This window comes from Cyprinodon tularosa, unplaced genomic scaffold, assembly GCF_016077235.1.
Source record: "Cyprinodon tularosa strain WSP-4 unplaced genomic scaffold, ASM1607723v1 ctg37, whole genome shotgun sequence".
Taxonomy (NCBI): Eukaryota; Metazoa; Chordata; class Actinopteri; order Cyprinodontiformes; family Cyprinodontidae; genus Cyprinodon; species Cyprinodon tularosa.
The window spans coordinates 2216625-2333662 of NW_024039085.1; the positions used below are offsets into that span (position 1 = coordinate 2216625).

Sequence of the window (117038 nt, forward strand, 5' to 3'; positions counted from 1 at the left end):
TGTTGCTCAGAAAATAAAACAGAGATTAAGAATCAGTCCCATCTGATGAAATCCCTGCAGCCATCCTCTGTAGTTTCTCACTTGTCTTCACATACATTTTGGACAAAAATCCAGTTGTAATGACACCATTGTACCATATTTTCTGCAGTGTTTGATGATGCATTTATAGGATGAGAACATATTGCTTCTTTTTTAGCTCTTTACACAACCTAGCCTGTAAAATATTGATGGAAGGTGTGAACACACAAGAACTAAATGCTGAAAATGAATAAAAAAATTGTTCCAGAAAAGTGTAGGGGTACACCCACTTATATTACTTCAATGTAATTTACCAGTTGTCTGCAGCATGGTGAAAAGAAAAGTTTTAGAAAAAAGTGTGAAACTACAAATTTTTCATGTATCATATAAACTTTTTAATAGAGGTATGTAGACTTAAAATCTAATTGAAGTACAGTCGTTTTGGATCCAAACATGACAAAATAAAATATGAAATAGATCACTTTGTGCTTGGATTTTGATTGTTTGGTTGAAGCTTTTTTATCCATCAAAAAGGGAAAAATAATATTTACCATAACATACACAAAACTTACAAAAACCAGGACAAATCTTTAAAAGAAATCACACAGAAATCCTTTTTTTTGTTAGATAACCAAAGGTTTATTAGCATTGCATCCAGTTGCTAATGCTTTTCAGAATAATGAGTAAATGCTGGGATCCATGTCAACAGAGATTTTCAATCAACAGCAACATATTTTTTAACAAATCCCTATAAACTCTGGAAATATTTTTTTTTACATTGATTTTTAAATTACTTTATGATTGACTATCCCACACTTTGCCAAAAAAACAAACACTTTTAACCTCTTTAAAATGTGCAATATTTAGAAGAATTATGTATTTATTTTTTGTTTAACTCGGTTTTTGTCATAGGCTTAATGATGAGTTTGTTTGCTTTATATCATACGGAAAGCCCTTAGAGTCTTTTTTATTGTTTATTTAATGTGCTTAATTAATATGTAATCAAAATATATTTTATTGTTTCTCAGTGGGAAAATTAAAGGATGCCTGCAGCAAAATGACATGCAAATGGACTCATGCAAATGAACACAACAATGACAATTTAAAAACAAACAGAAATTTAATATAGGAGACTGGAATGGGAAATTCCCACAATGATTAGGAAAAGCATACAAAAATTATTATACGTTAAGAACAACAGAGTTTGCCAGAAATAAAAAAAAGAGAAATAATCCATCTGTTGCAGTATTAGTGATATCTTTGTGTAGAGATAAGGGTACCCACAAAATGGTACATGACCTCCCAAAGAGTGCAGATTTTCCTTTTACTCTTTACAAAAAGCTCAGTTGTGTACTAAAAGGACACCTGATCTCTCAGGACATCCTTTCTTGTGCGAAACTGAGACGGTACCAGCTGATTCTTTGGACCCTGTGCTCTGAGGTAAAGCCTCTTTGGACACAGCTTTGTTGGTTCATCCTCAAATGTTGAGGTCAAGATCTGCTGTAGGTAATGGCTGGGTTAATGTTTCTGGCTCTCTGCTGTCTTACTATTATGGGATGTTTGTGTTCTGTTAGAGATAATGGTCAAAGTAACACATATAAGTTACACAAGCTGTGATATGTGGACGCACTGTATATATTCTATATATCCTAAGCACCCTTTTCTTCCTTTGGCTATTTGAGCTGATGTAATGAGTACATTTCTCCACTGTGATCAATAAAGTATATCAATCAGTCAATCAAGTGGCAACTTAACTCTGAATTATGCTTTTTAACTTAATGATTGGAGCAATTTTGTTCACCTTCTAACACTAAAATAAATAGCATTAAAAAGCTTCATCCAACATCATGGTTTCAGGACAGAATGATGTTGGATGATGATGGCCACCTCTCATTTATTATAGTCTCAGTTGTACTTTGTATTTACAATGAACTGTTGGCATGCTACCTTGCTGGAGTGATAGTGATTCGGGTTGTGTCTGAACGTGAACATAAATTCCTGCTTGCTGATATAACTAAAAAAAAAAAAAAAAAAGACTACTTAGTTCCGCAAAAGTAATCCAATTGCTTGATTGACTCATTTTTTCATGTTACAGCTAAACCTCCAGTAAAGTGTATATTAAGGGCCATCCTTACAGGGCTCCTTCCTTTTTTTATATTTTATCTGTCATCCTGTTAACTCTGCCCAGCTTTGCTGTCACTGCTGATAAAAAGAACCCCATGAGGATGTCATATCAAGGGAAAAAAAATGTTTTGCAAGGAATTCATTAGACTCAATTTTTGTCTCATCACTAACATTGCCTACTTCAACATGTTTGCTGTCCTCTACATGTGTATGGCGTTCTGTTTTTTTTTCTCTTTTTCTATAAATTGTAGATGCATGATGAGCAGTAAAGGCAGGTGTAGTATTCATCCACCTGACCTACAAAAATCTGCAGCTCCCTCAGAGCCAGCTTGTGGGTTTAAAGCCATGTCATTCTTGGATAGTAGATTAAAGACTTCTCCAACAGATGTTTATATCTTGTTAAATTGTTGTATAACCTTTATGCTTTAAACCTTTTTACAAGTTTCTCCATATCTGCTGAGATACTTAGTCTTCACGAGACTGTTTGCTGTTAATGTTCTCTAAAAATAATTTTAAGGCCTTTGTAGAACAGCAGTTATTGTGCTAAACTGGGCACTCAGTTCCATGGCACATTGTATTTGTTGTTAATAGATTAAAATTAATTTAAAACTAAAGCACCTTTCAGATATTTATTTGGAAAATATTTGAAAACCATGCATCCTTTAACTTTTTATGTTTATATTTCCCCACTGTAATTTTTTTCAAGTAATTGAAATGTCTTTAAATAGACATTAACATGAATTCAACACAATGTAGTAAACAGATAAATGGAGGCAGAAGATGTCTTTCATTCATCAATGCACAGATTCAGCAACACACAGGAGCTCTTTCAAGCTGGGCACCGTTTCATTCACAACACCTGCCCCATCAACCAGGAAGCAGAATCAGAAATACTTAAATAATCCCAGGGCGAACTACTTTCGTTATATGATTCCATCTGTAATGGAGTGACTTTAGGACCAGTTTGATTTAACACAATTTCATACAATATATATATTTGGGGGGTCCCCGCTCCATCTTGCCATCAGTTTGGGGGTCCTTGGCCTGGAAAACTTTGAAGACTTGGCCTGGAAAACTGTAAATATTGGGCTGGTCTTCTGTTTTTTTCTTTCTTTTTTTTTATTTTTTATTTTTACAAACTGCATATTTAGAAATTAAATTCTTTGGGCTTCCACTTTTGGCCTAGTTTCCTTTAATGTCTTAAAGAAATTAAAAACAAATCTAAATCAGATACTGAAAGAATAAGAACACAGATCCATGGCATAATGTTTTGGAGGTGAGAAACTTTTTTTTTCACAGAGTTAAATCATTAAAAAGTCTGACCTGTAGCTTTAAAACACAGAGAACCTGTACAATGCAAACATTAATGCATTATTAGCTATTATTGTAATGTCAATCTGCTATTAGTATGCCTAAACATGAGAAAATAAAACACTGAGCATATTGTAATCTTTAGAGTTGTCTCAGAAGAAGAAAGAAAGCCCCCCTTCTGGAAAAAAACCAACCCGTCACCTGATTCGATTGGATGCTTTAGTGGCCTGATCAGGAACCACCTCCTACTCAGCATCAGCTCTGGTGAAATATGTTACAATGGAAAAATCTCATTGTATGAAGGAAAAAAAAAAAAAAGAAAAAAAAAAGGACTTTAGCCAAAAAGTGTACTTGTGACTTGCATATTTCCTTATGAGCACCTTTTCCTTTTTTAAGCATTTATTTTGGATTTCACCCACTAGTCTACTTAAAGTCCACTTTATATAAAAAATAAATGCATTGAAAGACTTAGTATCACTACTTTTAGTTAAATTCAAGTCTTTGGTTTTATCTCCAGTCAGACATTAAAAATATTTAAAATTCCAGAAACCTATCAGAAATTATAAACAGTAAAACACTTATTTTAGGAGTCTCCTTATGGCATGCAGGTCATTAAAATGACATTCTTTTATTTATCTTAAATAATCATAGCTCATCACAAGACACATTTGTTCCATGCAAAAAATAAAGTCTCAGAATAGAAATATTCTTTTGCAGATCAGCAGTATTAATCTGTCCATACTAACAAATGTTAGCAGAGCTCTGTGTCCAGTAGACAGGTCTGCAGCAGCAATAATCATTATCTTATCTAAGAGGTCAAACTGAGGTAATGCTTTCATCGGTCAATACAGCTCAGTGTGGCTCCAGATTCTGTTTTAAGAGCACCACCATGTGGTTAAACACATACAAGTCATGATGAGCCATAAGGTGGTTTCAAATTTGAAAATATGTTAGAAAAAAGTTCATTTTAGTTCTCATCTGAAATCCAAAACTCTCACAAAATTAGGATGTAAAATAAAAGCTATTTAGGAATGTCATTCAGAGTGCTGTCTAAGCAGACTGACGTTCAGTAGAGCAAAACAGTGGTTTGGTCAGAGAGAAAAACTCAAACAGAATCTGGTGTAATCTAGAAGAGGATAAGTGAATTTAGAAAAACTGGAGGTAATCAGGTCTTCTGTAAAGCAAAGCAACCAGCTGATCACCTACAACACCTCATTGATCCAGTAATTCATGCAAAAGCAGCAGCAGACGAGCTACTGAGTGACTGCAGTGAACGATACCTGGGAACTTTTTTAAGCAGGATGCCGATCTGTATTCAAAAATCCTTACTGGCTTCATGCGATATTCTCATTTGCTAAAAAAAAACTAAATTTCTGGTTTTCATAACTTTAAACTGTAGATGTACAGTATCACTAAATAACTAAATCTACATCAGAAATCTATGACCAGAAATGACAAATTCTCATAATCTAATGTCCAAATATTTCCTCATAAATTTGCATTTGCTACAAATAAACTGAGCAACATCCAGAATCTAATATTTAATTATTCAACCATCAAACAGTTGTATGTTCCAACAAATATATGCAGATTGTTTTCATTGAATATTCCTACAATAAGACAATAAAATTATATTTCTATTATATATGAAATATAAAGAAATAAAAATCCTGCTTTACACTTGGGTGAAACTATAATTCATCTCAACTTTCAATCCTCTGATGTTAAAATAACTAATATTGACACAGAGAACATTTTATCAGTAAAAGAAATAAACACAAAAATCATAACAGCTGGCAAAAAGATTTACAGGTTTATTTGGAAAGAGCATCATATTGAAAACAGTGCATCACCACATCCGTTTGAATTCAATACTAACTTCAAGGTCCCAATTCAGCAGAGCAAGGCAAACCCAAATGCAAAGAAGAAAATCAACCCTAATGTTAAATTTCTAAACAAATATGAAAAATAACAAAACAAATGTTAATGAATTAAAGAGCAAAATATTCAGTATTTACAAAAGATTAAAAGCAACCTACTGTACATCTCTGCTACATTTACAATTTCACACAGATATGATTAATCTTTTGGACAAAAATAAATACACATCTGATTTTCTATTACATAACCCTTTCATAGTCCTATTAAAATAATTCTGTGATCATAAAAATCTCATACAGCATTTATACACGTAATGCAGGTGTGTTTCTTCACAACACACACATGCAGCTGCAATCTTTTATTATAATTGGACCTCTTTTATTTGGTCTTTCCATTTTGTGTATGACTGAGAAACAGAAAATGGAGTAAAATAATGTGCCTCTGCAGCATTTTTCCCCTCATTTCACACGGCTCACCGGGTTACCAAAAAGCTCAGGGCACTGCTCTTCACCTTTTGCAATCCTGTCGCACTTTTTGAACAGGTCAAAGTTGATCTTGTCAGTAATGACACTGTCTTGCTTGTACTCTGGGTGCTTTGCAACAAATTTCCTCATCCACATGGCCATGGTCATCACCTCCCCTGATTCAGATCAACAAGAAAAGGAATTAGTAGCCAGATACAAACATGGTAAGAGACTTTTTTTTGGGGGCCTCTAAATAAAAAGTGACATTTTACCTGATGCACGCTTCCTGATGAGCTTCAGATAATTCAAAATCGTGCACCTGGTGTCAACGTCAACTTCCATGTTTTCCAGATAGCAGTTAAGGATTGGGATAAGCCCCTGAAAAACTCCTTCCTAATGAGATAAAAGTAGAAAATGAAGCTGCATATCTGAATTACTATCTTGTGAAAAAGTAAAAGTATATATACGCTACAGGTGCTGGTCATAAAATTAGAATATCATGAAAAAGTAGATTGATTTCAGTAATTCCATTTAAAAAGTGAAACTTGTATATTATATTCATACATTACATACAAACTCATATATTTCAGATGTTTATTTTGTTTAATTTTGATGATTATAAATGACAACAAATGAAAATCTCAAATTCATCATATCAGAAAATTAGAATATTACTGAAGACCAATAAAAACAAAGGATTTATAGAAATGTTGGCCAACTGAAAAGTATGAACATGAAAAGTATGAGCATGTACAGCACTCAGTATTTAGTTGGGCCTCCTTTGGCCTGTATTACTGCAGCAATGCGGCGTGGCATGGAGTCGATCAGTCTGTGGCACTGCTCAGGTGTTATGATAGCCCAGGTTGCTCTAATAGTGGCTTTTAGCTCTTCTGTATTGTTGGGTCTGGTGTATTGCATCTTCTTCTTCACAATACCCCATAGATTTTCTATGGGGTTAAGGTCAGGAGAGTTTGCTGGCCAATTAAGAACAGGGATACCATGGTCCTTCAACCAGGTACTGGTAGCTTTGGCACTGTGTGCAGGTGCCAAGTCCTGTTGGAAAATGAAATCTGCATCTCCAAAAAGTTGGTCAGCTGCAGGAAGCATGAAGTGCTCTAAAACTTCCTGGTATGTGGCTGCGTTGACCCTGGACCTCAGAAAACACAATGGACCAACACCAGCAGATGACATGGCACCCCAAACCATCACTGACTGTGGAAACTTTACACTGGACTTCAAGCAACGTGGATGAAGTGCCTCTCTTCTTTTCCTCCAGACTCTGGGACCTTGATTTCCAAAGGAAATGCAAAATTTACTTTCATCAGAGAACATGACTTTGGACCACTCACCAGCAGTCCAGTCCTGTTTCTCTTTAGCCCAGGCAAGACGCTTCTGACGCTGTCTGTGGTTCAAGAGTGGCTTGACACAAGGAATGCGACAGCAGAAACCCATGTCTTTCATACGTCTGTGTGTGGCGGTTCTTGAAGCACTCACTCCAGCTGCAGTCCACTCTTTGTGAATCTCCCCCACATTTTTGAATGGGTTTTGTTTCACAATCCTCTCCAGGGTGCGGTTATCTCTCTTGCTTGTACACTTTTTTCGACCACATCTTTTCCTTCCCTTCGCCTCTCTATTAATGTGCTTGGACACTGAGCTCTGTGAACAGCCAGCCTCTTTAGCGATGACCTTTTGTGTCTTGCCCTCCTTGTGCAAGGTGTCGATGGTCGTCTTTTGGACAACTGTCAAGTCAGCAGTCTTCCCCATGATTGTGTAGCCTATAGAACTAGACTGAAAGACCATTTAAAGGCTTTTGCAGGTGGTTTGAGTTAATTAGCTGATTAGAGTGTGGCACCAGGGGCCATCAATTTTGAACCTTTTCACAATATTCTAATTTTCTGATATGATGAATTTGAGATTTTCATTTGTTGTCATTTGTAATCATCAAAATTAAACAAAATAAACATCTGAAATATATGAGTTTGTATGTAATGTATGAATATAATATACAAGTTTCACTTTTTAAATGGAATTACTGAAATCAATCTACTTTTTCATGATATTCTAATTTTATGACCAGCACCTGTACTTGACATATTCAAGTCAAATAGTGTTGCATGAAGGGGTGGGTTTATAAGTCATTTACTTCTGTCCTATTGTGATATGCATTTTTATGGCTTTTTGCATCGGTTCAATGAATGCATTTATGTTTGTCCAAATCCCCAAATAAGATCTGAACTAAATTAGGACCACAAAAAACAATCAGGCAGATTATACCTGATAGAAAAACAAATACAGCTGCAGCATTACCAAGCTAAGCACTTTCATCTCAACTGGATTTAGTTCTGGACTTTGCTGGACTTTAATAACTCAACCCTAGTCTAAACTTTCCCACCCCGACCGGTCTGTTCCTTGGCCTTCATGTGGCTTTTTGTTTACAGTGGTTCTCTGACAAACCTCTGAGGCATTTACAGACCAGCTGCAGTTTATACTCAGGTCCAATTACCAACAAAGCATCATATTTAACTTAATTAGGTGAACTCTGAAGGCAATGTTTACACAAAAGTTTATTTTGGGGCATCAATGCTGGTAAAAAAAAAAAAAAGAAAAAGTGAAAGAATTGCATTTTGTCTCATAAAAATTGCAGGAAAATGCATTTACAGCGGTGTGTGTAGTGTTGAAGTATTGGAAAGTACTTGAAAGAGTAAAACTAAGATTAAAGGTTGAACAAAAATTACCTTTCCATTTATGATTGTGTCAATGCTCATCAACGTGTAATCCTCATTGCTGCCCTCAGTCTCCACGCCATTTTGAGCAGCAGAAGCACAATCCAATCCTGGGTTACAGCCTGCAGGAAAACAGCACCACAGTCACTTTTAGCTGAACTAATCAAAGGCTCACACTTTGTGCTCCACTTCCTGTTCAGCCCACCTTTAAACATGTCCTTCCGGAAATAAAACATGCCCTCCTGGACTGCGTTCCTCTTTTGTGCCACCTTCATGTTCTCATCCACCTAACCAATTTACATAGGGTTTGAATCTCAGAACTAGTATTTTGATAAAAGCATTAAATCAGTGGCTTTCCCAACCTTTGATAAGGGGATCAGGAAATCCAGCTTGTAGGATAAAATCACCCTGGTGAGCAGGACGACAAAAACCACATATGCAGCATTTTCAAAATCCGTTAGTTGCACCTGCAAATTAAAACCAGAACACAACTCATGATCTAAAGTCCATTAAAAAAGGCCAACGCCACCCAAAAATGCAGCTCATTACTACCTCCATGGGCCTGAACTCAACCCTCCAGCCGATGTCGGAGTTCGGAGGTGGAGGTTTAAACCGCATCGTCTGCCAGTTGGTGGATTGGAGATTCTACATAAAGTTAGGATGGAAATTAGTAACGTGAAACCAAATATGTGTTTCAGACAAAATTTTAGTTTAAAAAGAAAAGCAAGTTCACCTCAAAGTGGTCCGACTCATTTTCATCGTCCAAATGTATTTTCTCCTCAAAGACGGAGAGCGGGTCCCGTATGAAGAGGTGAGCAATGTGCTGAGCCAGGAGCTTGTCAATCCCTAGCAATAAAATACATTTAACACACGTTTCTGTAACTCTTTAAAGAGAATTGGGTAGACTAACTCAAAGAGGCATTTAAAAAGCCATAAGTACCTGCACCCAGCAGCTGCTTGTTGATCTCCTCGTCAATTGTCAAATCGATATCGTTGTATTTCTCGCCACAGCAAGACAGGTAGCTGTCAATCGAATCATACCTGGACTTAAAAATCCGGTACTTGTTGTTTTTCAGGGGCTGTGAAACAGGAAGGAACGCTTTTAGTATGAACTCAACATGAGGAACATTTGTGTCATGTTTGTGTTAAGTGTATAGTCCCAAATCTGTGTTTTCCACCCATACCAACAGATTCACTAACATGGGTTTTGTTCAGCCGCAGTAAGATAACTCAAATGCACATTTTCAACAGAGGGCAAACTTCAGTTAAGACTTTAAAAGACAGAGTGAATTCAGAACACAGAAGCTTCTATTACTTAAACAAAAATCAAGCAATAGCTGTAAAAAAAAAAAAAAAAAAAAAAAAAAAAAAAAAAAAAAAAACAAGCTTCCTACTTATAAAAGAAACAGAGACAACCACATTAGCCTATAGCACTCTAGGATTAAATAAGGCGTCTTATAATTGCTCAGTTTGAGTTGTTGAAATATTTTGTTAGTTTATAAAACACCTAAACTATCAAAAATAAAAAAAAAATCAAGATATTCTTATGAAGGCCAAATTATTCCGTTTTCCTCATTTGAGAGTAGTTTTAAAAATATATTTTTTATGCATTTACAGCATAGTATTTCCAAGAGGGATTCCTTTCCCCTTTATGTCCTAAAGCATATTTTCTCTCTACATTCCTCTGTGGTTGTGTGAGAAACACGCACTTAGTCGTTTTTAGAAATACTCCCACGGGTTAAAAAAAAGGAGAGCATGGAAAGTCCAGTTGCTGGAAATCAAGGAGTGTTCCCCAGTATTCTAAAGCCCCTTTCACAAAACCCTTATGGGCAGGATTAAGGTGCCTTGTTTCCAGTCTATGCATCCTGCCTTTGATACGCCCCTGACTTGCCAGGCGAGGGAGTAACAGGCCCATACAGGCTGACTTTTATAGGGGAAAGTCAGTCTTGTGTTTCGAATGAGTGATGAATGAGAGGTGGTTGGTGCAACACACAAGCAGCTGGAGAGAGTAAACAAGACTCAGAAGACATTTCAAATGAAAACTGTACAATCTAAATAAGAAGCACCTTTAGTCCACGTTCCTCTTGGGTCCTATCATCCACGGAGGCTGAAATGACTCCCCAGCGGCAATCAATATCAGACACATACCCTCTGTAGAAAGGTGAGGCCGCACTCAACGCCATCTATGAAAAAAAGAAAGGTTGTTTATTTACAAAAAATTATTTACCAGTAATTATGAACCAGTCTTCTCTGGGTTAAGATCTTAAACGTATACAAGGATATGTTTTTATCCCTTTCTTGCCCACATGTGATATAACAGTCCTGTTAAGAAGGGGGTCGGTTAAATAATGCCCAACTGGAATCAGACATTTAATAAAACCACTCACCACAATGGGGCAGAATGTTGCTAGCTGGTCATAAAGATACCTGGCCTCATCAATGCTGCAAGCTTGGAATGTCACCTGCAAAAGGGAATCATAAATGAGGCTAAAGTCCTTTTATAAATCACTGATTGAGATGGTGGAGTTGCAGTCAAAGTTTACATTTTCAGAAATGTGTAAAAAAAACAAGAGTTCATCCACCTGCAGGCAGCAGTTGCCCATGCCGAAGCCCATGGCGTCCATGTAGATATGGTCAGGAAGAGCTGCCCTCGCTGCTTCGCCGTCATCCTCTGGGAACTGCTCCACAAACGGAGATGGTGTGCACTTATCTCTGTAGACTGCAAGAGGAAGCGCAGACCGATCACATCCTTTGTTTTATTTGATTCAATGTGCGTTTGAATCCTAAAGAGCCAAACAAATTAAGCGCATGAGTTTGCATGAGAAGAAGGAATTATTTATTGCCATTCCAAGTGGAACCTCACCTATATTTATAACATGATAAATGCAGTCAGTGATGCAATAAAGGAGGAAAGGAGTCAAACTTACTTGGGACATTTATTGCAACTTTCTCTCCTCTTCGATGGCGAATGTTTCTGGTTAGAGTGCTGAAAGAAATGTTAGATGTTGATCTACACTGCCGTACAATCTTTACACAACAACAAAAAAAGTCGATGCATTTTGTTTGAATTTTATCACCAACGTTAATACTTTTTAATGTTTTTGAAGCGGAAGAAAAAACAAACTATATATTCTTTTAATAGAAAGCAATCAGAAAGGTGTGTTTGTACATGTTTAACCCGCTGGGGTCAAATATTTGTATAATTATCGTTTGTCTGGCTGCAGGTTTGTCTGGTTTCAGATCTTTGAAACATGGTTTAAACTCATGCAGAATGGATCTGAGCATTAGTTTTTAGCCCCTTATACTTAATTCTACTTAGTTTCTTACAAGTTTGAAATATTTTGAAGCCTTTCTCCCAGGATTGTTTGGCATTTAACTACATTAATCTTCCGATAATCTTAAGTATAGTACCTGCATTGGTTGATAAGCATCCCCACAGCATGACGCCATAACCACCGTTTCTCATTTTGGAGAGGTTGCGTTCAGGTAATACTGCAGTGTGACATTTGATCCACATATAGTGCTTTGCATATGAGTCAAAGTCTTCTTTCACATGTTTGTTATTCTCCATGTGGCGTTCAGCAAATTCTAAACAGGATTCTAAATATTTTTTTTCTAACAACAGTGACCTTCTTATCATTCTTTAAGAAGATCCAGACTTTTAGTGTAGATGACTAATAACAGGTTTCTCCCATCCTTTTAATTTCCTTCCGCTTCATAATAATGCATCATTTATGTTGGTCTGAGGCAAAAAAAAAACCCCATAAAAATGCTGATTTTTTTTTTTTGGTTTAATATTGAAATTATAATGGCAACTGCTATTGGCTTAATAATCTTATTTTTTCAATTATTTTTAATAATGAGAATATTTTGTAAACAAAACGTTGAACCTAAACAAGCCTACCTGAACCTTGGGTGTCTGTTAATGGCTTCATCAGGGAAAAACAAAGATTTTGAGACTCCCTTTTCCACGGGAGTGGGTCGGTACTCTGGTTTGGTGAAACCTGGACAACCTAACCTGAAAAGAGGAATTGAACACATCAGCAGCTCTGCTTGGGAATAAACGCAGCCATTTATACACAGATATGCAAATCGATAGCGCTGAGCAATTTGCTAGTCGCTGCATTAATCTCTTCATTACATAAATCACTAGAGACTGGCTTCTGAAAGTCACCGGGGAAAGGAAGTAATGGTGCAGAGCGTCTCATTCTTCTTTAGAACAGACGAAGCCTCTTGGCGTCTCTTCCTCATGTTGCCCTCCACAGTGTTGAACTCTGACATAGTTCCCCCGTACGGCTGTCCGGGGGTTCCCTCGATCATGTAGCTCCCATACTCTGGTCTCCAAAGTGTTGGATGACTGTAAAAAGGTAAAACGTGTTGAAACATTTTGTATTAAAGACCCCATTCTCAAGATCACACTGATACGTTTTCAGTAAACAGGTTACTTGATGGCACCAGTGATCCTGGCAGCATAAATCTTTTGCTTTTGTGCTTCTGGTGTGTGCAACAGAGAGGCAATAATGAGGTATGCATGGGATCTACTATTGTCACTGCTACTGGCATTTCCCCCCTTGGTCAAGTCAGCCATACAGATTTACAGTGATGTCATAGGCAGGCATAACACGGGAAGCCTGTATAAACACAGGGACTGCTGACGACTGTTATTTAACCGTTGCTCCAAAACATGGCTGTTTTATAACGAACTTCTGTAAGCTCAAATTTAGAATTTTTTTTTTTTCATTGATTTTACTGCAGATGTTTCTACATTGGTCCAACTTCATATAAGGATGAATAAACAGACAGAAAGAAACAAAAGAAGAGTAAATAAAAAGATGTATTAATAAATAAATAGATGAACAACAGTAACAAGTATAACAAAAGGGAAGAAAATCTGAAAACACTATTTGCGTTCACCTAATTTCCTGAATTTATTCAGAGCTGGAATATATAAGGTAACTCTGCCAACTATTTCACAAAGGAGCTCTCCAGGCTAAAGAAATTTGCATCATATTTGCTCATTTAAAAAGTGTATTTTAAGCACCTAAAGGAACCTTAACAGATGATAATAAAAGATAATTTCACTTTAATGCAAAGTTAGAGATTTCTAGAGGGCTGTTTTAATTAAACCCTGCATTAAAGCACCAATTCTTTAAAAGACTTCCCATTTTTGGATTTTCAATCACAAGCAAACGCTGGAGGAACTATTCAACCATCAGACTGAAATTTAGCTGCTCTCGGCCTAAATGGCTTAATTCTTCCTTACAAGATGTATAAATGGGAACATGGAGTTTTGTGTAACGCAAAACAATCAATGTTAAAAAAGTCTGAGGGTTTGAAAGAGTTAAATTCAAGTTATGCAACTCTGAAGAGTCACACCTTCCAATCCTTTGACTGTAAATGGTTAAGATCCTGCAGTTATCATTATGTTATCTCAACCTGCCAACTAGTTTTGATTTATATTTTAGCAAAACAAAGCAAAGGACCTGCCTCTAGATTTGGCTGCATTAATGAACAAAAATAAAAATAAAAATTAGATCCTATACTTTTACATTTCTGTTTTGCGTAATAGGCAGATCATCTTTAAAACTATTTTAACCATGAAACTAAGTCATCCATACATGTATGGGCATGTGATTTACTGTAAATGCACACCTTCCTGTTTCCATCTACAGTCACTGACACATAGCGGTCAGAATACGCTTAGGTTTTTCACTTTTTCCTTCCAACTCGTATGTAAATCACAAAGAGAAGGAGAACAGTGTGCAATCTACAGCTGCAACACTTAAAACAGCAGAACTCATAGAATGAGCTTCACGTAATATCCTATTTAAAAACCTCTTGGTCATATGTTTATTATTTTTGACCAAAGTTATTTAAGGCCACAGCGAGGGCCACAATAAGCCAAAGGTGACAAGACCCCAGACACAGCCTCTGCAATAGGAGCGCATGCCGGCTAGATCATAACTCCATCTGCACGGCTCCCTCTCAGCAGTACTGAGAAGTGATGCATTTCTGGAGAAGCAGAAAGGATCTACATTTGTCTAAAACTTTCAAATTACCACTTCAGGTCATGTTAGATCCTGTTTATAATATGTACAACTTATTTATCCCCTCAGCAAAAGAAAACAAACAAAATGACAGCAAATAGTGACCAGAGTTTTCACCCACGTTTCTGCCAAATAGCTGCGATCTGGCTACCAGAGCAGACTGCTCAACTAATCACCCAACCACTCCTGGTTTGGTTTACCTGTGTATCAGGTATAGATAACACAAATAGTTCAATTATGTCAGCAGTAGAACCACTTCATCCCTTTGAAGCGATGTGAAATCAAAACCAAACGAGCCGCCTGCGAGTTAACCGTGTATCCTCGCCAGAACCAAAGGCGGATCAGGTGTCAGATAAGGTAACACAACAGAGGCTCACCTTGACAAAAACACCTATAGCACCTCTGGGGTTTAATATGATATTCATTTTAAAAGTTTTTATTTTTTAACTGTTAACACTGTGGTTTTCTTTTCCATATAGGTCAGTGGGTGTTTCTCTGACAGGGCAGCAGCCTTTTAGATAAAGCACCAAAACTGTAGGCAATGTTTGCAGCTGCATAGCTGTGTAGATGTATAGCTAAAGGTGTTTCTTTTTGCACAGGTATGTGATTTCTGTTTATTGCGGTAAGAAGAAAGAACGTGACAGCTGTTCAAACCTCAAACATGCTGAAGGTCGAGACTTTCAACACATCTCCCCTGCTCACCATTTGATTGGTTGGACGTAATAACAGCTCTAAAGTTGCTATTCTTTAGATGTTTTCTCATCTATCGTGAATTACAGCTGCCTTCAAAACAGTTTTCGGATTGAAAAATAAAACAACCGTGCGTATTTCTTACTTTGGGTTTACGTTTTCTCCCTGTTCTTGGAGAGTTTCCAAAACTTCTCCACCATTCAGCACCAGCCGAACCTTCTCGTCGTTGTGGTCCAGCTCCACCAGCATGTACTCCACCTAAAGAAAGCGGGGAAAAAAGGAGACACTCGAGGTTTACATGAAAACATAGCATGATCCTAAAGCCTAACAGTGGCTTTATGTTAAACAGACTGGGGTGCCATCACATCAATTCCAATTCATCAGGGAGGTTTCCTTGACTTTGACTCTGCTGGGCTGTAAATCCTCTGTCTGAAAGAGGGATTAATCTATAACAACAGCATTCCTTGTCGATTCAAATTAAAGACCCTGTGTTCGAACTGAAGCAGAGGAGTTTTGTTAGTGAAGGCTGAAAACGATGGTGAAAAAAAAAAGAATTGGAGCTGCAAACAGGATAGAATCAGTCAAGGCCATAGAACTTAAAATATTGTGTGTAGGAGGGATTGTGCTCCTGTTTACTAGGCAAAGGAGAGTTGTTTTCCCCTAACAAGTGGTATTCTCTGCATTAATAAGAATGAACAATTACCTTGAAATGAAAGGTAAAAAAGCTTTAGGCAAAGACAAAAGCTGGACTGTCAGCCATGCAAATGTATGTTTAGGTCATGTTTGCTTGGACTTGCAGCAATTCAGGGTCATAAATACTGTATGATTCCAAGATACCATATTTATAGACTATTGTTCTTGCACTCTGTTTTGCATCCAATAGATAGTACTACAGGCTCATTGCTTTAGTGTCTGGCTGGCTGTGTTTCTCTACAAGCTGAAGCGACTAACGCCAATTGCTGTAGCAATCATGCAGGTGTATTTTCTTCAAGATCTGATTCTAATATACCAATTTTTTTGTTATTTTGTTTTTGTATTTTTGCTGGAGCAGGACAGTCATTTAGGAGTAAACACTGTTTTCTTCAGTCAGCCAAGTCAGATCACACTCCTTCTGGTATTTCCGACTGTTAAAGAAGACCCTTTGTTCTCTACTGTTACCACATGCTTAACCAGGAGGACTGGTTGCTGCAAAATCATAAACTTAACACATTTGGGAGGGCTTTAAGATGAATAGGTATTTTAACTCAATTGCACAAATACCTAAAGTCATTGTACGGTTGGACAACAAAACTACAGGTGCTGGTCATAAAATTAGAATATCATGAAAAAGTAGATTGATTTCAGTAATTCCATTTAAAAAGTGAAACTTGTATATTATATTCATACATTACATACAATCTCATATATTTCAGATGTTTATTTTGTTTAATTTTGATGATTACAAATGACAACAAATGAAAATCTCAAATTCATCATATCAGAAAATTAGAATATTGTGAAAAGGTTCAAAATTGATGGCCCCTGGTGCCACACTCTAATCAGCTAATTAACTCAAACCACCTGCAAAAGCCTTTAAATGGTCTTTCAGTCTAGTTCTATAGGCTACACAATCATGGGGAAGACTGCTGACTTGACAGTTGTCCAAAAGACGACCATCGACACCTTGCACAAGGAGGGCAAGACACAAAAGGTCATCGCTAAAGAGGCTGGCTGTTCACAGAGCTCAGTGTCCAAGCACATTAATAGAGAGGCGAAGGGAAGGAAAAGATGTGGTCGAAAAAAGTGTACAAGCAAGAGAGATAACCGCACCCTGGAGAGGATTGTGAAACAAAACCCATTCAAAAATGTGGGGGAGATTCACAAAGAGTGGACTGCAGCTGGAGTGAGTGCTTCAAGAACCACCACACACAGACGTATGAAAGACATGGGTTTCTGCTGTCGCATTCCTTGTGTCAAGCCACTCTTGAACCACAGACAGCGTCAGAAGCGTCTTGCCTGGGCTAAAGAGAAACAGGACTGGACTGCTGGTGAGTGGTCCAAAGTCATGTTCTCTGATGAAAGTAAATTTTGCATTTCCTTTGGAAATCAAGGTCCCAGAGTCTGGAGGAAAAGAAGAGAGGCACTTCATCCACGTTGCTTGAAGTCCAGTGTAAAGTTTCCACAGTCAGTGATGGTTTGGGGTGCCATGTCATCTGCTGGTGTTGGTCCATTGTGTTTTCTGAGGTCCAGGGTCAACGCAGCCACATACCAGGAAGTTTTAGAGCACTTCATGCTTCCTGCAGCTGACCAACTTTTTGGAGATGCAGATTTCATTTTCCAACAGGACTTGGCACCTGCACACAGTGCCAAAGCTACCAGTACCTGGTTGAAGGACCATGGTATCCCTGTTCTTAATTGGCCAGCAAACTCTCCTGACCTTAACCCCATAGAAAATCTATGGGGTATTGTGAAGAAGAAGATGCAATACACCAGACCCAACAATTCAGAAGAGCTAAAAGCCACTATTAGAGCAACCTGGGCTATCATAACACCTGAGCAGTGCCACAGACTGATCGACTCCATGCCACGCCGCATTGCTGCAGTAATACAGGCCAAAGGAGGCCCAACTAAATACTGAGTGCTGTACATGCTCATACTTTTCATGTTCATACTTTTCAGTTGGCCAACATTTCTATAAATCCTTTGTTTTTATTGGTCTTCAGTAATATTCTAATTTTCTGATATGATGAATTTGAGATTTTCATTTGTTGTCATTTGTAATCATCAAAATTAAACAAAATAAACATCTGAAATATATGAGTTTGTATGTAATGTATGAATATAATATACAAGTTTCACTTTTTAAATGGAATTACTGAAATCAATCTACTTTTTCATGATATTCTAATTTTATGACCAGCACCTGTATATGTATCGCAACAAACACATGATTAAAATCAGTAGAAAGTGTTCTATAATTTGGCCAAGCTTTAATTTTTGCGAACTGCACAGCATTCTGGGTGATGTAGGCAGATTAAAGGATTTTATAAAGAAAAAAAATCTATCTAAAAAAAAATAAACTGCTCACATTTTTGCTAAAAAATAGATGCTTATATTTAAACATCTTCCAAAATAAAAGGTATAGTGGATACAATTCTTTCAGGTTTGAGTTCTGGGGCAAACATCTTTTCCATTGTCATTAGTTACTTTCATTCTTTAAAAAAAAAAATATATATACACTATATTGCCAAAAGTATTTGCTCACCTGCCTTGACTCACATATGAGCTTAAGTGACATCCCGTTCCTAATCCATAGGGTTCAATATGACGTCGGTCCACCCTTTGCAGCTAGAACAGCTTCAACTCTTCTGGGAAGGCTGTCCACAAGGTTTAGGAGTGTGTTTATGGGAATTTTTGACCATTCTTCCAGAAGCGCATTTGTGAGGTCGCACACTGATGTTGGACGAGAAGGCCTGGCTCTCAGTCTCCGCTCTAATTCATCCCAAAGGTGTTCTATCGGGTTGAGGTCAGGACTCTGTGCAGGCCAGTCAAGTTCATCCACACCAGACTCTGTCATCCATGTCTTTATGGACCTTGCTTTGTGCACTGGTGCACAGTCATGTTGGAAGAGGAAGGGGCCAGCTCCAAACTGTTCCCACAAAGTTGGGAGCATGGAATTGTCCAAAATGTCTTGGTATGCTGAAGCATTCAGAGTTCCTTTCACTGGAACTAAGGGGCCAAGCCCAGCTCCTGAAAAACAACCCCACACCATAATCCCCCCTCCACCAAACTTTACACTTGGCACAATGCAGTCAGACAAGTACCGTTCTCCTGGCAACCGCCAAACCCAGACCCGTCCATCAGATTGCCAGATGGAGAAGCGCGATTCGTCACTCCAGAGAACGCGTCTCCACTGCTCTAGAGTCCAGTGGCGGCGTGCTTTACACCACCGCATCCGACGCTTTGCATTGCACTTGGTGATGTATGGCTTGGATGCAGCTGCTCGACCATGGAAACCCATTCCATGAAGCTCTCTGCGCACTGTTCTTGAGCTAATCTGAAGGCCACATGAAGTTTGGAGGTCTGTAGTGATTGACTCTGCAGAAAGTTGGCGACCTCTTCGCACTATGCGCTTCAGCATCCGCTGACCCCGCTCCGTCAGTTTACGTGGCCTACCACTTCGTGGCTGAGTTGCTGTCGTTCCCAAACACTTCCATTTTCTTATAATACAGCTGACAGTTGACTGTGGAATATTTAGGAGCGAGGAAATTTCACGACTGGATTTTTTGCACAGGTGGCATCCTATCACAGTTCCACGCTGGAATTCACTGAGCTCCTGAGAGCGACCCATTCTTTCACAAATGTTTGTAAAAACAGTCTGCATGCCTAGGTGCTTGAATTTATACACCTGTGGCCATGGAAGTGATTGGAACACCTGATTCCAATAATTTGGATGGGTGAGCAAATACTTTTGGCAATATAGTGTATATTTACAAGTACTTGGGTTGTCAAAAGTATCGATACTCAAAAAAGTATCAATACTGAAACGTTGTATCCGGATACAATACTCATTTTCAAAAGTATCGATACAGCCATCTAAAGTGCAGAATAGAGGAAAATGCACTTTCTGAACACTGTGTGATTGAATAATTCTCTGCATTTTTCAGTTTCAGACTTTTTTGTAACAGGTGCAGCTGCTGAGAATTATTTTTGTTTTTTAACCGGTTTGGCCAGTGTCATTGTTATGTCTGCAAAACATAGCCAAGGAAGGAACACTTAATTTTAATTTTGTAAGTTTTTTATCAAGCTTGCTTAATATTGTGCACAGCATACAACCTCAAAATATTATTCTTATTGTGTTTTTTTATTTATTTCTTGTATTTTTTTAGTAATGAGAATATTTCTGTTGAATTTTAGAGTCTTTGTTTTTATTCTTGTGGTATCGAAAAGGGTATTGAGTATTGAATATTTTACTTAGTTTCGGTATTGAGTTGAAAAGTTTAGTATTGTGACAACCCTAATATCTACATAAATTGATTATTTAATACCTTTTTATTAAAATAGTTATCTATGATTTCACTAAATACTCCTATATGAATTGCAGAGAGAATTCATTTTCGCTTTACCCCATATAACACAAAATGTAGTTCTGCAAATAGCTTGAATTCTATAAATATCTTTAATGTCGATACATTGATGCGCATAATTAAATGCAGTGTTTTGTTGTCAAGTAATTGAAAGTATTACTGTTGCCACCATCTGTATAAGAGGGAAAAAAATGGCAGGGGTGGCCACAGATTGGCCCCTCGCCCCCCATCTAGCTCCGCCCCTGCTTATATGAACTCATCGTTTTGTGTGTTTTATGCAACCTAATTTTCTCTACTGTGGAACAACAATGAATGATATTTTGGTTGCTTATAAGACAACATTGTCTACTTTAGACTGTTGCACCAAAATAATCAAAAACCATCTAATATATATATATAAAAAACAATAAAAAAAACAAAACAAAGGTGATTATTGGTTATTCCTTTCATCACTTCTCTCTTTAAAACTGGATATGATGGGACCTCTATATTAAATGCTTTTAAAAATATACTATTTTGAAATGGGTGCTCTAAAAAAACTTATTTAAAAAGAGGAATCTAAAGGTAAACACAGTGGAAAAGTTATATTTTCATAAAAATAATGCATACAAATGTAAAAATGTGATTTAATTGCATGTAGCTGGTGGTAGAAACAATTATTGGGCTGATGCATCATTAGGGAGCCTTATTGCATCATGCCTAGAAGATCTAAGCAGGGGAAATCTGTCAAGTCTGGTTTTTACCTCGTCGCCCCACTTCAACACATCTCTCTGCCGATCCTTGACCTTGTTGTAGATGTTGAGGAACTGAATGATGCCATGCTTTCTTATGTGATCCGCATACTTCCTTGTTTCCTCCCAGTTCAGGGGTGATCCTTGTGACAGCAAGCCCATGGCACACACGGACAGACGGCCGCTCGGTGTCTTGCTGGCTGCTTATTAACTGCAAACTGCTCACCAAAGGTTAGCTACCAGGCTAGGTGGTCCAACGGACGAGGATCTAGCATGAAGTCTCAGTCCAAACAAGCGGTGCAGTCTGGTCCCGTCTGGATGAAGCGGGTAGATGACAGGAAGAGGCAGTTGATGCAGGTTACGCTGTTGGGTAACCTTAACTGGACATCCAAGAACAGACAGGCCCCCTTCTCATCGCCCGGCTAATAACCGGTTAGCACGGCAGAGCAATGCGTTAGTCGGGGTCTAACTAGAGCCGCTCGGCGGTGACAAGTTGCGTCGGTTTGGCTGACAGCTATTTACTGTCGGAGTTTACTCCGCGGCTCCGTGGTAGACTGGCAGCGAGATGAACTGTTGAACTCTAGCTTTACAGAGACAGACTGCCGCTGCACGCGTCTTACGTTGTGTTTAACAGATGAACGCCCTCCTGGATTTACACACGTGACGCCTGTGGGAGGGCCGACATGACTCAGCACTTCAGGAAGCTAGGCTCATGACCAACTAGGAATTGAAATAAGCATTAAACAGCATATTAATAACACTAATAATAATAATAATAATAATCACAATAATAATAATAATAATTATTATTATTATTAACACCTTTCTATTTACATACTGTGAAAAGATGTAGGCATTATTATAATGTCAAGGTGGTACCAGCGTTGTTTTATGGAGGCACAGAACAACAAACAATAACAAACATACACACAAAAAAATTAAATAAAATAAAAAGAACATTAACAAAAAAAACCTAAATAAAAGCCCTGGGTAAAAGAGCATTGTTTAGTATATTAAGTGAGCAACTAAGCCAAAGGTTGCTGATTCCTGATCTAACAGATCACTGTGATCCCATGTTAATACGGCTGGAGTTCAAAGATGACTGACTGAAAGTAATATCTTATTAACTGTTCAAGTGAATTTTAAAGGCCAAATATTAAATTCACCTTAGCGACAAAAAATTTCTGGTCTATATTAACATGATAAAGATAAAAAAGTGCCTACAAAATATCTATTCATTATGCTATTACATCTATCCACTGCACAAAATCCTGTGTTACACTGTGATTGTTTAGTTTATTTTGCTACTTTATGAGTTTATTAACACCTTTCTATTTACATACTGTGAAAAGATGTAGGCAGTTTGTTTTGTTTTTCTAAATCATGGTCACATTAAAATGCTACTTAAATTGTTGAAATCTTTGTCCTTATGTAAATATACCTTGTAAATGTAGGTGTTTACGAAGGCTACATGCTACTACCACCAAATTTGAAACTTATGAAACTGAGGTTTAATATTCAGACTGAAATGTAGCATATTTTTACAATATTTTATTACCATATATTTTTTAGCATTTTTTTTTTATATATTTGTAATCTTGCTATTTCCACCAGTCTCAGACCAGGTAACAGACAGAATGATGCTTGTAAGACTTGATTTAAAGGGATGCAGGCAACTGGATTAAACTTGTAGTTAAGCAAGATTTTAAACGCAAATGACAACAAAGTTAATAGCTTATCACAGGAATTGGTTATCAGTCATTATATTTGTACCAGGAAAGGAGAGTCCAAAATAATGTTTAAACTGAAATAGTTAAAACTAACCTTTGACCCCATTTTTGAACATTTCAGCCAAAAAATCTTTTTTTATTACAATGCCCTGTGCTGGCTTAGTTGTGATGAGTGTGACAACCAGCACCATTCCTCCGTACTACATACTTCCCTATGACTAATTAATCAAACTTTCCAAGACAAGTGCTGGAGGATCCAGTTAACCTTTTGCAGCAAATAAGCTGTAAGCATAATTCAATGTTTTTTCAATTTAAAATCATTGCTTTAACGATGGCTCCTTACAATAGAAATGACTATAGGCTACAAAAAGCATAAAAGTGCTCTATCCTGTAAAACAAGCGTGATTTCTATTTTGTTTGTTGAGGACAACTCAGCCACCTTCAACAAATTGCAATATTATTGATATCATCTCGTTAAGTTACAAAATTCATTATATAACACTCAAGATAAATTATGATTTTTTTTTATTTTGGTTAGTATTGAAGATTTTCTGTTACAGCTCATAAAAATACAACATTAAGAATTTTTTTAAAGCAAAAACAATGGCAAAGGAACAAGAGCTCAATGCAGCATATTTTCATTATCTGCTTAAAGATTTTTATTTTCAAAATATAATTTTATTACATATAAAGGTGCTTCCTCAGAAGAAAACATCCTAACTTATTGAATAGAATTTTTACTCTGTTCTCATAGTTTTTGCTTTGTGTAGAGAGGTGGAAGTCCACAAAAATTCAAACACAGACCCAAGTGTTTTTTGTTATTGTAACTATACATAGACAAATAACTTGTATATGCTTGTATATGTGTATTTGTATATGTTTTTCATTTTGTAAACACAATAATACTTCAGATCCATCTTTAAAATCCTTTAATAAATACAGATTTGATAAACAGGGGGTAAAAATTTTAACTGTATTCTTTACAATATCAACCTTACCAGTCCAGCATTTTTGTATAACTGTAACCAATAAAACCAGAAAGAAAATCAAAGCAAAGCATGGCTTTCATTATTGCATGAAAAATCTCTAAAACTCAGTACACAACATTTGGTCTGTAGTTTCTTAAAACCTCCTTACATTTATTTAGTTTCTCTTTTCTTCTCCGTCTTGTTTTTCTACAATTGAATGCAGAACACTGGTGCCAAACTGCTTAGTCATATAACTTTGACCACTTAAAAATGAATGAGTCATGTTTATGACAAGAAAATCAAAGGTGAAAGCTTTTCAAAAAGATTGATTGCAGCATAATTCTAAGAAAATAAAAATGTAATAATGACACAGCAGCTTTTATAGGATGGCATGTTAACAATACAACCGTGGGTCGGTAGAATAGCATTCTTTGTCTGAACTGCACCCACAGCCTTCCCTAATATGGATTGAGTTTTGTTTGGACAGAGTTTTGCTTGCAGTATTGAGACCAACAGAGGTTACTATCCTTTTTTTTCTAAATGCAAAAACTATTTCATCCACATTGGCTATTGCTGTTACTGCAAACAAGGCTGCCCTGAATGCTTCTGTCTATAGAAAGCCCACCTTTAAGCTTTTGTTCATATGATTTTTTTTTAGATATATGCCTTTAGCTCTTTAGTCTTCTTTTATGCTAAACTTTACATTTTGAAAAAAAAAAAAAAATTCCAAAAGTTGTTCTTTAATTGTAACCTAAGTTCTAGTTAAATTTATATAGAACAGGACATTTCAAACAAACTTTTTTTCCTCACAAGATTGAGCGCACCACAAAATGCTTTACATAAAAACTACACTACATGGTAGAGAACATGGCCCTTGACATACATGGCACACCTGTGCAGCTCATATCATATTGCATCTCCAGTCAAAGATTATGTAAAGCAGCAGAATGTTTCCTCTGGGCTGTTTATAAAAGGTGTTTACTAATGGGAGTGTCACTGGGAGGATAGTATGTAGCTTAATCATCTGTAAGAGTTACTTTTAGAAACAATGGTATGATTTTTAAAAGGAACGTAAATTATTCTGCTGAAATTTTGTAAGAGGTAGAGGATACAATAGAGGGTGTGTAAACCATACTATGTATGACTAAGCCATACTATGTTTCCAAAGCTAATGCAATATTTAAGCAGGGAAAAAACATGGAACTAGTAGACATCGAGGACCACTTCCTAAAGAAACACATTGCGGATAAGTCATGCTTTTTTTCATTTTGACATATTTACTTACTGTTCTGTCCTGGTTTTATGTTCTTATATAGTATGAAGCGAAATTAGCTCACTTAGAGATGAAATCATTTATCAGTATATTTCACATTTTCATTATAGCTACAATTCAAAATCAATTTCAAAATTACACTATAAATGATATAATGAAATTAAATGTTGCAGTGACTCAAATTCCTTTAAAAAATAATATAATATGTCAAAGAAACTTATCTCCAGCAAGGATTATTTCATTTTTGCTCTAAAAATAGATTTTTAAATGGGTTGGTAAGTTCAAAATAATAATTTTCTTCCACAATATAATAACTAAATCAGATATATAACATATACATTTATGTGGTCACTGAACCAAATATTAAATATCTTTGGACTGATCATTGTAACCTACTTGGACTAATACTTGGATAACCACAACATAGAAATAGTCATACTAAGAGTCATTAAAAGTCACTTGGCAACAAAAGACAGTTCTCAGAGGAGATTAAAACTCATCACTTTAATTTAAAAACAAACATAAAATAGAAAGACATGAGCTATCAGGAAATTCATGATCTTCGGGACAAGCTCAGGCTCAAAACATTGTTACCGCCTTGGATTTTTGTCTGTATTTTCTTTACAAAATCATTTTAGCCATTATCTATCTTAAGCACAGAATCTGTTTGAATTATGCCCGTCGTGATTAAAAAGTTACAATGAATAAGGCATAGGATTACTCTATGCAGCGAATCAGGTCATAGAACCTGTTGGGTAACTATACACTAACGCACTGATCATAAGCACCTACTCCTGGTAGGATTCGTCATACTCATTCTTTCTCCAGCTTCCTATTCTATATGTGAAAGTCACAGTAGCAAAACACATCATCACCACATTACTGTTGTTATGCTTTCTTCAACATTCAGCATTTTAGGTGTTTTATTATATTTACTGAAGCATTAAGCTTTTAAAAATATTTCAGTTGAATTGGCCCCTTAAAAATATAATTTGATTATTTTTTGTATAATTACATAACAGTATTTTGCATCAACAACGTTAAGCAATGAAAATATGAAATACTGTTTATAAATGTGGTAAACCTCTCTTCTTCTTTGCTTAAATTAAGAAACTCAATATCCAATAGTAGCAACAATGCAATAGGCAAAGTGGAGATATGACGACTGAACTTAATCACTGTTGGGATCTACACCCCTATATACTGACTGGAGCAGATGAAGCTGAACTGGCTCTGGATTCTCTAGTTTTTCTTGTAGGTATGGTGACGACGCAGCACGAAATGCCAACTGTAGCTTCTGGCAACTCATCATCCTCAGTCCATTCATTGAGATCAGGGTTGTAAACCTGAATGCACTTCTTGTACTTCTTTTCACCCTCGTTCCAGCCCCCAAGGAGATAGATCTTGTTGTTCAAAATGGAAATCCCGGCTGTGCTGACCCCTATGTGAAGTGGCGCGCAGTAGCTCCATTGGCCGCTGTGCGGGTTGTAAGCCTCAACAACCAGAACATCAACTCTCTCTCCTCGCCCTCCAAGCTGGCTGCCACCAATGACGTAAGCTCGATCTCCAATGGTAGCGGCACAGTGCCATCCTCTGGGAGTGCTCAGACTGCTCTTGTCCTGCCATGTGTCGGTGGAGGGGTCATACGCGCACACAGCCCTGGAGTAGGCATTGTTGATGTAGCCTCCAGAAACAAGGATCTTACCATCAATAACAGAGCTAGCGTGACAGCAGCGAGGTACCTCCATGGCAGCTTTCATCTGCCATTGATTAGAAGAAGGTACATAGCACTCCATGGAGGCCTGGACACCATCAGCATTTCGGCCGCCAATGGCAAACAAAAGACCATTGAAGGTGTTGAGGCTGAAGTGGGTACGTCTCTGGATCATGTTGCTCAAGTGAATCCAAGTGTTAAAGCGGGAGTCATACCTAAACAATGAGTATAAATAAGTCACCACAGAAAAGTAGTAATCTTACAGAAGGTATGATCAAACAGATTAGTGTGTTTACCTGCAGAAGTTGCTAACAGCATGCTTTGCTTGGTTCCTCGCATCGTTCTGGTCCTCACCACCTGCTACATAGAGGAAACCATCCAGGACTGCCACACACTGGTTAAAACTCTTTGCTGGCATTTCTGTCAATTTATTCCAGACTTTGTCTTCATCTCTGTAAAGAACATCTTTGCTGAGAGATTTCTCCGTCAAGGCAGGACGTCCACCAACTGTGAGAATCACCTTAAGGCCACCGCGCACCTTCGTTCTACGTGATTGCAGGATGTTCTGCTGATATGGGAGAAGATGGTAGTTCATGGCATCAACGAGTAAACGATGACACTCTGTATCTTGCATCATTCTAGGAACACTTTGGACATGATTCACAAGGTCTTGAGCAGAGATTGTTCCAAAGCGGATGAGAGTCAGAAGATCTGCCGCATACTTTAGCCGTTTCTCGTCAAAGTCTAACCATTTCATGGCAATATGGAAGGCTGTGACTTCAGATGGGAGCTGTAGAGAATCATCAGAAAGGAATTCGCTAATCTGCTCATACGTCAGCTTCAGGAACTGCTCCATTTCAGAAAACTCAATGAAGTTCTCTCGCATGAATTTTTGAGCTGCATCCTTGGTTTCTTTAAGGTCATAAGCATCAGCAATATTGGCCACATACATGCAGTTCTCTACACTGAGTTCCTGCATGAGGAAATCACTGCACATTTTTACCAGGGTGCTGATCTGAAGCTGCCTTGCTGCAGCAATTGTGCTGCCAATACTGTAAAGAGATAAGGTAAGCTTCCCGGAGTATGCATATGTAATTGTAGTTGCTAGACCAACTGGTGAGAGGTCATTCAGGTCAATCTTCTGCAGGTTTGAATCCTTCTTTAAGATATTCCTAATGTACTCACTGCAAGAGGCCATGACAACCTTGTGGACATCAAATGTTGTTGATTTGGTGGTGACTGTTAGATCACAGAGGAAACTTTCCTGTCGCATGTTGCTCAAACCCTGCAGGAGGTTTGGTGCGTACACAGAATCATTGACCTCAGTGGAAATGCAGCTGAAGCCATTTCCTCCCTCGATCAGAGTGTTTAGTCCATTAATTTTGTTAATGGGGCTGTTTTCCACCATGATATCATTTATGTCTCCTTTGCTCTTTTTGGTCGTCTTGTTCTTTTTGGGTGCCATGGCTGTAGCAGTGAAACAGCCCGTAGCCTTCTAAAAATATAGACACATGTTAGAGTTTAGAAGAAAGCCATTTCAAAGATCATGAGTAAGTAATTGTTGAATAATACTGCTCAACCAGGGATAGGGGGGCGCAATGAATGCAAGTCACTTATTTGTACTCCAATCAACGTTCTGACTGCAGAGAGAAAAGGTGTGTTCCAAATACCAATCCTACACACAGTCAATATGACCAGATAATCCTCATAGTAACAATAATCCCCGGAAGCAGTGGCCTCTTCCTCTGAGGGGAAATATTTGCTCCTAAAGACACCATAGTCATAGGTGGAAGATCATCTGGCTCTACATCCCTCTGGATGCATATTGTAGTACTTTAAATCATCTGTAACATGTATCCAAATCATATTGATTTAATCCAGGTGTTAATACAAACTTAATATCCTGGTTATCAGACTGACCCTACTTTGATTGGTGAGAACTGTTTCAGGAAACCCTATTCAATATTATACAGGTGGTTCTCACTTTGCGCTTGGTACTAATTAACTGACACCTAACTATTAGGTCATCTAAAATCCCTGCAATTACATATATTTTCTTCTAAGAATGTTTGAGCTCTTAAGATTTACTTACATAAAGCTATTCACTAACAGCTTAACATGTGTGCAACCAGCTGATTATGCAAAGCTTGGGTACTTCTACATGCCCCTCGTGCATCTGTCACAGTTTATCAGTAGCATGTCCAAGAATAGCAATGCTGGGTGGCTCTCTCATGACGTTCCTTTTATAGTCTTTGGGACTTGAGTAGAAGGCCTTGTGTCCTCTGGAAAGTTAAGTCCAAGCTTTAAAATCTTTGTTCTTTTTCACTTGTAAAATATTTTACCTTTATCCTAAATAAGTCTGCAGGCAGCATGCTCCATATAAGACGAAAAGAACAAAAAAATGATTGTATTTGATAGCCAGTGGACTAAAATCTTATTGTATTTCTGTAATGACCTCTGTAAAAAACATTTAGCACTGAAACACCCATATTTTCAAGCTGCATATTTTGTCATTATTAAGTTTTGGGGAAGATCCCACTTACCTGAGAATGGAGTTTAGGCTGATGAAGAAGGTAACCTGTGCCTCCAGTTACTGGAGCAGGAGAGAGAAAGACCAGCTTTGACCCCCACAGAAAAACATGGAGCAAACTCCTCCTCTAGAGACGTGAGTGCCAATCAACAACTGTGTAGAGCATGTGGCAGCAGGAACCAGATATTAAGCTCAATTAATCTCCAACATTATCCTTTATCCTTTATGTAAACACACTAGATGACTCAGTTTGTATCCTCATGGAAAAGCTATAAAAATAATAATTTCTTAATGTTAAGAAAGTATGCTATGCATCAGAACCAATTCAGTGCTTTTGACAATATCTTTCAATATTTTTAAGCTTTCTACAACATCCCAGAGACATATGAATAGGCTTAAATAAATTGTAAACATGACCCTTTATTAGCTGTCATGAGAGCAGGGTAATATGGCCTTGAAAGTAGACAGAATCCAAACATAATGCTTAATACTTCCTATCATTCTTGTGCAAAGTAATTTTTTTTTTTTTTACAGTAAATGGAAATCTCTCAATATAAATTGTTCCTTTACATGAAGTTTATTGTAAAGCTGAATTTTTGTACAGTATTCTAACTATTTAGAGAAAACTTTAAAGGTTTAGATTTTGAAAAAACGTTTGTAAATAATAATAAACAGACAAATTACACATTTTTGAAGAATTAAAGTGGACCAAACCAAATAGGAAGGGGACCATGATGCAAACGTAAAAGTTGCTGAGGGAGGATTTTATCCCTTACAGTCAGTGATGGGACTAACGGCGTTGAAACTAACGGCGTTACTAACGCCGTTACCTTGTTTTAGTAACGAGTAATCTAACTAATTACTTTGACTGTAACTATAACGCAGTTACCATTGCAGACACCCCGTTACTGCGCGTTACTCAGGTCGCACAATGAACCTTTTTTCATGATAGGACTCGTGCGCAGCTGCGTAACTCTGCAAATAGACTGAATGGTTAGTGCAACGTTAGTGCAGATTTGTGCAGAAAAAAATATTGTTTGTGCTACTTTTGTTTAAGAGATATTAAAGATTATTTTTTAGGTCATCAAGAGGTGCGCGCCTTGTCATGAGAGAGGGGAGGATGAGATTCCGTCTGTCAGTTGAATGGGTGGGTGTTTCTGCTGGTGGGTGTTAACGTACAGCACACAGAGAGATGGAGAGTGAGGAGGAATCCAGCAGCAAAACAGCGTTTTCCACATGGAAATACCGGTGTTGCGTTGAGCTGCATTTCCCCATCACATACGGTTTCCTCTGCATCTCCGCACAGCGCAGGCAGCAAGAGTCACCGCGCAAGCGACAGGAAACGCGCATGCTCGCTAAAGGCGCGCAACAGTCGCCCTGTGCTCGCGCCACAGGAGAACTATGGAGAGCGTGAACGATCAAATGAACCTGACAACAGCCAGAAATGATAGCCTATATGGAGAAAGGGAGAAATCTGGATGGATGGATGGATGGATGGATGGATGGATGGATGGATGGATGGATGGATGGATGGATGGATGGATGGATGGATGGATGGATGGATGGATGGATACTCTGCCTTTTCAACCTACTGTATTTTTTATTTTAAACATTATTTGATGGCCTTTGTGGCAGGGATGGAGATCCATATTTTATGTCACACACAGAGTATACATCTAGATAGATAGATAGATAGATAGATAGATAGATAGATAGATAGATAGATAGATAGATAGATAGATAGATAGATAGATAGATAGATAGATGTTGCAGTATCTATAACAACCCAAACACACAGGATTTCAGAATTAGACATCCCCAGTTATTAATTTCATATACTCACCGGATCTGAATGTCCTGTTATAAAACTTCACATCGCGTTCCCCCCTGATGTCATTTACGTTGAGTTGCAATAAATGCTAAACTCTCTGTAGATTCTTGTCTTTGTCTACCTCTCTATTCAGCTGGCTTTGGAAACACACGGCGAGAAGGTGGAGGCTGGGTGGTGAGGGTTACGGGGGCGAGAAACGCAAAAGTAACTCAATAGTTACTTTTACTTGTAATTAGTTACTTTTATTGTGGAGTAACTCAGTTAGTAACTCAGTTACTTTTTTGGAGAAGTAACTAGTAACTATAACTAATTACTTTTTCAAAGTAATGTGCCCAACACTGCTTACAGTATGGGCAGGCTATCTGATCTCATAAGCATAACATAATTGGTTGGTTTAATAGTTACTTGGTTAGATTTATCCTCTGGTACAGATTCATCAAACACAAAAATTACTTTTGGTGTAAAAGTAAAAATAGCCAGTAATTACAATCACTATCCTACGGAAGAGGATTAGGGCCACTAAAAAAATAAAAAAAACTTAACCAATTTAAAAATTTAATTTCAGTTTAATATGGTAAAAAAGTCAGAATTCTGACTTTTTTTTTCTCTCAGAATACTGACCCCCCCCCCCCTCAGAATTCTGACTTTTTTTCTCAGAATTCTGACCTTTATCTCAGAATTCTGACTTTAATCTCAGAATTCTGACTTTTTTCCCCTATTAAACTGAAATAAAATGTAAAAATGTGTTAACTTTTTAATTTTTTTCAGTGGCCCTAATTCTCTTCCCTACTATCCAGACCAAAAATCACCTATCTCACGTTTTCTTTTACTTTTTGCATTATAAGGTTCTCCCATATATACAGTTTAAATCTATATAGCTATAAATATATATATATTTATAAAATCTGACAACGAGCTGACTGTACCATCGAGCTATTTTCCCTCAAAGCGTAATTGATCTAATTTGTTATTTCTAGAGGCTATTAAACTAGCGCACCACCAGCACCAGTCCCGCCCATTATAACTCTGTCATCAACGGGCGCGCGCTCCCAGGTGTGCGCAGGTGGTTGCACGTGAATCACCGTGATGGCCAGAAACTCAGATATGGTGAAGAAAATCATGCGGTTCAAACTTCAGCTCTCAGATGCAGCAGAACCTGCGACGGTAGATTTCATTTCCTTATTTAGATCCGCACAAAAAGAAAGAAAGAAAGAAAGAAAGAAAGAAAGAAAAAAAAGACATCAGAAAAAAACTAAAGTTAAGCATTGTTTTATTTCGTAGTCAATTTCATTATTTTTAATAAATGCAATTATACAATTCGGTTTTTCATTTAAATTTTTAATTATAAATTTTGATAAATCAAAGTACTAAAATATGCTGAAAGAGTACATAAGCATCTGTTCTCCTCTTTTTGTTTGCCAGATAAAAATTCAGTGTATTTTCTCTGAAAATTGCTTGAACTCTGATCAGTTTGTATTTTCTTGTCTAAAGCGGTAGAAACCTAGAACTAAATACATGTTCATCCCTGTAAGTTACTCTGAGAGCCTCTCCTGTTGTTTATATGGGTGAGCCTCATGCTAAAATTGGCAACTCACCCATCTGCTCAACTATGTCTATGGTTTTCTATAATTAGTGAAGGGTGTGCAGGCACAGTGCATTAAAAACTTAATATGAACAAATTCCACAGAAACAAATTTAAATTCTTTTAAATAAGAAAAAAACCTACAAATTTCATACATAGTGAATGCATTAGTTTTATTGACAAGTTAAAGAGCCAGTAAGCATTTATAGTTAAGGGAGGGAGGGGGGGGGGGGTATCCATACATAGCTTCTGCACTGATGCATTGTCAGCAAGTGACAGCAACTGTGGTGATCCCAAACCGGTACTACCTTATTTGGTGCTCCCAACTGTTTTTTCACTGTAGATCAGTCATCTTCCTTATGACCAATTGAGCATATTAATATGTTGTTGGTCTCTTAAAAAGCACAGCCCACAATAGTACTGTAGTTTTGGCAAGTATTTGTACCAAAATGTGATATTTTTGTTAGAAGCCAGAAAAATATTTTAAATTATGCAGTTTTTGATTTTAAAAGAAAAACAACATTTAAATACAGTCTTTATACTTTGCTAAAATAGTAAGAAGGATTCCCAGTGTGACTTCCCTTTGTGTAGATATTCAAGAATGCATAGAATAAATTCATGCCTGAAATTCTATTTTGGACAATCAGCATTTTTCAAGCCTTTTGCCTATTTTATTTTACTTGAACCCACTGTTGAAAATCATTTATGGGAAGTGACACAGAATAATTTCTGTCCATTTTGCAAGTTCAGGTTTTGAGGTTGTCAGAATATGAGGAAATGAGAAGTTTTTCTCCGTAGTGATGGCCTCCAGTTTTTGACCACAAAAAGAAACTGTCATAGGAATTATTTCATTTTCTCATTGGATATCTATTACAAAGGCAATTTTTTTTTCATTATAAAAAAAGATTTGGTGGTTAAAAGCAACCTAGAAATCTAAATTTTTATTGATTTAATTTTCTTTTCTTTCTTTTTTTTTTTTTTACAATTAACAGTTACATTTTTTTCTTTTTACCATATCAAGGCACAAAAAGTAATGGGATTACATATTAACTTGCTTCTTTTTTTACTTGCTTCTTTATTTAGAAGCGAATGTTCTCACCGACATCTAATAAGAACATCCAGCTACCAAACATGCACTCACCTAATGTCTCCTTTTCTTCTTTAGGTTCTGAAAATTTTGCAGAAACTGAAGGATCTGGATATCACATTGGATATTCTTTCTGTAAGCCTGCATAAAATAAAATTAGCTTTACAAATATTTAGAGGTTTTAAGGTATTCACTAAAAAAGTTTAAAATGCACACAGGAAACTGGAATTGGCAAAACTGTGAACTCGCTGCGGAGACACAAACAAGCTGGAGAACTTGCCAAGTCGTTAGTTAAAGGTTGGAAGAAGCTCGTCCCAAAGGATTCTGCAAGGTAATCATTTCTTTTAATTGTAAAGTTTTCTGAATATTCCTACATTTGATTAGGTTTTAATCTTTTAACTGTCCGTTTCAAGCAGCCAAGGTGACGAAGCAGCATGGTTGGGTAACGATTCTTACAAGAACAAAGAGGGTGACCGTAGCTGTTCTGGCGATGGAAGCTGGCTAAATGATGAAAATAATAACTCCCCAACATCTAACAATGAGGCTTTAGAGGACCAAGCCGGGAAAGTGCCAATGAAGAAAGAACAAATGGAAGAGCAGAGAAGAAAAGCTAATGTAGACAAAAATAATAAAAAGCATCAAGAACTCAAGACAAACATCACAAAGAGCAATTCAAAAAGTAAGGCTGAAATCCAAGAGGACGGAATGGGCGACAGTGTTGTCTGCAAGTTAAAGAAACAAAACGGCGACACCATGCTTGGAGGCAAAAGCTTTGAGGGTACTCCTAAAAAACACAGATCTGAGTCGAGACAAAAGTTGAAAGGAGAAAAAGAATCGTGTACAAAAGCAAAGCCATCGAAAGAATCCTCAGTGAAAGAAAAAGAGCCATTTCCGTCCTGCAACAAGCACTTAAAAACATTAAAAGGGGCCAAAGATAGCAGACTTTTGGAAATGTCAAGGAGCACAGAGGCTCAAAACAGAAAAAGGAAAAAAGCAAACGATGAAAAGCATGGCGATCCACAATACAAATCAGATCCTGAAAGTAAGAAATATTCAAAAAGCAAAAAAATCAAAATAAGGCACAGAGATGCAGAAAGTAATAGTGAGCAGGAAGAACCTTCAATGTCTTTTGAATCTTACTTGAACTATGATGTTAATGTCCACAAAAAGAGAGAGCATTCAGGACAGAAGAGAACTTCCAAGATAACCAGGACTGCTTCTAAAGAGCAAACGCCAAAAGATACAGGGATTAAACGCCTGAAGTCATCTTCTTTCCCAGAACAGGTAGACTGAGCAGATATCTTTAAAAGTTTCTAATCAGTTTTTGTTTTTTTTAAAACCATTCTTTAAAATATGCTAGAAGCCACAGGAGTCTTTAATGCGTCTGATGGATGTCCCGTTACCCGCCTCTCTGCCAGAACTGGAAAAACCTTCAAACGTTGATTATTACCTGGAAAAGAAAGGTAAAGCAAGGGAAATTTTAAGGATATTTTGTCTCAAAACTATTTATGCATTGTAAGTCTTAATTTGAAGTTGTAGAGAGAGTTACATTCTAAGTTTTGTATTTGTAGAATTTCAAAAATATACTTCACAAGTACAATTCTTTTTTACACCTGTTCAAATTTTAAGTACAAGTACACATATTCTGTTCTACAAGTTGCACTTTACAAACCTCTTACATTCTCAGTTTTGCTTCGAATGGTCCAGAACTATTGTTGCAAAACTATTTGTGCATTGTAACTTTGGTGTTTCGTAATTGTAGATTTATTTTTAATCTGTCAAAATTACAAAAAAAAGTTACACCTCTTCAGGTACAAGTACACAAATGTGTGTGTTCTGTGAGTTGCACATAAAAAATATCTTCCATTCAGTTTTGCTACAGTTAATCTAAAACAAATTCCAACACGTGTATTGAAATCTTCAATACTTGTTAACTTCTTCAAATTTTTTTTTTTTTAATCTTCAAATTTTCCTAACAAGAATACAAAACAATGAATACAACTGCACAGATCTGCTGCTGTAAGACATAAATTCAACTTTACAATTTACGCCTTCATTTTCACTTTTGACACAAATGTCACACTGGTAAAAATGATCTATAACTTATGGGTGGTACCCTTGAAACAAATTCAAAACTTGGTATATAACTCTCTCTACAACTTCAAATTCACACTTACAATGCACAAATAGTTTTGAAACAAAATAACCTTCATAAATTTTAGCTATGACAGTCGTTGACATTTTCTTTATTGAAGTGGAGAAGGAGCCCGATTTTTGTGAGGAGGAATCTGCTGTCTTCACTGGTCAGCGACTGAACAAGAAGATGCAAGTCTATTCTGGTGCCAAAACCCTTTTCCTACCAACCATGATGAGCTTGTATCAACAGTGCATCCGCACACTCCAGAACAACCTCAACTGTGAGTATTCCCTGTGAAAGTTTTAGATTTAATATTGCAAAGTACAAATCTTTTTTTTTTTTTTAAGTGCTCTATGAGACTGGTGGGGTTCCATTTGAACTTCTTGAGCCGGTATTGGAGAGGTGTACACCAGAGCAGCTGCTTCGAATTGAAGAATTTAACCCAGTAAGGAGATGTTCTTTGTTGTGGCTTCATATTACTGAGAACTCACTTTTTCCCCCCATAACATAACACACTTGGTGGCTGATGCTCTTTATTTGAAGAATCATTGAAGCACCTGCGTATCTAAATCACCATCTGCTATTGGCTTGCTACAGTTTGGTTTGTTGTTTCTGATCACAGTGTTAGTCTGGGGCAGATTATGTCTCAAACTAAGGAAAAAATTCTAAAATAAAAAAATGACGTACAGGCTATATGAGAAAAATCACTGAGTTAGTTTGAAACAAATAAATGAAAATAGGATCCTTTGTGCATGACATACTTCTACAAGCCATAGACCTGCCTATACAAATGGGGGCGCGGTGGGGGGGGGGGGGGGGGGGATTAAACTAGTGAGTGTGTTATGACAGAAATCTTTGCATTTCTGTAGAATTTAGCAGTTTTGGAACATATCCAAAAAACTAATCAATATTTTCTTAATTTGTTTTGTTAATTTATAACTTTTGTGGAAAAAAAACAAATGGTACAATAGCTTTTTTTTTCTCCTTTCTTGCCTTTTATTCTAACCTTACGCTGTATCATACTTCAGGATAGTGTAATGGACTTGGATGACCACTAGGTGTCACACTTGAGCAATATAACTCAGGCCACTGAGAGGGGAACAGCAAATCTGGAACAGATCACGGCATCAAATTTTAAAACGAACAGAACAGTCTGAAGTCTGTTCTGATTTTCCTAGTTGGATAAATTTTAATACTGCATAATTCAGGTGCAGGGGAACTTGTCTTTTTTCAATAACCTCACAAGCAGTGTTGCTGATTACATTTTAATTCATCAGTCATAATGGATTATTTTACTGGCTTCCATGAGCTTTTGGTAGTAGGGTTTTTAATTTGCCCACACTTTCTTTTGCACGTTACTATTGTACCCACTTACTGCCCACATGCGTTACTCTTATCCAACTTGTTTTCCTGATACGGAAGTTCTGCTGTGCTTCAGTCTGTCTTTCGTATCCGTCTGTCCCCAGATAAGCAATCACTACATACCATATGTCTACGTTTTTTTAAATCATTGCACTGTTGCTTTTTCTGAGATAATCATCTGCCCTCACAAATCTTCCTGCATTCATTCTTCCACTGCCTTTATGTAGAAAAAATGTAACTATAGGTGATTCAGCTTGCCTATCCCTTTTCTCAACATTTTGGGTTTCCTTTTAATTCTTACTTAGGGAGTTACCTTTATCCTAAGAATTCCTTTATGATACAAGCTTTCACCATATACAGTTCACAAATGTTTTTGCGATTTGAGTTTCCTTTCTTTTACAGATCTACATCGGAGTGACAGACCATCTGTGGGGAAAACACTGTCAGAGAGATTTTAAAGACTGCAAACTTCAGGAATACGAGTCATGGAAAGAGATGTATATCAGATTGTCTGAGGAGAGGGAAAGAAAGCTCAAAAAGCTGACAAAAACGATCGTCTCTGCACATTCTAAGAAGCCGAAGGGTGAGTTCTCTGCTCTGAAAACAGCACTGCCACTTTCTGAAGGAGGAGGTTAAAATCCATGACACGTACCCCCCTAAAGATTAATTCGATTTAATTTAATGTAGGAATTAAGTTATGATGAGGCTTTAGTGTCATCTATCCCAGGTGCATATATGTATAGCCCTTTTTCCATTGCTCACAAAATATTTTAACAGATATATTTTTCTCTTGCATTTAAAAAAAATCTGCATCTACTCAATTTCTGAATATTGACATTAAAATCTTAGCTCCTAAGCTAGATTCAAGTAGCAGAACTCTCTTTAAGAGCTTGTGTTTTTTTTAGTCAAGAAAAAGTACACTTTGCTCTAAATCATTACCAACTACGGGAAATATTTAACGTTTCATGAAAATCATCTCTTGAGAAAGACAGGCTTGTTTGTGGGCATTATTAAACTGTAATGGTAGCATGTTCTTTTTAATTATTGTCAGATATTCAATTCACACAGGCACCAAATGCTAACTTTAAAATGTAAATTTTTCAACTGTAAGAAGAGGAAGATGGAGGACATTTAAAGATAAAAGCCCTAAAAACCAGTTTCTTAACATAGTTTTGTGTAGACAGAGGTTAAAAACATAAAACTTTTATACTCTGAGATGATTCTAAGATGATCTCTCACACTAAGAAAATGTTGCCGTGTTCTTTAACATATATTTTCATTTTTACTTCCTTTCAGATCCACCTGCTCTGCATTTTTACAAAATGCACTGCAGTCCTCCTTTAGTCTTGGTATATTTCTTTTTAGTAAACCTTAATATTACTCTCAGGCCAGATATATGCAGGTGTACTTGAAACCTTCTTCTGAGACACATTTGCCTGACATGGTTTGCATGGCATGTTCTTTCATTTTGAAGGATTCCTTAGAGTGAATTATAGGCCTCAACGCCAAGTCATATCAATATCTCTACAATGGAAGAAGACATTGATTCCCCCCTGGACATTCTTATAATTGAGTGATAATGTTGGTACCAGGAATGGCATAAAAAACAAACGCATTCTAACAGGGCAAATTTGTCCCTCATTTTAGGCCTTTTAACCACCGTCTTGGTTGCTTTATAGTTGGAGAAAAAACTAAATCAATATTTTCCTAAATCCTCCAGATCTATAAGTAATGATGATGATGGTAATCCCTAAACCATCTATCCTATAAAACAACTCAGAATTATTTCAGTTAAAGCTTTACATGCATTGTTTTTACCCCTTGTAGGACGACAGGTGAAGATGGCATTTATTCACACCGTTGCTAAGCCACCAAGGGATGTGCGAATTCAGCAGGAAATTCATGGAACTGCTGTGCAGCAGCCGCATCAGCCCAAGTGCAGGTAGATGCCACGTCCATACTGGAATCTAGATGTTTTTAAAAGAATGTTTTTGTTTCATTTACATCTTCTAGATGTTGGATGTCTTCGTATAATTCAGTCTAGTGTTGAAGACCAGAGACTAGAAGTTTTCTGATCCAATAATGTGCTTATTTTTGAAAACAACACAGACACTTTGGTGTTCAATATAAAAGCATAAAGTGATAATTTGAACATCAGCTTGGAAGGCTCATAACATGTTTGTCTAATAACATCTTTGTTTTTATTTTAATGTCATATATTTCTATAATAATGCAGAGTTCAATTTTCATTTTACATGTGTATATATATTTGCATGTTTCCAGTGTTAAACACCAGGAGAACCCCATGAGATCAAGTTGCAATGAGTTCAACAGTTCCAACAGCAGTAGCAGCATTTCCACTGGAAACAACAACCAAGATCCTCGCAAAAAAACAAGTGTTTATCCCTTTATTTTTTTCATTTCATTATGCAGTTAAAGTAACTTTAAATTATGCAAAGTTCCTGCTCGGTAATGTCTTGTTTTTGATGTTTTTGCAGAGGTGGCTCCAATGATGGCAAAGTCTTTGAAGGCGTTTAAGAAACAACTGGGACGTAGATGATGATCATATTTAAAGTTTGCAGATGTGGAACAAACCTTATCAGTAACTTCAACTTCATTGGGTGTCTTTAGTATTAGATACTGAAGTCAAGGCTGTGGCCAATCTTTTCTGTTTGCTCTAAACGTTATTAAATAAGAATGAAATCTGAAAAAGGAATCAGTTCAGTGTTTTGTCTTGGTGTTTCAAACTCAGACAAGGTCGGTCAGCAAGGTCAATTAAATGGGATGTGGCTCCCTCTAGAGGAAGCCCCTTTGAATTGATCATGGATTTCTCAGTGCCATGCAAAGTGGAAGAACAACTAGTTTTCTAAAGCCAAACATCTGCTGATTAAATGCAATATTCTGAGTTGATGTCATTTTACTGAAACATTGAGACTTTATATCAAAAGGTAGAAGTTGGTAATTTACATGTGATTTCTGAAGGCCTGCTGATAAAGGGCTACAAAATTATCCTTTTCATGCATGGAAACACAATTTTGGAATCACGCTAAAGTGAATGGGTATAAGTTTTCAGTGTAGAAAAACAAATTAATTGAACCTCACATAAGCATGAATTGTGATGATGTGCACTAAATCATGCAGCAGAGACTCCTCTAGAGCTTCTGATTACTTATAGATGGAACCTACAGTAGGTCGACCTTTGACCTAGAAACACTCATAAGATTAATTTAAAGATATCGAGTGGGTGTCATGGAGTCTAGGAATGTCTGCTGCATGATTTACTGATGCTGGAGGAGATTTGAACAAGGAGGACACGGTAAGGAAGCTGGAGCAGCCTCATCTGGGAGTGACCTGGAATGACTTTTGTTCAAACAGAAATATGTAAAAGTATATTTTAGTTTTATTTTATACCCACAAAAGAAAGATTATAACAACTTGTGCTTTTTGCAGCAGCAGGGCTGCATATGACTTAGATAATTTATGATGTTAAATCTGTTCTTTCCACTGTTGACATGAAGTTCCTTTTCATTGTTGGATATTTCAGAAGTGTGCCTGAGGTGCCACGAGACAAAAAAAATTAAGGAAAAATATTTATTAAAATGCAGCGGCTATTGATTAAAAAAAATCTTGAAGTGTCTGATCCTAAATTAATATCTATTGATAGATTTGATAAAAAAAAAACACTGAAAAGGCATTAGACAAGTATTTCATAAAGTGATTCAAATACTTTAAAAAGACTTTCTGAATAAGAAACAGAACAGTCTCTCAGGTCTAGAAGCACAAGATCTATATCCAGTCATTCAGTAAAGATACTGCTACATGGCCATACATTTTATTTTGGCATTTGGCCAATTAGATGAGCCTTTGAATGATATATTACCTACTGTAAATTAAGTTGAAAAAATAAAAGTCAAGAAAAGGTAAAAAGCTAATTGAAAAGTTAGAAAGTAAAGCTAAAGAGTTAATAAGCCTCTAAGGTTATGTTGTACCAAAAAAAAAAAAAAAAAAGGTTTCACAGTTTTTCATGAATTTCATACAGAAACACTTATTTTTCTGAGTATATTCAGGCAAGTTGGCGTTTCTTATTACATTGAAATACATTTTTTCCATCAAAATATCCATATTTTTTTAATGTTACAAAGATAATAAGGTCTGGTCCTGGATTCCAATAACACATCACAAAAATGTTCTAAACATTTATGGAAATGTCTTAAAATAGGTGAATTTACCCCTAATTTGAGTAGGCAAATAAGAAAATCTCCCATTTTTATCCTTAAAAATTTGATTATTTGATATTATGCACTTAAAATAGGAGACTGAACTTTTTTCCTTATTTTACATGTAAATTTTTTAGCTGCTCAATTCAAGAAAAAAAAAATCACTTATTTTAAGAGAAAATGACTTAATTTAGATATATAAAGTCTTTCACTGAGAGTAAACAAATAAGTAATGCTCTGTATTGTTAAAAATAACCCAATAACACCCAGACAGCCGCTAATAAACAGGGCTCCCTCAGACAGGGGGCCATCATGGCGGCGGTCCTGTGCGGGACGGGTCTATCCAGAGGAGGGACCGGAGGGAGGAGGAGCAGCTCAGCGATGACGCAGGATAGGAATGAGGGAGTGAATGTTCCGGGTCAGAAACTGGACGGGAGAGGAAATAAACTCCAGGACAAAACGGAAAAAAGAAACAACATCCTCACAGAATGTCGCTCTCTGCTACACAGAGATGTAAGCTGCTGTTTTTACACAGAAAGTGATTTTTTTAAAGCATTGGAGCTCCAGGAGAAGGAAACACAGGTGCCAAACTACGAACTAACAAAGTGAGCCAAGCACAGAGCTGGAGCTCCGGATAGTGGCGACCAGCTAGCTCATTTACCGCCGGAGTTTCGGTGTTTATTCTCGGTGAGTTTCGCCTGGTCTCTCGGTGGAGAATCGAGCTCTCCCACCGTAGCAAACTGTTGCATCCATCCCCCCTCCCTCCTTTCCTCCCTGCAGTTTGTTTATCGCACGGATACGGGATTTGATCCCCTTCTCCTTCCCCCTCCGCGATGTTTCACTGCATCCCCCTGTGGCGGTGCAACCGTCACGTCGAGATGATCGATAAACGCCACTGCTCTCTGGTTTATGTTCCCGACGAGATTTATCGCTACGCTCGGAGTTTGGAGGAGCTGCTGCTGGACGCCAACCAACTCCGAGACTTACCCAAGGTAAGCAGAAAGCGTCTGTCCCTTTAGATTACAGCTTTAAAGCTGTGGGAAAGAAATAAAAAGCGTTTTTCTGTTCAGTTATGTGTCCTAAAGTGTGTAATGATGCACGGAATTGTGTTCTGGGGGGACAGGACATCCCGCGAGACTGCGGTGGGACTCTGGGACATTAATTACGCAAGATCAACAAGACGCTCACAGGTTAACTGGAAATATAAGGAGATAAACATTTTTATGAGATGTGTCATACTGTCAGTACAATCCTAACTTCCTGTTTAATTAATATATAAATGACAGGGACACTTGACCTATTGTGATCTAAACATCTTAAAGGGGAAGGTTTATTATGTGCAGCATGGTTGAAAGCTATCAAAGAGGATTAGGGACACTGAAAAAATAGAAAAAGTTGACTGATTTTTGAATTTTTATTTCAGTTTAATATAGGAATAAATAAGAAGTCTGACTTTAATCTCAGAATCCTGACTTTAATCTCAGAATCCTGACTTTAATCTCAGAATCCTGACTTTTTTTTTTTCCAGAATCCTGACCTTTTTCTCAGAATCTTACCTTTTTTTTCCTCAGAATCTTACCTTTTTTTTCTCAGAATCTTACCTTTTTTTTCTCAGAATCTTACCTTTTTTATCTCAGAATCTTACCTTTTTTATCTCAGAATCTTACCTTTTTTTTCTCAGAATCTTACCTTTTTTTCTCAGAATCTTGCCTTTTTTTTCTCAGAATCTTGCCTTTTTTTTCTCAGAATCTTACCTTTTTTTCAGAATCCTGAGTTTTTTCTCAGAATCTTACCTTTTTTTCTCAGAATCTTACCTTTTTTTCTCAGAATCTTACCTTTTTTTCTCAGAATCTTGCCTTTTTTTCTCAGAATCTTGCCTTTTTTTTCTCAGAATCGTACCTTTTTTTCAGAATCCTGAGTTTTTTCTCAGAATCTTACCTTTTTTTCTCCGAATCTTACCTTTTTTTTTCTCTCCGAATCTTACCTTTTTTTTCTCAGATCTTACATTTTTTCTCAGAATCCTGACTTTAATCTTAGAATTCTGACTTTGATCTTATAATTCTTAGCCTGACGTAGTCCGACTCAATTCTAATCAGAATATGAGTCTGATACTGCTCCATAGAGCTGTGATTATGGGGCGTGTTTTGAACGAACCAGGAAAAAAATGCCTCTGCACTCAATTGGATAGACCTACAACCAATAAGAGCAACGGAGTGCGTGACGTATCTTAAGCGAGGCATAGTTGTTGTCCACAAAAATCAAAGCGTGCAGTTTCACGCCTAGAATAAGAAGATGAGACTTGATCGCGTTTCTCTGTTCCTCTTTTAAAATTAATTTGCTGTCGATATCTTCTAGAACAGACCTAATAGCAGAATTTACTCACCCAAACTCTCCAGCGGCAGCCATTATTGTTGTCACCCAAGCGCGCTTTGGTCACGTGGTTGATTACGTTACTGTTTGTCATCTGTCCATCATCGTATAAAGCCCGCCCTGACAATTTGTTTGGATCGCCTGACAGTGGGCTTTAATACTCGCGCTACTATGAAGCAGAGCCAGACCGAACTTCCCCGAACTCAAACCTTGTGGGCGGGACTAAGTTCGGACTGGCACCCAGGCTACATAATTCTGACTTTAATATGAGAATCCTAACTTTAATCATCAGAATTCTGACTTTAATCATCAGAATTCTGACTTTAATCATCAAAATTCTGACTTTAATCATCAGAATTCTGACTTTAATCATCAAAATTCTGACTTTAATCATCAGAATTCTGACTTTAATCATCAGAATTCTACCCTTTTTCTCAGAATCCTAACGTTAATCATCACAATCCTAACTTGAATTCTCAGAATTCTGACTTTAATTCTCAGGATTCTGACTTTAATTCTCAGAATTCTGACTTTAATTCTCAGGATTCTGACTTTAATCATCAGAATTCTGACTTTAATCTGAGATTTCTGACCTTTTTCTCAGAATCCTTATTTTAATCAGCAAAATTCTGACTCTAATCTCAGAATTTTGACTTTAATCTCAGAATTTTGACTCTAATCTCAGAATTCTGACTTTAATGTCAGAATGTTGGATCTAAATGTAGATGTTCACCATGAAGGAAGAGATGTGGGAGCACTCAGCTTCACTGACAAACATGTGAGTTGTTTGGGCGGGCCAGTAACACATTGGGGGTAAATATAGGAATTGGGCAACTTTTTACATGGCCGAAGGATCCCCTGTGATGCTATTTCTTTAATGGAAGGGCAGCAGGTGATTAACACAAGAGAGCTTGTCTCTAAAAAAGACATGGCTACAGTTTGATGCTTACATGTTTGTTAGCTGTCAGAAAACAGTCAGAATTCTGAGATTAAAGTCGTTTTTGTCATATTATACTGAAATAAAATTTAAAAATCAGTAAACTTTTTTTTTCTTCAGTGGCCCTAATCCTCTTCCGTAGAAAGCAGAAAGGATTGTTTAGCTTTTTTTTCTTTGTAATTTAAGCAGTCAGTTGAATCCATTGTGTATGTTAGGCATTGGATTGTTACAGGTACCACTGTTTCAAAACAGTGGTTCCATCCAGTAATGGAGTACTGTCCCTCCCAGCTCACTGCCGATCAACTGGCCTAAAGAAGGCTGCTACGTTTTTCTCTACTTTACACAAAGAGAGTAATGGGTCTGTTATTATATATATAAGTGTTCATAAAGGAATGCAGATGGTCATTTTAAACCTATGTGAGGCAGAACACCAGCAGAATTTAAATCCAGGCTACAGACTGACCACCTTAGCAGATAGCCGGACTAGTTAATCAGTTATACCAGCTTTTTATTCTGCCAAGATAAAGCACAACATAAAAAAGAGATAATAATAATTGGACCAATAAAAAAAAAAAAAAGCTTTTATTTTTATAACTTTGCTGATATTAATGAATTGAAATAATGGTAAAGGACTGAATTGTCACCCATGGTATTTCTAATCTAAAATGTAAAACTGATCTTTTTGCAGCTTTTTTTCCTTCTTTTTATATGTGTGTCATCATCACAGAGGAGTGGATGCATTGCCATTGTTGCAATATCAAATACAAAGTTGTATAGTTGGTGAAATGACCAGCACACCTACAGCTAAACCCTCATTTAATACAAACCAATACCCTTATAAAGGGTGTGTAATTGCACAGTCAATTTAGTTCATCTGTAAATAAACGGCTTGATGAAACTGTCACAACAGACAGATTGTTTTTAGTACTTCCTAATACCATTCAGAAAAAATGGATTTGGCGCAAAAACTAGTCATCCAGTCCTGCTGACGTAAATAATACCTAACCGGTAATGTGGGAAGACGGAGAATGATATATTTAGTAGAATTTAAAAGTATTCTCACAATTCTTCACTTGGATTATGGAGGGGACATCTGAACTGTAAGGAGTTATGGCTAGTGTGGATTTGTCACATGTTTTATTAAAATATCAGCTTGATATCTTTACTTCTGTCTCAAATCATTAGGAGAAGCATTAGGATTTGTCTCTATTTGAATTCAGTGCAACCATACTGAAAAGCAGAGCCCTTATACCAACTACTACCATGACAATAATTATCCACAGGCGGAGGCTTTTCAAACTGTATAAAGATAGAAGTTCTCAGTCACAGGGATTCTATTTTAATTTAGCAGAAACCACAAAGAAGGACTGTTGATGAGTAGCGAGTCTTTTTTTTCTTTCTGGAAAGTAGGCTTGAACAACTCAGCTCTTATATGCATCACATTTAGAAAATTCTTAGCGCTTGTATCTAAAGATGCCCACTTTCAGTTGTTTTTCCCTACCTGCATTTTCTTAAACTTTTCCAAAAAAAAGGTTTTAAGTTGTAGAAAAAAATAGCCCAATCAGCTCTTTGAGACCCAAATTGTGTCTTCATTGTTGGATTCTTACTCTACCCTGCAAAAGCAAAGGGGTAGGGTTACTGATTTATGGGATTCACGGCTGTTCCGGGTAAGTGGACGAATTATTACATGAAGCTTATCCCCCTTAAGGGACGCTCTGCTCATAACTGCAGGTGGGAGGCTTAGATGATTCAAAGCATTATTTTATTTTTTTTGTGTTTTTGTCCTGTACTGACACGTGTGAAGCATTATCATTTATTCCTAGTTGCATTAGTAAAACCCTTTCACAGTTATTGCAGTTTGCTTGCTTTGTTTGCTAAAGAAAGAGCAGGAACCGGTATTCAGACAGAAACGAAAGACAGAATTATGTGTTTTGTTTTCATCGAGTTACTCAAGCATTTGATCGTGCTGCTTTTTTTAATAAAGTCTTAGTGAACCGGTGGCCTGAACAGTGACAATTATCGGTAATACAAACATACAAGAAAATGCCCTATTAGGATAGATCTATTGGCAGGGGGAAGCTGTTATCCTCTGTATGTGCTGGAAAGGAAGTGATCAGCAGGTGTACCCTCATTGCAACAGGACGCACACAACAGCAAGACCACTTAGTCACTTTGGGATTAAGTTTGCAAATATTCAAAGCATCTTCTGAGGATGGGGGCGGATCGTTTCCATGCAAACAAGATAAAGTTTTATTGTGCTCTTTGGAATGTAACTAAAGTCTTCAGTGCTGCTGAGCGAACTCATGTGGGTAAACGTTAAAACTCTCTCCCTGGTCTCACCATATTTTCCCTCCAGAGGTGGTTCATGTGACCTTGCCACTAACTTCATTATTGTATCAGCAATGGTGCAAAGGAGTCATGACACAGCAACATGTTCCAGTCAATCATTCCCACCAGCAGGCAGATAAAAACATGCACCAGGGAGTTTTAATGGCACAAAAAAGGCGTGTTCGCAATGAAACAAGATGAGGCAAGTTCAGCTTGAGCAGATGGCCTCAATAGTTTTGCATAGAACAATTTAAGAAGATAAAAAAACCAATTGGTCTGTAATTTTCCCTTGGTTGTCTGTCATTTGCTTATATAGCTTTGGGTGATATTTGTATTGATAGAAATAGATGCAAATGGAGCAGTTTTAATAACATTTACCTGAGGTGGCCGGTTTGTTTCCGTCAGTTTGGTTTGTAAACAGCACTTTGATTATAATAAGAAGAGAAACATGCAAGACTAGCTTGTTGTTGAAAGGCCTCTGCCAGTTGAACCAGTTTAAAAATGAATGCTGTTTCCAACGTTTTCCAGCTCAGGTGAAACTGTCAGGCAGAGACGTATCATTATCTCAGCTACAAAGCCTTCAAGGCTTCAAATTTTAAAATCGGGAGAGAATGATCAGTAGTTTCTTGATGCGTGTCTCCTCTCAAAAATTCAAAACTTCTGATGCAAATATTTAATGGGCTTGTTTCATCTTTGATATGAAGCTAGAGTTCAGTCTCCTTGTTAGACATGTTCCCTCGGATAGATCTTAAGAAATGTTTTTGTTGCTTTTTGAAATTAAGTCTATTGACTATCTAGTGACTATTTATCTATTGACATCATGACTGACATCTATCTCTGTAGATCAAGAGCAGAAACGTAAGGTCTGACCTCTATGCTATTCTATTCATTCATTAGTTAAATTATATAATGTCCCTTATTTTTCTTATTTTCCTTATATAAATTCTTATAAAATGGGGACTTAAATGTCATCAGTTCATGTGCTTATGAGTAGTAAGTGCTCTGTATTCATATAGCGCTTTATCTAAAGAGGCGAAAGGGCTTTTTAGACCCCGTCTAATGAAACGACGTCCAAAAAGTAACGTCTCTTCAAACCCTAATCTGTGTTTTTTTGGTATTTGAGTCATTTCTTCTTCCTAGCTGAGCGGCCTTTCAGGCCATGGGGTTTTTGAGGTTTTCACCCTTGGTTATAGCCTTTTGGGTTAGCTATGCGGTCGATAAGCACACTTTACTCTAAATCAGGTTCATTTGTGAGACACAGACACTATGTGCTCTCTCCCTGCCATGATGGCTGGACATGTTGGTGCAGATGAACGGGGTAACCAAGCTGCTATAGCTCCACAGTTCTAATCCTGATATATAAAGTCAGTCGTGGGACAGAAATTTTTCTGACAAAATGCATAATCTGTGTATTTAAACCACTCAAACATACAATGTAAGCCTTTACTTTTGAGATATGCATTTCTGTTTCTTTAAAGTATTGTGAAATCATCCTCTTCATTTGGAACTCTCTAGAGGTATGCAGACAGGGACGGTGAGATTAGATTAGAACAACATCCGTTTTTTCAACAGGAAGCTGTGGGGTTTATGACCCTTATGAGGAGGTAAAGAAAAAGTTAGCAGCAGGATGCTGGTGGTCAAACTAAGCTTAACTCTCATATGATACACAGAATGAAGTGTTGTAAAAATGCTGTGGTTGTCTGACTGTTTTAACTTAAAGTTAAATGTTACACACTTCAGTTTGTATTTAATCGACAATACATCCAACTGTGAGAGCTGTAAGTTTAAATATTACTCTCTCTGCAGTTGTGATCTAGCAGTTAACATTTTCAGTGACTGATTTTTTGGGGGAAATGGTTATTGAATCATAGTTGCAGCAGTTTCTGTAACCAGTCATTCAAATGATGTCTGTAGTTTGGAGAAAAAGTTCCGTCTTTTTCTTGACACAGCCCGTTTTTGTTTTTCTTTGTCGTTCCCGGCTAGTTGTTTGGGGCGGGGTGCTGATGGCTCTAACCGGAACAACAGGTTTGCTGCCCGGCCTCAAAGCAGGAATCATAAAGCCGGGTGTTCTGAAGCCAACAGCTGATAAGACCAGAGAGACAGAGCTTTTTTTTTTGTTGTTGTTGTTTTTCCCTTTTTAATGTTTATACCATGATAGAGAAAGAACTGCTGATGTATTTTTCCTTTCTATAGGAGCAGTTTTGATCCAATTTCATCTGTCCTAAATGAGTCCATTGGTCTGGAAAGATTTTCTAGAAAAAGAGACAAACTGAAACACTTTGCTTGTCATCATAAAACTGGTTTCAAGCATTTGTTTTAAAAGGAGCTGAAAGTGAAATTAAAGTGGTTGGAAGTTAAATTCTTTGTCAAACATGGCGTTCAGGTTTGTTTGCTTGATGAAACGACGGATTAAAGGCTGGTTAAATGGTCTTAAGATGTTGGAATGTGTAGTGCTGCAGGGTGAAGCTCGACTTTTGGACTCTGGCTTTATTTATTTTTTACTCATATCTTTATCTGAATATGATTCATACATCTTGGAAAAAAAAAAAAAAAACAGTTCAAGTTGTTTTTCAGAGCAGTTTTACCGTGAGATTCATCTTTTTTTTTCATGGACAAAGTAACCAGGTTCAGCTGGGCGTGTTCAAAATTAAGCAGATGAAGCAATGATTATTATTTTTTTTTTTATTTATACCAAAAGCCAGGCATTTGGTTGATGTGAACAAAAAACATTGAATATACCATATTTCCAAGCAGATCATTTAATACATGTAATCAACATTATTTTCCCCTGTTTATACAATCAATTATCAATTATTACAGCTCTAATGCTCTCCAACATTCCGGTATTGGTCTTTTAATGATGTATGTTTAAGTAGGTAAATTAGTCCAATTTTCAACTACCTATTGGCGCCGTTTTGTTTTGTGCAGAGGAGCTCACATCAAACAGGTTGATAATCAGCTGTCTCTGTTTACAACCAGAAAATATTGCCCAAATTTTCTAAATTAAAATTGAAGCAGGCTTTTTTTATATATAGTAAGCTGTTTAGCAGTGTGGTAAGCTCAGTAATTAATAACCTATTCTCCATGTATCTACAATCACTGCAGCACTTTCCCTGCATCTATTTAAAAAACCTGCAGGAACAAAGAAGGGTTTTAGTTTTCATACCGGAGCTTTTTAAAATCTAATCCCTACCTTATTGCTTATAACCAGCCCATCCTCCTTGAAGATGGGCCAGAGCTTAAGAGAAAATTCATCTGAAAGTGTAACGGTGCCAGTCTGACAAAAGGGAACCAAAAAGGGGGAACAAATATTTAGTTTCCTCCTTGAAATGTAACATCCTAAAACTGATCACCTTTACATTTCTGAAGTGTTCAGCTAAAAGATTTTAAATCCGATGCCTTGTTCTCTCTCTGTGCCCCGGAAAATGTTCAGATTTTCATAAAAGTAGAACAAGTTTATGCTTGAAACAACGGAACAGACCGTTCTAAGCTTTTTAAAGACTTACAGCTAAATAGGTCACAGAATGTATAACAAGTAGTACATAGTTAAATAAAATGCTTCATGACGGCTTGGAACGACTTGATACCTGTGATGCAGAGAAAATGCAAAGCCTGAAGGGCAACCTCATGAGTTAGTTTCCTGCCAACTTATTAAAGCTACCTGAAGCTGTATTGTTAGAGAATTGCTGCCCTGCCTCACAGGCAAGTTTCTGTCTGTTCTTGACAGGATATCATCCTTTTATTACTGATTTTACCCTTTAAGTCCGGATCTCTGTTTTTTTTTTAGGCTGGTAATTAAATCTGGAGATGTTACTGCATTAGTCCTCTGCTTACAGAGATCACAGGATAAAGTTTGACTTCTTTTTAGCCTCAGAAATCATCGTCATGATGGAAAATCTCAAATTTTGAGATTGGTGTGCAGATCAGGTTGTTTTCGTTGTTTTATTTCTTTAAAGCCTCTTCAGATTTCTTTCTTCCCTTCACATTACAGCACAAGAAAATCATAAAAGTTACTTTTACTTTTAAAATGAATAGAAAATGAAGAAATTAAAATAATATTCAATTTTTGCATCTAAGCAGTTTTTAAACTGTGAAAAACGTATTTTCTGCATCCATACACCCAGAATATTGGGAATTTACAGTTTTCAAACTCTTCGAATAGAAGGAAATCCAACTTTTTAAAAGTTGACCTTTTATAAAGTCGGCATAGTGGCTGATTTTGTTCACTGAGTGGGATTTGTGATCTATTTGCTTTGGTTTTCCCAATCTTGCTTTAGTGTAAAAGTTAAGGAATAATTACAAAATAAGAAAAACAATAAATAAGTGCAGAGCTCATGTACTGTCCCAGTCTCATTGTTGATCTTACTTTAAAAAAATGCATAAAGTGAAGGTGATTAATCTTAGAAAGCTTTGCTTTTCATTGGTTTAAAGTCATAAATCTTATTAGTGATATTACCCAATTGCAGCAGTTTCAGAAAAACCCGAGTTGGGTAGCTGTGGAAAGTTGTTTAATCAGTTTTCTAAAATAAAATAAAATTGTAATCAGTGATATATCTATTTAGCATACTGGTCAGAATTTCTTTTAGCCTTTGATCCATCAATAAATAATCTTTCATTGTTTTATAATGAATGAGTGGATGCAAAAAATAGAGAGATATGCTGACACCTTATCATTTAAAGTACTTTGTATTGTTTAATCATTGATTTGTTTTCTGTTTAAAATGTGCTTTCTCGTGAAGGGTTTCAATGACTATTTGTTTTTGTTTTTTTCTTTGTTTCTCCAGCCTTTGTTTCAGCTGCTGAAACTTCGGAAACTAACCCTGAGTGACAATGAGATCCTCCGAATTCCAGCAGAGATTGGCAACTTTATGGAGCTGATGGAGTTGGATCTTTCACGAAATGGTAAAAATAAAGACCTATCTGACACTAAAGTATGATAGATTAATCTACACATGCAGCTGTTTTTCTGGGGTTTTTATTTTTAACAGCTTGAACATCCAGGGTTGAGCAACAGTGCAGAATTCAGCAAATGAATCAACTCTGACAGGTTGACTCCTCGTTTGTGAAGCTGCTGAAACCGGGGAACATAAAAACAGAGAGTGGTTTTCATTAGCAAGATGGTTTAGAACTAGATTCAGACGAGAAACCAAATTCAAACCTTTTTATTTTCTCTGTTTGAATGAAAATTGTATTTTTATTTCTATTAGGAGATGGGTTGCATTTGGTTTAAAAATAGTTCTTTGTAAAATATTGACAAGACCTTGCAAAATAGTTCATTTTTCTTGGAACTTTTTCATCTTTAAGTCATTGTAGCTGTTGTTCTGCATGATGGTTGAGTAGAAGGAAATAGATTTATATTTTCTATTTATGTTTAAGTATGATAAGTAGGGGTGAGTATGGGTCACAATACGATATTATCACTATATTGCAATATCAACATTTATTGCAGTATTTTTCTTGCAATCAAAATTGAATGTATAAATAAAAAAACAACCTCTGTATATGTATTTTGGTATCCATGTTGCTTGGGGTTTGAGTCAGTCCACATCTTCCACTGGGACTACCTCAATTACAGATATAGCCCTGCGCCGCACAGCAGAAGGGCTCAACAGCACTATCTGCCAGAGTGGCGGTACCAAGGTAGCCCATTTTCCCTCAGTATTAGGTAAAAACATTTTGCTGTAAAAAAATCGATACTAAGAACTAAAAGATTGATATTATATCAGGCAGCCAAAAATCACGACATATTGCCAAAATAATTTTTCCACACCCCTAATGATGAGTCTACCCAACCCATTCAAATCAATTAAGAAGTTGCCATCTGAAGTGTCCTCATGTACAAAAAGTATACATGTGTGATACTCTTTAATATTAATGTAAATACAGCTGTAGAAAAAAAAAAACACACAAAAAACCCAGTTGATGGGCCATGGATTAAGTTGTGAAGTTTAGGACACAGTCAGGTTCAGATGATCATCCAGAAATTGGCAGAATATTAAACTGAAAACCTCCATAGACATGGCTGTCCACCTGAATGGTTCTGATACGTCTTCTCCCTGAAACAGCTGTTCTCAAACAACTGATTTACCACTTTAAATCAAAGCATAATCTCAATTAAAATGTCCAGACTTGCAGTGGGTAAAGTCGTTGCAATCAACTGGTTTTCCTTGGATAGAAAACATTGAATTATTTTGACTGTATGGTCTGGTTGAACTGTAAAGTGACTTGAGATGACTTATGTTGTGAATTGGCGTTATATAAATAAACTGAATTGAATTAAAGAATCTGTGGCAAAGTTTATGCTTGTTGCATAATTTTTTAGGTTAGACTTTAGGGGGCAGTGTAGGGCACAAACAGCCAGCATAGAACACCACATTATGTGTAGAAGTAGAAAACAGAGTTTTTGGCCATTTCTCAATATGTGTTCTTGAGCGTTCTTGAGCGTTCTCGTGTGCTCGTGTACTCGTGACACGTCATCAGCCTCAGCCCGAGTACCGTTCCAATTCTCAAGAACGCCAGATCGAGAACGCACAAATCCCCGGATGTTGTTCTCACCCTGCCCTCTTTATCGAGCATGCATCAGAGCAGACTTGTGCGTTCTTCAGACTGACCGCTTTCCCAGAATGCCCCGCGGCCGCAGCTTGATTCGAGACAGCGCTCACAGTGTTAAGTTAAACATTCCCTTTTCTGCTGCTGTTGTTCTTCAAAAGTACGTTTTGAAATCGTTTGAGGCGATAACATTATACATTTAAGCCTCCCTGTGTGGTCTGTTTACAGATTTAGTGCGAAATAAAAAAAAAAAGTCCAACGTTGAGCGGACCAGAGTGACCAGCAGACCTCCGAGGGTAACTGCAGCCAGGGCTAAATTTACCCCGTCTGTAGTGCACTTCTCTCGGTCTAGTTATGTGTGAACTACTGCTCGTTCTGATGGCGGTTTTTTGCGGTTCGGTAATTTTTTAAAATTTTTTTTAAGCTTTAGAAATTAAAAATATTGTTTTCAAAATGTTTTGTGTAGGGAATAAATAGTTTTGACTGTTAAAGAAATGCTAAACAACGTTGCCTGTGATGACGTCACAAGTACGCTTCTGCTCCAATACACATACGTGCTTGCATGCTCGCGTTCTCGTCAAGTCCGATCTTCCTGCGTTCTCGCCAAGAACGGACTTGACGAGAACGCGAGTACGTACTCGCGTTCTCGTGAATTGAGAAACGCCCTTTATTTCCAAACCTTCTACTTGGAGTTGTTGCTCATTCACTGTATTTTTTTTTTTCTTCTCCACGGGGCTGTGTGGGTAGCTGCTAATTCTCCTGGATGGAGGATGTGGAACATTTCAGGACGTGGATGCTTAAAGGCAACCTAATCGTGCAAATCTTGCATTTACGTCAAGCATAAACCGAGCTTTAAGACTGAGCCTGGACAAATTTAAAACAATATGGAGTCCATAAATTCCCAAGAAAATGCATAGACGTGTTTGTTTTTATAAGAAAGCATAAAAAAGTACAAGAGTTGAATACTTTTGCTTGGCGCCAAACTAAAAATAAGAAGCTCAACACAAGATTAAAATGTACAGACAGAAAAGAAAACATCCTTTTTAAAATCTTTCTGCTAATTAGTTTAATGGATTTATTGAGTTGAAATATGATTGTTTCCTCAAAAGAGAGAGCGCCCAATCAATTAAAAGATGAATGCCTGATGTCTTTTTTTTTTCAAAATAGCCTCATTATATGATTTGAATAGAAGATTTCATTGGTGGAGACACTACTGTACCATCTGCAGCAAAGCTGAAAATCCCTAATGAACCGTAGAGATCATCACTTTCTCAGACAGCAATTCATTTGAAGCAAGGATGTATGATGATGCAGCAACGCAGTATAGATGCGTGATTGACAAACCCTCAACCTGACCCCAGATTAACTATTTATTTAAACTGTGCAAAAGTTTTATCTCTTTTCCTCATGTTTTTAAAAGGTGCATCCCTAACTAGGTATGAGCAGCTGCCTCAGCAGTTTGTGTGTAGGTTGATTTTGCCCTGTTGCTTCATACATGAGCAAACGGAGGACGGAGGATGTGTTTTTGTTTAAACAAAAAAATCCAGAAATATGAACTTGCAAGGAAGTAGTGAAGTGTGTGCCGACACCTCTGACCCCATGAGGGCTCATCTCAAACACATTGAAATGCTTGGTCTCCTGTGTGCATCACCCAGCCGGTCCTGGGATTTAGGTTGATCTTTAAATTGAATGTGTGTTAATTAATTTATATAGCCTAACTTCTCCTCTAACCAACATCTCTGCCCGTTAACGTCCACATCTGCTTTGTCTTTCAATCAGATATTCAAGACATTCCAGAGAGCATTTCCTACTGCAAAGCCCTCCAAGTTGCAGATTTCAGCGGAAATCCATTAATGAGGTACTTTCTAGATGTTTCCTTTCACCAGTGCATTCTAATGCAAGGTGGAATTAACTACAAAGGTGTTGAGTGAATGTTTCCAAGATGAAAAATAAAAATATGTCTCCTTTTCATAGGTTTAATACATCCTTTGCCTTTTTTTAATCGGTTTGCAGATTGTGTTTTGGTTTCAATTTAGATTTGAGACTACGTCTAATTTAGGCCTCAGCATGAGCAGCGCCACATGCCTTTACAGTGTGGGGGTGTTTAGCAGTCTGCTGTAATTGGAAGCAAAAGTTGCTGCAATTCAGTAGTTTACATATTTAACCTCATCAGCACTTTCTTCGCTGTAGTAACACAATTTTCCACTTGTACACTGCTTGTTTATACCTGTTATATTGCTAAGGTCCTAGTTGCAACTTCATGGTAATTGGGTTGTGAAGTTATTTTGTACATTAAAAAAAAGTACAAAAAGTAAGTTAAGTTTAGACCTATAAACCTTACCCGATGTTAGGCTTCAGAAGGCTGGAAAAGGACAGTTATACGTTTGAGTTCAGTTCAGTCGCTCACCAGGTAACAGATTTTGTCAAAGCAGAAACCAAATGCAGGCACAAAGGATTGTTTAGCTTTTATAAAACCTCCTGTGGCAGGCGGATCCTGTTATTCTCTTAAGAAGTCAGAAAAATACAAAAATGAGAATTGAATGAAATGAGCGGCATTCATTGATTATTACTTGAATCCGTAACAATTTTTTGGGTCAACCATTTGCAAGGGGGGGGGGTGGCAATTAGTATTTAATTATTTTACTACATCGATAGATGACTGAACGACAGGGAGCTGATGTCGTGTTCTGTTACAGATCCAGCCTGTTCTGGTGGGAACAGAAAGGGAAAGAAAAAGCTGTCATATTATTGTCATACCCCAAGGAAATAATGATTTATTTGGATTATTGATGAGAACATCTTGGATTAATCATAATGGAGCCAAAAAAAAGCTTTAGTTACATTTATTTAATAAATAATGAATAATAATTAGGGGATCCAATGGTTATTTATATCATGTCAGAGATAAAGGTTGGATCTTTTGTTTTTTTCAATGACGCTATCTTAAAAAAAAAGAATCAATTAAGTAATTTTAAGGAATCAGTTTTATACAGGTTGTACCCCTCAAAGTAATTGAAACAAGTTCTGGACAACTCATAGACTGGATAATGTTAATCTAACAGTTACTTTCTCTCCTATTTATCTTTCAGGCTACCTGAAAGCTTTACCCTACTTAAAAATCTAACATGCCTGTCCATCAATGATGTTTCACTGCAGGCTCTTCCTGAAGACATTGGAAGGTAAGGAGATGCACTTAAATGGTCAAATATTTTATTCTAATCAAAGAATAAAAAGGGAATGTATAAAGTGCATACAGGATGTAAAGTTGCCTTTTGGTTCTTTACAAATAAACATCCACCTCTATTTGCAAGGTTATCTTAAATCGGGATGTGCTTTTTAATGAGGCTTCATATTATAGTTAAATGTGTTACTTCGGAAATGTATCAGCCGTTCTTTGTGGGCTGTGGAACAATTCTTGCATACAATAGTTTCTGTTCTTTAAAATCCTCTGGACTTTAAAAACATCCCACACATTCTTTTTTTTTCCTTTAGAAAAAAAAAAAAAAAAACACAACCATGTTTCTAACTAAAGCTCAATCAACCACAAGTTAAGCAGCAAATAACGTCAGAAACAGGAACAGACCCAGCATGTCTGCTTTCTTTTATGTCCTGATTTCTTCCCCAAAACAACCACATCACTGCTTCCAGACACGTTAGTCACTGTCTCTGACTAGGCTGCTCTGTCTTTTTACATATATTCGCCTCTGGCAGTGGATGACATGTCTGCCAATATTCATGCCCCTGTAAGCTCTCCTTTATTGTAGAGTTTAGCTGTACGTGAATTTAATAACAGAGCTATGTGTTTTAGGACGGAGGGGGGCACAGGGGATGTGTTTTAAAGTGGGTTTGGAATTTAAGGATCAACCTGATTTTAACCTTACAGGATTTTCAGAGATGCAGTTAATGAGGAAACATACAGTGCAGCTCTGGGGTGGACATATTCTCACAGTCAGTTTTAGGATCATTATGGATACATTTTGATTTATTAGATTTCTTTTTTCTTCTTGTCTGTATAATTATGTAAGGAAAACTGTGCATGTTTGAAATTATCGATGATTTTCTTGTAGTAAAAACACCTTAAATAACATATTATCAGAAATGAAAGAACTAATTTCAGTTAGTTGCTTCCCAGCCAAAGGCTCGCCGTTTATACAGATTCAGTAATTTTGACAGGGTTGACGTCAGGGTTTATTCCAGAAGCTTAATGTGCTTCATTTTCAGATTCTGTTTAGATGTGTGCTTCTCTCAGTTGTCCCAATAAACCATGCAAAGTGTTATCTCTCTATCTTTTGTTTTTTTCTTTTGTAAGTGAAAAAAAACCCCTCAGCATGACACCAACACCACCATGCCTTAGCAGTTGATCCATTTTTAAAGCATGCTCTTGAGTCCTTCAACACTAACCAGATATCCAAGTCTTTCATTTAACTGTATTAAGCTTTGACCATGCTGGCTGCTGCAAAAAACAGTCAAACAGGGGAGATGTTTATATTGTTTTAAAATCTATGTTAAACTCACCTACTCTTGATTAGGGGTGTGCAAATTAATCGTGATATCGATGCATCGCGATTCTAATTCTTGTGATCTACTGCATCGATTCTTGATGGCAAGAATCGATTCTTAATTTAAAAAAATGAACAAATAAAATACATTAATGGTTGGCGCACATCAGCCAAATCAAGTGGAATACAACTTCCAGTCCAGCAGATGTCGCTGCGGATGTGTTGACGCCCGCTGCTTTGTGTCACAAGCATGTCCGGCCGCGGGATACTGAGACGAGTCATTCGTGAACAAAACATGGAGGTGCCTGAGAAAATTCGCCCGGCTCCATATCATTTCAAGTCAGATGCTTGGATGCATTTTGGCTTTAAAAACAAAGAAGGTAAAAACCTTCTCTGTTATACATTTGAATGTTTTCATTTCATTGGTTTAAAGGACCACTGAGGCCATGTAAATGGCACTGATTATCCCTATTTTTGTTATTTTAAGTTTGATGAATCCTAAGATCTTTTTGTCAGCGTGTCCACGCCAGTAATAGTAATATTTCTGTCCAGTATTTGTTTTCATGGCAACACCTCCAAAAGTCGTTTCAATAAATACAGCTATGTATGAATTCAGTTGCTTTCAGTTATGTATCAATTGAAGACACTATCCAGATCACACACACCCAGTCAGCCACTGGTAATGGCTGTATCTTTTTCTTATAGTGTTCAGTGAAAATATCGCAATGCATCGCAATATTTCAAGTATCGTGATGCATCGTGATAGAATCGCATCGTGGCATGTGAATCGTGATTCGAATCGAATCATGACTTCTTTGCCAATACCCACCCCTACTCTTGATACACTTGTGTTCCAGTGTCCTCTAGCCTGACAGTTATCCAAAGACGCTCTGTAATTGATTGATTTATTTTTTTGAACCAGTAAATCAGGCTATTCTTAGGATTTGGAAAGGCCCTGTTGTCAACCTTATTGAACATTTTATAAACTACGCCTTGGAAGCCAAACCAGTATGTTCTCTCCCTATATTAGATTTACTGCTACCTCACTTTACCCGGAGGCAATGTAAATTTAAGGTTAGACTGCAATCTAGAGATTCACAGGAAGACACTGAGTAGGAAACTCTGATGTCATGATATACAGGCATCTAGTATGAGCACCATATATAGTCTACTCTGCTCCTGATCGTCTCACTCGGTAGGATAAATGAAAGGGTGATTATGTTTATTGGAAAAAGGTTTCTGTCTCTCTGCTTCAACGGATTGTCTTAAAATGTTGATCAACATAGTGGGTTCTTTCTTAGCTTTCTCATATATATTGGTGTTAAATTAGTCTTTGTTTACTTATTTCAGACTTTGATAACGATTTATTATGAGGATAGCTGAGTTTTGTAGGTTTTTGAACTCATGCTTGCTTCCTGGATAAAATAAATAAATATGTTTATTTTTTATGTCTAGGTATTGACATGAATAAGCCCATATGTTCGGGGATTAAGTATGGTTTTGGGATAAAAATTACAAGGGCTGCTGGGACTTTCATCCATTTGTATTATTTTGTGTCATGCACAACATCTCACTCAGCGGCTTTAAACGGATAAATCTAAAAATAGTTTCTCCACAGTAGGTGGGGATTTAGGTTTTGTTTTTTTTTAGATTCTGCTTCAACTGCGTTTTGAAAGTATTATTGGTGGTTTTTTTTTGGAGGGGGGGATACATGCTTTGTGGCAACATCAACTGCTTTCAGGTATATTGATTTTCAACCTCTGTATTGTGGAAATTGTCTCCCTCCTTTGCCTTGCAGTACAGCTTTTCCCCCCAAACATGCCCATTTTCTTTTTTTTCTTTTTTTTATAATGCATTGACTCAAATGCTTGTCTCCATCAAGGGGGAGCATTTAATGAAAAGCAGAACACAGTTTGCATTAAAGGCTGCAGGTTTCAGACTAGATAAGATAAATAGACAAGGGGTTAAAAGCTTCCAATAGTTTATCTCTGGGATGTACGGGTTTTGTTTCTTTTTTTTCTGTCAAGAAATATGTTCATTAGCTTAGTGACCTGCTGTGGCTAGTGAAAATAAAAAAATAAATGCATAAACAGCAACAAGAAGCAAGATTGATGGGTAGTTGTATTTCTTGTGGCCTCAGCAGAGGGTCACCCTGTGGTTCATGAAGGCTTTTATTTGGTTTAATTTAAGATCTGGTGCTGCTTCCATGGGAAACATTAAATGTTGACTATAACTCTGCACAGAGAGGAAGGTTTATGTTAAAATCATAAAATGATGCTGAAGCTATGGGGATGTTATGTAAACAAAGCAGGGATGTATAAAGTCAGTGGAATTAAAACAATTAAATGTTGGAAAGGAGAAAAGCTAAAGAATTTGTGTGAATTAATATTGTCCCACGGTCTGATACCTCTTAATAAAATGTAAGTAAATAAAAAAATGTGTGGTGTTTATTTTTAGCTGTTCTGTAACAGCTTATAGAGGTTTTTAGAGAGAATCAGCGAAGATGACAGCACAGTGCAGCAGACAGGAGGTTTAGTTTGGGGTTAGGTAATGGAAAAATGTCCCAAGTTTCAAAAATATCACAAATTGATCTGTTTGAAAATGTGAAAAAAAAAGAAAAAAAAAAAAAAGGAAAATATGCCTGAAATATATACGGACACTGCAAAATTTAGATAAAATGTTTTAAAAACCATGTAGCACTTTATTTCCACTTCACATCTTTGCTATTAATAATAATAATAATAATAAAAAACATTAAATACATCAATATTAAACACATAAGTGTATAGAATGCCAAATATCCACACAAAATTTTACGGATCAGTTCTTCACAAAAACATTTATATTTACCTTTAATGCTTTGGTTCCAAATGTAGCAGGTGAGCAACATGATAAATATCAAATCTTGCTTTAATTGGGTACATGTTGACAAAGCGCATTGATACCAGAAGATAACTCCTGTACTTTGGTCTCTCGTAGTCTCTAAGACATTTTACTCTGCAATTGAAAGTACGAAGCAGTTGTTTATGCCGCTGCAATTTTGCAGCGCTTGATAACAGACACACCTCCCAAGTACTTCCTGTTCCCTGTTATCTGAAAGGAAGACCATCAGTTTTGGGGCAGTTTTTCTTTTTTTGTTCTTTTTTGCAAACTCCATTTCCTAACATGTAATCTTCTTCCTTTCTGTTTCTGATTACAGACTGTCTAATTTGGTATCACTAGAGCTCAGAGAAAATGTCCTGACGATGCTGCCAGAGTAAGTCCTCCATCGATATATGTGTGTGTCCATTTCCTTTTAATTCTGTGTCTGAATTTTAAAGTATTTGTCACCAACAGGTCATTATCTCAACTTCATAAACTTGAAGAACTTGACCTCGGCAATAATGAACTCTACAGTTTGGTAAGTTTAGGGAAAAAAATGACTTCTTTTATTTGCTTGTGATTATTTTATTCTTCTGCAGAACATTACTCTGTCAACAAAATGAGCAAATTAAAATCCTCCCATTTCCTTGAGCTTGTCGCATTCAGGCAGATTAGATCCCCTGAGAACAGATGTTCAATCTTATCATGCAGATGGTAGGATGGCTATCCGTTCAAAGCCTTCTTTTTAACTTAAAATCTCACAAGAACGGCTTTTCTGTTGACCGTGAAGGATTTCAAGACTAGAAAGAATAAAGTTAGGAAATGGAAAATGTTTTTATACCTCAACAATCACAAAACTTGTTTGTTTTGTTCCCTATAAAACTAAAAAAAAGACTGATTTTTTTTTTTTAATTCTTCAGGCATTTTCCCACTCAGCTTTTTAAACACAGCAAAAATATATTCGATTAGGAATAAAAAATATGAATGCATGTTTTTGAAAGGGTTATGCTGAAAATGTATTCCTCATTGTGAGCTGGATAGTGAAAAAACTCCTTCCTACCTTATGATGTATGAAAGGGATTATGAAGCAATTCAGTTTTTCATTAGTAAAAAACTGCAGCATGTTTTTGTGTTTGTCTGAAATATGCCAACCTGTTGAGTTTCTGTGAAAACACACTACAGTGTAAAAAAACTGGGCTTGTGGGTATCTGTCGCCCACCAATGGATAAAACGCCCAATTAACGAGGAAAGCTGTCCTCAGAAAGAGAGAAACCATCAAAATGACCCCCGGTTGGAAAGACCAATTACAGACAGTCCTGTGGAGAACACTTCTTCCATGTTGTACAACCTTTTTCCTTTATTTGTAGAATGATTTATCTGAGCAGTGAGAGAGGAAAACATCCTGATTACGGACCTCTCCATAGCCTCCTGTTAAAGCTGTAGAAATGTTCATGTTGGTCTTAGTGACCTTTGCTGAAAGACCCCTCCTTGATCTCCTCCCTATGCTTGCTGCTCTGTTTACTTCTCGCCTAAAGCCTTTAGTCATTATAACTCTGAGCTCGTTTAAAATTAATTTGAAAATTACCAACATATTAAAAGTAGCGCAACAGATTGTTCATATAAAAGCTAAACTGATATTTTCCATTTTATTTTCTCCTCTTCCTGTTTCCTCGTCTCTTCCATTTATGTTTTCCATACTCGCAGCCTGAATCAATTGGCTGTCTTATTAGCCTGCGGGACTTATGGCTGGATGGAAACCACTTAACTGAAATACCTGCTGTAAGTCACTCAGTCATTGTCTGCATTTTTGTACTGGATCCTCGTCTATTTAGCCTGTTTTATTCAGTTTTCTTATTGTGTTAAAGAATTCTGTCCAACTGTATATAACATAGAAATATAACTGATGAAATTAATATTTGAATATGAGAAATACTAGAGCCCAGAACCATGATGCCTACTTTTATTAGTTTTCATTGTTTTTTTTTACAAGAAGAAAAGAATATCTTCTCCCAGACTAAGAGCGAAGGATCATTTCTGCCTTATTATTTCCAAATGCACATTTTCTAAGTGCCTGTGTTTGTGTTGCACTGTAGGAGCTGTGCAATATTAAGACCTTGTTATATCTGGATGTATCTGAAAACAAGCTGGAGTTTCTACCGGAGCAGCTGGGAGGACTGGTGTCACTCACTGATTTGCTGGTGTCACAGAACAATCTGGAGTATATTCCAGAAAGTGTCGGTAAGAACGGGGATTTTTTTTTTTCTTTTTCAGCATAATTTAGTGTCTTTGTCTGATTTTATTTGGACATTTTCTAATTTTCTAACACATTTGATCCAAAGCTTTAGAGAAAACTTTACAACTATTCACATTCCCACCTCTAGCTGAGAATAATCAGGATCTTGACACGGGGCAAAATCAGTTTGAAGATGTTTTTAAGCTGATGAAAACCTGAGGACCATTAGCTAAGAAACAAAACCAAACCCTGAAACATTTAAAATGATTTCACGAAGGGGCTTTATTATGATGAGCCACACTGCTACTTTTAATTTTGAATCATTTCTATAGAAATTTCCATCAGCTTGTCAGAATTTTTTTTTTTATTTTCTCATATAACATACTTTTTTCTTTGTATGCGTTTTTGTATTAGTCTTAGTCTAATAGTCTTAGTCGTATTAGTTTTGAATTTGCTGGGAAATTATGCATCTACATGGCATTTGCACCCCTTGGCCAACATATATTTCACTAAATTTTATTTAAAAGGTTGTTTTTTGCTTGTATAAATGTAGTTTGATAATGAGACACAAACTATTTGTGCAGTTATAGTCAAACGTTCCGTTTTATTGAATTGTTGGTTCAGGCCCCGTCTCAGGCTTTCAGTATAGTTGTGTTCTTGGGCAAGACACTTCACCTGCAGTGCCTACTGGTGGTGGTCAGAGGACCTTTGGCTCCAATGTGTGTGTGTGTGTGTGAATGGGTAAATGGTTGTGTACAGAGCTTTGGCGAAGTCTTCTGACTTGGAAAAAGCGCTATATAAGTAGAGGCCATTTAGTTTTTTTTAGAGGTCTTTTGATGCATTCAGAGTGTGAACCTGTATGATCTTTGCAGATGTTTACAAAAACAGTTCTCGTCTGTAACTGCTATGATGATTTCTGGCATGTCACATTTATCAAAATGTGTTTTCTCTCTGTGCAGGAAAACTAAGGAAGCTTTCTATCCTGAAAGCTGACCAGAACAGGATAGCGTCTCTTCCAGAATCCATTGGTAACTGTGAAAGTCTGACAGAGCTTGTTCTCACTGAGAACCAAATACAGGTTGGTCTTTCTCTATATTATTTGAGTGCCTCAAATTGATGGCTTATGATGACCAGTTTGAGCACAAGTCTAAAATCAAGCAGCAGCAAAAAGGTCAAGCTACTTTAGATTGACTGGTCAGACTGTTTTTATGATGAAAAAACAGAATCAAAAAAGGCCTTGTTGGCCAGTTAATAGAAAATACTAGAAAAATATAAGCCAGGTCTGAAAAACTGGCCAAAGAATAAAACATTTACTTGCCCAGAATGACCTGAACTTAGTGTTAAAGCATCAATAGAGACTTTAAAACAACCTGACCAACAAAAGACTGACTTGCGATCCAAACTTAGCTGCAAATATGCAGTTTAGTGGTTTGCCATATTACCATTGGTACTTGCTCTTTGTTGTTGTTGTATACCAGGAGTATTAATAATTGTTAATACAATTTATAACGATTTAATCTAAGACTCATCTTCTACCTTTACATTTTGCTTGTAATGACTTATCAAAAACTGCTTCAAAATTTCAAATCATTTTATTCTGTTGAACTAAATGGTAATTACAGGTAGTTTAGTTCATCTTTGATAAGCAGCAGTCCAGTAAAAGTCTAACATAATTTTAGCAGACCGTCCATAGATATTTTTGCATTGTGTCATGATGTGTTGGTATTAGCAAACCTTAATGCATAGATTTATTTTATTTTTTCTTTAATGATATCTGATCAGTAGGAGAAATGAATATAGGATTGTAAATATGTATTAATAAGAAATACGTGATCATTTGTGTGTTGTTTTTTTTAAAAATGAGGATGCAGTTTTGTGTAGATTTTAAATAGGAACATTTTGAAATGAAGTCTGATCATGGTTTTCTTTTCTTACAGATTTTGCCTGCTAGTATTGGAAATTTAAAGAAACTCTCCAACTTAAACTGTGACAGAAACAAGCTAACAATGTTACCAAAGCAGGTATGCCTTTACAACCCTACTGACACTCTTAGAAATTATTTTTTTCAGTAGCTATTGATGCAACCTCAATTTAAAAATGGAAAAAAAAACAGAAGGTTGTTGAGATTGAAATGTTTAGTTTACACTGGTTTAATGCTGAAACAATTAATTAAATTAATTGATTATTGAAACGATAACTAGTAATCAATTAAGCACTAACTGGAGTACATAGACACTAAAACATGCCTTTAGTTGACAGAGCAACCCATTTTGAGAATCAATTATACCAAAATTGTAAAAAAAAAATATATAAACAATTTGCATTTAAGATTAAAAAACCCTTTTCTTCGGTCATTGTGCTTTATCCAGTACTTTTCAAGTGGAAAAGTTTCATCTGGTTTAATTCTGTAAAAAAAATCTTCTTTAAGTCTTCGTTTACTATCCGATTATTGATCCATTAACCGACATATTAATCGATTTGCAAAATGATCTTTAGTTGCATCTCTATACTGGTTAAAACTAAACTGATTGATGTTCACAATTTACCACATGAAGAAGCTTAACAGAAAACTAATCTTTGAAGGGGGAACAGCAAAAGATTTCTGTGGTTGTTCATGGTGTTTGCTGCTATTTTCATTTGTTACAGTGATTGGCCTAAACCAAACTTTGGTTGGTGGGAACTTGCTTCGGTTTGCCCAATCTGCTTGGAAAGTTCTGCTGAATGCCCTCCTTTCCCCAAACTGATTGGATAAGAGCAGTCCCAGGTTCATAACAGGGTTTCCGCGGGTCATTAAAAATCATTAAAAGTCATTAAATTATTATTTTTTAAACTAAGGCCTTAATTGGCACTAAAATTCATTAAATGTGTTTATTGTGGCATTTAAAATGCTTTATTAAAAAAAATGTTTATAAAAGCAAATTCCTCAGACATATTATATCACGATATATTTGCGTGGAACTGCTTCCGGTTGATCGCAGAGCTGTATGTTCAGAAAAGAAGCTTGAGTCGGAGAAAAAGCTAGATAATGGGGGGAAAAAAAGCAAATTTCAATTTCAAGTGGCTTGAAAACGAGGAATTCGGGACATGGCTGCAGCCTGTCGATAGGTACCTGTTGGTGACATTAAAATTATTTCTAAGAGCATTAAAAGAGCATTAAAAAGCATTCAATTTAAGTTATTCATTCCTGTATAAACCCTGAATAATGTGTCGGACTAAACCTAGAGTGCTACACTATTAATCCGGCTCCAGGGTATTTTGTTGTACCTGTACACCCATAGCTTGACTCATTCCCCGCCTGCTGCAGGCTCAGGAACAACAACAAAAGAAGTGCAGACACAGGATGCCACAGTATAGTGGTTATGATGGATAGGCCTTAAGCCTTAGGTTTATGTTGGGTATAAGCTTCCCAGAGAGATACGTGTGTGGGAGTTTCAACTTATGCCTGTGGAAGACAGTCTTGTGACTCTTTCTGCTGTTTGATAATGGTTGAAATTGCCTTTAAACCTAAACTACATGTTTTCATGTATCAAAATGCCATCATTAAGCCGCTCATTAGCATGCTCGGTTGCATGCGATTGTGCACAACACCAGTTACCTGTCTAGAGGTGGCTCGATTTGCTCAAACTGAAGCTCTTTCACACAATTTCCTGCTTGAGAATTACAGACTGAAGTTGCGCTGCTGGCAGCATTGTTTGTGATTGAATTAAAAGTCAAAATAAAGCCCTTTCTCCATTTTATTTTCTACAATGCTCCTGTTTGTTGTGCGTCTACATGTTCGTTCAGCTTCAGCTCTGTCTTGAGTGTCACTATTGTCTTTGAGTGTGACACTTCTTCTGCAGACTCTTGTCTGTCTAAGTGAAGTCACGCTTGGTTGAAGGCTTAATCTGAAAGGCTTATTTAGAGCTCATACAATGCCCCTGTGTGGGAAATATGCAAAGCCTACAGTGTGTAGAGGAAAACGATAAAAAAAATAACAGTTCAACACGTGTATCGCAGACAATGGAGGCAAGCAGGCGGTGTCATGGTATAGACAGGGTCTGAGGTTGGCATAGATTTGTTAATTCATTTCAGTTTTCTGTGCCATGCTTGGTTTTATCCATTGGTGTGATGAGTGAAGAAAGCAGATTTATGTATATTTGCAAACTTTTAAGATTTGGTTTGCGTGTTTGGGAGGGATGGTTCTTTAAAACCAGCATTTTTTGGCTGCTTTTCATGCATTTTTAGCCATGAAATTTTAAATAATGAAATTTTATTCACATCTTATTTCTAGATGTATTATGTAACAGATGAAGCCTATTGCCAACCAGATCCCTGCCTTTCCTTGACAATTATGCCTAATTTTCTGTTACTCTGCCACATCCCATTTCCTCTCATCATTACCAATTTTGGGTCACACTGCCATCCTTACGCTTAACACAGATTTCCCCTGCTTTCAATTTGTTTTTCAGCTTTTTTCCCTAAAGAAGAAAAACACTTTCATCATAGTATTTGCATTGCTATTTTCTGACTGTGTTAACAAGCAGTATATCTCTGCTCAGACTGACATGCATGCTTGTGTTGTCATCTAGATTGGAGGCTGCTGCGGTCTCAACGTCTTCTGTGTGCGAGACAACAACCTGAAGAGGATACCAGCAGAGCTGTCACAAGCTAGTGAGCTGCATGTGTTGGATGTCTCTGGAAACCGGTACGTTCATCACTGGCTTACCTACAGAACGTCATTGGATCACAGAAAACGCAAAAATATGTATTTGGAAAATTACGTTAAATTTACATGTTCATCACAATACATCAGAACTTTAACGAGAACATTTTTTAAAGTTGTAGGGAAATCATATTTAAATATCAAATCATTCTGGTTTAAACATGTATATAAAGGTGCTTTTTATCAGACAATATTGTCCCAAAATTTTGCAAATTTCTATAAAAAAAAAAAAAAAAAAAAAAAAAAAACCTGTCTTAAAATCTGTTTGTTTCTTTTTTCCTTATCTTATGCAGGCCAGTTAGTTATACGTCAGCTTGTACACCTAAATTCAGCCAAACATATATCAACGGTCGCCTGTTAATCAAACTTTTCATCCGTAGCATCTTGATTCATTTTTCGTAGCTAATAGAGGCGAAATAAGAAATAAGAATTAGGGATGCACGATATAATCGGCCCCCTATCGGTATCGGCCTGTATCGGCCTTAAAACTGAATATCGGACATCGGCCACCCCACCGATATTTAACCCGATATTTGATCAGCTTCTGAGTTTCTAAAGTCTAAAAAAAAACCCAAAACAAAATACTACTTCTTCCTCAAAAACTTCTTTTTTACAGACTTAAAAACTTCTAAAGACGAGGGAAAAAATATTGATACATTAAAATATCACAATATCTTCATATATGTTGATATATTGCCATTTAAAAACACCATATCAATCTCTTTTACTAATGAAATATTGCTATATGTCATCGTTATGCTACGAAATCCATCGAAAATTCACAAAATGTTGCCATATTTTTTATATGTTGATATATTGACGCGGTATCGATCTATTTTACTAAAAAAAATCTCACAAGAATTTGCAAAATATCATGAGAGTTTGTAACAGAAGGATGAGATTTTGAAAGTAAAATAGATCGATACCACGTTTTTAAAAATCAGTTTGATATCAGCATATGAAAATATATTTGAGTATATTATTTTTCAAAGTGTCAGAAATGGATAACAAAACTGCTATTTTCAATGACTACTTATTTTTGTCCAGCTTTAACATTGGTATCGATATTGGTTATCGGCTACATGAGTTTTAAAATATCGGCATATCGGATATCGGCCGAAATCCCAATATCGTGCATCCCTAATAAGAATCATTCACTTTACCATTGAGTTACGCCCCAGTGTTAACGGGGATGGACGTCTGTGTCTTCGGCAGGCATAGAGCTAACAGAACTGGCAGTGTTGCGAGGCAAGGGCTCAAACATGTACAGCTGTAAGCCTTCTACACCAAACCAAGCTTCTGCCACCCTGGCTCCTCTTCCACAACATCTTGTTCCCTGCTTTCCTCCTCTAAATAAAAAATGTATGACGGAGGAGACTCATCCCTGACCCCCGACACAAAACTCTCCTCTTCTTTTATGTTTCCTCTGTCGATAACGTTCTTTGACAGTGTCGTTTCTAGGGCTGCAACTAACGATTATTTTAAAAATCGATGAATCGGCCGATTATTTTTTCGATTAATCGATGAATCGGACAAAAAATATTTTGTATATTAACCTCTTTATTCCAAAATAAACATTTTAGACAGAACAAACAGGCACACAAGTACAGGTTGCTCATTAACTGTACTGGTGCAATATGAAAAATAAATGTTTGTGTTAAAACTACGCAAACTTATATGAGAAATGTAGCTGTACACCCACAAAATATAGGGTACTTTGTTTCATAAGGTGCAAAAAAAGACATTTTTGTTTTTAAAAGCCCCTAAGGGGTTCAAACAATACGTCCCCCCCATTTCAACAAATGAGTTTTTTTTAGACTAGAAGAGTTCTGCCTTTTAAGACAGGAAAGTATAGCAGTTAAAGTTGCTACTTGAGAAAATACTGAACCATAGAGATAAAAATAGCCCTGTGATTCAAATTATAAATTGTATTTGGAATAAAAATGAGAGAATTAGGGGTGCTAAAAAAACACATCCTCCAAAGACAGATATTTACATGGAAATGTGGCATATAATTAATTGACATATTACTGATCTTGCTGGATTTTATTCTGCTTTACTTCCATAAATTACAGGATCTTCTTTACTTTTTCTTTGCCAGAAGATTTAAAAGCCTTGCCCTCATAATTTGCAAGTTAATTTATTTATAAAGTAAATATAAACGCTGCTTAAGCTAATTCAAATGAAATTAAAAGTAAAATAAGTAGCCAACCTTATCACTGTCTGTAACCTACTAACAAGGTAAGGAAAGCATCAGATGAGCTACCTGAGAAACTAACGTTACATTTCCCCACTTTAAAATGAAACAAACATGGTTACTCATCCTGCTGATCAGCTCTCTTCACTGCCATTGAAGGCTCCAACGTCTTTTCTTTTCAGGTGCTGCGTCATAACAGTGGTGCTTCCGTGCCATGTTCATTTGTTTTTACAAAAGTTGCATGTTACGACTTTTTTCACTTTACAAAGCGCAGGCTATTTTAATTATTGTGATCAATTTGCGCCGTCAATCCCGGCGCATGCGCGCTTCATTTGCTGTCTGGACGCTGAAGGTAAACATCCTCTGACTGCAGCGCTGAGAGGGACTCCTGTGGGAGAGGGAGAACGGGGTGGGGATGGGGGAGGCGCCCCATGGCAGAGTAGGAACGATACATGCATTCACGTAAGAGTCTCCAAAAGCCGCCAGTGACACCGTAAAAAGTCGCCAGATTTGTCGCTAGTCGCTTTTTTGAAAAATAGTCGCTGGAGGGGTCTGAAAAGTCGCTGAGTTGGCAACACTGCAACTGCGGCGCTGACTCGCTCTGCCGTATTTTTTTTTTCTTCCACCGTTTCAGTCAAGTGGATGTGATGATGACGGCGGCGGCGGATGACGCATTAATCGCGCGACACAACTAATCGATGATTAAATTCATTGCCAACGCTTTTAAAAGTCGATTTTTATCGATTCGATGTTGCAGCCCTAGTCGTTTCTAAGTCACCTATTTATTGCTACTTGGTCCCAATGTAGTTTCCCATTGGGAACCTACTAGCACTAAGTTGCTAACTGATTAGCAGGATGCTTTAAAAAAACCCGGCTACAATCAAACTTACTTGCGAACCTTCCGCCACTACAATCCCGCCCTCTTGATAATCGACCAATCACATTCACTTTATTCACTCGTGTAAAGTCGTGCACCACTCGGAAGAATTCAGAAATGCAACGGTTGGAACAGCCGTTTCCCTACAACTTTAATGGCTGACGTTTCTTTATCTGTTGAATGCTACATTAGTTTGCCGTGGCGTGGAGATGATCAACATGATGTATTAGGGAAGCCCTCTCAGCAGTTTCTCAAGTCTTGACTTGATAAAACACATGGGACCAAAACAAGCAGACGTGTTTACTTAGATCCTGTCTGACCAGAGAAACTTCAGACTCGACCTAAAGTAACGTGGATGCTGCGCTCTGCTCCTCTTCCTCCAGACATTTTCCAAGACTTTTTATGACTTCCTCAGTTGCCGCCTGCTAGGAAACTCAGCAGTGTTCCCCATTATTATTTAGGCCGTAACATGGGCTATGTTATGTTGAGAATACTGCTTCTGGCTGCTAAGAAAGCAATAACCATAAGATGGCATAGTACTTTTGTACCTATAGTGGAGAATGGATTGATATCTTATCAAGTATTTATGTCATGGAGAAAATAACTGCATCATTAAGATTGGAGACAGACAAATATGATAGTGTGTGGAAGGGTTGGTTATGGGTCTGCAACTAAAGATTATTTTGCTAATTGATGAATCTGTCAATTATTTGAAAAGGAAGGAAAAGGTTTTAAAGAAAGTTTTTTACAGAAATAAACATGGTGAAACTAAAACTTTTCCAATTAAGGAGTTCATGATAGAGCATGTTGATGCACGAAAAAGTTTTTGTATCTCAAATGCAAAATATTTATATAGTTTTTTTTTTACAATTTCTATATAATTACTGCTCTGAGTGAATTGCTTTGTCAGCTAAAGGCATGTTTTAGAGTCTCTATACTCCAGTTAACGATTCATCGATTACTAAATTAGTTGAAGATTATTTCAATAATCGATTAATCATGATTTTTGAGCACTAGTTGGTTATAATACTTAACACAGACCTGACTTGGTAGGAAGCATGCGAGCTGCTGGGAGGTAAAAGTTATTTAGTGGAAGTATTAAAGTGGAAAATTAGTGAAATAACAAGAAAACCATAAAGTATGTGTATTTTAAAACTTTTGTTAGGTTTCAGTTTGGATTTTTGGATAGATATTATTACAAGAATGTTGGTAATTTTATGAGCACATTAGCACAACTTACACTAAAGTTTAGTGAAAGCCCTTTGGGAAACTCCTCCAACTCCCATTGTCATTGTGACACAGCACACACAAGTGAACACTGCACACCATGAAATTGCATTTATGCCTCACCCGTGCAAGGGGGCAGCCCTCAATGGCGCCCCAAGGGAGCAGTGTGGCGGGACGGTACCATGCTCAGGGTACCTCAGTCATGGAGGAGGATGGGGGAGAGCGCTGGTTAATTACTCCCCCCACCAACCTGGCGGGTCAGGAGTCGAACCGGTAACCTTTGGGATCCAAGTCTGACACCCTAACCCCTCACCCACGACTGCCCGGGTCAGGTGACAGTATGTATATGTGACTTTTACGATTTATACTGTGGAAAAGACAATAATAAACAAATATTGAAAAATCTCCCCTTTTTATTGGTCTTAGGTAAAAGTCTCTGTTTTTGGTTAACTAAAAGTTCCCTTTACACTTAGCCATTATTATAACTAAATAGAATTTAAAATAGAAATATGTTACTTTGTGTTATGTTATTAAATATGTATGAATTTAACATTTTAGGTTTAAATATTTCTTTCTACTTTTAGGCGAATTGTTTGTTAATGTTGAACTGGTTCTGTGTTTTGCTTTCCATCCTGTTTAGCCTGTCATACCTGCCGATGTCTCTGACCACGCTACATCTGAAGGCCCTTTGGCTGTCGGAAAACCAGTCGAAGCCGCTTCTCACCTTTCAGCCAGACGAAGATCCTGAATCAGGAGAGAAGGTGCTCACCTGCGTCCTGCTGCCTCAGCAACCCAGTGAATCAGGTAATTTATGTCACTCATGGAATACCTGTGGATATCTGCAATAATTGAGTCGGGCTCGGTATCAGAAGCAGAAACTGAGATGAGACCTTTTTCCGATACCTGACTGAAATTACAAACTGCTTCGACTGCGTCCAGAAGCGACCAGCAGTTCTCGCCTCCTTCCAAAGCATTCGCCACCCCATATTCAGTGACATTACTACATGATCTGCTTGGTGAACCGCTGCCCTCTGATGCTTTTATATCTCTGATATGAGGTGCTGTAAGGGACTGTCGTGCCTTTGATAGATCAGAATCTCTCTGGTCCTCTGAGGCCTTCTTAGGATGTTTTTTTCTTTCAGAAATGTTGTGGATTTTCCAGCTAAAAGAGGCTTAACATTGGCTGACAGGCTGACATTGAAAGCTCATCCATGTGGCGTTCGGAAGCCACTGGTGGCAGACTTTCAAATCTCTGAACAGATTTTTGTTTGTAGATTTGTTTGATATTTACAAGTATTTTTTATTTTTTTTTATAATCCTGTTCACAACAAACAAGATATCACAGCAAATGCTTGTTTGTTGAGACACTATGTCCTTCGCTTGTGTTAGAAATGCAGTTTTAAAGATATGGCTTTCAGCTGGGTGAGGCTTCGGTTGGGGGCAGGGGAGATTGTGTTGCTGTGAGCCTGTGACTAAGCTGGGATTTGAAACTGTGATCTGGCAGTTTGAGTCCCTCTCTTATTAGCAGCGGGGTGTTTGACGGCTCTCATTGATTGAGCCGAGGACAGATTGTAACAAACATATTGATTGCTGAAATAAGTTCCTGCAGTTTGCACTTGCTATTTTTCATGTATGATTTATCTTTCTGTCAGAACCTCACTGAGGCTAAATGTATTGGTTCTTCAAAAACATCTTCCAGGCTCTGACAATCTGGCCCGCTTTGGAGGTCTGGAGAGCCTGGTGAACGGGATGGCTGATGAGGTCTGGGATGGCAAAGACATGAACAGGATCAGCTCCATTCACTTCATGGATGAGGGCGAGGAGGATGACGATGATGAAAAGGTGAGACTAATTAACACTTATTAATATTTCTTAGTAATTCAATTCCCAAAAAAGGTGATAATTTTAATGAATTTATCTTCCAATAGATTATTACGGAAGAGGATTTTTTTTATATTTTTCAGTTTAACTTGGGGGGGGGGGGGGGGGGGGGGGGGGGGAGTCAGAATTATGACTTTTTTCTCAGAATTCTAATTTTTTTTTAGAATTCTGACTTTTTTTCTTATAATTCTGACTTTAATCTCAGAACTCTGACTTTAATCTCAAAATTCTTACTTTAATCTAAGAATTCAGAATTCAGTTAAAATTCTGTTAAACTGAAATAAAATTTAAAAATCAGTTAACTTTTTTTTTTTTCAGTGGCCCTAATCCTCTTCTGTAGATTATGGTTTTCACAATACAAAAATATAATGCATTATATTCTCCACAATAAGTTGTCCTACAATCAGTCGGTGAAAACCTATAAAGGGTTGAGCCGTTAAAGACGGTTTACCCAGAAGGTAGCTGTTAAGAGTACAAAAATGATAATTGAAAGTTGAGTGGTAGGAAAAAGTGCGACAGAAAAAGTAAAGCTATAAGAGATACACAGACATACTCAGGATATAGGCCACAACTCTGAGACCACTTTTATTTTGTCTAAGATGCATTTTAGTCCAAAGTAGGCATTTGGATATGAAGGACAGAATGGTGGCGGAAGAATGGAGAGGCATGTGTATGAATTTCCCAGTCAGTAATGATTTGGAGCATCATGTCATTTGGTTTTGGTTCACTGCGTTTTCTGAAGTTTAAACTCAGATCAGCGCGTTACCGGGAAGCTTTAGAGCGCCGCATCTCTCCCTCAGCTAACAAGTATTATGAAAAGTGGATTTTATTTTACTGGATTCCAGATGCAGAGGAGCTGAAGGCCTCTTAGAAAGAATCCTTCCTTATAATATCTCCAGCAACACAGGCTGTGTCACGCAACCCTGATGAGGCAAATTTTTTTTTAAAGGTCCAACCAAGTATTAAGGACGCTTAATGTTGCCGTATTTTACAGCTGGAAAACATTTCTTCACTAGAATCTAATTTTTTTTAAATAAAATCTTTATAAAATATAAAAGTTCTCTGAGAAACTTATATTTTTTAGCTGTAAGTCATCAAACTCTAATACAAATGAAAGCTTGAAATAAATCGTGTGAATCAATGAAATAAATTAACTTTGTTATGGAGATGTGTTTATTAGAGAGTAGAATAGAGACGTTTTTAATATATGCATTATATTATATATACAGGTGCTGGTCATAAAATTAGAATATCATGAAAAAGTAGATTGATTTCAGTAATTCCATTTAAAAAGTGAAACTTGTATATTATATTCATACATTACATACAAACTCATATATTTCAGATGTTTATTTTGTTTAATTTTGATGATTACAAATGACAACAAATGAAAATCTCAAATTCATCATATCAGAAAATTAGAATATTACTGAAGACCAATAAAAACAAAGGATTTATAGAAATGTTGGCCAACTGAAAAGTATGAACATGAAAAGTATGAGCATGTACAGCACTCAGTATTTAGTTGGGCCTCCTTTGGCCTGTATTACTGCAGCAATGCGGCGTGGCATGGAGTCGATCAGTCTGTGGCACTGCTCAGGTGTTATGATAGCCCAGGTTGCTCTAATAGTGGCTTTTAGCTCTTCTGAATTGTTGGGTCTGGTGTATTGCATCTTCTTCTTCACAATACCCCATAGATTTTCTATGGGGTTAAGGTCAGGAGAGTTTGCTGGCCAATTAAGAACAGGGATACCATGGTCCTTCAACCAGGTACTGGTAGCTTTGGCACTGTGTGCAGGTGCCAAGTCCTGTTGGAAAATGAAATCTGCATCTCCAAAAAGTTGGTCAGCTGCAGGAAGCATGAAGTGCTCTAAAACTTCCTGGTATGTGGCTGCGTTGACCCTGGACCTCAGAAAACACAATGGACCAACACCAGCAGATGACATGGCACCCCAAACCATCACTGACTGTGGAAACTTTACACTGGACTTCAAGCAACGTGGATGAAGTGCCTCTCTTCTTTTCCTCCAGACTCTGGGACCTTGATTTCCAAAGGAAATGCAAAATTTACTTTCATCAGAGAACATGACTTTGGACCACTCACCAGCAGTCCAGTCCTGTTTCTCTTTAGACGCTTCTGACGCTGTCTGTGGTTCAAGAGTGGCTTGACACAAGGAATGCGACAGCAGAAACCCATGTCTTTCATACGTCTGTGTGTGGTGGTTCTTGAAGCACTCACTCCAGCTGCAGTCCACTCTTTGTGAATCTCCCCCACATTTTTGAAGGGGTTTTGTTTCACAATCCTCTCCAGGGTGCGGTTATCTCTCTTGCTTGTACACTTTTTTCGACCACATCTTTTCCTTCCCTTCGCCTCTCTATTAATGTGCTTGGACACTGAGCTCTGTGAACAGCCAGCCTCTTTAGCGATGACCTTTTGTGTCTTGCCCTCCTTGTGCAAGGTGTCGATGGTCGTCTTTTGGACAACTGTCAAGTCAGCAGTCTTCCCCATGATTGTGTAGCCTATAGAACTAGACTGAAAGACCATTTAAAGGCTTTTGCAGGTGGTTTGAGTTAATTAGCTGATTAGAGTGTGGCACCAGGGGCCATCAATTTAGAACCTTTTCACAATATTCTAATTTTCTGATATGATGAATTTGAGATTTTCATTTGTTGTCATTTGTAATCATCAAAATTAAACAAAATAAACATCTGAAATATATGAGTTTGTATGTAATGTATGAATATAATATACAAGTTTCACTTTTTAAATGGAATTACTGAAATCAATCTACTTTTTCATGATATTCTAATTTTATGACCAGCACCTGTATTTTCATTTTGGTTAGCTCTTGATGCATGAAAAATTCATAAAATTGTTTTAAAAAACCTTAAGCAGGAGATTATGCTCTTAATTTCCTTCACAAAAAGACTCAAAGGCTAAACATAAAACCAGATTGATGTTGTTTAGTGGAGTGTAATTCATTGTGAATCATTAAATGGTAATATAAATAAAGACTTGCAGATCTGCAGAGTTGTAAATATAAAACTCTCCGACCGAACCCTGCCAACAGACACAGAGAGGCATCCTCATTGCTTTTGCAGCTGATTTCCATTAAAAACCCGTTTTTCATGTGCATTACCTGATGTAACCAAGCAGCTCTACTTCTTGGTATCACTGTGATTCACATTAATTCTCCACAATCTCAGGAGTGTGTTGAAATATGGGAAGGTATTCAAACGTCTATCTGCCAAGTTCTTGTTTGCTTAACTGAGGGAGAACTTCTGCTCTGAAAAGAGCAGAAGCCATGACCGCTTGTTTTAGAGTTTTGTATCACGGTTATATTTATGCAGCCCCTAATTTACCTTAAAGCACCCGATATCCCCTAATTGTAAGCATCACAGCTCACTCATCCCGCCTAAACACCACAGTATCAGGACTTTTTTATGGTATATGTTCAACTGTTGATGTGCATCTCTCTCACAGGGAACACTACTACGGAGAGCCACGCCTCACCCCGGCGAGCTAAAAACCATGAAGAAAACCGCAGAGAGCGTCCGCAACGCCCTGGACTCCAACAAAAATGAGGTCAATAACGCTGCAGATGGAGTGACTACGTCCGTCTGACCTTTACCTCAGAAGTGTTTTTTTTTTTTCTCCTTCTGTGTCCTGCCATATCGCCCTGCGCAACCCTGCAGTCCTGTGTTGTTGTTGCCTTTTTTTTTTTTTCTTTTTACCTACAAATCCCAGTTTGGCCTACCTGTCGTCTGGTCATACAACCTGAAAGCTGGCTCCATCTCCAGTCCTGTGTGGGGAAAAAAATGAAACTGTCTACCAGGGCCGCCGTGCCTTCCTCTTTTTAACAAACACCCGCAGCAAAAACCTGCACAGAGATGCTCCTTTTTTTGACTGTATATTTTAAAAATGCATTACTTTTTAAAAAAGTGATCTTTAAGAATTCATTAGGTAGTTGCACTACAAACCTATTAAATGTATTGTGTTTGTTTTATTTTATTTTTTAAAACACTGGGTCTTTCTACATTTTGGGACAGAGAATAGGAGCCGGGTTTTCGAACCTACTGATTTAAAGATTATTGTAAATCTATTGTGAATATTGATACTTTTATACTTTTTGGCAGCTCAGATGTAAATAAAAATGTATAGCAAGTCTCTTCTTAATCGGTTTAAGCTTCACTTTAACTTGGTACATGGATCTCTATTTTTCTAAAATCAAGGTAATGAACAAAACAGTCAGCAATGTCTTTTTTTATTTCCTCGGTCTGGGGAATCTTTTTTTTAGAATATTCAACTCTGCATTCAATTACTGCACATCAAATTTACATTGCAATTTGCATTGTGATTACTCTGTCAGGATCCTGTTCTATTCAATAACGCTGTACCTTACTGCTTTGCATTACTTTTCCTTATAGATGCCAAACGGACATATTTTTATCTTTTTAAGGGTTGCTTTATTTTAAAGAGAACTGTGTAGATCAACTATCAGAGCTTTGGGGGGATTGAGGGTTTTTTATGATGATTACTCTAAAATTGACATTGTTCCTCTCAGATGCACTTCTCATTGATACTCCACTTTTGTTTTATAATGGTACCTGATAAACTGTGTTAATTTGCTGTTAGATCGATTTGCAGAAAGTGGACCAGAGCAAATGGTTCAAGTGTTCTTTTTTTTGTGTGCTATTATTCTCCGATAAAGCTGCACAGTAAAGATCTCAGACTGGCTGTAAACCTTGAGATTTGCTGACCTTTTTAACCACTGATCAATAAAAGTGAGTGCAACACTAAACCCACATGTTTCTTATTCCTTCCTGCATTTTGCCTCGAGGTGATCTGTGATTAGCAGAGTGTGGCAAAAGAAAAGGTGCGTTGGGTTCAAAATGATGCTCATCCAAAGAAAATTGGCTGCTGGGGTAGATTTAAATGAAACATGATTTTGACATAATAAATAAGCTCCCAGATCCTTTTGTTTTCCCTGTTGTTTCCAACCAGCTGAGCATGATGTAGAGCACCTCCACCCTGCATGTGCTGCGTTTTATGCTGCAGTGGCATGCCTTTTTCTATGTAATCTTTTCACATTTCAGGTTCAATCAAGCCTATGTTGTTGGAAAAAATGTAAGATTGCTCTTTGAATCTGTTACTGTATGTAAGTATGCATTCTCTGTGAATAAGAGCAGGATTTTAATACTGCAGCGTTCACTTTTTGTTTTCATTCCTTAACAGCTTGACGTTGAGCACTTACAGTCAGGATCAGGGACTTTTTTTTTTTTATCCCTCCAGTCATTGCTTAGGTCCTTCTTCCTGAAATGACTTTTTTTTATTTTTTTTTAGCATCAGCTGATGTCTTCTGATTATCTATAGGAGAGTAGGAACCGTCACAGTAATCCGCCCCCCGGGACCGGCTGCCAGAGCTGGGCCGTCTCAGACTTCAGCTGGACTGGGACCAAAGACTGGGGACCTCAGATGTTTGCTGTCAAGAATAATGCTTGTGTTTGCTGCTCTGACCTACAGAGGAGCAAAGAAAGAGCTGAACCAGCAGAAGAGGTCTGTTTTAGTTGAACTCTTCCATGCTCTCCACAGATTCTCCTTTTTTTGTTTTAGCTTGAGAAGCAGACCTGCTTTTATTCTTTAATTTTAGCTGCTGCAGCATTTCTAAAGGTCTTTCAATAGACTAAAATGGGTTGTATCTGATTTCCTGATACCATCCCCACTATAAAAAGTTGTTCTTGATCCAGCTAGCTTTAAGCTGTGACTTAATACTTTCTAAATGCACAGCTGAGATCATCCAGTTATTTGATACAGCACCGCTCAAAAGTATTTACTTCCTTTAAATGTTTGCCATTGATAACTCACTTCATTATACTTTGATCTGAGCCATTTAACAGAAGCTCTGGCTGTATCTTTTCCTTTAATTTTGTCCCCTACATGGCTTGTTGGAAAAAACTACATGGACTTCTCCCCTTAGCCCCATAAAGCACAACATATAGGTTTTAAAATAAATATGCATTATGATCATGGATGAAATTTTCAAGTTTTTTATAATGTAACTAACTCCAGCGAGTTTGACCATCCAATCACAGACCTGATTCAGTGGCGCATAAGATGTTTGTAAAGTGAGCTTCTCAGGAGTAACAGCCAATCACACAGGAAAAGAAGGGGGGCCAATCAGGAGCTTGTGGGCGGTTTAAGCTCAGGGAAGTGGGCTTCAGCTTGAGCTGCGGTTTTTCCACTTGGTTCTAGTGCATAATGATAGTCGGTGTACTTTAGCATAAAATTGTTTTTTGGATAGTAAAAGGTGCATGGGACCAAAACGGACATTTGAAAAAGTGCAGGGGACACTTCCCCCCTGTCCCTTCCTTAAAATTACGTGCATGACTTAAGAAGAAAACTTATCTAAATTTAAAAAATAATGAAAAAAAAATATTCAATTCAAATGTTTAAACTATGGAATGGGCACAAAATGGTAATTTACACCAATTTTAGTTTTATAATCAATGTTTATAGCTCTATTTACATTTATTAACAACTATTCTAAATGTAAACATTTAAACATTAGAACATTTCTACATGAAACCCGACACTGAAAGTTTCAAAATAAATGTATGCACTGCATTCACATGGAAAGTGAATATTTAAAACTCTCATCATAAACTGATAATAAATTCAGCTTTATCCAAATCAATTTTTGTTGAGAGGAATTCACTATATAAACTGTTCTGCAGTAAATATATTTCATTTGATTCCTTTTAGAAGGATATTGTGTCATAATAAGGACATCTTCTATTCTTGCCAACAGAACCTCTTAAGGTTTTACATGAGCGTTTAATGCGTTTAGTCGCTGATAAAACCACTTCTGAAGGCAATAAAGCCTTATTTTATTTAGTGGGATTGTAATAAAGGGGTATGAAAACAAATGGATGGATGATTTCTGTTAAATGTATTTTTATTTATCAACAGAAAAAAATTATTCAAACAACCAGAAATAAAACAGGCAACATAAAACAAACTTTGAAAGATCTTCAGAGGGAAGAATTGTTTATCAGAAGCACTATATATATAACCTAGTACTGTAGATTGATTCTATTTTATTTCACTGGAGGACAGTGAGAGCACTAATTTCTCTTATACCAACAGAGCTGTACAGGTTGTTTTTCTACGAGAGAAGCTCCACCACGTCTGTTTCGCCATCAGATAGATGAAACACAAGAGGGCAAGAATTCCTCACAACCCACAGCTCTTAATGCAGGGTCCGGTCTCCATGGAGACCCTGTCTGCAAGATAAGGACACCATCAGTCACAAGCTTCCTGAGCTCTTCCCCAGTCAGTCTTCCTGCAGAATCTGCCTCTCAAGTGCCATTAAAAGTAAATTCACACTGCCTGTTACCTAAATGTCAAAATAACCCCCTGGCTTTGCTATGACTAATTCAGGAGTGTCTTCACATATTCATAATCCATTTTCAACTGCTGTTATCTATACTGAGCTGCTCCTATCAGGGGGGAACTACACATAATCTTTGCTTTACTTGTGATGAAAGCTTTTTATCAGTTGCAGATCAAAGTATCGGGCCAAAGTGGTCGTTTGGGGATAAGCATTGCTGGCGGAAAAGGATCTCTGCCTTACAAAGATCACGACGAGGTGAGTGCTGGAGTAGGAGAGCAGAGTTGCCCAGTCTTGCAACATAGCCCATCAGTCTTTTACTCGGCAGCTTTTTGGCTTTCTGAATGAGGATGATTTGAAGCAGGCACCTCTAAAATCCTATAGTTGTCTCAACTGTATAAACCAACTGAGAAAACTTTAAGTATTGCTTTATAATCTTAACTTTTTTTTCCCTCTCAGGGTATTTTTATTTCAAGGGTAGCTCAAGGAGGACCATCTGAAAAGGCAGGGATCCATGTTGGAGATAGAGTGCTTGAGGTAGGAAAGTGAATGTTTGCTTTTTGTTTTGGTTGTTTTTATGTTTTTTTTTTCTTTGGCCAAGTTTGATTCCTTAGGAAAGTATTACATAAATATACTGCAGTGTTATGAAGCTTAGATTTATCGCTTCTAACCAGTGGGGGGCATCATAGACCAACAGAAGCCTCTCAGTGTGGACTGAGAGAAAAAATAAACCCCCAAACATGTAATTTCCAGTCATTTCCCCAGAGACACACTCTTGCTCCCTCTTCTTGCCACTAAGATTTATAACCCGACCTGTGCCCTCTCAGGTCAACGGTCTGTGCATGCAGGGGGCAGCCCACCATGAAGCAGTCGCTGCCCTCAGAAATGCTGGGAGCTGCATCAAGTTGAAGGTGCTCAGAGAGAGGATGCCTTCCTCAGAACTGGAAGAGGCAGAAAGCTGTTTGCCCAAGAAGATTGAAGCTGTTGTCTGCAATGGTTACAACAATGTGGGTGTTTTTTTATTCACATCCTGGCATTAGAATAGTAAATAATAGAAAATTTGACATTGTTTTACAGCCATCAATCCAGACAGCTAAAAAACAGCACACATTGTCTACTCTTGTACAGTTTTTTCTCTCGTTTTGTTGATATTGACAAATTTTCTATGTTTTAGCTTGATGACAGCGATCTGAGCAAAACCGTGTCTGAGATCGAAGCAGAGGAGTTCAAGAAAGACACTCTTAAAGAGATGAATCACACAATGATGGTAGGGAGATTTATTCATTGCCATTTTCAAACCGCAGCGATGCTGCCAGTATTTATACTCTTTGATTCCCCCCCCCCCCCCCCATATTTTGTCTCATTTCAAGTTCACAAACACTTCTGATGTTGAAACACTTAACATAAAAAGCATCATTGTGAAGCTGGTGGAAAAGTCTGGCATGCAAGGGTATTAAGGTCCAGTGAAACATTTATAGCTTCAAGTCTTTTAAAGCCAGTTTTGCAAATATTGAATACTGACATTTTTGTCAATAATTCTTTGAAAAATAGCATAAACCAAGCCAGACTGAATTGAGAGTCTGTGTGAGCAGGAATTTTAAAGTGCTGTTACATATTTTTACTGGGGCATCCCAACAAATGATTACACCTCAATCTAACTCCTTACAGTTTGGGCTTTCGAGACATTCCCTTACAGCAAGAATCATCTTAGCTCCAGTCCCTCATTTTCTAACATCTCAAATGTTTCCTCTGCGGACAGCCTCATATTTACTTTGCAACTAACGACTAGCTTTGGTACCCATACTCAGAAAGAAAAACAAGACATTCCCCTTGTATTATTCTGCCTCCACCATGAAGAGGTTTAGTTCTTCACTACAAATGGTGTTCTGCCAATATCTTTAATTGTTTTCACATCTAATATAATTTGGAAAAGTTCAAGGGGTATAAATAATTTTGCAAGGTGCTAAGTAGCACATAACCTTAAATTTCCCCCTAAAGGGCTTCCTCGTGGCTGTCTCTCCTCCTGCCTTGGTGGGGTCTGATTTCCGGGGCTGGCCCCGCCTTGGTGCCTTCGCTTCTGGGGTCCCCTTGGGCGCCTGGGGCTTTGGGTCTCCCGGCGCTGGACTCAGTGCTCTGGGGGGTGTGCCTCTCCGGCTCTCCACAACCACTATTGAGCATTTTTTTCTATGGTTAAAACTTTACATGCACAAGTTCACCCTCACAAACAACTACAGGTGCTAGGCTTCAGGTACTTAGAGATTCACTTCCAAACAGAAACCCCACATTCATATCTTCAGGTAACACAGAGTACATGTCAGACTTAATAATATTACTTTAGTGATAGTTTCAAGGTGTTTGCTTTATTGTATATCTCGTACCATGTTTTTTGGTTGTGCTGTTCTTTTTTCTTTTTTTTTTTTTTTTTCTCCATCTCATTACAGGTGTTGAAGCAGACTGAAAATGTTTTGTCATTGTCTCCTTCCTATCTCCTCTTTCTTTCATCTTTTGTCCTGTTTTTTTCTTTTTCTTTTTCCTTCTTCTTCTTCTGTTTTTCTGCTCTACTTACATTGCAGTGTCCATATGAACTGTAAAACTCCCTGCATAATTATAATAAAGCAATTTATATACATGAAACAAGTGGAGCGGTATGGCAATTGCGATACCGCTACACTTGTGAAAGTAAAATCTGTTGGGCTCCTTTTGGCATCAAGACAATTATTCTTATTGCCACCTTGCCAGACAGGACACTGTAAAAAAAAAAAAAAAAAAAAAAAAAAAAAATTCCCCCTAAAAAGGGTAAAAATTAACATTTAAATTCATCACATCTGATAACCTGCTCTTTATTTCTTCAATCGTTTTCTCTTTCATGCTGCAGATTCCCCGGATCATACTCACTCACCCCTCTACCTCAGATGATGATGTGGAGTTCTTGTCACAGATCCCCCGGAGACAGCGGCTGCGTGACTGACAAACCCGACGAATATGGGCACTCTGGATGTTTTGGCAGTGCTTTTTTACTCACCTCTTTGAAGCAGAACTCTGAACATGAGGGCTTGCTGTTTTTACAGTGAAGCGCAGCAGTTTACATACACTCATCATGTGCAGGAGTACCATATTTAGGCTTTCAGGGATTTATTTAGGCATTATTTGAATGCATTGACTGGTAATCCAAGATATGAATTCAAAGATTTTACATTTTATGCAATGTTCAGAAAAACAAAGGGAACACATCAACAAAACAATATTACTTCAATTAAATCTAACTTCTTTTAAATCAAACTGTCCATGTATGAAGCAACACTGATTGACCATCAATTTCTCATGTTGTTGTGCAAATGGAAGAGACAACAGGAGGAAATTATGGGCAATTAGCAAGACACACTCATTAATGGAGTGGTTCTGCAGGTGGCAACCACAGACATCTTTTCTGTATCTATGGCTCAGGTAGTGCAGCTCATCCAGGATGCCACATTAATGCAAACTGTCGCTAGAAGGTTTCCTGCGTCTGTTAGGTGGAAACAACCCAACAGCAGGACTGCTACTCCCATGCTTGTGCAAAGAGGAACAGGAGGGGCACTGCCAGAGCTCCCCAACATGATCTCCAGCAGGCCACATATTCGGATGTCACTGTACAATTGGTTAGAAACCGACTCCGTGAGGATGGTATGAGGGCCCGATGTCCACAGATGGAGGTTGTGCTCACAGCCCAACACTGTGCAGGACGCTTGGCAACATCAGGATTCGCAATTCGTCACTAGCACCCTGTGCTCTTCACAGATTAAACCAAATTCACACTGAGCACATGTTACAGAAGTGACAGATGCTGAGTTCAATTTCATGGGCTGCGTCCTCTGAAGGCCAGCTTCATAGGCCGATTACCTCATAGTGCAGCGCAGAGGCCTGTTTGGATTGCAAGACTCCCTATTATGTGGCCGACAAATGCATTCTTCTTTTTGCCTGTTTTGAAGGACTCTGTGTATTCTATGTTGCCTTGGATATCCCATGATTCATTGTGAGTTCAAGCAAGCTGGCTGGACATGCTCAGAGGAAAATGTTCTTGGCGCCGAACAGTGGTGAATATTGGAAGTGCAGTTTAATATAATACAAGTATGTGAATAGTTCCATCTGAAATTAATAGTTTTTTTAAATGGTTATTGAGTCATTATGTGACGGGTAATATTTGCATTTAAGATATTTTGCAGATATATTTTTATACATATATTATTTAGATTTACTCATCTCTTTCTACCCCTTTTATATTTGCTTTCATTTGTTCATGCTCCTGGTGGTTGTCACCTTTATTCCACTCTGTATTCTCATGAGTGTAGTTTTTGTTCACTTTACAATAAATATAAAACAATTATAAAACAACAGTGAAAGGTTCTGTATCCATTGTTTTCCAGCTTTTTGTGTCAACATTCATGGTTGCTAGGTGACAAAGCGAACGTGCGGTGAAAGCTGGACCTTTTGAATCCATAGCCAAAACTCTTCCGGCCTCCTTATTTTCACGGACCTCGAAGGATCCAGTCCAGATAGACCGGGACCTTGGAGGATGCAGCCTCTGAAATCAAACACACCCAGAGTCTGGAGACACCATGGAGATCGTTCTGCTGCCTGTAACATCCCTCAGCATGACCTGTTTGGCAGAGGGTCAGTAATGGGGTGGGGTGTCATTCCTTTGGAGGACCGCACAACTCTCCATGTGCTCGCCAGAGGTAGCATGACTGCCATTAGGTACCAAAATGAAATCCTCAGACCTCTTGTGGTGTGGTTGGCCCAGGGTTCCTCTTTATGCAGGACAATGCTAGACTGCATGGGACTGGAATATGTCAGCACGTTCTGCAAGATGAAAGCATTGAAGCTATACACTAGCCGCTCCCCAGACCTGAATCTGATTAGCACATCAGGGACATCATGTCTCTATCCATCCACCAACATCACATTACACTATAGACTGTCCAGGAGTTAGGGGAAGCTTTAGTTCAGGTCTGGAAGAAGATGCTGTCCCTCATGACACCATCCACCACCTCATACCCAGGCGTTGTAGGGAGGTCATACAGGCACATGGAGGCCACACACTATACTGAGCCTCATTTTGATCTATTATAAGGACATTATATCAAAGATGGATGAACCTGTGGTGTGTTTTTCTACTTTAATTTTGTGTTCATCTCCAAAAACACGCCTGCATTAGTTAATAACTTTTATTTCCATTAGTGATTTTTGTGTAATTTTGTTTTCAAATTATCGAGTGAGAATATGCCATTTGTTCAGATCTGAGATGTGTTCCTTTTTTTGGTTTTAGCAGTGTATTATAGATACCTTTCTCTAATTCAGGCTCAATTACATATATCTCTACTAATATTTGGATTGATGTACCTTAAGTCCACAACTGTTGGAGCCCTCAACAAAGCCCTGGCATCCTTCTGGATGATATATAACCACTCTATTTTTGCACAATTATGGAGCACATTTAAATCCACAAACTCAACGTTAGTAAAGTCTGCAACAATACAATTTCTATTCAGTTTAGTTTACAAATCTGTGATCCATTAAACCTCATATCTGCCAGTCTAACAAAAATATAAGATTTGGTCATTTAAATACAAGGAGAGTGTTCTCCTTATAATGAGAATCATAACAGTGAATTTTAAAATCAAGGCGTATCTTAAAGATGACGATGTAGCTCTATGTTTTAATTTTGCATCAATTCAATTGAATCATTAATCATTGATACTATACCCAGCATGATACTACCACCACCATGCTCACAGTTTGTTTAATGCTCTTTCGTGTAAAAAAATATTTACTTCACTTGTCTAATTTCTTTTTATAACCCCTAAATAGCTTAGTCTTGTCCTTATGTGACAACACATTTTTTTCAAATAGCAGAAGGGATTTAAACCTGCATTTAGATGAGAACATTTGCATAAAACTAAAGTTTTTGATTATATTTCATTCTTATATTGTATTTTTATTTTACCTTGTAATATATAGCGATTAAAATCCATAAACTTCAGACTGAGACTGCCACATCTAAGTATTATTAACTAAATGTGGAATGTATTTTTGTGTTACCAATGATTACTGCTGTTAGAGAAAACTGGAAAACATATTTTTATAAATAGAAACAATATGTGAAGGTAAAAAAAAACAAAACTTGTAAGTCTGTGAAAAAAAGATTAAACAGTCATTGATGTTTCTTTTCTCTGTGTTATAGCGCACTGTGTGAAGGTATAGATACCTCACACTTGCATAAGTGTTACTACCTTTAACAGTGTGAAGCTTTTATACTTTTGTTAGTCTGTACAAAGATGAAATGTTGCATGGTTGAACAGACTGCACAACAGGAAGTCTGATTTTACTGAGGCATTATTTTCCATTTCTGCAGTCAGTGTTGGATAAACGAGGGCTCATGAGAATAAACAGTTAAAAAAGATGTTAAAATAGCTTTTAACTTTCTTCAAAAGCCAATAATATTCAAATTGTGAATGTGTTATATACTAACTTTACATTGTCTTTGAAATTTTATATTTTCACTGTGATAAAGAAGATTTTTTTTAAATAACGTACAACAATGTTGTACTGTTTGATTTTTTTGTCCTTTCTTGAAGATGCTATAGAGGCTTTTTTTCTAATTTTTTTTAAATATTTGTTCTGAAAATAGAATGTAATCCACGTTATTGAACGAGTTAACAACCCCCCCTGTGGGTTACTATTTCCAACATAAGAACTACTTGTGTTGTATGATGCTTTGCAACTACAACTTCTGAGTGAAACTCCTCAAGGGACACGGCCTTGTTGGAAAGTCTGCATTGTCGCAATCCAATTTAGAGTCAATTAATGGAAGGTCAGGCTCACTCAGGGAAAATGTCTTGGGAGGCCTTTCTGTAAGTCAGGGAGAAGATTTGAGGAGGAGGAGGAGGAGCGCAGATTTTACGCTCTGTGATCAAACTGTCTGAGTGGGAAAATTAGTTTTCCATCAAGACAGCAATTTTCCCTAGGCACCCTTATTTAACGTGTAACATGTTATCATCGGCATCATCATCTGCGGTCACTTGAATTCAAATATGACTGTCCTCTGTCTTGGTCCCTGTAGATATTCAGGTGTGTGAAAAGTCCAGTCCCACATATTTTTCTGCAGTATAGACATTGGGGAGTGGTAGTAGGTTCAGATGGTGCATCTTTGGTGGTGTCACTCTCCTTCTAGTGTTTCTGATCACCATTGTACAGTGCAAAGCCTTCAAGGAGTATTCATCTTAGTTCTAACAGTCAACATTTGTAATGACTGTCTTAGTGCTGTCCTAACACTTTTCTTATGACCTCCTTAGCTTGTTTTCCAGTTACAAATTTGAATAAATGCTCTTGCTTTGGTAGGTGGCAATGGGGGTTATTACATATTGCCTTTACATTGGATAAATGAAAGGATTTTTTTCCCAAATTGAAATTTTCCCCAATTTTACTTTTCTTTTTATTTATTAAAAATTTCAACTTTTAAAAAAAAAATTTTTTTCCCAAAAAACCCAAAAGGTTCCCCAAATTCCAAACTTTAAAACAAATTTCCCACCGAAATTAACTCAACCCCACCTTTTAATGCGAAACTATAAACCCATAAAACTAAAGCCAAAACTACAAATTAACTAAAGCCATAACATGTTTTTTAAAGGAGACGCAAAAATTCCCATCTAGTGAAAAATGCAAAGACGTTTGACCACAAGTCGGTGATTTAGTTTATGGAAAATAAAAAGGAAAGGAAATAAGGGAAAAGGGGGGGAGACTTCTTGAAGAAATTCATTTTTTCTTTGAACAGAGCCTTTTGGTTGAAGAAATTCTTCAAGCTCCACTTGAAGGGGAGGGCCCACCCCAAAATGGTGGGGGGGTGGGATTTGGCACTTCTTCCCTTAACCCCTTTAATTCCTTTGGGTTTTTTTTAACTTTTCAGTACCCTTTAAAGTCTAGTTTTTTTTTAAATCATGTTCTATTGGGTTTGGGTGAAACTAAAATTTTATGCAGCTTTATTTTCTTTTTTAAAGGTAGTGAAAAGAAGGAAAGTGTTTAAAGGGCCCCTGAAACCAAACCCCCCCCGGGAGCCAAGTTTTGCTTTGACCCTGTTGAAGGGACCTCAAACTATTGAACAAATTTTTTTGGTTTATTTGTTAAGTTAAAATGGTTTTAAAGGTTTTTAAATGTAATTAAAAAATTTTAAAAAATGTGGGGCAGGGACATCCCTTTGTGGGAAAAAAATTTTTTCCCCCCTTTTTTTATTTAAAGGGGGGGGTTATGGAAGACCTCTTATATCAGAGTGGATGCCTTATTTTAACAGAACCATTCAACGAAGGTTTATAGGGTTTCCTTTAAAATTTTAAAAAAATAAAATGGGGGAAAATTTTTATTTTTTTATCAGGTTTCCTTTTGGAAAACAAACCAGTTTTAAAAGGTGTGAGGAGCCCCCGGGTTCTTTTAAAAGGGGAGGCTTTAAAGCTTTTTCTTTTTTGATGAAGGGGTTAAAGTGAGAATGGGGTTTGGGGGTTATTGGGGGTATTTTTCTACAGTATGTTTGATATGGGGCTTTAGATTTCTGAAGAATGGGAAATATTTTATTTTTGGGTTTTTTATTTTATTTAAACCTTTGAAAATTGTTTTTAATTAATTAAATTAGTTATTTTATAGGGGAAAAATTTTAAAAAAATGTATTAAGACTTTAAATTAAAGTATTTTAAAATTGATACAAATTTTCTTTTAAAGGGAAAACCAGTTGATTGCTTAAATCATTAAATCAAATACAACCCCCCCACAAGCATCTTGTAGCGACATGGAGAGGGAAAAACCCCTTTTAACGGGAAAAACCTCCACAAACCAGGCTCGGGTTGAGCGGCCATCTGCCGAGGCCGACTGGGGTTCAAGGAGACAGAAGCAGAGATACAAAAAGCAGCTGTAAAAGGCGGCCCCGTCCAGGAAACACGCAGCCAGGCAGACGAGCTCCAAGGCAGCTCCCATGCCAGAGGACGAAGAGAGCACATCCACTCAGTCACGGTCAGAGAAACAGGACCACACTGGAAAACAGGCCGATCTCCAACATCTATAAACAAGGGTGTTGATAGAAGCAGCACAGCTGATGTTTCTTTCCAGGATGACGTCACAGCCAAACAGGAACAGACGAGGCCTAGCTACTCTGAGGAAAAGCAGAGAGAGCAGAAGGCTAGAGATTGAACTAACAGATTCTGTAGAATAGGAGAACAGAGAGAGAATGAAGCAGAATGATGAAATGGGGGTCCCTATGTCCTCCAAAAGTCTAAGCCTATAGCAGCATAACTATAGAGATAGCTCAGGATAACCTGAGCCACCCTAACTATAAGCTTTATCAAAAAGGAAAGTTTTAAGCCTAGCCTTAAAAGTAGACAGGGTGTCTGCCTCACGGACTAAAACTGGTAGTTGGTTCCACAGGAGAGGAGCCTGATAACTAAAAGATCTGCCTCCCATTCTACTTTTAGAAATTCTAGGAACCATTAGTAAACCTGCAGATTGAGAGCGAAGTGCTCTGTTAGGAACATAAGGAACAATCAGATCTCTGATATAAGATGGAGCTTGGCCATTTAAGGCTTTATATGTGAGAAGGAGGATTTTAAATTCTATTCTTGATTTAACAGGAAGCCAATGAAGAGAAGCCAGGATAGGCGAGATATGATCTCTCTTTTTAATTTCCATTAGAACTCTGGCTGCAGCATTTTGGATCAGCTGAAGGCTTTTAACTACAGTTTGTGGACTTCCTGATAGTAAAGAATTACAATAGTCCAGCCTTGAAGTAACAAATGCATGGACTAGTTTCTCAGCATCACCCCTGGACAGGATATTTCTAATTTTTGTAATGTTCCTCAGATGAAAGAAGGAAATTCTAGAAACCTCTTTGATGTGGGATTTAAATGACAGGTCCTGATCAAAAATAACACCAAGATTTTTTACTTTATTATCTGAAATCAGTTTAATCCCATCCAAATGAAGTGACTGGCTAATCAGTTTCTTTTTCAGAGACTCTGGTCCAAAGACTATAACTTCTGTTTTGTCTGCATTCAGGAGCAGAAAGTTAAGAGTCATCCAGGTTTTTATGTCTTCAAGACATGCCTGTAATCTATGTAATGGGTTAGCTTCATCTGGATTTATAGACAGATATAGCTGGGTATCATCAGCGTAACAGTGGAAATTAATCCCATGCTGTCTAATAATTCTACCAACTGGGAGCATGTATAAAGTAAAGAGAATTGGTCCTAGCACTGATCCCTGTGGTACTCCACAGGTAACCTTTGAGCGTGTTGAAGATCTATCATTAACATGAACAAACTGAATTCGATCAGATAGATAAGATTTAAACCAGTCTAGTGCTGTTCCTTTAATTCCAACAAAATATTCAAGTCTTTCTAAAAGAATATTATGGTCAACTGTATCAAATGCAGCACTAAGATCCAACAGGACGAGCACAGATACAAGTCCATTATCTGAGGCCATGAGAATATCATTAGTGACTTTCACCAGAGCTGTTTCAGTGCTATGATGAGCTCTAAAGCCAGACTGAAACTCTTCAAAAAGTTCATTATGGTGGAAGTGATCGCAAACTTGTTTGGCAACTACTTTCTCAAGAATTTTGGATAAGAAAGGAAGATTGGATATAGGTCTATAATTGACCAAGTCATCTGGGTCAAGAGACGGTTTCTTGAGCAGAGGTTTAATTACAGCAACCTTAAAAGCTTTAGGTACATATCCCTGTAACAGAGATAGATTAATCACATCTAAAATGGAGGAGGAGATCAAAGGGAATACCTCCTTAAATAACCTGGTTGGAACTGGATCTAACATACAAGTTGAAGGCTTAGATGAAGACAATAATTTTGCTAATTCAGAGAGTTCAACTGGATCAAAGCAGTCTAAACCCGGTTCAGATTCCATGACTACCTCAGGTACAATCGCGGATAGAGGAGTGCTTATGATCTTATTTTTAATAAGATCAATCTTATTTATAAAGAATCCCATAAAATCATTGCTGCTAAGAGCAGGTGGAATGGACGGTTCAACAGAGCTATGGCTCTGGGTGAGTTTGGCAACTGTATTAAAAAGAAATCTAGGATTATTCTTATTCTCCTCTATTAATGAGGAGAAGTATGCTGCTCTTGCTTTACAAAGAGTCCTCTTATACAGCAGTAAACCATTTTTCCAGACTAGGAAGGACTCTCGCAGGCCTGTGGAGCGATATTTTCTCTCCAGTTTCCTAGCATTTTGCTTCAAAGTACGCAGCTCTGCATTAAACCAAGGAGCAAGCTTTCTATTTTTAACGGTTTTCATTTTCAAAGGAGCTGCGTTGTCTAAGGCAATACGCAGAGAACTAGCAACCCCATCAACAAAATCATCAACCTGTGAAGGGGAATAAGCTAAGCTTTTGCACTCTGCAGCACTGCTCAGTGACACAGAGGAGAGAGAAAGTGAAGCAGATTCTTTAAAATTTATAACTGCACTATCCGACAAAGATCTACCAAAATTGAACCCTCTTTTGGGGGAGGAGAACTCTGTTAAAGTAATCCTGAAGGTTATCGGAAAGTGGTCAGAGAGGACAGGGTTGTGAGGAAATACTGTTATTTCTTCACATTCTATGCCGTATGTCAGCACAAGATCCAAAGTATGAAGATGAGAATGCGTGGGACTATTCACATTTTGAACAAAGCCAATAGTGTCTAAGATAGCAATAAAGGCTGCTCTTAAGCTATCGCCTTCAATGTCAGCATGGATGTTAAAATCTCCCACTATGATGACCCTGTCAGTATTTAATACCAAACCAGAAAGGAACTCTGAAAACTCATCTAAAAATTCAGAGTAAGGACCTGGTGGACGATACAAAGTTACAAAAAGAAGAGGTTTTCTTGCCTTGAAATTTGGATGAGGGAAATTAAGGGTTAAATGTTCAAAAGAGTTGTAGGTATTAATTGTTTTGGGAGTAATCAGTAAGTCAGACTGGAAGATTGTTGCTACTCCTCCTCCTCGCCCAGAACTTCTGGGGATGTGAAAATTTAAATAGCTTGAAGGAGTTGCCTCATTTATGCTCACATAATCCTCTTGCTGCAGCCAGGTTTCTGTAAGGCAAAACAAGTCAATGTGATTATCACAAATCAAGTCATTAACTAGTAGACTTTTAGAGGAAAGCGATCTTATGTTAAACAGACCGCATTTAATTGTTTTAACTTTTTCCCCAATTGGAGTTATTTTGATTTTAATTAGATTGTCATGATTTACTCCTTTGGGAATCTTTGCTAATTTATTAGATTTTGGTCGTGGGCAAGACACTGTCTGGATGGAGTAAAGAGTGGGTAACAGTAGAGAAGCTGCAGAGATGTGTGTTAAACTAAAACTCTGCTTCCTGGTCTGCACCCTGGGTGGTCAGGGTTTTGGAGGACTAATAAATGTGGCCAGATTCCTAGAAAGAAGAGCTGCACCATCCAAAGTGGGATGGATGCCGTCTCTCCGAATCAGACCAGGCTTTCCCCAAAAGGATTGCCAATTATTAATGTAGCCCACGTTGTTTTCAGGACACCACCTAGACAACCAGCGGTTGAATGACGACATGCGGCTAAACATGTCATCACTGGTCAGATCAGGGAGGGGACCAGAGAAAATTACGGAGTCCGACATTTTTTTGGCAAACTTACACACCGAAGCAACACTAATTTTAGTGACCTCCGATCGGCGTAACCGGGTGTCATTACCACCAGCGTGAATAACAATCTTACTGTATTTAACCTTATCCTTAGCCAGTAGTTTCAGGTAGGATTTGATGTCGCCCGTTCTGGCCCCCGGCAAACATTTGACTATGGTCCCTGGTGTCTCTAATGCCACGTTTCTGACTATGGAGCTGCCAATCACCAGAGTGGGCTTCTCAGTGGGTGTGTCACTGAGTGGGGAAAACCGGTTAGAAACGTGAACGGGTTGGTGGTGACCAGTGGGCAGAGATCCACGACTACGCTTTCTGCGTACAGTTACCCAATCGCCTGGCTGCTCAGGCACTTTTGGAGGACAGCTACGTGGGGGGCCTACTTTAACTCCTGGATGTTCAACAGCCTGAAGCCTGGATTCTAACTCTGACACCCTCGCCTCCAAAGCTACAAAAATACTACACTTATTACACATCCCATTATCACTAAAGGAGGCAGAGGAATAACTGAACATCTGACACAGAGAGCAGGAGAGAGGAGAGGAAGAAGGAAGAGTTGGAAAAGAGTCAAGGGAGGGAGAGAGAGAAGCCATAGCAATGCTAAGCTAGCGCTAGCCTAGGCTAGCTACTCCTTGCTATCAGAAATAAAACCGTGTGAAACTGACAAGTGCTCAGTAGAAAAGTGCAGCAGAAGGTGCTATGTTTTAAAGTAGTCAGTTAGAGTTACTTAGATACAGAGATATCACAGAGAAAATAACTTAACTTCAGATGGAGATCCTCTGAACAGCTGCACACTCAGTTAATCCAAACAGGAAGTGAACAGGTCCAAACAGGAAGCCGCAAGCAACTTCAATCTCTAACGTTATCTTCTCTCTGCTGTTTCTCATAGTAGCTTTGCCTCGTCTGTTCCTGTTTGGCTGAGACACCATCCTGGAGAGAAATATTAATTGTGCTGCTGCCATCAACACCTGTGTTTATAGATGTTGGAGATCTGCCTGTTTTTCAGTGTCATCCTGTTTCTCTCACTGTGACTGGCTGGATGTGCTCTCTTCGTCCTCTGGCATGGGAGCTGGCTCGGTGCTGGTCTGCCTGGCTGTGTGTTCCCTGGATGGGGCCGCCTTTTACAGTTGCCTCTTGTATCTCTGCTTCTGTCTCCTTGAACCCCACTCGGCCTCGGCAGATGGCCGCTCACACTGAGCCTGGTTCTGCTGGAGGATTCTTCCTGTTAAACGGGAGTTTTTCCTCTCCACTGTTGCTACAAGCATGCTTAGTGTGAGGGATTGCCTGTGAGTCAATGATTCGATGCAATCAACTGATTTTCCATAGATAGAAAACCTTGAATCAATTTGACTGTGTGATCTGGTGATATGTAAAGTGCCTTAAAATTACATGTTGTGAATTGGTGCTATATAAATAAACTGAATTGAAAATCTCAGAAGAATAGACAACAAATATGCCCCCTTTGTCCTGGATGGTTCCCATTATAGACCACTGTCAAGCACATTCATGTAAAACTAAGCCTCCCTGCTCAACAGAGTCAGCTGATGCAAAATAATTAGATAAATACATGTTTCAATGGATTCACTCAAGGTTTTCTCTCCAAAGTATCAAAATCATATTCTGGAGCTTATTCAAAGTGAATCCTAAGGTTCTCTCTAACATTTTAGCCAAAAAGTTACAGTAGACTGTAATGTAGTAATTACAAGCTGAAATTAGCAAATGATTTGTAGCTCCTATTGATCAGTTAGACTTATCTAAATGGCTACATTAGTAGGTGGGTGGGACACGGCACCATAAGAGGTGAGGCAAAATCTCTCATTGACTCAATTTAATTCAGCAATTTTGACCATGAAAATTTTATAAATGATACAGAAGTAAATTGATAAGATCATCAAATGGATTTTTTATAACCCTTTTTCTTGACATGATGGATGGTAAAACACAAAAATAAAAAAAAGCAGCACAGCTACAGGCAGGAGCTCTCCGTAATCAGAGGATGACTCAAATGGAGCCTATCACAGGTGAGTGATGATGCTATGATTGCAGTGGAGTGAGTGGCAGGGTGGAGAAGAGACAGACATCAAATCATACAGCTGTTTAAAACCTTCAACTGTCACAGCTCTAACTGCTGGGTCTAATTCAAATATCAAGCACTCCAATCTATCAGGAAAAAACAGAAGAGGGTAAAAGAACAAGGCTGGAGTCAGAGTAACATTTTATAGAGTGGTACCCAACCAACACAAACCTTGGAGGTCTGCTGTAGCTCGGTATTTCCTCTCCACCGACAATTTTGAAGACTTCCAAGAATTGTACACCTAATCAGCTTAGAAAAATCCTCACCTCTGGCAAATTCTCCTCAGTGTTATTTCATTTTCAGGATGAAGCTATATTATAGGGGCTTGAAGGAAGCCTTTGATCTTTACTGTATGGCTTGGACTGACCCTCACCCACCATAGCTTAATAAACTTAACATCTGATCCTGCATTAAGGAGGAATTGCTTTTCTTTCTGACAGAAGTGTTTAATAAATCGATAAACATTTTCGTAAAATTCTTCCTGATATTGTAATTTTTTTAATCATTATTATTATATTTTTATATAAAAAGAGAAGATCTGTATGGCTTGGATAAGTTTTACACTACCTTTAAAATAACATTTGCATTTTTACTTGAGGATGTTTTTTTGGGCTAACATTCTTTTTCTGAATTGACTGTTATTTCAGCAACAATCAGATTACTAACAGCCAGAGGTCAACTCCAAACCAAGATGTGAACTTTAAGAGCTTGAACGGTGCAGTGTATAAGTGGGACATGTCTCAATAATACTTTAAATTCAGCAGAACTGTTTTTGTGCACAGCTTTTGGACCCTAAGAGATCAGGATTGGCTTCAGTTAAGAGATTCCAAAGATGAGATGTTTTTCTTTTTTTTTTTCAGAGAAACATATGGGAAGTGAGATTGGAGATGACAGAAAAGCCCCCATGGGACGTGCTTGTACTCTCTCCTTTTGGCAAACATTTCAAAAGAGGTACGGTGACGCACTTCTCGGACCGCTTTAAATCCAAAAAGACTTTAGAGAAATCTTTGCAGAGATGGAAGGAATGTATACAGTTTTTTTTTTTTTTAAAGAGAGCCTATAATGTGGACTGAAGATGAATAGAAATCAGAACTCATGAAAAAGACTGACAGCATACAATGTCATTTTTATTATGTACTTAAAATCTATAGACAAGAATTGCTTTAGGGGAGGGGCAGGGGCGATTCTAGCAACAGAGGTTTAGGGGTGCTGAGCACCCAGTGACCTATTGTGCAGGAATGATAAATTTCAGAGTTTTTTACGTCCATTTTCTACACTTTTGAAACATGCTCAGTACCAATTACTGACTCCATTATTTACTAATGCAACGTATCTGTGACTTTTGCCAAATACCGGAAAAACAAAGCAGAAAGCAAAATTGATTTTAGAAGAAAATTTCTTTTTAAAATGTGAACCTTTTAAACCAGATTTCATGAAAGACATTTTTTTGTGTGCCAAACTGAGTAAGTCAGTACCAGAACAGTTCTAACTATTAAGGACCAGTAGTCTTATACCCTAAATCAAAAGTCAGATTCTTTAGCCTGGTGGTTGGTCTGGTGCTCTCTTTGTCTTCTCTTTCCCTGCTCTGCTCTGTCCCATCTCCCTGTTCTTCTTCTCATTGTACAGTGAAATTAACCCAGTAGTAAAGCATATAGATGATTAGGAACATATAATAAAGATGTCTTGTTTAGACAGAAGTACACTGATATGTTAAGTGTATGGGTGCTTCTGGAAAGCATTTATTTTGGGGCAATCATATAAGTTTTTTTTTTTGGCAGATTAACATATGCTGTTTGGCCTGCCACTATTCTGATTGTTTTCTTAACCTTATACGTTGAACACACCTCGATCCTCTCCTTCCCTTTTAGCACCTGTCCCTCTTTGGACTGCCAATCAAAAAATGGATTACATTTAACTGCATTAATATATGCAATGTTTAGACACTCTTCGATTAAAGAAAAGGCTAAATTCACCACAGCAATTCCATAAACAAGAAATTGAACAAATAAATAAATAAATGAGATAATACATCCCACCTCACACACACCTGTGAGGTGGGATGTATTATCTCAGCAAAGGAAAAGTGCTCACTATTACAAATTTAGAGTGGCATGTGAACAATATTTCAGGGAAAGGTGATATTGTGTATGTGGGGAAAATTTTAGATCCTTGAGTTCATCTAATAAAAAATGTGAGCAAAACCAAAAGTGTTGCGTTAAAATTTTTGTTGAGTGTATACCTCTGATAATGAATCAAATAATACAGATAATAAATTGAGTGCAATTGTAAGAAATCTTTTATTGAGAATTTTTGGTTTCAGATGTCATCATCCTAGGGGTAAAAAAATAAAAAACAGTGTAAAAACATATGCTGTCAGAATCCTTGTGTTGACTGTTTTCTTTTTCCCCTGGGAGCACTGCAAATGGGCGTGGCTGGCTGTCAGATGCACCTGAGATCTATCTCCCCATCTATCTGTAGGGGATTTAACGAGCTACAGTCACGTCATCCCTGCCTGATGGTCCCATGTTACTGCCTGCCTCTATGAAATATAGTATCTTTTTCCAGTGTCACCTGTTAAAGTCACTCACCACTCATCTATCTGAATTTCCAGGTTGGATCAGAGGTATCCCAGACTGCTGTCTCAGAATCAAGTTCTCTTGTTGCCGACCTACGCTTCCTGCTCCTCCCTGGAGTTCTAGTTCACTCTGCCTGCACGTTCTCCACTGCCTCAGAGACTGCTCTCAGATCCAGTCCCCTCCCTACGTTTGAAACCCATCTCTTGGACATTCGCGTCCTTCAGTGTGAGCCTTCATCCTCCTATACAGCCGGTGGCTGTGTCCCCCCTGGGCTTCCTGTTCTTTCCCCATCCTGCTTGGCTGAGTTTGTAAAAAAAACTCAAAACTTTACTTCATTTCCATGCCTGACTCTGCATGTGGGTCAGAAAGGTTCAGCCTAATATGACAGATGCCTCTAAGGTTTCTTTAGAGGAGGTTTCACACTGTATTTGCCTGTTTGCCTTTCATTGACACCCCACTGGGTCTATCTTTTAAATTAAAACAACTCATTGAGTCATTTTAATCATTACAGTATGAGGTTTCCGAGAACATGTGTCCTCCTGAGAAAGTGAGGTAGGGGACCTTTATTGTCCTACAATGGGGAAATTCATTCTCTGCAGTTGACCCATTCCCTTGGGGAGCCTTGGGCTGCCATTGCATGACGCCCGGGGAGCAGTGTGGGTTTAAGTGTTTTGCTCAGGAACCCAGAGTGGAGGCTGTGGGATTGAACCGGGTACTTGCAACTTTCTCAGAGCAACGCATCAGATATCAGGTTATTTATTGTCCAAGTGATGTCCCTCAGTCAGTCGGCAAAAGAAGGGATCAGACCTCCCTTCAGTAAACTCTTTCTGGTACTTTCTGTACCAGAATATTTATGGTTCATGACTAAGAGCTGTCATTCCATCCATCATCAAGGAATGTGAGAGCTCCTCTCAAACTGATCGAGATGTGGTTAACTATGCAGAATATGGACACACATATAAACATTGAAAGGGGAATGTTGTGAAAATAAAAAGGGTGGGTAATATATTGCTCAAGATCAGATTCAATTCAGGGCTCCTCAACAATGCATTTAATGAAAAAAGTAGCTGTTAAGCAGCATGTAGTAGAATCTCAGTTGTTCCCTTTTAGCTTTGTGATAGTTTTGGGTTGTCTACTCATTGCTCCTGGTGCAAGATTCTATTTAGGCTTCAAAATTACTATCTTAACCCGATCCAGATGGATGCTTTGCGTATATATATCATTGTGCTATCATGATCCAATTGTTTTTGGTCTTTTTTGTATAGGCATAACTTGACTACACACCTTGAAGGTTTTCATTTATTACAGGTCAGCAAAGTCAAGGTAAATGGTAAGACCAGAGGAATCTTGGTCTTTTTGGTTTTCTTTGTGAGTGATAGTACAATCCTTGGCATTTAACTTTCTACAAGACTCTCTTCAGTAATGTTGTTGAGCAATTTATTGTCAGTCTTAACCTGTATTATCCGTTGCAGAAGTTTACACAACAGATAATGTTCCCTACTCTGCCAAAGCTACAGCAGCCTGCCATGTCATCTACACTGCAACCAACTGACTTCAAACAAAGCAATCCCAGGCTGTTCATTTATTTTTTCTCGATGTGAAGGGATCTTAATAATATCTTATCTTCTTCACTCCCCATCTTCACCAAATATGTTACCACCTTCCCAGAGACTACAAAACAATGACCTGGCATATGACATCACCAAGGAGACATACAGCTCATCCCATCTTCCTCCCCTCAGGGGAGGAAAACCAGCCCTTAAGGAGACGGATGTCTTTTGGAGTACAGGGGACAGGTCAGGCTGTTGCGTAATTACAAAGGAGCGGTATTGCAGGTATTTCCTTCCCAGCAGTTACATTACTGCTGGGAAACGTTATCTGTTTCCAGCAAGCTCAGTAAAGGCTTAGATTCTTGACGCATTACACTTTGTGTGGCTTTTCCCCCTGAACCATATGTTCTGATCGACTCTAGAGGGCATGTATAGCACAAACCAAAGACCTAAAACACCATTGCATGAGGAAGTAGAAAGCACAGCTGTTTCCAACTTTTTCAAACCATCATTTGTCATCCAAAATTGACAACAATTTGTTTCCAAGGGTTTTCCACAATATGTTGATTGTGATTAAGAAAATGTGCTAAATCATAAAATGTCTCTAGATGTTTATGATTGAAAACTCTCAGTAGTAGGAGCCACCACTCCTCCACCATGGTTTTCATGCAGAGCTGTATGCGTGGTAAATTTTCCTGAGCACTTGTGTGGAAAATCTGTTCAGGGAGACACCACATGAAAGTGCATGGAAAGTAAAAGGATTTCATTTGTCTGCTTGAATCTTGTGTACAAGTATAAATGAAGCTTGAAATCAAGTCCACACCTCTGTCACTTCTGCATGGTTTTGGAATTTCATAGAAAAAGTCTGTTCATTTTTATGCAGAAATATCAACGCATGTGTGCACGTCTTTTAAATAACTCTAATCAGTTGCTCATTTCTTTCATTTGTGTAAGCTGTTTAAAATATACACTATATTGCCAAAAGTATTTGCTCACCCATCCAAATTATTGGAATCAGGTGTTCCAATCACTTCCATGGCCACAGGTGTATAAATTCAAGCACCTAGGCATGCAGACTGTTTTTACAAACATTTGTGAAAGAATGGGTCGCTCTCAGGAGCTCAGTGAATTCCAGCGTGGAACTGTGATAGGATGCCACCTGTGCAACAAATCCAGTCGTGAAATTTCCTCGCTCCTAAATATTCCACAGTCAACTGTCAGCTGTATTATAAGAAAATGGAAGTGTTTGGGAACGACAGCAACTCAGCCACGAAGTGGTAGGCCACGTAAACTGACGGAGCGGGGTCAGCGGATGCTGACGCGCATAGTGCGAAGAGGTCGCCAACTTTCTGCAGAGTCAATCACTACAGACCTCCAAACTTCATGTAGCTCAAGAACAGTGCGCAGAGAGCTTCATGGAATGGGTTTCCATGGGCGAGCAGCTGCATCCAAGCCATACATCACCAAGTGCAATGCAAAGCGTCGGATGCGGTGGTGTAAAGCACGCCGCCACTGGACTCTAGAGCAGTGGAGACGCGTTCTCTGGAGTGACGAATCGCGCTTCTCCATCTGGCAATCTGATGGACGGGTCTGGGTTTGGCGGTTGCCAGGAGAACGGTACTTGTCTGACTGCATTGTGCCAAGTGTAAAGTTTGGTGGAGGGGGGATTATGGTGTGGGGTTGTTTTTCAGGAGCTGGGCTTGGCCCCTTAGTTCCAGTGAAAGGAACTCTGAATGCTTCAGCATACCAAGACATTTTGGACAATTCCATGCTCCCAACTTTGTGGGAACAGTTTGGAGCTGGCCCCTTCCTCTTCCAACATGACTGTGCACCAGTGCACAAAGCAAGGTCCATAAAGACATGGATGACAGAGTCTGGTGTGGATGAACTTGACTGGCCTGCACAGAGTCCTGACCTCAACCCGATAGAACACCTTTGGGATGAATTAGAGCGGAGACTGAGAGCCAGGCCTTCTCGTCCAACATCAGTGTGCGACCTCACAAATGCGCTTCTGGAAGAATGGTCAAAAATTCCCATAAACACACTCCTAAACCTTGTGGACAGCCTTCCCAGAAGAGTTGAAGCTGTTCTAGCTGCAAAGGGTGGACCGACGTCATATTGAACCCTATGGATTAGGAACGGGATGTCACTTAAGCTCATATGTGAGTCAAGGCAGGTGAGCAAATACTTTTGGCAATATAGTGTACCTGTGTAAGCTGTACAGCATTTTTTCTTCAGTTGTAAATTTGCCCTTAGTGCGTTTTAAAGGAGGGGCAAGATTAAAAGTGTAGAAAACGCAGAAAATCCAAAGGATTGCATGTCTATCAGGACATAAGAAATCTCTGGTATTACTTTAAAAATACACAGTAAAGCCTAGTTGGCAGAATCATTGAAAGCAGCAGCTTAGTGTCCTTCTGTTAATATTCTTCTGGTATATCCTCCATTTTCCACTTATATTAGGAAGAGATGCAGCTGTATGAGGCTTTAGAGAAAGGGTTAAACATTTAAAGTTTTGGCCTGCTTTCTGATTAAAGATTGGCTGTTGCTGTTTGTTAACACCATTTGCAAAAGCAAGATTAACAGCAGAGTGTGTATTGATGGGTTTAGGGATGAGGAGGAAGGTAATTCTGCAGAAGATAAGCTGTTAAAAGCTTGAGTGCCTTAGGTGGAGGAAATCTATGTGCAGAGTGGAATAACAACCATGCATGCCATGGCTGAATAAGTAGGAGGCATGGAAATATTGCAGAAAGAGTTGTGGTGAAAGTATTGTGAAAATTCAGCCTTAGACTTCTGAGTCCAGTTTACCCCACAATGTGCAACTTTTTAACTACTGCTGGCAAATGTTAGTGTCCAGACTTAGGGTGCTGAAAAGCAAAGTCCAGTAATCAAGGGAAGGCAACCATAGCTGTGGGACCCAAACATCTGAAGAAACACAACAGTTTGGGAGTCTGCAAAGTGAAAACACCATGTTGAATTCGGTTGGGGTGTGTTATTTTTAGAAGGAATAAACTTGGTGACTGAGCTGTATGGGCTTTCTTTGCTATTCCCCAAGCTGACGAATCGTGCTGAGTGATTGCTGGAGGAGCTGAGCTGTAATTACCAGTAACAATTTGCTGACATACCTGCAGCAATTGGAACGAGGCAATAGAAAAAAGGAGCAGATCAGTAGAGCAAGGTATTGCTGGGGGGTCACAATTGTGGTTAAAGTGCAATGGTTATTACCATTATAACACACATTTAAGTTCTCGGAGGGCTTGGTGGCAAAGTCTGACATGTTGAAAAGATGAAACAAGCAATGAAGGTAAGAAAGAAGCATAAAAAATACTTGCTGAAATTGTAACATCGGGAGTAACTGTGAATCAGTGACAGAAATGGACAATTAGTCCTTTCCTATAATGAGAGGTGCAATCATTAATGTCTCATGTGGTGTTTTTCTATGCTGGAGGACTTTCTAATTTTCCTCAAAAGCAGCTCTTTTCTTTGAAAAAAAAAAGGAGCTTTCAAGGGACAACTTGTTAGCTGCTCTTTTCACTCCATCTGATACCAAATACAAACTTAACAAATCTATACTTTTCTAATGTGGTGTCAGCTATCAGCTGAATGCATAAAGATTTATTATTCAAAATCTAACTTTCTGAAACGACAAGATATTCAAATATCAAGGACACTGTTGGAAAGAAACTGAATTATGCTTGATTGTGAATTGTTTTCTATGTCCTAAAGAGTGACATTTAACTATGTACACAGATGAAGATGCATTTGTTTTCATCTCTGGTCGAAATTAATTAAAAACCCTCAATAAATAGATAAAGCTTTTATTGCATGAGTGTAATGCCTCGCAAGAATAATTAGGAAATTCCACTTCATTTGAATGAATTAATGAACTGTGTAGGAAAAGGTTCACTGCAGCACTGTGTAACTTTTACCCACTTGAGGCGCTAGACCTGTAACTTTCAGGTTTATTGTCTCTGAAGGCCACTGACGACATTGCACTGTCACAAATTGAAATTGTCTTCAGTGTTTTACAATCCGATAGCAGACCACTTTGAACCAACAGATTGGGAATTCATGGGGTTACTTCTAAAAGACAAGGTCATATTCACGCCTCAATAATAAATCATACATTAGAAAAACAACAATATGATTTTGCTTAACAAACAACTTTAAATTAGTTAGCTTTTTTCAGCTAACAATTAGACTGATTTAATTTTGATTTTCCTTCACATTAACTATAGCATTAAGATTGTTAACTCTTGGGTTATACTGATTTTATGGCCCTAAATGCTCTTTAGTCCAGAGTCTATTGTCGTGGTACTTTACTGTTGCATGGAAAAGCACTTACCGTACTTCAACTAGCTGCAACTCTCTCTTCCTTTACATGTGGGGTATAACTACCTCCTAAAGGTCTGGAGTAGGAAATTCATTGTCCTAAAACATAATTTCTGTGTATTTCGACAAAAATAGACCTGAAGGGTCTCTCTCGGTCAGAGCTATGTAAGTCCCCTTGCAGAAAATCCTGTCTGATCTGTTCATCTCCATTTAATCTCAATTAGTGCAAAGCGCCGTGACCTCATTTTACATGTTTTTCTTTCATATTGGATGCAACATTTTTTTGCTTTGTTCAGATTTTTATTCCTGTAACTCAAACAGAAAGTTGAAACAGTCTTTTTTGTAGAAATGTGGCTCTAGCATTTAGGTCCATTTAGCTTTTGAGCAGTCAAAGACTTAGATTCTCTGGCCTTTAGGAAAGCCAGAAGTCTCCAAAATATAACTTATCTCCCGGTCCACAGGAAAGAGAATAAGGGTGGGGTGGGCGGGGATCTTATAGCAGCTCAGCGAGAGTTCATCACATGCAGTGTTGGGAGTAATTTCGTTAAGTAATATCGGTGTTAGTTGTTGCAATAGTTTTTCTAACTGGACTAATTGCTTTTCACATATTAATGCCACACATAAATACACTTATTAATTCAACAACTTGATCAATCAAAGCAACTTCTTATAACCACTCTCTCTGCTGTGGAAAGAGATCTGTACTGCAGGCAGGTCAATAACAACCAGGGAGCTGTGATATACATCCGAATGGTTTTCGGTTGTGATGCTGACTGTCTCTTTTTGAGCTATGTATCTGACACAAAGGTTCTTCATAAATAAGTATTGTTTTTATAATCAATATATCTTTTATATTCAGTTACCCCTTTCTTCATAAAGTAAAAGAACACAAAGTTGTGAAAAAAGGATGGATGGGCAAAAAGAGACAGATTCAAGAGGTGGACCACCTCTAAGAAAAATGTAACATTTCTGTAATAAGTTACTTATGGATTACATATTAGACAATGGCCATTTGGATAGTGGACAACAACAACTTAACATTAATAATATATACACCAAAAACAGAAAATCGGTTAATTCCCTTAAGAAATAAAATATTTACTTTGTTTTTCTTAATTACTAAAGAAAACAGGGATTTGTGTTTATAATGTTTGCTTTAGCAAGAGAAAACCATAATTATAATGGAGCAGCACTAAGTGCTATGCACCCTACACTTCTGGTTTGGCATGACAGAGAAGATGTGCTGCCATGTCTGTAATGCCAGTATGATGTTGAATGTTTCAGCAGAAAAGGATGTGTATTCATGCAAAACTAGCCCTACAGTTTCATGAGCAGAAAATAAATTGCACAAAATCAAAATAGAATTTTATCTAACAAGAGAGTGAATATTGCCACAGCAGAACAAATGACCAGCTGTTGTGGAATGTAGGCATGATGTGAATAACAAGATAGCACCTCTCCATTGGAAACTGTGTTTAAAACCTCCAAAGTTGGCATGCACACACCCTAAACATTGATGGAAAACCTGTTTTGTAGTTCCTGTACTTTTCAGCATCAAGACTTGACAGGCAGTTGATGAGAACATGGCATCCATCTATACAGCCAGTCACTCCTGGAAAAGACCCATATTTATAGAACCACACTTGCTAAGTTGACATGCTCAGCACAATCATTGAATTTCAAGTACAGGCTTTTCTGGACAAATGGCACTGCAGATTCTGTTGACTATTCTCTGCAGTTACTTCTCTACTACCATGCTGATAACCAGTGTCATGATGAAAGATTCAAGATGCCATGAAAATGAAACTTATCAGAATTTGAACAGGACCATGTATAGTACAGCCATTCCTCTTGGATTTAGAGAGGGAAGTGTAGCCTCAAGAAAAATAATTGCTTCCAATGCATTGTCTGTAAACATAGGAAAGTGGTCTAAAAATGTTATTTAGTTAAGGAAGTTCAATGCATAACTCAATTTGAAACAGTATTTTTTGTCTTTCATAGTGTATTTTGTTTGTATTTAGATATTCTACATAATCCATGTTACCAAATAACCTGTGCTCCCCTCATAAAACAATATTGAGCCAAAGTGAATCATGTCTCTAAAGGGAATATTTAAAGTTTCAATTAAGTTACAGGGTTGCTTTGATCCCCTTTTTTCAATTGGCCTTATTTAAAAACAAAATTGACTTAATCTGCAGTTATATTAGCATTAGACTGTCCTCTGGGAAAAGGGATTTGGAGTTAAACAAACGCCATCAAAATCAAAGTCTGGGATGGGCCTTAGGTTTGCCTGTGAAAACGACCCTTAATCTGACAGACAAGCTTAAAATAGATACCCCTAATCTATGAAATATGATTTGCATATCATTTCATGAGGTTTGAGACTAAAGGAATATTAGCATTCGATCAATCAGCTTTATATATAAAGTGTCTTGTCCCCAAAATTAGGATTAATAGTCAAACGTTCAAATGGTTTAACACATATTTTTTTAACTGATAAAAACCTTTGATTTGCAGTTTGCTCTGTCACTTTAGCTCTGTTAAACTGAGCTTATGTTTCCTTTAGCTCGACCCACAAATCATTTTGGACCATTACCATTTTGAAAGAACAATTGACAGCTTAGATATTCATATACTGTGACAATGTAAATAGGAGTCATATTTGGCTCAGTCACATGTGTCTGTTACAATATCCCCATATATTTGTTTTTTACTCCTAAGCTCAAAGAGTAATGACACCTTTGTTGTTCATTCAGTATTTGGTTTTATATTATCAGTTATTGTTTATGACATCAATAAGCTAACATGGACAATGCAATGAATCAGTTTAAAATAAGTTGGAACTATCTTATGCTGCTGCATGCATCTGTAATTATGTAGCTTGGCAATATATCACCTGCCTTGGGTCATAGATTGTCTGTGTTGCAGCAAATTGCTAAAAGAAATATTGAACCAGATAAATGGGATCTTCCCCATTAATTATTGAATTTTACTGGCAAAGCTGCATCACCCTTCCTAAACATAAACAATACAAGCATCACTTATACTCACTCTTGTTTCTTGTTACCATGAAAAGCATCCCCCATTTGCATAACTTAAATGGCCAAGCATAACCCAAGTGTTATCATGATGGAGACTTTTTGTCAATGTTGCTGTTTGTAAATTAGTGTGCCAGGCACATAGAGCTCTGTGATAAGTGGTTTGTGTAGCAAAGCTGGGGTAATTGCAAGAAAATTGAATAGCACACTCGCATCCTCCAAGGCCTTTATTACAAAAAAATTCTTGTAGCTTTAGTATTTTGTTCTCTTCTTTCACACATATCCAGAAAGGTTCGGGAAACACATTGAGGCTCCACAGTTGGAGCAAAAGAAACATCTTTTCGATCCACCTGTTCATTAAATATCTACAGAACACAACATTACCATATAGATATGGATTCAGCAATTCTGGTTTGTTGCGAAGACTGACCTGTACGACAATAAGTTGTGGCAAATTGTCTGAGTACCAAGTGCTCAGATTCTTCACATATGCAAGATTCAGTGAAACCCATTGCTTAATGCAAGATAAAATTTTTGAGAAAGAGAGAATTTGATAAGATGGAAAACTCATCATCAAACTACAGTTAATTTTTTCCCCCTTTTTCTTTTATTTGTCCTGTTTGCATAGCACTGAGAACTGATAATATCCAAGGGTGTTGGAAAAAAAATCATATGCAATAAATACAAAATTGAGGTGATGAAGGGAGATGAAATAAGAATTAATCTGCGCCACTAGGTATAGAATACGCAGAACTTCGGTTATTGTGTCCCTAGGTAAGATACTTCCCCTGAATTTCCTACTGGTGAGTAGAGGGCCTGATCGCATTTATGTACGGCAGCCTTGCCTCTGTCAGTGAGCCCCAGCGCAGCTGTGGTTACAATATACTGTAGCTTGCCCCCATCAGCATTCATGAATGGGGGCAAGACCCCTGACTTGAAAAGAGCTCTGTATAAGCACAGACCATTTACCATTTAAGGAGAGAGGGCCAGGAGGACAGAGATAGAAAGGGATAAGGAAGAAAGTTAAAAACAAAAGCAACACAGAAAAAAGAGAATTACTCCTGGAAGTTGCTTCCAAACCTGCAATAAAATCAGAGGAAAGAAAAAACACACACCAACCAGAGAATAAGGGAGTATCCTCTGGACACAGTAAATATATGTATACAAATATTAAATGTAAATGTGATATAGAGCTACATATAGTAAAGCCTACATAGAGTAGATCAAAGCCTCAGATATCTAAGGGCACCCCAGAGTACAGTAAGCGCAGATGCAAAGACAGCAGCAGTCACCCTAGATGGACAGATGAGAGCACGAGGGCCACAGCCAGAGGTTATGGTGCTAAAGCCCACGGGCCCTACCGGCAGCCAAGATAGACCCAGGTGTTGGCCATGACACCTGACCCCCCCCAAGTGCAGATCCTACGGGCCCAGGGGGCACAGACTCAGCCCAGCAGTCTCCTGGAATAAGACCCACCAACGCAACCAGCCCCGCACACAGAGAATCACCAACATACCAGCAGATAGAGGTGTTGGTCACTGGTAGAGAGCATAAGAAGGGGAGTTAACAGGCTCCTCAAATGCTTGGGGCCTAGGATGGTCCAGTAGATAGGTGCAGCCAAACATTCATCCTGACAATGACAAGATACATTCAGAGGCATCCAGTCATATTCATACAATCTCACCCTTGCACCCTCACATAGACACATACAGACACTCAACAATTCAATTTAATTCAATTCAGTTTATTTCTATAGCGCCAATTCACAACAAATGTCATCTCAAGGCACTTTACAGTTCACCAGATCATACAGTCAGATTGATTTAAGGTTTTCTATCTAAGGAAAACCTGTTGATTTCATCGACTCATTGACTCAAATGCAATCACTCACACTAAGCATGCTTCTAGCGACAGTGGAGAGGAAAAACTCCCTTTTAACAGGAAGAAACCTCTTGCAGAACCAGGCTCAGTGTGAGCAGCCATCTGCCGAGGCCAGCTGGGGTTCAAGGAAACAGAAGCAGAGATACAAAAAGCAACTGTAAAAGGTGGCCCCATACAGGAAACACACAGCCAGGCAGACGAGCTCCGAGCTAACTCCCATGGCAGAGGACGAAGAAGGCACATCCAGCCAGTCACTGCCAGAGAAACAGGACTACCACACAAGACACTGAACACATTCTCATCATACTTTCCTCCCAGGCACCTTTCCGCCATGAAAAAGAACCGACCCCCACAACCAGGATGAGATCCCTATTCACCAAGGACGAATAGTGGCAGGCAACTCCAGCTATTCATAGAAAAAGGGAGCATGACCGGGTGCAGCCCATGTGGAATGCCCACATCCACCCCAACAATCCCTGGACCTTGCTCCCTGTTGTCTAATCCGTCCAACTCACACACACACCGACCAAAACATCTAGTAAGGGAGGACCCATCAGCCATGACCTTTTGTTGCAACCCTGATAAACGCCCAAGTACCACACCCCTAGGAGGAATACCGTCCCCCACAGTGTCAGCCCCCCCGTGGCAACCCCTGTCAATGATATTGTCGGCTTCTGCACTACAAGCCCAAAGATTTTTTCAAAAAAGCCTTGTTGGGAACAGGGGCGTCTCTAGGTTTAAGAGACAAGGGTGGCTCAGCCCCTAGAAGATGTTGCGCGCGCACAGCGCGCGCCGAAATTTTTTCAGTGCACCTGCTAAGGCGTTGTCTAAGACAAGGGTGTAACTTTGTGTTGAAAGTTGGTGGGGACGGCTCATAAGGAAATGGAGCTACCTGCGCGACGCCTTTTTTTCTTTGTTGGAAAGGATAAAGCCAAAAAAATGCGAATAACATTTATCAATTTAATGCTTACAGTTGAAAACATAACTGTTACAATATTCACTTATATATTTTGTGCAAAAAATATCACATAAATCTAAACAGACAGTACAAATCAAAGAAATCAAATAAATATATCAATTTTGTAGAACATTTATTGACAGTCAATTTTGGGTCACTTTTTAAAATTAATTTACTTTTAAACCAGGACTCGGACAAGATCTTATGGGGCCTTAAGCAGAATATGATTAAGCAACTCCGTCTTTCTGTCAAGAACATCCACCAGCAGGGTATCCAGGGGGGGATTTACCATTAGACAATACTAGGCAGTTGCCTAGGGCCCCAAGTTCCTGGGGGCCCCATAAAACTCTGTTTCCATGTATGGTTAATACAACTAATCCTTATTTGTGCACATTAATTATGTTTTTGATAAAAATCCTTTGGCTAAAATGCCATCAGAACGCTGATAAATAGAGAGGAAAAAGGGACAAGAAGAGAGGGACAAAACCTAGAACAAATAATGGATGTCTATTCTATTAACATTTCTCTATCTGTAGAATGGGTCTGTTTTATGGGTTTTCTTCTCAGGGAGCCCCCTGCCTGTCTTTGCCTAGGGCCCCAAATTTCCTAAATCCGCCCCTGAGGGTATCAATACTGATTTGATAGAATCTGGGAGAGCGGACCATCCATTTTCTTTAACCTTATCCCTCAGTGGGATCAGGAGGTGCTGATATCTCTAGCCATGTTCTGGGTAAGAGGTGGGATCACCCTGGACAGGTCACCAGTCTGTCGCAGTATGTTCAACCAGCTTAAAAGTAATCAGTAATCAGATTTATTATTTGCACTTTTACTAAGTGAACTTTCTAACTCCCTTAAATCTGAAATTCCAATGCCAAAATTGTTTAAATCTTTTATCTTTGGACCCCCTGCAGAGTGACGTTACACCTCCCTGCTAGATTGCAAAAAGCAGCTTGCTCATGAGTTGTCAACTTAACACGCTAAATCTTAAATGTACGTGTACATATAAAAGAAAAAGGGGCGCAGTGCTTGCTACCAGTGGCGGCCGGCCCATAGGGGGCGCTGGGGCACCGCCCCCCCTGATAAGAAGAGAGAAACGTAAAATATATTTTTAGAAATTAACTCATAAATGTCAGTTTTACTCTCTAGACTGTGTACCTATAAGCAAAACAAATTATATAAACTACATTTCCCTCTCTACTGTCATTAATTTGTGGATTTCCACAGACAGACTCCTACCGTCTCTGTTCTGGGGGCTGTGATCAGACAGCCCCACATTTGCAAAGAATCTGTCAATCATGTACTATTGCTAGGTGAATTTAATGGCCAATCATCGTCTCGGAACTTTATGGTCTTGGGGCGCTGAAAATACTGCGCTTTAACAGGCTTCTGAACCCAAGCGCAGGTGCAGACAATTAGAGGGAAGATGGCGAATGTAACGACCGAGATGCAGCTTCCACCAAATTCGGTGAGATCCTTATTTATCTACCCGTTTGCCAGAAGAATATCCCTGTTGTAGGATATGAACATTTCATGTCATGGTTATTGTGACTGTGACGAATCCACCTTGTCGCTTAAAACAACCTCTCTAACTTTGCGCGCCACACACACATTCCTGTTATACTGTGCTTGTGAGGACCAATACACTCGCGCTGAGACCAGTAGCTCCATGAACTTAAAACACACAAGCTGTTCCTGGTTACCTGCTGGCGTATTGAGGGTGCACGCTTAATATTTCAGTGGGGTTAGCCGTGTGTGTGTGTGTGTGTGTGTGTGTGTGGGTGTGTGGGGGGTGTGGGTGTGTACGTGTTTATGCTACGGGGACTTGTCATCTTCAGTCTGGCTGCGTCTTTGCTGGGTTCAAACCCAGTTTGGTGTAATTGAATAAGTCAATGAATCTGTGTAAAAGAATTAAGTTGTAAAAATTATTTGTTTTTGTACATCAATTGTTTGTGGAGGTAATATATGGACAAAACTGATTAATGAGAAGAAATCAGAAATAAGAGAGCCTGAGGTGAGGGGCTTAAACTATTTAATGAGGGCTGTGGGAAGAAAAGCGGCAATTTTTGTTTTCTGTTTCTTTGTTACATTGCTGGTAACTGGAGGGAGGCTGAGGCCCAGAGTATCTTGTATATGTTTAGTTTCTTTTGCACCCTGTTTTGAGTTTTTGAGCACAATAAATCACCAACACCGGTAACCCGACTGAGCCTGGATTCTTGGAGGCCAAAAAACCCCGTCACAGTGACCCAAATCATCATTGTTAGTTATCATATAGTAAATTAAATCATTACTCTTAAATTGTATGTATTGTCCAATTGTTTATTTGAATTCTTATTCCGGATTAGTTGGAGACATACACTAGGCTATATCAGCCCCACCAAAAATATTTTTCACCAGCCGCCACTGCTTGCTACTGAATGGCAGCACTATCAAAGTCAGGAAAAAGTTTTAATTAAGTGAAGCCGGGATTAAAACAGTAGCTACAAGAAGCTTCAAATAAAAGGTGTTCTTTATGTTCAACCTAAACACCAACTCCGATAGACCATCAGTAGAGCAGGTATTTAAATTAATCAATCACTGCTGCGAAAGCTTATAGCAGTGAAAGCTAATATACCACAGCCATCACTTAATAAACGCAAAATAAACAACCCTCTAAAAACGGAAAACTGTAATGGACTGAAAGTCCTGTTTTTTATGTGGGAAATTATTTGCGTGTGTTTTAGTATAATTCTGATATATTGGCGCTGTTGTCTGTTTCTATGGCAACGATACTGAATGTAGTGTAGCTTAGAGACCTGCATGGGTCGAGTTTTACCAACCCGCACCCGCCCGAACCCGTTAGGATGACTACCGAACCCGACCCGTCACCCGCGGATATCTTCAATTCAAATCCGAACCCGACCCGACCCGACCCGTTAACCCATCATAGGCTATCGGTTCAGTTATATTTTAAATACGGTATTAACTTATTTTTACACTATTCTCTATTCTTTTACTACTTTAAGTCTCTCCTGACTAAAATTAGGTCTTAATATTTCCACAAGTCCCTCTCACCTGCAAGTCTGAGTCCACTGCTGTCTTTGAATGGGTTAGCATTTTTGGAGGGAAGCGACAGGTGTTATGGGGAGAAGGCGGAGGGGGGTGATGGGGAGAAAGCGAGAGGCAACAGATTCTTTTTTCTGAGTTTTTTGTCGGGGTTTGTGGACGGTGAGCAGCGGGGAGAACTTTTTTTATTTTCTTTCTGAGGAGCGGCATGAATGGGGTTTTAATCAGATATACACAGCACCGAAAGCAAAATACGTGTACAAAATATTGGTGGGGACTGTCCCCCTACCGGTCAAGATTGGTGGGGACATGTCCACACCAGTCCTTAAGGAAGTTACTCCTATGATTGTTCAGATTAACTTGTCTTCTTTATGGCTTTTATTCGGTGCTTTACTGCATTTGTTTTGGGAAAATATGAGGAAAAAATAAATACAGAAAAAAAAAATATTTTTTTTTAAATCGCAAAATAATTATAGGGTGGCTAATGCCAAAGAAAGGATGACTGAAGCCACCCTTAAATAGGTCTAACGACGCTTATGGTTGGGAAAATTATTAATTAACTTTTTTATGTGTAGCTTAATTAACTGTTATCAAGGCTCAATGTTTTCCATTAACCAAAAGCAGAAAAACATGAGTACTTTTCAGTTATTTGCTTATTAATAAGTCAACTTTGCTAATGTAGCAATCACCAGAATTACTGCATTTTTTTTATTTGCAGCCCTGACATGAATAAATCGATCATTATTTTAGACAAGACAGACAAAGCTGAAAGAAGTGGTTTTAAGTTTATACACAAATAAAAATGTAATTTCAAATAAATCTAACAAAGCATGCAAAATAGTAGATTACTAAATTATATATTTGTTTAGACTGAATAGACCAAACAAAGTACTTTTAATTGTGTATCTTATCCACAACAAATATTATTTTTATTAAATTCTATTTAGCTCATTATTTTCAATCTTATTTTGTCTTGTATTTTTTTTATTAGTAAACTTCTATTCAGTTCAAATAGCTCTGAGATGTCCAGAAAAAGTAATTCTCTAAAACAAAAGATAAAAATTTAAAATTAAATTGTAAAAGGATTTGATTGAAATAGTTAGTGGAAATGGAATTTTAGTTTAGCGAGAAATAATGGCACATACTGTATATTTCAAGATACTAAAAAGCTCCAGGTAAAAACTGTACCCAGATATAGAATTATTTAAGGAAGAATCTTTGGAGTTTAACCACAAATCTTTAACACTTGCTTGTATACCAATTTGATCAAAAGCTAAATCTGTCTGAATAAAACACTAGAAACAACATGGAGAAAGAGTCGGTTGGCTGGGTCTATTTTTGGGTCCACTCCATTCCAGACAGCCCAGAGATCAAAGCTCTGAGAGCAGCCCATATGAGACTGATCAACTATTAGAGACATTGCCAGCACATCGTCACCACTGGTTTGTACTTACTTCATCTCCCTCTGCCAGCTCATCCACTTCAGATGAAGGTGGCAATTAGCTAACTGCTTAGCTCCTCTTTTCAAGTGTCATAAGACCGCATAATATGCACTGCCTTAATTGCAAACTGAGTAACCAACATCCAGTTGTAGTTGTTAAAAAGACAAGATTTGGATTTGTGTTTGATAGATGAGAGATGATATTTAGGCTTTATTAGACAGGATGTTAGCCTTTGATTACCATTAATAGAGCTATAGAGCAGGTAACCTTTCTTCATCTTACCATGACACTTCAAAAAGGTGTTTACTTCAGACTGAAAGTAGGCACATAAACACAGACAAAAGTCTGTGCCAGCTCCCTCACCTGAGGAAAGTGTCAGATGGCTTTTTATATATCAGTGATCTATTACGTTTGGAAGCCAAATTCAGTGCTGCTCTAAGGCCACTAGTGCTCATTAACTTTGGAGAAAGCTCCAGAATAGAGCAGAATCTAACCACCTTTCATGAGTATGGTTTTAGAAACCCCTGCAGAGTAATGAGGTGGACTTAACTATACTGAGACTTTAACTCTCACCTGATGTCAAATGATATTGTGCACACATGGGTTAAAATAAGTGGGATGAAATTGCTGTAAAATAGGAACTTGAACTGAGTGCATCTGAGTCTGGAGGCATAGACATATTTGCACATACCGTATTTTCACGACTATAAGGCGCACTTAAACGTCTTTTTTTTCCCTCAAAATGTGCGGTGCGCCCTATGGTGCGGTGCGCCCTATGTGTGTTGTAACTGGGACTTTTGAGACCACCTGATTGAGGAGATGATGAAAGAGTGGCTGAATGTAAGGAGACCAGGTGTTTTTTTTCCACTCATCACCATTAATCTGTGACTCCATGCGTGCCCATCTCACAGCTGATGTGAAAAACATGGGGAAACAAATTAACGCTGTGCTCGCTGTTCAACCGCTCGACATCGGTGTGAACCGGACCCAGCAGGTGCAGCAGAAGCAGCGAGTTTAACATGCAAAGTCAATGGTTGACGCGCGTATAGGCGCAGCAAAAGGTCCCGCAGCGCGTTTTGGTGCAGCACGTCGGGAGCGTTTAAGCATCTGATGCACCGCCAACGCGCTGCTGCTGCTCAGATGGAAAAATTTAAGTTTTGCTGCTGGACGCGCCGCATCAACCAATCAGAGAAGCTGATCTGGGAGCTGGCAGCGAGACAGACAGCGCTCTGATGACATATGATATTAATGCAAATGAAAAGGCTGGGTGAACGCTGTGCTCGCCGTTATCCCGGGGGATCTGACAAAGGAGCTTCCACCGCTCGACATCGGTTTGAAGCGGCCGTTCACAGTAAGGCTGCGAGCGGCGTGGGAGCGATGGATGACAGACTGAGACCACAGTTTCAGGATAAATGGAAGGCAGCGCCGGGCAAGTTACGCCACCGTTTGCGGATGGATTGTAGATGCTTGGACTAAAGTGTCTGCTGGCTCTGTTGTTCAAGCTTTCGCAAAAGCAGGCATTATTTCTGAGGAGCTGCGCTGCACGGAAAGTGACTCTGACAGCGAAGAAGGGGAAACTGGCATGTCTGATTTAGCGCAGCTGTTTTATTCAGAGGAATGCTGAGGATAACAGAGGATGATGACTTTGATGGGTTTGATTAATACTTTGTAATAAATACATGAATAAAGCACAATCATACTCAGGTTTGCTCCCGCTCTATTTTTCTCCCTGAAAGCTTAATTCAATTGCAGCCTCTAAGCGCGTCTCCTCCGCTTCACCGCGGTGGCTGGCAGGTGTTTTTTCATCTAAATAATCTAAATCTTGCAGCTATATTTGCTGTGATCAGTGGGAATAAATAAGTATAAATATGTTTTTAAGTGAGAAAGGCCACCTGAAAACTTAATAATTGCAGTCAGTTCA

General features: G+C 38.0%; 5 protein-coding genes across 6 annotated transcripts; 3 read left to right on the forward strand and 2 right to left on the reverse strand.

Moving 5' to 3' along the window:
- Positions 1-5245: 5245 nt before the first annotated feature.
- gclc (glutamate-cysteine ligase, catalytic subunit) lies at positions 5246-21698 on the reverse strand. Its single transcript, XM_038296292.1, has 16 exons — positions 21068-21698; positions 15404-15516; positions 12696-12878; positions 12426-12539; positions 11449-11507; positions 11104-11240; positions 10909-10983; positions 10588-10704; positions 9462-9600; positions 9255-9367; positions 9074-9166; positions 8884-8988; positions 8727-8808; positions 8534-8643; positions 6071-6191; positions 5246-5974 (listed from the first exon to the last, which is right to left on the reverse strand). Exons 1-16 carry the CDS (start codon positions 21215-21217, stop codon positions 5793-5795), a joined length of 1893 nt encoding a protein of 630 aa, XP_038152220.1. The 5' UTR covers positions 21218-21698; the 3' UTR covers positions 5246-5792.
- A 3813-nt stretch (positions 21699-25511) lies between these two features.
- klhl31 (kelch-like family member 31) lies at positions 25512-29439 on the reverse strand. Its single transcript, XM_038296291.1, has 3 exons — positions 29284-29439; positions 27037-28235; positions 25512-26955 (listed from the first exon to the last, which is right to left on the reverse strand). Exons 2-3 carry the CDS (start codon positions 28203-28205, stop codon positions 26223-26225), a joined length of 1902 nt encoding a protein of 633 aa, XP_038152219.1. The 5' UTR covers positions 28206-28235; positions 29284-29439; the 3' UTR covers positions 25512-26222.
- A 2523-nt stretch (positions 29440-31962) lies between these two features.
- eloal (elongin A, like) lies at positions 31963-40135 on the forward strand. 2 transcript variants are annotated; one of them, XM_038296287.1, is made up of 11 exons: positions 31963-32265; positions 33849-33905; positions 33989-34101; positions 34184-35054; positions 35131-35233; positions 36026-36187; positions 36255-36352; positions 37672-37852; positions 39097-39211; positions 39553-39665; positions 39768-40135. In XM_038296287.1, exons 1-11 carry the CDS (start codon positions 32188-32190, stop codon positions 39827-39829), a joined length of 1953 nt encoding a protein of 650 aa, XP_038152215.1. In that variant the 5' UTR covers positions 31963-32187; the 3' UTR covers positions 39830-40135. The 2 variants fall into 2 exon arrangements, with proteins under 2 accessions (XP_038152215.1, XP_038152217.1); XM_038296289.1 differs by having other exon boundaries at positions 31969-32265; positions 34187-35054; positions 39768-40134.
- A 1735-nt stretch (positions 40136-41870) lies between these two features.
- lrrc1 (leucine rich repeat containing 1) lies at positions 41871-78950 on the forward strand. Its single transcript, XM_038296294.1, has 15 exons — positions 41871-42173; positions 42267-42478; positions 51906-52023; positions 55450-55528; positions 56760-56849; positions 61369-61425; positions 61506-61569; positions 62736-62810; positions 63125-63269; positions 64224-64342; positions 65202-65285; positions 67833-67948; positions 72908-73071; positions 73967-74109; positions 77633-78950. The coding sequence occupies exons 2-15, from the start codon at positions 42320-42322 to the stop codon at positions 77771-77773; spliced, it is 1554 nt and encodes a 517-aa protein (XP_038152222.1). The 5' UTR covers positions 41871-42173; positions 42267-42319; the 3' UTR covers positions 77774-78950.
- Positions 78951-79463: 513 nt separating this feature from the next.
- On the forward strand, positions 79464-82579 carry LOC119790741 (protein scribble homolog). The gene is made up of 5 exons (XM_038296448.1): positions 79464-79705; positions 81296-81523; positions 81708-81797; positions 81999-82076; positions 82367-82579. Exons 1-5 carry the CDS (start codon positions 79625-79627, stop codon positions 82577-82579), a joined length of 690 nt encoding a protein of 229 aa, XP_038152376.1. The 5' UTR covers positions 79464-79624.
- The last annotated feature ends 34459 nt before the right edge of the window (positions 82580-117038 follow it).

Excerpts from the sequence above, each read along its gene's own strand:
- gclc (XM_038296292.1), bottom strand. The coding sequence starts at position 21,217 with ATGGGCTTGCTGTCACAAGGATCACCCCTGAACTGGGAGGAAACAAGG. Across the intron at positions 8,809-8,883 it reads TCCTGATCCCCTTATCAAAG|GTGGATGAGAACATGAAGGT; the intron begins GTTGGGAAAGCC and ends TAAATTGGTTAG. Across the intron at positions 5,975-6,070 it reads CATCAGGAAGCGTGCATCAG|GGGAGGTGATGACCATGGCC; the intron begins GTAAAATGTCAC and ends GATCTGAATCAG.
- klhl31 (XM_038296291.1), bottom strand. The coding sequence starts at position 28,205 with ATGGCACCCAAAAAGAACAAGACGACCAAAAAGAGCAAAGGAGACATA. Across the intron at positions 26,956-27,036 it reads GCTGTTAGCAACTTCTGCAG|GTATGACTCCCGCTTTAACA; the intron begins GTAAACACACTA and ends CTCATTGTTTAG.
- eloal (XM_038296287.1), top strand. The coding sequence starts at position 32,188 with ATGGCCAGAAACTCAGATATGGTGAAGAAAATCATGCGGTTCAAACTT. Across the intron at positions 37,853-39,096 it reads ACATTCTAAGAAGCCGAAGG|GACGACAGGTGAAGATGGCA; the intron begins GTGAGTTCTCTG and ends TACCCCTTGTAG. Across the intron at positions 39,212-39,552 it reads CCGCATCAGCCCAAGTGCAG|TGTTAAACACCAGGAGAACC; the intron begins GTAGATGCCACG and ends GCATGTTTCCAG.
- lrrc1 (XM_038296294.1), top strand. The coding sequence starts at position 42,320 with ATGTTTCACTGCATCCCCCTGTGGCGGTGCAACCGTCACGTCGAGATG. Across the intron at positions 56,850-61,368 it reads CTTCCTGAAGACATTGGAAG|ACTGTCTAATTTGGTATCAC; the intron begins GTAAGGAGATGC and ends TTCTGATTACAG. Across the intron at positions 64,343-65,201 it reads TCACTGAGAACCAAATACAG|ATTTTGCCTGCTAGTATTGG; the intron begins GTTGGTCTTTCT and ends CTTTTCTTACAG.
- LOC119790741 (XM_038296448.1), top strand. The coding sequence starts at position 79,625 with ATGTTTGCTGTCAAGAATAATGCTTGTGTTTGCTGCTCTGACCTACAG. Across the intron at positions 79,706-81,295 it reads GAGCTGAACCAGCAGAAGAG|AGCTGTACAGGTTGTTTTTC; the intron begins GTCTGTTTTAGT and ends TTATACCAACAG. Across the intron at positions 81,798-81,998 it reads CTTACAAAGATCACGACGAG|GGTATTTTTATTTCAAGGGT; the intron begins GTGAGTGCTGGA and ends TTTCCCTCTCAG.